Source organism: Chiloscyllium punctatum, chromosome 2 (genome assembly GCF_047496795.1).
Source record: "Chiloscyllium punctatum isolate Juve2018m chromosome 2, sChiPun1.3, whole genome shotgun sequence".
Taxonomy (NCBI): domain Eukaryota; kingdom Metazoa; phylum Chordata; class Chondrichthyes; order Orectolobiformes; family Hemiscylliidae; genus Chiloscyllium; species Chiloscyllium punctatum.
The window spans coordinates 46,209,739-46,331,634 of record NC_092740.1 but is presented as its reverse complement, the minus strand read 5'-3'; the positions used below and the strand labels follow the sequence as shown (position 1 = coordinate 46,331,634).

The 121,896-nt window shown below is 41.6% G+C and overlaps 1 protein-coding gene across 1 annotated transcript; it reads left to right on the top strand.

Annotated features, from left to right (window-relative positions):
* Window positions 1-1,270: 1,270 nt before the first annotated feature.
* On the top strand, window positions 1,271-90,655 carry LOC140483617 (isocitrate dehydrogenase [NADP], mitochondrial-like). Its single transcript, XM_072581897.1, has 11 exons — window positions 1,271-1,443; window positions 31,144-31,235; window positions 36,944-37,109; window positions 44,508-44,668; window positions 47,105-47,248; window positions 48,342-48,478; window positions 60,946-61,097; window positions 75,676-75,788; window positions 82,470-82,567; window positions 84,218-84,310; window positions 86,849-90,655. The coding sequence occupies exons 1-11, from the start codon at window positions 1,353-1,355 to the stop codon at window positions 86,931-86,933; spliced, it is 1,332 nt and encodes a 443-aa protein (XP_072437998.1). The 5' UTR covers window positions 1,271-1,352; the 3' UTR covers window positions 86,934-90,655.
* The last annotated feature ends 31,241 nt before the right edge of the window (window positions 90,656-121,896 follow it).

The following is a 121,896-nucleotide window of genomic DNA, read 5'->3' as shown; positions in this document are numbered from 1 at the left end:
CTATGGGCATTAAATGCTGGTCAGCTATTGATGCCCAAATTCCATGATTTAACCTTTAAAAAAGACTAAGATCAAATGGATAATATCTCCATTGTTCACAAGATAGTGTTTCTTTTTCTTAAAGCTGCTAATGCCATCTGTAAATAGTTGAAAGAATATTTTCAACAACTTTTCAACTTTGAATCTGCAGTGCCAACTGATAGTCTCTGGGCTATCCCTCAATACCCCACAGTTGAATCCATGATCATGGATCAGAGAGTTGCGACAAACAACTAAATGACAGAAAACAACAAATCCTGCAGCTGTGGTGGTGTTCCAGCTGAGATCAAACCGGGTTAGCTTATGCTCACATCAAAACTCCACAAACTGATCCTAAGGATTTGGGAGCCAAGTAACTCTACTCACTCCCTTGCTGTCAACTTCACGAATATGACAATTATAACCCTCTTCAAGAATAAACATCAATCATGTTATGGATTTTGATTTACATTCCCTCAGGTCCATAGCACGGATTATTGTCGACAGGCATTCTCCTCAACCGACTACTTCCTGTGTCTGTCTGAGGACATCTCCTGGAGACATGGTGTGGCATTCAGCCTCCCTTAAACGTGGAGCTGAGCATTGCCAGCAGAAATGTTTGTAAGTTTTCCTGGGAAGCGTCTTCCCTTTGCTTGAAACATTCGAATACAAGCAAAATTTTGCAGATACTGGAAATCTGAAATTAAAAGAATAACAAAACGCCAGAGAAACTCAGTAGCATCTAAGGAGATAAAAGACGTAGTTAAATATTTTGAGTCCAATGTGACTTTTGAAAGAGTCCCAAAGAGTCAGACCAGACTTGCAACATTAACTTGCAAGTCTTGCAATTTGCAACTTGTTCATTCTTTCCACAGATGCTGCCAGACCCGCTGGGTTTCCCCTCCATCACATTTTGTTTGTATTGTTTGAAATACTGTCTCCGTTTATACAAAATATCTTTCAATAAAAGCAATTCGGGAAAAAAAATGCAACCGAATGAGGCAGTCATTGTGAAAAGTCGTTTCCCTGCCTCGTCACGCAGTTGGGAGCACGTCATCATTCATTTCAAATTGTAGATTTCAAACCTTCCCTCATTTCATGATTCTGGTAATAATCGACTGGGCAATGCCCCCAGGTCCTGCTTCTGAATTTTGGAACATGCTGATGTTTGGGTAAATGGGAATTACTGTGACTTTGTGGCTGTCACTCACAAAGCCTGTTTCAGCTGCACCCAGAGCACGTTATGGGCCGCCTTCACGCAGCTTACGTATTGGATTCTTCCAGCTCCCACATTACAGCCTCTGTTCACACACACAGACAGATAAGACACAGAGATGGCGAGTTTCCTCAAGGTTCTGCCTCCCTCGGTTCGGATCTGCTCCTGGTGGAGAAAGCCCACCGTCCGTACTCTCCAGCGAAGAGCCTGTGAGTCAGCCTTAATCGTAATCTTCTCCCTTGAACACAGACTCGAGTGAAACTCAGAAAAGTTTCGTCCTGCATATGTGAACAGCTTGCGACGTGACGCCTTGCACATACGGGCTGCCCCGGGGTGCCGGCGTTTTCGCTGGCACAGCTCATTCATTTTGCGGCCAGGTTGATAGCTGTGAGGCGCCACAAGCTTTGCACAGGTCTGGGTCCCCTACAACACCCACCTTCCCTAGTGCGGAAGGTCACTGAGGACTGACTGGATCACTGAATTCAAAAAGGTGTTTTTCAGGAACCATGTAACTATGTTAGCAGTAGACAAAGGGATTCGTGGATGAACGAATCCAGCGTGACCAACTTGTAGTAATAGTTAAACCTGAGTTAAACCTATTTTGTTTTAAGATGTCCAGAATCTCTATTATTTAAACCATAGCTCATCCACACTTTACGTATTGTTTTGTCATCACTGTTGAGCGCCAGTTTTATTTGCCATTTCAAAATTCCAATGTCCGTATTTCTAACATCATTCTGTGATGTAGGCTTGTGCTGTGAAATACACGGTTTGGCCACTCGGCGTTTTGTGCGCAGTGAATGAGGTTGTTAGATTTCGAGTGAAATGTATTCCTGTAGCTTTCACATTCTTCAGAAACCAAATTTTATCTTTCTGATGCTCCGAAAGTCCAGCCTTGCACTCCATCTTTAACTTGGGGACAAAATCATTGACCGGTTAGGTGATTCTTGACTGTCAAACAGCTGTATGTCCCAAAAGTCCTTAAAATGTAGAAACAGCATAGGCCATCCGGTCTACTAAGATTGCCAAGCCATTCAATGAGATCATGGCTGATCTGATAATCCTCAACTCCACTCTCCTGCTCTGTCCCCATAACCCTTGATTTACTTGCTGATTAAAATCTGTCTATCTCAGCCTTGAACATACTTAATAACTCAGCCTGACAGTCCTCTGTGGTAAAAAATTCCACTGATTTGCTATTCTCTGAGGGAAGACATTCCTCCTCATCTCCATCTTAAATGGACAATCCCTTACTCTGAGATTGTGCCCTCTTTTCATCGACTGTCCCACAGTTCTGCCCACCTACTATGTCAAGTCCCATAAGCAAATAGTATGTTTCAATCAGGTTGCCTTTCATTCTTCCAAACTCTATTGAGTACAGATTCTGGATTAGTGGTGCTGGAAGAGCACAGCAGTTCAGGCAGCATCCGAGGAGCAGTAAAATCGACGTTTTGGGCAAAAGCCCTTCACCAGGAATAAAGGCAGTGAGCCTGAAGAGTGGAGAGATAAACTAGAGGAGGGTGGAGGTGGGGAGAAAGTAGCATAGAGTACAATAGGTGAGTGGGGAGGGGATGAAGGTGATAGGTCAGGGAGGAGGGTGGAGTGGATAGGTGGAAAAGAAGATAGGCAGGTAGGACAAGTCATGGGGACAGTGCTGAACTGGAAGTTTGGAACTAGGGTGAGGTGGGGGAAGGGGAAATGAGGAAACTGTTGAAGTCCACATTGATGCCCTGGGGTTGAAGTGTTCCGAGGCAGAAGATGAGGTGTTCTTCCTCCAGGCGTCTGGTGGTGAGGGAGCGGCGGTGAAGGAGGCCCAGGACCTCCATGTCCTCGGCAGAGTGGGAGGGGGAGTTGAAATGTTGGGCCACGGGGCGGTGTGGTTGATTGGTGCGGGGGTCCCGGAGATGTTCCCTAAAGCGCTCTGCCAGTCTCCCCAATGTAGAGGAGACTGCATCAGGAGCAACGGATACAATAAATGATACTGGTGGATATGCAGGTAAAACTTTGATGGATGTGGAAGGCTCCTTTAGGGCCTTGGATGGAGGTGTGGGTGCAGGTTTTGCAATTCCTGCGGTGGCAGGGGAAGGTGCCAGGATGGGGTGGGAGGGTTGTAGGGGGGCGTGGACCTGACCAGATAGTCACGGAGGGAACTGTCTTTGCGGAGGGCAGAAAGGGATGGGGAGGGAAATATATCCCTGGTGGTGGGGTTTTATTGGAGGTGGCGGAAATCTGATGTGTTCTGTGATGGAACTGGTCCTCCGGGGAACAGATATGGCGGAGGCGGAGGAATTGGGAATACGGGATGGCATTTTTGCAAGAGGTAGGGTGGGAAGAGGTGTAATCCAGGTAGCTGTGGGAGTCGGTGGGTTTGTAAAAGATGTCAGTGTCAAGTCAGTCGTCATTAATGGAGATGGAGAGGTCCAGAAAGGGGAGGGAGGTGTCAGAGATGGTCCAGGTAAATTTAAGGTCAGGGTGGAATGTGTTGGTGAAGTTGATAAATTGCTCAACCTCCTTGCGGGAGCACGAGCTGGCGCCAATGCAGTCATCAATGTAGCGGAGGAAGAGGTGGGGAGTGGTGCCGGTGTAATTACGGAAGATCAACTGTTCTACGTAGCCAACAAAGAGACAGGCATAGCTGGGCCCATACGTGTACCCATGGCTACCTCTTTGGTCTGAAGGAAGTGGGAGGATTCGAAGGAGAAATTGTTAAGGGTGAGGACCAGTTCGGCCAAACGAATGAGAGTGTCGGTGGAAGGATATTGTTGGGGACGTCAGGAGGGAAAAAAAACGGAGGGCTTGGAGGCTCTGGTCATGGCGGATGGAGGTGTAGAGGGATTGGATATCCATGGTGAAGATGAGTCGATGCGGGCTGGGGAAACGGAAGTCTTGGATGAGGTGGAGTGCGTGGGTGGTGTCTCGAACATATGTGGGGAGTTCCTGGACTAGGGGGAATAGGACAGTGTCGAGGTAGGTAGAAATGAGTTCAGTGGGGCAGGAGCATGCTGAGACAATGGGTCGGCTAGGGTGGTCAGGCTTGTGGATCTTGGAAAGGAGGTAGTGCAGGGTTCCTGGACTATGAGGTTGGAAGCTGTGGGTGGGAGATTTCCTGAGGTGATGAGGTTCTGTATGGTCTGGGAGATGATTGGTTTGGTGATGGGGAGTGGGGTCATGGTCGAGGGGGCGGTAGGAAGAGGTGTCCTCGAGTTGACGTTTGGCTTCAGCGGTGTAGAGGTCAGTACGCCAGACTACCACTGCGCCCCCTTTATCTGCTGGCTTGATGATGAGGTCGAGATTGGATCAGAGGGATTGGAGGGCTGCGTGTTGTGAGGGTGAGAGGTTGGATTGGGGGAGGGGGGTTGACAGGTTGAGGCGGTTAATGTCCCGGCGGCAGTTGGAAATGAAGAGGTCGAGGGCAGGTAATAGGCCAGCACGGGTGTCCAGGTGGATGCAGTGTGTTGGAGGTGGGCGAAGGGGTCCTCGGAAGGTGGGCGGGAGTCCTGATTGTGAAAGTAAGCTCAGAGGCGGCGTAAGAAGTGTTCGACGTCACGGCATGTATTAAATTCATTGATGCGTGGACGGAGGGGGATGAAGGTGAGTCCTTTGCTGAGGACTGATCATTCGTCCTCAGTGAGGGGGAGATCTGGAGGGATGGTGAAAACTCGGCAGGGCTGGGAGCTGGCATCTGGTGTGGGTGTGGAGCTGGGAGTGGAGGTGGAGCCGGTAACTGGAGTGGATGTGATGGGGGGAATGGGGGTGGAGTCATGAACAGGGGTAGTGTTCCCTTCAGGGTTCTGGGGGTGGGGATCGTGACAGTGGGATATGTGGGAGGCGTATCAGCAGAATGCAGGTGAGTGGCGTTGGTGGCGGCAGAAGTGGTGGCAGACACGACAGTAGGGGTAGCGGAAGTCACTGAGCATGTGACATCAGCGATGATGTGAGGGGTGGAAGTGATGTCACGTGTGATGCATGAGGAATTGTGAGGGGCAGAAGTGGCTGTGGGAGTGGCCACGATGGGGGTGGAAGTGACATAATCAATCAGCGTGGGGGTAGCAGCTGCATCAGCCTCATGGTTAATGGTGTCCGAGCAGTTCCAGAGGCTGGGGGAATCTTCTGGAATGTTTGAGGAGTGCTGGCTATGGAGGTGGGTAAATAAAAGTTTGTTGTACTTACAGTTTTTGATGTTTGAGATGGAGTTGAAATACTGTTTGTTGAGACTATGAATTCTCCTGAGGATGTAGTACAGAGTGGGTCCTTTGCAATTCCGAGAGAGTGTGGCCCTCAGCTGAGGCAGGGCTGACTGTAGAGAAGTTAGGTGCCAGTGCATTGCTGCAAGCGTGGGGGAGAGGGTCTTCAAGGAGATCTGTTGCTGGTGTTTTTGAGTCCAACCTGGATTGATGACATGGTGGGCCAGTGGTGAGCACTGCTGCCTCACAGCACCAGGAAACTGGATTTGGTTCCAGCCCTGGGTGACTGTCTGTGTAGAGTTTGCACATTCTCCTTATGTCTGCACTTTTTTGCTTGCATGATAATTATTATATTTATTTCAATTCTTCCCCTTCAATATTTAGTAATCTTAGAATGCTATTAGTTTTTTTCTACTGTGAAGACTTATGCAAAGTATTCGTTCAACTGGCCTGGTTCCCCATTATTATTTCCACTGCCTTACTTTCTAAGGGACCAATCTCATTTTGTTCTTTCTCTCTTAATTTTTAAATATTTAGAGAAAGTCTTGCTGTCTGTTTTGATATTACTTTCAAATGTACTCTCAATGTATTTTTTCTGGTCATCTTTTGTTGGTTTTAGAATCTTTCCCAGTCCTATGGCTTACCACTAGTGTTCCCTACATCAGGTACTTTTCTTTCAATTTGATGCTGGTCTTAACATCGTTTAACCATGCTTGGCTCATCCCCTTCCTAAAACTCCTTTCTGTCCAGGATATATCTTTGATGTGAGCTATGAATTACTTTCTTCAATGTCTGTCATTGTTTTTTAACTAACTTTACTGCAAAACTACTTTCATAGTCCACTTCAGAACACTCCGTTATCATTCCTATAGAATTACCCTTATTTAAGTATGCACAGTTGTTTCTGACCCAAGTTCCTGCCTCACAAACTAAATGCTAAATTCTACCATGTTATCAAGACTGTTTTATAGAGGATCTTTACCCTGAGATCATTTAATACAACTGCCATATTTAAACATCACCGTGTCCAAAATAGCATGATCTCTGGTTACATCCACAACATATTTTTCGAGGAAACAGTCTCGAATACACTCTATGAATTCTTACTTGTGGCTCTGCTCGTCTGATTTTTTCACTAAACAAGTATTTTGCACCAGTGTTTACTGAGGAGAAGGAAATGCAAGATATACAATGTGAGGAAATGGATGGTGACATCTTGAAAAATATCCATATTACAGAAGAGGAGGTGCTGGATGTCTTAAAACACACAAAGGTGGATAAATCCCCAGGAACTGATCAAGGGTACCCTAGAACTGTGTGGGAAGTTAGGGAAGTGGTTGCTGGGCCCCTTGCTCAGATATTTGTGTCGTCAATAGTCACAGGTGAGGTGTTGGAAGACTGGAGGTTGGCTAATGTGCCACTGTTTAAGAAGGGTGGTAAGGACTAACCGGGGAACTATAGACTGGTGAGCCTGACATCAGTGGTGGGCAAGTTGTTGGAGGGAATCCTGCGGAACAGGAACATGTATTTGGAAAAGTAGCACTGATTTTTTTTTTGTACGTGGGAAATCATGTTTCCCAAACTTAATTGAGTTTTTTGAAAAAGTAACAAAGAGGATTAATGAGGGCAGTGCGGTCGATGTAATCTATGTGGACTTCAGTAAGGTGTCCAACAAGGTTCCTCATGATAGACTGGTTAGCAATGTTAGATCTCATGGAATACAGGGAGAACTAGCCATTTGGATACAGAACTGGCTTGAAGGTAAAAGAAGGGGGTAATAGAGGGTTGCCTTTAAGATTGGAGGCCTGTGACCAGTGGTGTGCCACATGGATTGGTGCTGCGTCCACTTCTTTTCATCATTTATATAAATGACTTGGAGTGAAAATAGGAGGTATAATTTGTAAGTTTGCAGATGACACCAAAATTGGAGGTGTAGTGGCAGTGAAGAGGGTTACCTCAGAGAGCAATGGGATCTTGATCAGATGGGCTGTGGAGTGGCAGATGATGTTTAATTTAGATAAATGCGAGGTGCTGCACTTTGGAAAGGCAGATCAGGGCAGGATTCACAGAACAACCTCAATTATCTGAACGAGACAGGTGGGGAGTATTTTGTTCGGATAACTGATCTGATTGCAAACAAAGGAACGTACAGTGTTATGGCTTAATGCTTTGAAGTGTTTGAGCAGGGAACATACTACCAGAGACAAATATCACCAGTCGTTATTCAAAGGGTCTCATTGGACTCAAAATGATAACTCTGTTTCTCTATCTCTAGACGTGAGTCAAAGTTTTTTTTAATTTCACATCTTCAGCAGCTGCGCTATTATATTTTTATTCTCAATACTGAAGCTGTTTTGTGGATCAGACCTTGCTGTTGAGGCTCTCCTGTTTTTTAATGCAACATGACCCTTCCCTTCGTACAGGATGTATTATTCTACCAATTGAGATTCAGAAGCAATTGGACTTGGCAATTTGCTAATTGGAGGAATTGAATTGAATTTATTGTCACATGTACTGAGGCACAGTAAAATGCTTTGTCTTGTAAACACTACAGGCAGATCTCATAGTTAAGTCGCATAAATAACTAAATAATAGGTAAACAGCGGCAAAAACAAAAACACAGGTACAGCCGAATACTAAGAGTTTGTGAGTCCATTCAGTATTCTAACAACAGTAAGGTAGAAACTGTTATGAAACCGGGTGGTGCGTGTGTTCAAGCTTCTGTACCTTCTCCCTGATGGTAGAGGTTGTAGAAACACATTGCCAGGGTGGGATGGATCTTTGAGAATGCTGGCGGCCTTTCCTTGACAATGGGCCTGGTAGATGGATCCTATGGATAGGAGGTTGGCCTTTGTGATTGGGCCGAGTTCACCACTCTCTGTAACTTTCTCCGATCTTGAATGTTACAGTTGCCATACCAGGTAGTAATACATCCAGACAGAATACTCTCAATGGCGCACCTATAAAAGTTGGCAAGGGTATTTGCCATCATGCCAAATTTCCTCATCTGACTGAGGAAGAAGAGACGTGTTGAGAGGATGGCTAAGAGCTGTACTCGGTCAAGTTAAAATCTGTGAATCAGTGTCATGCTTCCTGTAATATAAGCTGGTTAGTTTTCTTTCCTGAGGCATTATTTTAATGTCTGTCATTTCAATTCCCTGTCCATATCATCTCTCCAATAAACCACTGTGGTAGTTACAGCAGAATAAGTTATTTAAACAGTTCAAATGAACTTTATTAAAAAAAAGCAAGTATATAAAACATTCACAGAGGTCTTCCTTTCCCTCCACAACCAAAGCATTTTCAGAAGCATGAGATGCATAATCAATCCACTATTTCTTTATGGAATTCATTTTCTCAGTGATTCCTTCCACCTTTGTGCAGTTCAAACAAAAGATGCGATCGTCGCACCAGTGTCGGTAACACCTCTTTGATGTAACATTTTTACCGGACCTTGAGATCTTGTTTGGAAAATCCAAAATTTGGATAATTGATGTTCAGATAACCGAGGTCGTTCTGTGTACACTCAATGGTAAGGTCCTGGGGAGTGTTGCTGAACAAAGAGAGTGCAGGTTCACAATTCCTTGAAAATGGAGTCGTAGGTAGATAGGAGAGTGAAGGTGTTAGGTATGCTTTCCTTTATTGGTCAGTGCATTGAGTATAAGAGTTGGGAGGTCATGTTGTGGCTGTACAGGACTTTTCAGAGCATTGAGTATGGGAGTTGGGAAGTCATGTCGCAGCTGTATAGGACATTGGTTAGGCCACTTTCGGAATATTATGTGCAGTTCTGGCCTCCTTTCTATTGGAAGGATGTGGTGAAGCTTGAAAGGGTTCAGAAAAGATCGACAAGGCTGTTGCCAGGGTTGAAGGATTTGAGCTATAGGGAGAGGCTGAATAAGCTGGGGCTGTTTTGGAGGTGACCTTATAGAGGTTTATAAAATCATGAGAGGCATAGATAGGCGAAGTAGACAAAGTCTTTTCCCTGGGGTGAAGGAGTCCAGAACTAGAGGGCATAGATTTAGGGTGAAAAGGGAAACATTTAAAAGGGACCTAAGGGGCAACCTTTTCATGCAGAGTGTGGTGTATGTATGGAATGAACTGCCAGAGGAAGTGGTGGAGGCTGGTACAATTATAGCAGTTAAAAGACATCTGGATAGGTATATGAATAGGAAGGGTTTAAGAGGGATATGGGCCAAATGCTGGCAAGTGGGACTAGATTAGGTTGGGATATCTGGTCGGCATGGATGAGTTAGACCGAAGGGTCTGTTTCCATCCTGTACATCTTTATGACTCTATGAAGATTGAAATCACCCATGATTAATACACTACCTTTCTTGTATGCCTTTACTATCTCGATATATTTTGTCTTCTACGGAACAGCTACTGTTAGGGGGCCTATAGATCAATGTTCCCAATAAAGGTATACAGCTGCTCCAACCATCGCCATGTATTGCTTCCAGTTCTGGAAGTCACTGTTGCACATGGTCCTTGCAGGCCGCACAATTAGAAAGTTGGAGTGCTGTTTTAGGCTGCTCCTACCAGTGTCTTCATCCCTTTGCTATTTCTTAATAGGCAATAGAGAATAGTGGTATACAGTCTTTGGACTAGAGGAAGGTATATATTGAAGTTCTTTGTGGTCTGTGTTAGGACTCTTGCTTTTTTAAATATTTTATATATATATATATATATATATATATATGAGCCAGACTTTAGTGCACAGAGTACGATTTCAAACTTTAATAAACTGTGGGGAGAATAGTAACAAATCTTAAGAAGACTTATTCAGGCTGTTGGAATGGGGATTGACAAGTGGCAGGTGCAATTTAATGAGAAATATGCCAAGTGACTTAATTTGGTGTGAAGGACGTGATTGGCAATATAAAACAGAGTCTGTACAGTTCTGAAGGGGAATACGATACAGAGGAACAGTGGGGGGGTATATTCACCACAAATCATTGAAGGTGAAAGAGTATTTTGAGAAAGTGATTAATAAAGCACTTTAGACCCTAGCTCAGTCGGTGTGTTAGAGTACAAAACTGGGAAGATATGACAAAACATTGGTATGGCTTCAACATGACCTTTTAAAAAATCCTTTCATGAATTGTGGATCAGCAAAACCAGCATTTGTTGCCCATCTCTAATGATCTTGAGAGGGTAGCGGTGAGTTAACACAGTCCATGTAGTGCAGATATGGTCACAGTGCTGCCAGGAAGTGAGTTCTCGGATTTTAATCCTGTGACAATGAATGAATGAATGGCAATATAGTTTCAGGTAAGGATAGTGTGTGGTGTGGAAGAGGACTTGAAAGTTCTGGTACACCCATGCATTTGCATTCATATTCCAAAACTCATGAAGGGTCTGGACACAATAGGTGGGGAGAAACTGAAGAAAACAAGTAATGAAGCATTGAAGAAATCCTGTTTGATGTAGTCAGGATCTGGAATGCACTGCCTGATGATTTGTTCGAGGTGCACTCAACTATGACCTTTTTAGTGGAGAAATGAATAATTAATTGGTGGGACAAGCTAGAGGAGGCAAGGTAGGAGAATGGAAGTAGTTGAGTGCTTTTGTAGAGAGCTGCCATAGACATGATGAGTTAAATGGCCTCCTCCTGTGCTGTAATTGTATGGTGGGGGTGTTTCAGGAGCTTTGGGGACAAGTTGGGAGTTGGAGGTGGATTGCAAAAGCGTGAATGAGCTGCCATCGCTAGTATTTTACCAGGAGCAGGAAAAGTAGTGGAAGCCACTGGGGACTAAAATTGGGCCCTTGAAGACAGAAACAGGGGAATATATTACAGGGAACAAAAAAATGGCAGAAGAATTGAATTGGCACTTCAGATCTGTGTTCACTAGGGAAGGCACAAGCAATCTCCCAGAGGTAACAGTGGCTGAAGGACCTGAACTTAAGGGAATTTATATTTGCCAGGAATTGGTATTGGAGAGACGGTTAGGTCTGAAGGCCGATAAGTCCCTGGGGCCTGATGGTCTACATCCCAGGGTACTGAAGGAGGTGGCTCGAGAAATCATGGATGCGTTGGTGATTATTTTCCAGAGTTTGATAGATTTGGGATCAGTTCCTGTGGATTGGAGGGTGGCTAATGTTGTACCACTTTTTAAGAAAGGTGGGAGAGAGAAAGCAGGAAATTATAGACCAGTTAGTCTGACCTCAGTGGTGGGAAAGATGCTGGAGTCAATTACAAAGGATGAAATTATGACACATCTGGATAGTAGTAACAGGATAGGTCAGAGTCAGCATGGATTTATGAAGGGGAAATCATGCTTGCCTAATCTTCTGGAATTTTGAGGATGTAACTCTGAAGATGGACAAGAGAGATCCAGTAGATATAGTGTACCTGGACTTTCAGAAAGCTTTTGATAAAGTCCCACATAGGAAGTTAGTGAGCAAAATTAGGGCGCATGGTATTAGGGGCAAAGTACTAACTTGGATTGAAAGTTGGTTGGCTGACAGGAAACAAAGAGTAGTGATAAACAGCTCCATTTTGGAATGGCAGGCAGTGACCAGTGGGGTACCGCAGGGATCAGTGCTGGGACCACAGCTTTTTACAATATATATTAATGATATAGAAGATGGCATTAGTAATAACATTAGCAAATTTGCTGATGATACAAAGCTGGGTGGCAGGGTGAAATGTGAGGAGGATGTTAGGAGATTACAAGGTGACCTGGACAGGTTAGGTGAGTGGTCAGATGTATGGCAGATGCAGTTTAATGTGGATAAATGTATGGTTTAATGTATGGTTATCCACTTTGGTGGCAAGAACAGGAAGGCAGATTACTACCTCAATGGAATCAATTTAGGTAAAGGGGCAGTACAAAGAGATCTGGGTATTCTTGTACACCAGTCAACGAAGGTAAGCATGCAGGTACAGCAGGTAGTGGAGAAGGCTAATAGCATGCTGGCTTTCATAACAAGAGGGATTGAGTATAGAAGCAAAGAGGTTCTTCTGCAGCTGTACAGGGCCCTGGTGAGACCGCACCTGGAGTATTGTGTGCAGTTCTGGTCTCCAGATTTGAGGAAAGACGTTCTGGCTATTGAGGGAGTGCAGTGTAGGTTCACAAGGTCAATTCCTGGAATGGCGGGACTACCTTACGCTGAAAGACTGGAGCGACTGTATACCCTTGAGTTTAGAAGACTGAGAGGGAATCTGATTGAGACATATAAGATTATTAAAGGATTGGACACTGGAGGCAGGAAACATGTTTCCGCTGATGGGGGAGTGCCGAACCAGAGGACACAGCTTAAAGATACGGGGTAGACCGTTTGGGGCAGAGCATTCCACACAGCCACCACTCTCTGGGTGAAGAAGTTTGTCCTCATCACTGTCCTAGAGGGCAGTGGAGGCCCAGTCTCGGGATTCATTTAAGAAAGAGTTGGATAAAGCTCTGAAGGATAGTGGAATCAATGGTTATGGAGATAAGGCAGGAACAGGATACTGATTAAAGATGATCGGCCATGATCATAATGAATGGTGGTGCAGGCTTTGAAGGGCAGAATGGCCTACTCCTGCACCTGTTGTCTATTATCTAATCAATGTCCTTCATTGGCCAGTTAACAACTATTTAAGGGCTTCTTGGTAATTTATTCTTGGAGGATGGCTCCTCTGCTACATCTGAAGGCCACTTTATATTGCCCAACACTTTCTTGTGCCTTGTTGAGGGTGTGCCCTCCAGATTTAGCCACCCCCTTTACTGTGTTTACCTGACTGTCCTCAGTAAGCCCAATCTCATCTGGACATGGGGCCTTTTCCATCGCTATTACTTGTACTTGTTTACAGGCCCAGCAGTGGCTACCACTTTTGGGAATGAGGAGCTGACTGACCTGTCTTTTGATTGAACAGCAGCCCTTGCAGACCTCAACCCTCAAAGGGAAATGACATTTGCCGACAGGCAGATAATTGCCTGTTGCATGGAAAACGCTGTGAGGGCTCCTTAAGCAACCTGACAGGTGGTTAGGGCCACTGCCATTCTGTGATATCTTGGTTTGTTATTCATTGTGACATTTTGTGTAACTAAAAACCTGGGACAGCAACAGATAATACAGAAATTGTGCAGCACCTATCAAGAGAGAGAGGGGAGAACCTCCCTCTAACTGGCAGCTCCAAGTTCAGTTACCCTTTATGGGACTGACCTTACAAGGAGGGACACCTGTAAGTAAATGTTTTAATCATACTGACTCCTATGAAAGTGAGAAGTTAATAGGTTAAATGGCCAGTAACTAGACTTGTGAAATGTGCTGGATGATAGGAGAGATTAATTCAATGAGCTTTGAAAAGAAAACAAAGGTTGAAAAATTATGAATGATTCACAGAAAAGAATTCCTAACAGTGAAAGTAAATGCATGCAAAAAGTGAATAGTTGGGCACAAGTTGGCTAAAGATAATCACTACTACAAATGGAAAACAGGCACACATTCCTTCCTTCACTGGATTACCTTCAGGTAATTTAACAAAATGTTAACCAACCTCCATCATCCTTGATACCCATGAACACACCATAACACCTCATGCTTCCAAGAAAACAAGAGCTTATGAGAATGATGAAGTCAATTTTTTGATACCTAGACAAATGCAGAAGATCAAAAACAAGGGATGTGAATTGGATTGAGAGGGGAATTAGAGACATAAATAACAGTAGTGTGTACCATCTATAAGATGCAGAAATTCATTGAGGCACCTCAGACAGTACCTTCCAAACCTGTGACCTCTACCTTCTAGAAAGGCAAAAGCAGCTGATACAGGAGAACACCACCATCTGCAAGTTCCTCTCCAAGCCATTCACCATCCAGACTTGGAAATATATCACTGTTCCTTCAGTGCCACTGGCTCAAACTTACTGGAATTCCTTAATGGCGTTGTGGGTCTACTTCCATCAAATTACCATTTTAAGAAAACCATCATCATCTCAAGGGCAATTTTGAATTGGCAATAAATGCTTGTCTAATCAATGATGGCCACATCTGCTTATTAAATAAAATAAATGAGCAAGAATGACATTTCCAGAGAGAGAATTCAAATATTGAAAAAAACCTCTGCAAGTTTTAACACAGTTATTAAAGTATTTAGCAATGTGATTTGAAAAATGTGCATCAAGGCAAGAAACTGACATGGAAGCTATTAGTACATTATTTTCTTATGGATCCTCTTGCAAATTCTGTAGCAAATACGGTATAAGTATATAAAGTTATGCCAAATCTGATTTTCTGCCTCTGCTTTATTGTAGTAATCTATGACTGTGTATCAAATCTGATTCTGCAATGTGTCTAAGATTGCCAGTTCAATTCTGAATCTAAATGGTAATGTACATGTGACAGTCAGGCTAACTCTGGCTGTTTTACATTCTTCTGGTCTTATCTAACCTATTAACATTTTTCTTTTTAAAAAAAAATTGTATTCTTATTGGTTTATGGGATATGTGATTTACTGGCTGGGCAAGCATTTACTGCCCATCCTTATCTGTGTGGTATAGGAGCAGTAGTCAGCCACTTAATGAGATCATGGCTGGTCTAATAATCCTTAACTCCACTTCCCTGCCTTTTCCCTATAACTCTTGATTCCTTTAGGAAAAAATTTATTAAATAAACTTAATGCCTCTACAGCTCTCTGCAGTAATGAATTCCACCGATTCATTACCCTCTGAGAGACAAAATTCCTCCTCATCTCTGTCTTAAATGGGTGATCTGTCGTTCTGAGATTATGCCCTAGATTCTTCAAGAAGGGAAACCAGCCTCTCAGTGTCTCTTTCCTGTCAAGTCCAACCTCACCTCACTGTCAAGTCCCCTAAGAATCTTGTATGTTTCAATAAGGTTGCCTCTCATTCTTCTAACCTCCATTCACGACAGGCCCAACCTATTAAAAGTCTCCTTCATACCTGGGATCAACCAAGAGAACATTCTCTGGATTGCCTCCAGTGTCAGTATATCTTTCCATAGATAAATGGAGTAAAACTGTTCACCATTTTCCAGGTGTAGACTAATTAGTGTCTTGTATAGTTTTACCAATACTTCACTATTTTTGTATTCCATTCCCTTTGAAATAAAGGCCAATATTCCATTTGCCTTTCTGATTGCCCATTGAATGTGTTTGCTATTTTGTGTTTTACACAGAGGACTCTGAATCCCTCTGTGCTGTAGTTTTATGTTATCTTTCTCCATTCATCTCCTCTATTCTTCATATCAAAGTGCATAGCCTTACATTGTCTCACATTATATTCCATCTGCCAAGTTTTTGCCCACTCTCTTAACCTGTCCATATCCTTCTTCAAGCTCTTTGTGTCATTTTCACTACTTGTCTTCCAACCTATTTTTGTGTCATCTGCAAACATGATTATATTTACTTTCCTCATCCAAGTCAGTAACATATTGTAAATAAGTATGGCTACAGCACTGATCCCTGTTGAACTCCATTAAATACAGATTTCCATTCTGAAAATGTCCCCTCATCCCAACTTTTTGTCTTCTATTAGTTAGTTCTCTATCCATGCTAACACACTACCTCAAACACCATTATCTTATTTTGTATCTGCACATGTGGTAACTAATCAAACATCATCCAGTAATCTAAATATATGACCTCCACTGCTTCCTTTTTATCTATCTTATTTGTTATCTCCTCAATTGGCAGAATCCGAGTTGAGCATTAGTGTGCAGATTTTTGCTAAGCAAGTTTTGCTTGATAGTACTATTTGCGATATTGTTTTTTCATTCATTCGCAGGATGAGGGTATCCCTGGTTAAGCCAGTATTTCTTGCCCATCCCTGTTTCCCCAGAGGGCAGTTAAGAATCAATCACATTGCTGTGGGTCTGGAGTCAAATGTAGACCAGACCAGGTAAGGATGCCAGTTGATTCCTGATGAAGGGCTTATGCCTGAAACGTTGATTCTCCTGCTCCTCGGAAGCTGCCTGACCTGCTGTGCTTTTCCAGCACCATACTCTCGACTCTGATCTCCAGCAACTGCAGAGCTTACTTCTCCAAGGATACCAGTTGCCCTCCCTAAAGAACTTTAGTGAACTAAATGGGTTTTTCCAACAATCTGGAATTGGATTCATAGGCATCATTAGATTCTTAATTTCAGATTTTTTTATTGAATTCAAATGCTACCATCTGTCATAGCAGGATTCAAACCTAAGTCGCCAGAACATTACCTGGGTCTCTGGATTAACAGTCCAATGATAATACCATTAGGCCATCACCTCCCTTACCTTCCATCTTTATTGATAATCAAGCATAGACTGACGTGGTCATAATTTTTCAAGTTGGATTTGTCTGGCTTTTTGCATACAGGACATACCTAAACAATTTACCATATTGTCAGGTAGATGTCAGTATAGTGGCTGATTGGAACTGCCTTGGGTGCGGCAAGTTCTGGAACACTAGTCTTCAGTACAATTGTAGGAATGTTATCTGGACCAATAGCCTTTGCAGTAGCCAGTGCCTCCAACTCTTTCTTGATATTACTTGGAGTGAATTGAATTGGCTGAAGACTATGTGGGAGGTTGGGATTATGTGAGGTTATGCACTTTGACAGGAAGAATTGAGATGCTGAATAGTGTTTAAATGAGAAAAGACTGAAGAAAGCCACAGAATAGATAGGTTTGGGATTCATTGTCTATGTGGGAGTCCTAGCATCCAAATTCAGTGGGTAACAGGAAAGGCCAATGGAATATTTAGCATTTATTTCAAAGGGAATGAAATATAAAGGTAGGTAGGTTTTGATAAAAATATACAAGGTGATAGTCAGACCACAGCTGGAATTCTGGAATAGGTTTGGCCCTTATCTAAAGAAAGATATGTTGTCATTGGGGGCAGTCTAGAGAAGATTCACTAGGCTGATACTTGGTATGGAGGGACTGCCTTGTGAGAAATAGTTGAGTAGATGGGCCCATACTTTTGGGATATAGAAGAATGAAAGGTGATCTTATTGAAACATGTAAATTCTTAGGGTACTTGACAAGGTAGGTACAGAAATGGTGTTTCCCTGTGTGGGAGGGTCTAGAGCCAGAGGGTATAATCTCAGAAAAAGGAGTTGCACATTAAAACAGAAACCAGGAGGAATTTCTTTTCTCAGAGGATAATGAATCTGTGGATTTCTTTATCACAGAAGGTATTGAGGTTGGATCGTTATGAATATCCATCCAAGGCTGAGGTAGATTTTAATCAGCAAGCGGACAAAGGGGAATGGGGAAAAGGTAAGAAAGGTTGAGAGTTATCAGAGCAGCCATGATCTCATTTAATGGTAGAACTACTCGATGGGCTGAATGATCTGCTTCTGCTTCCATGTCTTATGGACTTGCAATTGTGATGCCAAGATGTCCAGAGAAGGCTGTGGTGAGGCTGAAATAAATCATCCACTTGACGCTGTTCACTAAAAATTATTCCAAATGTTTCAGCCTTATCTTTTGAGATATTTGTGGAGCCTCCTTATCAGTGAGTTGTTTAGAACTGGATGGAGCAGGACTGCAGAGCTTAGATCTGATCCGTCAGTTATGCAATCAACTGGCTCTGTCTATCACTTGCAGCTTATATTGCTTGGTATGCAAGTAGCTCTGTTTGGTAGCTTTGCCAGGTTGCCACCTCAGTTATAGGTATGCCTGGCATGCCCTCCTGCACTCTCCATTGAACCAAGGTTGATCTTCTGGCTTGATGGTAATGATAGAATGCTGAGTGTGCTGGGTCATGAGATTGAAGATTGTGTTTGAATACCATTCTACTGCTGTTGGTGATAGTCCACAGCACCTCGGGGATGCCTAGTCTTGAGTTATTTGATCTGTTCAAAATTTATCCTATTTGCCATGGTGATAGTTCACCACAAAACAATGGTTTCCTGAATATGCTGGTGGGAGTTTGCCTCCACAAGGACTGTGCGGTTATCATTCTTACTGATATTGTCATGGATATATGTATGGGTGGCAGGCAGATTGGTGAGGATGAAATCAACTATGTTTTTCCCTTTTGTTGGTTCCCTCACCACTTGCTACACACAATCCAGCAGTTATGCCCTTAAGGATTTGACCAGCTCGATCAGTATTGACATTGCTAAGCCACTCTTGGTGATGGACATTGAAGTCTTCCCAGAATACTTTCTGTGCCCTTTCCACCTTGAGTGCTTTCCTCAGTGATGTTCAAGATGGAGGAGTACTGATACACCACCTGAGGAGGTGCTGGTGTGTGGCAATCAGCACTAAGTTTTGTTGCCCACTTTTGACCTGATAACTTGAGATTTCTTGGGGTCTGGAGTCAATGTTGGACAACTTCAGGGGAACTTCTACATCGCCATTTACTGGTGCCATAATTTCTGCACATCTGTCCTGCTAATAGGTCAGATTTTCTTCCTTGAAGGGTGTTAGTGAACTTGATGGGCTTTTATGACAGTTAGCAATGGTCTCATGGTTAAATTAAACATTTAATTCCAGATTTTTTTAAAAATTCACATTCCACTACCTGCCATAGTGGGACTCTGGGTCTCTGAGCTATTAATCCAGAGACAATACCAGTATATCATTGCCTCCCATAAAATGAATCACTATGTAAATATTCAAGTGGATATAAATGGAAAATGCAGCAAACCTGTTATAGAGTCATAGAGAGGTACAGTACGGAAACAAACCCTTCATTCCAACTCACCCATGCTGACTGGATATCCTAAACTAATCTAGTCCCGTTTGCCAGCACTTGGCCCATATCCCTCTAAACCCTTCCTATTCATATATCCATCCAGATGCCTTTTAAATGTTGTAATTGTACCAGCCTCCACCACTTCCTCTGGCAGCTCATTCCATACACGCATCACCCTTTGCAGGAAAGTAGTTGCCCCTTATATCCCTTTTTTCCTATCTCACGCTAAACCTATGCCCTCTCGTTCTGGATTCTCCCACCCCAAGGAAAAGACTTTGTCTATCTACCCTATCCATGCCCCTCATGATTTTATAAATCTCTGTAAGGTCACCCCTCAGCCTCCAATGCTCCAGGAAAATCAGCCCCAGCCTGTTCAGCCTCTCCCGATAGCTCAAACCCTCCAACCCTGACCACATCCTTGTAAATCTTTTCTGAACCCTTTCACGTTTCACAACCTCTTTCCCATAGGCCATGATGTTCTTGAAAATGTTTGTACAAATCCCTGAATAGGAAGGAATTCAATATGATGTATAACATTCTCCACTACGCTGCCAATGTGAATGAAGAATGAGCCAAACTTCCAGCGGAATGTAAGTTCCTGAAAGTGACTGAAGCCAGTTTTCATAATTGTAGGCAATACTGATAAAGTGGTTTACCTAATTGAGAAGCACAAACAGCCCTCTCAGTGACCTGTTTGTTCAGGCAAAACATCAAGGTAATTTACTTAATGGGTTAGGTTTGTCACAGAAAACTTCAAAAGCAGCACACTGCACTAATAATTTGTAAGAAACCCTGTGATATATTTCAAGCAATTGCTGCATAAGCCAACCTGAACACTGCAGATATAAGATTGGTCCCCACTACATTGTCTGTATTAGCATGTGTTTACAAGACAGGGGATGCTGAACTTGACATGTTGCAAGATCTGTAATTAGTGAAAGCCTTGCTGTATGTCTAGCATCTGCTAAATAAGCTTGGTTATCATGATCTGTCCGAGCGATAAAACAGGCAGATCACATTGCACTATCCTTTCAGACAGTACAAACCAGACAGTAACAAAACTGTTTAAAATAAATTGTAATGTTGCCCCACCATACTTTTTCTAAGTATCTTAAATTGATGTGATTAGGTTACTGACCTTTAAAGATGCTCATTAGCACCCAGATCAGAGTATTTTAATTATTTGTACCTATACAACAATACCGTAGATGTTAGGGAAGATAAGTCACCAATACCTTCTCCAGGGTTAATAGGGATGGACGGGTAACTGCTGACTCAGCCAGTGAAGATTACATCCATGAATGAATTAAAAAAATCCAAGTTTGGGCACAATATCTTTGTATTAGTCACTGCAGAATGTATTTCCCTTCAACATTTACCGTGGTAACTTGCCAAACTCACTTCAACAGTCCCTTCCAGTGCAAACTTTATCACCAGGAAAGATGACAGCTACAATAGTGTACTGTCACCTCCATGGCACCCATCGTCCTGATTTAGACTCTTCCATTGCAATTGGATGAAAATCTACAATTAAAGTGCTAACAGCACAAGGACTGCAGTGCTTCAGAGACAAGATGACCTACCAGAGCACCAGACTGAGCAATAAATGTGGCCTTTTCACATTTCTGAAAAAAATGTTTATCGTGTATGCTACTATGATTTATGAAGCATTTCCTGTGAAGAAAATGAATGTTGATGGGAATATTACTTAAAATATGATATGCCCATTGAAAACAGACAATGGTAAATTCATCTGACCTGTTTAAAGTAGAAATTATATCTATTGTCTCTGCAGAGTCCGCATAATGATAACTGTTTCCATGGATACTGATGGTGTGGAGGTGCCAGTGTTGGACTGGGATGGATATTTGGAAATACAAGCTTTCAAAGTGCTGCTCCTTTGTCGGTAGCTAGTCCCCCACTAGCTACCTGATGAAGGAGCAATGCTCTGAAAACTTGTACTTCCAAATAAACCAGTTGGAATATAAGTACTGCATAAACCATTTAGATAAAATAATTGCTGTTCATTGTACAGTTCTGACTGTGACACTTTATCCAGTTTGTTTTGTTATTAAGGGTGGCGTTTTTTCACAGAATATAGTAACTAGTTTTTGGAACCATGAAAATATGCATGGGAAACGTAAGAATGTAATACATAGGAAGTTAGTCCACATAATTTAGGCACATGGAATCAGAGATAATGTGCTGGCATGGATTAGCGATTTGCTAATGAGCAGAAAACGGAGAGTGGGAATTCGAACTCATTCCAGGCTGTGACTGGTAGGGTATTGCAAGAATTAGTACTTGGGTCCCAACTCTCAATTTCTATCAATGATTTGGATGTGAGGACAAAATGGTATATTTCCAAACAGCAAAGCACATTCTGAGGAAAATGTAAAACAGCATCAGGGGATTTAGACAGGCTTAGTATATGGGAAACGATGTGGCAGATGGAATATAATGTGAAAATTATGAGATTATCCACTTTAGTAACGGGAACTGATATGTACAGTATTTCTGAAATGATCATTTTTCTGCTTTGGTTTCTTCTACCCTCTCTTCTTAGCTGGGGGTTATATAGATTCATGCAACATGGAAACATACCCTTCGGTCCAACCAGTCAATGCTGACCATAATCCCAATGAAACTAGTCCCACCTGCCTGCACTTGACCCATATCCCTCCAAACATTTTTATTCAAATACTTATCTAAGTGTATTGTAAATGTTAAATCCGTATCCACTACTTCCTCTGAAAGTTCAATCTACACACAACTATTCTCTGTGTAAAGATGTTGCCCCACATATTTGCTACGTTCCAATCTGGAAAGTGGAAATTTCAATGCTCATCTATTGAGAAATGTGGATGTACAAAGGAATTTGGTATCTTTGTACATCAGTCAATGGAAGTGGGCAGGTAAGTGTGACAAGCAATTAGCAAGGCAAGCAGTATGTTGGGAGCAATGGCTATGTCTGTAGCTCTGGATTGGGAGGGCTTGGGTTCAAGTTCCCTGTGAGATTGTGTATAGGTATAAGCAGGCAGGGAAAGAGTTAAGTTCTGAGTTTTGTGAAGGTTCAGCTGAGCATGAACTTACAGTTAACAATGGGGTGCTGGAGGCAAGAGTAATGGTTTAAAAGAGTGGAAAAGCATTTATTATGTAAAGCCATTTAACAAGATGAGGTAGCGTTCAGCATGTGAGGTCAGTTTAACAAGGTGAAAACTATTCATTATGTGAAGTCAGTTATTCAATGTGTAACAGCAGATGGCTTAATCTTTACTTGTGCTGATTACTTGCTGATTGTAATAGTCACCCAGTCAATATGTATGTTGCCTTATCTGGACGCTCCTCTCTGTAAAATGACTATATAGTTCATTGAGAAACTGCTGTTCCAGAGAAGACCGTGAACTCATGTCTCTGTGTGTACATGGGCAATCGTTCTCTCTCCCTCCAGGGCCAACAATAAAGATGAAGGAGGTAAAGCCACTCTGTGTCTCTGAGCATTTTGCTTCGATTGAAGGGGGAACAGAACAACACCTGCACATGTATATAATAACATCTATGAGTAGATTAATTAGATAATATGTATATTGGCTTTCAGTGGAAGAGATTTGGTTCAGAAGTAGGGATGTCTTACTGCAGTTATACAGGGTCTTGGTGAGAACATGTGGAGTATTGCATGTGGTTTAGGTCTCTCTATCTAAGAAGATCTATATTTGCAATAGAGGGAATGCAGTAGAGGTTCACTAGGTTGATACCAGGGATGGCAGGACAACCATGTGAAGAGAGATTGGTTTCACTGGCCTATGTTCACTAGAATTTAGAAAAATGAGAGAGGATCTGATTGAAAGTTGTAAAGTTCTAGCAGGGCTGGACAGACCAGTTACAGGGAGGATGTTTTCCTTAGCTGGGGAATGAAGAACCAGAGGAAACAGTCTCAAGAAATTGGGTAGACCATTTAGGGATGAGAGGAGGAATTGTTTATTCACACAGATGGTCACCGACCTGTGGAATTCTCCACCTCTGAAAGATGTGAAGACCAGGTCACTGAGTATATTCATGAAAGAGATAGATAACTTTTTAGATTTTATAATGTTAAAGGATGGAGAGAGAAAGCAGGATTATGGTCTTCAGATAGAGGATAGAGGATCAGCCAATCATCCTATTGGATGGCTGAGCAGGCTCAAAGGGCCAACTGATTGACACCTCCTCGTTTCTATGTTTCAATTAGAGGTTGGAGAGTGTAGAAGTACAAAGAGACCTAGGTGTCCTTGTCAGTAAGTCACTTGGTATACATGCAGATCCTGCAAGGAAGGTTGATGAAAAATTAGCCTTGATCTTGAGAGTGTTTGAGTACAGGAGCACTAAATACAATGCTTCAATGGTATAGAAGCTTGGTTAGACTCCGTCTGGAGTAATATGTCTAGCTTTGGTCTCCTAACCTCAAGGAGGATATTATTGCCATAGAAGGAGTTTAATGAACGCTCACCAAAGTTGGTCTTGGGAAGGCAGGATTGTCGTAGGAAGAGATATTAGGCAAACTGGGCCTATTTTCTCTTGTGTTTTGAAGAATGAGAGGTGATTTCAATGAAACTTACAAAATACTTAAATAGATAGTTAGAGTAAATGCAGATAAGATGTTTCCTTTGGTTGGGGAAACTAGAACAAGAGGAACAATTTAAAATAAAGGGGTATGCTGTTTAGGGTCAATATGTGGAGAAGTATTTTTCATTCAGAGTTGTGAATCTTTGGAATTCTCTACCTCAGAGAATATGGAAGCTCAGTCTTTGAGTATATTTAAAGTAGAAATTGATAAATGTTCTATTATTAATGGTGTAAAGGCTAATAGGGATAGTCTGGCTGAAAAGCACTCCAATGTTGAATCAGACATGATCATATCAAATAGTGGAGCAGGCTTGAGGGGCTAAATGGCCTACTTTTATTTGTATGTTCATAAGAAAGTGTCCCAGGTTGAAACATTCCAAGTTAAAGGTGTTTGAATTGTCATTGATTTAATGTAGAGATCCCATAGCTACTCACTTGCAACCAGTTTTTCTTGGTCTGGGAAGATGTCTCCTTTACCTATCATATGGGAGGAACGCCTCCCCACATTCAGTCACCGGTTGAAGGAGGGTATGCAGGGTGTCACAGCCAAAGTGTGGGACTGTTTATCCTGCCTCTGCCCTTGTTCAAGTTAGCTAATGGTATTGCCATTTCTCAATCAGTCCTGATTGGACGAGATCTGGATAAACGGTTAATATTGGTGTTGAATGTGTTGGAAAAATTGAGATTGGCAGAGATGAAGGCAGCCCCTCATTTTGCAGCAGATTTTTAATAACAGGTCTGGACTGCGTGCTAACCTCCTGATGTCGCCTCTCTGCTGAGGCACATTGTGGAAGGATCTTTAATCCACACAATGACAGCTACTCCCAGGTGAGTATCCACCCTGTCACAGCCCGAACTCCTGCCTTCCTGAATGTATCTGCTGGTAGTCCTGACAGTCAGTCGTTAATTGGTCCTTAATCATGGCGGGGCTGGTGGGACTGGCTGGGAGCAGGCACACCACACAGTACCACCACCATGACCCCTTCACCTGGCAGGAGAGCACTGACATGGTTTTGGCTGTGGTCCACTGACATGGTTTCTCATGCTTTATCCCCAACTATTTACATGAAATTGAAATTGTATTTCTTTCTTTATCTCACCCTCTCCATTTTCTTTTTTAGAATTAAGTTCCTTGAGCCGAGTCTGTACCCTTTCTTACCCCTCTTTTTTTTATATTTTTCTTGAATTCATTGTTCCTTTTGTCCCATTTTTCACTTTTCTTCCAAGCCTCTGTACAGTTCTGTTATTCTAATCTTTTCAATTTCTGTTTTCTCTGTCCTCTTTCATGTAATCTCTCCTTCCTGTGTCTGTTGTATTTCTGTCTCATTCCTTTCCTCCCACATATTGCAACGCAAGCTTTTTATCTGAAGATTTGATGTTGGCTATTCTCTGCAGGTATTGTCATCTGATTTATTTTCTGCTGCAAAGGTTGATTCTGTTGACAGTGTCGGCCTCTGGCAGCAGACACCGTATCCGTTGCAGTTTAATCATTTGACAGGCATCAGACTAGTCATTATCAAAGTCACCTCTACCCCTACCTCTATCTGATGAATATCTAATGAATGAAATTGAAAGGAGTTGTTTGGCTGCTAACAGCATGAAAACTAGATAACCAAAAAATAAATTCATTCTGAAAAGAACTTTTTCTTTAGAAGGCTGGCTGGAGTATAAACCTTGTGTCATGTTAATTTGCTGCGACTAATTCTGTAGGGCAGCCAGATTAAAATGGAAGGTTGCAGTGGCTCCCGTTGTTTGTTACATTGAGCGTTGCACATTGAGACTGACGGCTGAGGTAGGGAAGCTACCAAACAGCTGCAGTTCAGCCACTGAACAGCCACTTGTGATTTATTGCCCCATAATGGAAATGTTAAAATATGCGTGTTTCCTATGTATCTTGGCTCACTATGACAGAACATGAAATATTGTTGATGGTGAAATTTTGAGTTAAAATCAAAACATGCTGAAGTCACTCACTCGGTTAGGCAGTTGTGTGAACCAAAGACAATGATACTATCAGTTCAGATCACTCTTTTATTTTGAGCATAATGGTGTAGTTCTTTCACTTCATCATAGATTGAGAGTGACCATTCGTGTGGCCTTGAGAAGGTGGTTGTGAGCTGCCTCCTTGAACCACTGCAGTTTGTTTGGTGTAGGTACAGGACTGATTTCATTTGATTGAATTATTGTCATGTGTACCTAAGTAGAGTGAAAAGCTTTGTTTACGCGTATTACAGGCAGATCTACTAAGTAAGGATCATGAGTGAAACAAAAAGCTAAGTCAGAGGCACATAGGTTACATTGCATAGGGCACCTGCAAGGCAAGATTAACAATAGCAAGATTAGCGTGATTTGAAGTTAGAGAATCCATTCATCAATCTAATAACAGCAGGAACGAAGCTGTTCTTGGAACCTGCTAGTGCATGGGTTCAAGCTTCGCTGACAGAAGAGGTTGTCGGAGAGCATTGCGGTAACAAGCAGTGTATATAGAGTCCATGGATGGAAGATGGCTTCCATGATGGTCTGGTCTGTAGTCAGAAACTACCTTCTGTAGTTTATTACAGTCCTGGCCAGAGCAGTTGCCATACCAGGCTGTTATGCACCCAGACAGTTTGCTTTCAGTGGTGCATCTTTAAATGTTGGTGAGGGTCCTTGTGGACATGCCAAATTTCCTGAGCCACCTGAGGAAGAAGAGTTGTTGTACTTTCTTCACCCTCGCATCTACATGGATCTGGGGATTTATACTTGTGGCAAGTCCAGGACAGGGTGTTGGTTATCATCACTCCATGGTACTTTATGCCTTCCACCCTCTCAAGCTCAGACAGTTGATGTCGATGGGGGCATGTTCTCTTCCTTTCAGAAGTCAATGATCAGTTCTTTAGTTTTGCTGATGTTCTTGTTACACCACATCACCAAGCCCTCTATTTCCTTTCTGTATTTAGATTTGTTTTTGTTTGGTATCCATCCCACAACAGTGGTATTGTCAGCAGACTTGTAAATGGTGATTACCTTCCCTACAGTATGCAAACAGGCCCTTTGAGCCAACAAGTCCACACCGACCCTCTGAAGAGTAACCCATCCAGACCTATTGCCCTCTGACTAATGCACCGAACACGATGGGCAATTTAGCAAGGCCAATTCACCTGACCTGCACGTCTTTGGATTGTGGGAGGAAACTGGAGGAAACCCACGCAGACATGGGGAGAATGTGCAAACTCCACACAGACAGTCGCCCAAGGTGGGAATCGAACCCAGGTCTCTGATGCTATGAGGCAGCAGTGCTAACTGCCGAGTCACCATGCCAACTGGTGTTCGTTTGGAATTTGGCAACACAGTTGTGGGTGTACAGGGAGGACCTGAGGATGCATCCTTGGGCGGGCTCCAGTGTTAAGTGTTATTGTGGAGGAAGCACTGTTGTCTATCTTCACTGATTATGGTCTGTGGGTCAGGAAGCTGAGGATCCAGTTGTAGAGGGCGGAGCTGAGACCTAGGTCATGGAGTTTTGAGATCAGTCAGTAGGGGATAATGGTGTTGAAGGCAGAGCTATGGTCAATAACCAGGGGTCTGACATAGGTATCCTTGTTGTCCAGGGATGAGTGTAGGGCTAGAGAAATGTTAGGAATGGAGTCCCAAGACTTTGACCCAATTACAATGAATAAAAGCTTATATATTACCAGATCAAGGTGCAGTCTGTCATATTAGGTTCTGAGGGATCAACCACTTGTGACTTTTGGTTGGTGGTAAATTGCTGCAATCATCTCCTTTCTAAATTGGTCCTGCTTAATTATCACTGGCAGAGGAAAAACCACTTTTGGAGTGTTAACAAGGAAAGGCACTTGCCTTTCTTAACAAGGTTTAGTTATTGTATTTAGCAAAGGTACAATGAACATGAACTAGTTAGCCATAATTACAACTATTCAGGATGGGAAATGACACGCCTGTCTAAATCAGGAGCTTATACTAGACTCCCTGATTCTCCACATAGTGACCATGCTACACCATCAGCTTGAGTGGGGCTAATGCAACTTCAACACAAACTCTTTCGGATCCGTTACCTAACACAGCAGCGTGTGGATTTAACTGGCACTTGCTGGTGGTGGTGTTTTCATGCATATTTTGCCCTAGACCATCTAGGTTCTAGAGGTCATGGGTTTTGAAGATATTGTTGAATGGATTTATGACATTGGACAAGTGAGGTAAAGGTAATCTTTTTGAGCCTGACTTGTTTCTGGCTATGACAAAAGACTGTGAAACATTAATACAAGTGTAAATCCCCAGACCCATAAAATTAGCTTTTGTGGAATAGGGTGAAAGGACCATGGTGTTCTTTCCTATCACTGTCATTTGCTTACAATTCACAAAGCTATTGATGGTTTCTGGGCACCTTTGCAAACTACTTCTGCACTAGCTGCACCTTGATAAATTCTCAAGCTGTTTGCTTTGACTGCCCAAATATAGCTGTCAGCTCTTATCAACTATCCGGGGACGCAGTATATAATCAAGTGCTGTGCTTTAAAAGGCATCTTTTAATGAAGTTATTCAACAACAATCGGTGTAAATATCATTATCATTGTGAAAACTTTCTTTGTAAACCTGCTGGCAATCTTATTTTGGGCATTTGGAATTTCAATATTCAAGAGACAGTCATAAGTTTGATCACTGATTTTTTTTCAGTGATTTGAACTATTCAGTTTAATTCTTTCCTAAAGTATTATTTGGTTTGAATGGGTTCTTTGCAGTGCAGGATGAAGAGCTGGGAGATATAATTGTACTGTAAAGAGGTTTTATTGTAATGTGGTTAAAAATTTATATAGGCTTGCTTTTTGTAAATGTGGTCATAGCATCTTTTAAATTAAAATGTTGGCATCTGTTAAACTTTTAATATAATAGTTATATTAAAATACAACTGAAATAATGTTTCTTATGAAAAATATATAGTACAGCCTGGAACACTTTTAGATTAAAAAAAAGCTTTCTTCTGTTGTGACCGTATCATTGGATTTAGTTGGGAATCATGGAATCATACACTACAGAGAGGTCATTCAGCCCATCGACAAAGCTACAGATGAAGCTACTTTATATCTGCATTAGTCCACTTTTCTGCACATGGCTATGTTATGACATTTCAAGTGATCATCCAATTTTTTTTTAAAGGTAATGGTTTTCCTCAATTCCCCTCTATACCTCCTGCATTTCACCTTTAACGTTTGCCCATTGTTACTGACCCTTCAACTAAGGGGAATGACTATTTGTTTCCACGCTGACAGTCGCATTTGGCTCTGTTATGTGCTCTTTCAATCTTTCCTACTCTTTTTTTTTTCCCCCATTAAAAAAAACTGAGCTTATCCAGCTTTTCAAAACTAAAATACTCCCTTCCAGGTAGCATCCTGTTGAATCTCCTCCGAACCCCTCCAGTACAGTCACATCCTCCTACACTGTGGGGACCAAAACTGCACACAATACTCCAGCTGTGACCTAACCAAAGTACAGTTCCAACATAAACTACCTGCTCTTTTAATCTATAAAGGCAAGTGTCCTATTAACCTGTCCTGCCACCTTCGGAAGTCTATGGTGTCCCAAACTTCCTTTGTTGTTCTGAGCTTCTTAATGTCATGCCATTCATTGAGTACTCCCTTGACTTGTTACTTCTTCCAAAGTACAACCCCCCACCCCCCCACCCCCCCATCCTCCTGTAACGTGAGACTTCCTCCATCACTGTCAACCACCCAGCAAATCATTGTGTCATCCACAAACTTACTTACCCCTCCCACATTCTTATCTAATTATTTATATGTGTATGTCAAACAATAAAAAACTCAGCATTGATCCTTATAGTATGGTACTATCACTGGCTTCAAGCTACACAAAAAACCTTGTGTAGCCACGCTCTGTCTCCTACCACTAAACCAATTTTGGATCTAATTTGCCAAATGACCCTGGATCCCATGTGTTTTTATCTTCTCTATCAGTTTCCCACGTGGGACCTTGTCAAAGACTTTGCTAACATTCATACAAACCACATAAACTGCATTACCCTTATCTACACAGCTGGGTCATTTTCTGAAATAAATCAAATTTGTTAGGCATGTCTTCCCTCTGACTGAGCCATGATTATCATCCCTGATCAAACTCTGTTTACCAAGTGGGAATTCCCTCCTCACAATTTTCTCCAGTAGTTTCCTTCCCATGGATTGAAACTCATTGTCTATAATTTCCTGGTTTATCTCTAGCACCCTTCTTGAAACATGGAAACACATTAACTGTCCTCCAATCCACTGGCACCTCCCTGTTATCAAAGAGGAACTAGAAATTTGGGACAGAACACCTGGAATTTTCTGCCCCATCTCCCATAGCAGTCTGGGGTACAACTCATTCAGATCTTCAGCTCAACTTAACCTGCAATACTTCCTCACTCCCTATGTCAATGCCTTGCAACCTATTTGCAAGCATGTTTGTAAAGTAATGGAAGTAACTTTACTCAACTAACCTTGCAGGGCAGTTTCTTTTAGGATTTCAACATTGGATTGGAAATGGGGGAAAAAAAGACTGCAGAAAGCAGCAAAGCTTGGGGGGGGCACCTGTACATGAATAGCAGAAAGCTGACAAACAGGTGCAGCAGGTAATCATATAGGATAAATAAAATGTTGGCCCTTATTTCAAGGGGGTTGGAGTATAAAAGTAGGGAATTCTTACTGCATCTGTACAAGGTGCTGGTGAGACCACATCTGGAGTATCCTGAGCACTTTTCATACATTTACTTCAGGAAAGATTGTTTTCTTGGAGGTAGATCAGTGAATGTTCACGAGGATGTTTCCTGGTACGGAAGGATTGTCTTGTGAGCAAAGGCTAAGCAGATTGGGACTGTACTCACTGGAGCGTAAAAGAATGAGAGATTATCTCATTCAAACATAGAGGATTCTTATGGGGCTTGGCAGGGTAAATGCTGAAAGGATGCTTCCCATCATGGGAGAGTCAAGGATCAGGGGGCATTGGCACCCTTTATTCTGAGACTATGTAAGACTGAGGTGATGAGGAATTTCTCCTTGAGGTTTGAGAGTCTTAGGAACTCTTTGCCACAGAGTCCTTACTTACACTTAAGGGTGAGGTAGGTAGTTTCTCAATCAGTTGGGAAATCAAGGGTTATAAGGAAAACACAGGAAAATGGATATGAGGAATGTTGGATCAGGTGTGAATGGTAGAACAGGCTCGAGGAACTGAACAGTCAACTCCTGTTCCTATTTCTTACCATCTAATGAAAACCTGGCTCATGATCAAATTCATTTTAAAATTAGACCAAATCCAAACTAATCAGACTGCTGTGAAATAAGACAGTGAGCCATTTATTCACATGCTGTTCTGTTCCCCTTGCTTCACCAATATCTCTAAAAACATATCCATGCCCCTTCGGATAGCACGTGTATAATCGCGCACAGGTTTACCTTCCTTCGGTAGTGAAGGTTTCTGTAGGTGATAGGAATTTATCTTTTTTTTTGCAGATGCCATAAAACGAATCAAAGCAGATAATCCAGTGGTAGAAATGGATGGAGATGAAATGACCAGAGTGATATGGAGCTTCATTAAAGAAAAGGTAATCATTGTGATGGATTGAATTCAAATGAACAGAAATCTTGTATGTTCTGTTCCATGCTCATCTGAATAGATGATTTGTTTTGATCTCAGTAATAGCTTAATAAGACATCTGATTATTTCTGGAAGTTGTAGAATCACTAAGAGGTAGAGATTAATCAGCAGAAAAACCCTCCATTGGTTAGAGCCAGACCTGGTACAAAGGAAGATGGTTGTGATTGTTAGAGATCAGCTCTATGGCATCTTTGTAGGAGTTCCTCAGGATAAATATTTCCGAATCAACCTGTTCAGAGATGTTATCCTGCCTGCTCCAGAGGTGAGTCGTTTGAACCTGGGCCTCCTGGCTCAGAGATAAGGACACTGCCGCTCCACCAGAAGAAACCTGGACAGTCCCTCACTGTAGTGTCCAAGGTCTAACCATCTTTAGCAGCTTCATCTATTACCTTCCCTCCATCATAAAGTCAGAAATGGGGATGTTTGCAAAATGTACCTCACCATTTCACAACTTCTCAAATACTGAACACTCCAAATGCATCAAAATCTGACAGTATCCTGGCTTGGATTAATTATGGTAAGCAACACCAATAAGGGGATTATTTCTCCAGTCATGTAACTGACCACGTGGTGTTCTCTTGTGGTATCAGTTCTTCAACTGAATGGATCCATTAGAATTTAATTAGCACATATGATATAACATATGAATAAGGCATTACAATGGGAGGTCTACAAAATGACTTCTGTAGATAAGTGTCTATTTAAATTTGTGAACAGCACAATCTTCACAAAGCTGGACTCAAACAGCAGCGATCAGGAGTCCAACGTTTTTTGCACTTGCATAACCATCTTAACACATGTTTACTACATTTACATTTGGAATCACATTTGCTTTGGAAATTTTTCAAAAGACGATGTCAAATATATGTGAAGGTATGGAAGTCATCATATGCCACAGGGTTGACATCCTTGTATCAGCACAACAAAAATGTGCAGTTTTGCAAACAAGGTGATGAGTTCCTTCTTGAATTGCTGCTGTCTTTGGGGTGTAGGAAGATCCACAATGGGAATTCCAGGAGTTACAAAGGGAATGCCAGGAGTTTCACCCAGTGACAGTGAAGGACTGATTATATCATTCCAAGTCAGGATGGTGAGTGACTTGAACAGGAGCTTGCAAGTGCTAATGTTCTCTTGCCGTTGCTCTTGTAGATGATAGAGGTTACAGGTTTAGAAGGTATTGTTGAAGAAGCCTTGGTGAGTTTCTGCAGTGTATCTTGTAGCTGGTACACGCCACTGTGCATCAGTGGTGGAGGGAGTGGATTACAAGGTAATGGTTGGGGTACCAATCATGTGGGCTGCTGTATCCTGAATGGTACTGAGCTTCTTGTTTGAGCTGCATCCATTTAAGGAAGTATTCCTCTCTTCCTAACTCGTGCTTTGTAGATGGTGAGCAGGCATTGGGAAGACAGAAGATGAGCTACTTGATGTAGAATTCTGAGCCTCTGATCTGCTGTTTTGGCCACAGTATTTACGTAGGTAGTCCAGTTCAGTTTCTAGTCAGTTGTAATCTCCAGGATGTTGAGCAGTATCCAGCAACAGGGATCATTGGAGACTTGTAGAACACGAAAGTCATTAGGGAATTTCCAGCAACAGGAATATTATGGAACCCTAGTATTTCAAATTTGGCAAACCAGGTTAGAAAATTCCTTTGCCCTTAATCCAAGCAAACCAACCTCTAAGACAACTTTTTAAGCATGAGATGTAGTGCTGGACTAATGCAGTAAGGCAGTTGAATCAAACAAATGCTGAAAACTTTGGGGATCTGAGCACAATGATTCCAAAGTTCCAACTATTGTAACAGACTTCCATAGGTCTAAGAGTGGCCTTATTCCAAATACACATGATGAGAGCAGAAAACCTGTCAGTTGTCTTCAAGGCTTTTCACTCGAATGGAACTGTCAAATGTAGTGATGGAGAAAGAAACACTGTTGGCAACTTGGTTGTGTAAGAACTTTTCTGATTAGGTCTAATACTTACCATTTAAGACTGAAACTGACCACACACTGCTGGTAACATTACTGAATATGAAAGATGTTGCAAAAGTACCGTACTGATTCCAGAGATTTCAATTATAGCTGATACCATTTAAGGAAGTATTCCTCTCTTCCTAACTCGTGCTTTGTAGATGGTGAGCAGGCATTGGGAAGACAGAAGATGAGCTACTTGATGTAGAATTCTGAGCCTCTGATCTGCTGTTTTGGCCACAGTATTTACGTAGGTAGTCCAGTTCAGTTTCTAGTCAGTTGTAATCTCCAGGATGTTGAGCAGTATCCAGCAACAGGGATCATTGGAGACTTGTAGAACACGAAAGTCATTAGGGAATTTCCAGCAACAGGAATATTATGGAACCCTAGTATTTCAAATTTGGCAAACCAGGTTAGAAAATTCCTTTGCCCTTAATCCAAGCAAACCAACCTCTAAGACAACTTTTTAAGCATGAGATGTAGTGCTGGACTAATGCAGTAAGGCAGTTGAATCAAACAAATGCTGAAAACTTTGGGGATCTGAGCACAATGATTCCAAAGTTCCAACTATTGTAACAGACTTCCATAGGTCTAAGAGTGGCCTTATTCCAAATACACATGATGAGAGCAGAAAACCTGTCAGTTGTCTTCAAGGCTTTTCACTCGAATGGAACTGTCAAATGTAGTGATGGAGAAAGAAACACTGTTGGCAACTTGGTTGTGTAAGAACTTTTCTGATTAGGTCTAATACTTACCATTTAAGACTGAAACTGACCACACACTGCTGGTAACATTACTGAATATGAAAGATGTTGCAAAAGTACCGTACTGATTCCAGAGATTTCAATTATAGCTGATACCATAGAGTATATCCAACAAAAATACCAGACTACTGCTGACATTTTGTGAATGATATCCATCAATAGCCCAAAGCAAAAAGATGAAACATAGAACATAGAACAATACAGCACAGAACAGGCCATTCGGCCCACGATGTCCTTAAGCTAGGACATGTACCTATCCAATTGCTGCTTAAAGGTCACCAATGATTCTGCCTCTGCCACTCCCACAGGCAGCGCATTCCATGCCCCCACCACTCTCTGGGTAAAGAACCTACCCCTGACATCCCCCCTATACCTTCCACCCTTCACCTTCAATTTATGTCCCCTTGTAACACTCTGTTTTACCCAGGGAAAAAGTTTCTGACTGTCTACTCTATCTATTCCCCTGATCATCTTAAAAACCTCTATCAAGTCACCCCTCATCCTTCGCCATTCCAATGAGAAAAGGCCTAGCACTCTCAACCTATTTCCAGCGTTTACTGTCAGTACTTGCCAACATCAGAGAAGAAATTGCACAAATTTTGCGAGGGTCAAGAACGTGCGCAGATTTGCGTATGTTGCTTTGAAGGCTGGCCAGAGTTATTCCCCAGTAACCCTGTCCCACAATCATTCTTTGAATGATGTCACCACAACATTATCGATGACCTCTTGATCTCTGATCAGCAATTGGCTGGCTAGCTGGATATCCTTCGGAAGGTTAGTAAGGGACATCTTAGTATATCTGGGTTACAGGCCAGAGTACAGCAATCAGGACAATGGTCAGATATCTCTGGTTTCAAAAGGACATATCTTCAACTGCACCCCCAGCATCACTTACAGACAGGAGCAGAAAGAGCATCTTCTGCCGACTGCTTTGACAGCCAGTCCATGGAAACACTGTGGCATTGCCCTACTCAAATTCAAGGGGACAGACTTTCTCATCCTTCTGAATTATTAATTCTGATTGGATGAAGATGCAGAGCTACATTTGTTCACCTCTAAAGCCGCTTTAACCTTTCTGAAGAGAATATTTTTTCACACTCTCAATCCTGGACAATGACTCACAAATTTTATATTTCCAATCCTTTGCAGCCCCACATGGATTTGTCCACATCACAAGTTCACCCAGTTGCCTTAAAGCCAATGATGAAGCTGAGATACCATTTAACGGAAAAAGTCATGAGAAGAATGACCGCTCTCATTTGGCCCCGCTTAACTTAGGTCCTGCGCTATTGTAGAATAGTTTCACCCCATAACAGCTTTTGAAGAGCTGCAGGCTACAAACCCAACATACCTTCCTTTCACATTATTAGCAGGAGTGCCCTGATTTGAATTAAAAATAAACTGTTGGCTTGATAGGCTGCACACCCTGATCCTCAGGAAGAAGATATGACTCCACAATTAATAATGATAGACAAAAAATAGCAAGCCTTCGCAGAATGTGTTTGGAATAAACACGCCTTCAGTTTCTTCTGGAATAATTCAAGTGCGGTTCAGTGAGAACACTCCACTATGTATGTAAAAACACGAGCTTTGTTAAGAGTTGTAGGATGCATAATAGTTAGGAATCAAGACTTGAAGAGATCGGGGATAGTGAGGTAGAGGAAGGTGGATTTGGACGAGAGGGCTAACTGTTCTAATGATCTAACCAGAACCACTGAGGATGTAGTAAGAATTTATCTTAACGATGATGTCAGATTAAATGGATAGAGACCTGATGGAAGAAGACACTAGTGAAGCAATGCCATACTCTTGCTTTTACTTTAATAATTAATGAATGGTAATGGCTTGCACTTGCCTTAAGTTCAGTCCTTATCTCCACTGGCTTCTAAAAGCTGCTAATGTTATTCCAACAAATAGCCATAGGACTTGTGAAGTACTGGTAAGACAGAGCTCCTCTTGAGATACTGCCTGTCTGTGGGAGACGTTGATGCGATTTTGCCTAAGTGTTTCAGCTTGGGATCTGAGGAAAAAGTTGAATGGAAAATATTGATATAAACTTTTTTCCAATATTTTTGTCCCATGCACATGTCAACAAAAAATGTTTCCAAGTGGAGGCATTATTTTCTGATTGGCGATCTATCCTCATGTGTGGAGTTGCAAATTAGTAGTATACTGGAGATGTCATGGAATGCCCATCAAATTTGCCTTTTCTGCTAAGCCTGATGATTATTTACAGGTTGAATAATACATGGAAGCAGTAAATAAACATCAATAGGATAAGTCTAGAAAGGGTTTAAAATGTTCAGAACTCTTGCACAATTTAATAGCAGTGGGAGTTTCAGTGAAGAAGTCATCCGTGAGACTTTGATGTATGTTTTATGTTGATGGTACAACGTTAGGAAATCCAAACAGAAGTAGAGACATTAGAACATTCTTTCTTTTTTGCTTTTTTTAAGTACAAGTCCCTGAAGTCTTAACATTTGATCATCATTGATTAAAGGCACGGTGATACGGACTAATGCCTATGATGTGCAGCTGTTTCCATGTTATTTCATTCTATCGTGCTAATGCTTTGCCCATGTATAATCTAATTAATGTTCACAGCTCTGCTATCGTGACTAATCTCACAAGGTCAATTGATCTGTTCCTATAAGCAGCATGCTTAGATCTAACTGGTTATACATATCAAACTCCACTACCATGGAAATAATGCAATTCTGTCAGAGATTAAAGACTCCATTTTATGTGAATCCTATCAAGATCATCAAACATCAGATAAAGTATAAATTCTTTTCTGCCAGACTATCGACACCTTTACTTTCTTTGAAAATCTGTTCTATTCATGAGTTGTATGTCACAGACAGTGTGGGCTCTCAATATTCCTCTCGGCCGGGTGCACTGATGTTGGTCTGTTGTTTATTTTGCAGCTTATTCTAACTAATGTTAGTGTGGAATTGAAATATTTTGATCTTGGTCTGCCAAACCGCGATAAAACAGCTGACCGGGTGACCATTGAGTCTGCATTGGCAACACAAAAATATGGAGTCGCAGTGAAATGTGCCACCATTACACCAGATGAAGCTCGAGTGGAAGGTACATGAATGACATCAATTCATTTCAAAACTAATCTGTTGTGGTTACACAATCAGAATTAATAGGCCACTGAGGTTTTACTGTTGAAATTCAAACAAGAACATTTTAATGTCATTGCGTGTGTGTGTGTACGCGCGCACGTGCAGTGTGTGTGCATTTTTGGTATCTAATTTTAATTTATTTGACTGAAAGGTACTTTTTTTGAAAATGGATTGTTATTTAGTTTGTCATTTTATAGGAAGTAAAAACAAATGTTTGTTGATCCATGTTCACAGCAGAATTTAGAATTGGCAGCCGAGGGGTTTATCTGAAGGCTCCATGCTGAGTTGAAGCTGAACCATACAGTGTAGGAAGCTCTTGGTTTCCATTCTCAGTTTAAGCTGAGTTCACCCTTCTGGTTATGACACTGTAGGAGCCCTGTGATTGGCCACCTTATTCATGGGTCAGGGAGATCAAAGTTAATCAAGTGTGCCGAGTTGAGATCATGCTTCATGTCAGCATCCTTGATAATAAATATGAAGAACTTGGATGAGTTCCCAATGGGCAGCTAATGGTTTTGGAACAAAAATCTAGTAGAAATCAGGCCTTTATGGAAGGTGAGGAATGTACAAGCCCATACATTTCTTTTTGCAGAAATCAAGATTCATCTTTAATTAAGCAGTATTTGGGAGGAAAGTTATCATTTTGGCTATCATAGAATCTCTACAGTGGGGAAGCAGGCCAATCAACCCATTGAGTCCACACTGACCCTCTGAAAAGCACACCACCCAAACCCACTCCACCTACCCTATCCCTGTAACCTTGCATTTCCCATGGCTAACCCATTAACTTGCACATCAGTGGACACTATGAGCAATTTAACATGACCAATCCACCCTTTGGACTGAGAGAAAACTGGAGCACCCAGAGGAATCGCACACAGCCTGAAGGTGGAAGTGAACTTGGTTCCCTGGCACTGTGAGGCAGCAGTGCTAACCACTGAGCCACTGTATCACCTCAATAACTTAACTGGAATGAAGGCAAAAGTACATGTTTAAATTGCATTACTCCAAAGACATTGTGATTTATTTTGTATCAAAACTTTCTCTTCTTGAGAAATGTAAACAGATGGCAAGATGGAATCTGGTAAAAGGGTCTAGTCAGTGGGATAAAAGTAGGGAGAGACGAGCAATGAGGGGAAAAAGTCAAATGTTGAAAGAATGTAAAGAAAACAATTGTAGACAAAAGTAATTGGGAGCAGCTGATCTGTGTAGATAAGATGTTAAAATAATTTGGTTAAGCTGTCTGTAATGGGGCTCATCTGTGCAGATGGGGTATCATTTGGATTTGATATTCTGTCTGGTTGCACTGTTTAAACTGTTTAAAATAGAAGATACACCACACATTTCCCATAACACTTGATGCAATTAACGCTACTGCAAGTGAATTTTTAAAATATTAATCAGTTTGTAAGTGGTATTATGTGACCAGTTTTACTTCAGAAATGAAATTGCTTTAAACTAATGACTTAATGTTTAATGCAATGATGCTCTGAAGACTTTGAATAATGTGATCCAATTTAGTAATAGCTCTTGCTGTCACTGTTCAGTGTATAAAAGGATTAGTCTCCGTGTATACGAGGAGGACTAGGCAGTTGGTTTCAGGTTGGTAGAAACTGCAGGAAATTGATGACAATCATTGACAAAATAATGATAGCAAAGTTTCTGCTTGAAAACAGTTTAAAACATCTTCTTCCATTTTGTGCTGTAAAGCCAATATGTGCAACATTCTCTCAACAAGATTGTAACTTTACAGTTTTGGAAAACAGCCACCTGGTGGTGCTAGTGAACCCACCTGGTTGAAGCGTGAAGGTGAAGGACTCACTGATCTAAGAGCAGGAACCCTAATTTCTGTTGATGTTTCACTGTTTCCAGAACTGATAGTTCTCTTTATATAGTCTTAACATATAAACAAATGAATAAGGAGCAGAGGTCAGCCACTTAGCCCTTCAGTAAGATGGTGGCTGATCTGTTTGTGCTATGAATTCCGCATTCCCACCTGTCCCTGATAACCTTGTATTCCCTTGGCTAATAAGAATCTATCCATCCCTGCCTTTAAAAATATTCAGTGAGCCCATCCCATCACCTTCAGAGGTAGATAGTTCCTGAGTTGCACAATCCTCTCGCCGCAATCCCAAAAGGCAACATCAAATTTTAAAGTAGTGTCTTCTTTTTCTGCACACACCCACAAGAATAAACATCCTTTCCACATCCACGTTGTCAAGGCTATTCAGGATCTTATATACTTCACTTAAATCACCCCTCACTCTCTTCGAAACTCCAGTGAAAATAAGTCTATCTATCTTTTCGCATAAGACAACTCGATCATTCCAGATAAGTGCTCTCTCAATTGTCTCCAATTTGTGTTGCATCCTTCTGTAAATAAGAAGATGAAAACTGCACATTGAATTGTAGATGTGGCCTCACCAATATCCTGTATAACCAAAGCATGACATCTTTATTCTTATGTTCAATTTGTTGCTTAATAATGGATTGCATTCTATTAGCTTTTTTAATTCCTTGCTGTATCTGCATATTAAATTGTTGGGACTCATGCACTAGATCACATTGATCACTCTGCTCCTTGGAATTCTGAATTCATTCTCCAATTAAGTAATTCTTAGCTTTTTTTTCCCAAAGTGAGCAACCACACATATACTCTATTTGCCAGATTTTTGCCCATCTACTGAACCTATTCATATTGGTCTGAATCCTTGTTCTCTCATCTCCACTGCATACTTACCTATCTATCTTTGTGTCATCTGCAAGGTGAGTCACCATGCCTTTGATGCCCTTATCTAATTGACATAATTAGTCAATTGGTAATACAGAACTTGACTTCGGATGTAAATATGCTCGCTGAGCTGGAAGGTTCATTTTCAGATGTTTCATCACCATACAGATGTAACATCATCAGTGAGCCTCCGGTGAAGCACTGATGTTGGTGACCCACTTTCTATTTATGAGTTTAGGGTTCCTTGGTTGGTGATGTCATTTCCTGTGGTTATGCCATTTCCTGTTCCTTTTCTCAGTGTGTGGTAAGTGGGGTTCAAGTCGATGTATTTGTTATTAGAGTTCCAGTTGGAGTGCCATGCTTCTAGGAATTCTCGTGCATGTCTCTGTTTGTCATGTCCCAGTCAAAGTGGTATCATTCTTCATCTGTATGTAAGGATACTAGTGAGAATGGGTCATGTCTTTTTGTAGCTAGTTGATGTTCATATTTCCTGGTGGCTAGTTTTCTGTCTGTTTGTCCAATATAGTGTTTGTTAAAAATATTGCAAGGTATTTTGTAAATGACATTAGTTTTGCTTGTTGTCTGTATGGGGTCTTTAAAGTTCATTAGCTTCTGATTTAGTGTGTTGGTGAGTTTGTGGGCTACCAAGATGCCAAGAGGTCTGAGTAGTCTGGCAGTCATTTCAGAGACATCTTTGATGTAGTGGAGACAGTCATTTTAAACAAAGAGGTAAAAACAATGACTGCAGATGCTGAAAATCAAATACTGGATTAGTGGTGCTGGAAGAGCACAGCAGTTCAGGCAGCATCCAACGAGTAGCGAAATCAACGTTTCGGGCAAAAGCCCTTCATCAGGAATAAAGGCAGTGAGCCTGAAGCATGGAGAGATAAGCTAGAGGAGGGTGGGGGTGGGGAGAGAGTAGCATAGAGTACAATGGGTGAGTCCTCCCCCACTCACCCATTGTACTCTATGCTACTCTCTCCCCACCCCCACCCTCATCTAGCTTATCTCTCCATGCTTCAGGCTCACTGCCTTTATTCCTGATGAAGGGCTTTTGCCCGAAACGTTGATTTCGCTGCTTGTTGGATGCTGCCTGAACTGCTGTGCTCTTCCAGCACCACTAATCCAGTATTTTAAACAAAGAGACTACTTTGAGAAAGTGAACACACTGCTTGCAGATACTGATACTTACCAACAGGTGGCAATAGACCCGACCCCACAACTAGAGAACCGAATCAAAAAAACTTTAGAAATCTGGACAATTAAATAAGACAGACTTCCAAAGATGAAATGAGATGGATCCAACTCACCAACACTTCTTTGATTTCTTAAAATTCACAAACCAGGAGCCCCCCTCAGACCCACAGTCTCACTACCGAGAACACCAACATACAGATTAGCCAAAGAGGTCCACTAAAGACTGAAACACTTGGTAGAAGACTCACACCACTGTATCCACTCCACCCAAGAATTCCTGAACACCATCATAGATACCAGATGTAACAGCCCTGTTCACATCCATCAGCGTCAACCTGGCCAAGGAAACACTGACTACACTGTTAGAAGAACCAAAGACACGTACATCAAACACTACCAACTTCATCAGCAAGGACAATAACATCAAGCTAGTGGACCTGTGCCTTACCAGCCACTTCACTTTCAATAACAAAACCTACCGACAAGACAACGGAACACCCATGGATCTCTGATGTCAGGGTTCTTAGCAGAGGTAGCAATGCAGAGAGATTCCGAACAAACAGCTCTGCCAACCATCCAACTCAAACTTGGGTCCGCTACGTGGATGACACGTTTGTCATCACTAAATGGAACAAATTAGAGGAAACCTTCAAAACCATCAATAATATCCTATATTGGCATAAAATTCACGAACAAGGAGGACAACAACAGCAAACTGCCATTCCTAGATGTCATAGTTGTGCAAACAGCCAATGGAGAGCTTCAAACCAGCGTTTCCAGGAAAACAACACACATGGACCAAATACTGAACTACAGAAGTAATCATCCCAACACCCAGAAACGACGCTGCATTAGAACATTATTTTAACGAGCCACCACACATTGTAGCGCAGAGGAACATCACCTACACATTGTATTCAAAAAGAACGGGTACCCAATGAACACGGTCCGCAGACTTCTCAGCAACAAACCCAAACAAGCAGACAAAACACATCCAGAAACCCTAGCCACTCTCCCCTATATCAAAGACATTTGGAAATGACTGCCAGACAACCCAGACCTCTTGGCATCATGGTAGTCCACAAACCCACCAACACACTAAAACAGCAGCTAATGAACTTGAAAAACCCTATACAGACAACAGGCAAAACGAATATCATTTACAAATTACCTTACAAGAACTATAACAACACGACATTGGACAAACAGGCAGAAAACTAGCCGCCAGGATACATGAACATCAACAAAATGCCACTCTCACTAGTATCCTTGCATACAGATGAAGGAGGACACCACTTTGACTGCAACAAGGCAAGCATGGCATTCCAAACGGAACTCTATCAACTAACACATTGACTTGGACCCCATTTACCACATGTCGAGAAGAGGAACAGGAAATGACATCACCACAAAAATGACATCACCAACCCAAGGAAATCTAAATCCATAAATAGAAGCCAGGTCACTAACATCAGTGCTTCATCAGAGGCTCACTGATGAGGTTACCTAGTATGGTGACGAAACATCTGAAAGTGAACCTTCTAGCTCAACAAACAAATTTATACCCAGAACCTCAACCTGAGCTACAAACCTTCTCAAAACCCATTAATAGAACTTGACTGTTTACAGTCATAGAGTCACATAGCATTGCTCCATTCTGTAAAAAGAATGTTTTTTGAAGCTTTTCATTTTGCATCCAAGATAATTTACAAAAATACTAATTCAAGGGGAAAACATATTTATATTACATGAGAGGAGACTGCTGATTGGTTGGCAATTAAAAGTCTGATTGGCAGAGACTTTGTCTTGGTGAATGCAGCAATTAATGAAAAGTAATCAACTGTTCTTTCTGTCTGCAAAGAAAAGGGTCCTATGTATTAATATTTCCAGCTTTTGGTATATGCAGATGTATCACATTGTAAGCCCAACTGACAATCCTGAACAATATTCTGGATTATCCAAAAAATGTTATCCACATTAAAGTTGCCTGTTTTGTAAGCATGGGCCAGTTTAGTATGCTCTGTAACTTGGTTGTGGCGAACAGCTGAATCCCCTTGTCGCATGCTCAAATAGACCCATTTGTGCATACTCTCTGTTCTCTTCCAGCCATCCAATCTTCTATGCGTGCAAATACATTAGCCATTACACCATGTGCAACAACCTTTCCATGAAAGCTTGTCTTCTGGAAATCCAAATTCAGTGGGCACCTATTGTATGTTACTCTCAGGAAACATAGAAATAGCAAGTAGGTGCAGGCATGGACTATACAGCTGTTCGATCTGCTCCACTATTTAATCTGATCATGGCTGATCATCCAACTCAATACCTTGTTCCTGCTTTCTCCCCATGCTCTTGGATTTCTTTAACCCGAAGAACTATATCTAACTGTATGTTGAAAACATTCAATGTTTGACCTCAACTACTTTCTGTGGCAGAGAATTCCACAGGTTTACTGCCATCAGAGTGCAGACATTTCTCCTCACCTCAGTCTTAAATGGTCTATCCCAGATTCTTAGACTGTGATCCCCAAGTTCTGGTTCCCCAGTCATAGGGGACATCCTTTCTGTGTTTAGCCTGCCTGGTCTGGTTAGACCTTCATAGGTTTCTCTGAGATCTCTCCTTCATTCTTCTAAACTCAAGTAGATATGGCCCCAATTGATCCAATCTCTCTTCATATAACCAATCCTGGCAGATTGGAATCCGACTACTCCTTCAAAGAATTCCAATTAATTCCAACTCCGTTAAACACAATTCCCCTTTCACAGAACCATGCTAACTCTTCCCTTGAGTTACTTCAAGTTTTTTTTCCAAGTGTTGATTTATAACTTTCTTGACTATCAATTCCAACACCTTCCCTGTGACAGATGTCAAGCTAAGTGGCCTGTAGGTTCCTGTTTCCTGCTTCCTTCCTTTCTTTAGTACAGGGGTTATATTTGCTACTTTCCAGACCAATAGAACTTTTCCAAGGTCTAATGAATTTTGGAAATATAGCTCCCAATGTTTTGAACAATTTGTTAGCCACCTCTTTGAAAGCCCTAAGGTGAGGATCCCCGAAGACTTTTTGACCCGCAGCTCTATTAGTTTGCTCAGGAACACTTTCCGAGTGATTGTAATTACACCAAGTTCTTCTGATCCTTTACCCTTCAATATTATAGTTATTACTGGTATATGTTTGTTGTTTATAGTGAAGACCGAAGCAAAATGTTTATTCATCCCATCCACAATTTCTTTAATATCTACTACTAACACCCATTCTCACTCTCTCTCGAGGGCCAACACTTACTTACTCTTTTCCTTTTAAGATATCTCTAGTTACTCTTGCTTCTGTTTTTACATCTCTAGCTTCCTCTCTAGCAGATTTAAACAGAATATTCAGTCTAGCTTCTTGGGATGGAAATACTGACAAAAGCCCAATTGATACTTTTTCAGAATTTGGACTGAAAAAGATGTGGAAAAGCCCAAATGGAACTATCCGAAATATCTTAGGTGGCACAGTTTTTCGAGATCCAATTATTTGCAAAAACATCCCACGACTTGTCCCCGGTTGGGTGAAGCCAATCACAATAGGCCGGCATGCATATGGAGATCAGGTAAGGCTGTTGTTACACAAGATTTATAGCCCTATTACAAAGAACTTGCTTTATTGTTGAAGAAAACTTTCAATGTTCACTTTGTAAGAATAATTCAATGCATTCAGTTTATAAACAATGAACCATTGTAAGACCATTCGCACTCTGAGCTGTTCCACTATTGAATAAGATCATGGCTCTGATCTGATTTTAATCTCAACTCTATATTCCTGCATTATCCCAATCATCTTTCATTCCCCTGGTAGATCAAAATCTATCTACCTTTGCAGTAAACATATTAAAATTTTCTGCTTCACTGCCTTTTCAGGCAGGAAATTTCAATGACTCTCAACCCTCTGAGACGGTTTGCGTTTCCTTGGTTTACACTGCACAGCAGTTCCATAAGCAAGGGAGTAAAATTATATCAGTGCAGTACTGACACAGTGTTGTATTGTCGGCATTGTTTTCTTTTGGTTAAGATATTAGACAAAAGTCCTGCTGCCTTCTCGGGTAGTGCAGAGAAATCCTCCAGTGTCCTGGTCAATAAGGATCCCTCAACTTACTGTTAATTCATCCCATTTGTGGGACCTCACCGTTTACAATGCAAATCTGGAAATGGAAAGGTGTTGAAACTAAAAGAGAGCTTGAGGCTGTTGAATTGCCTAAAATCCGAACTGTTTCCCTCATGACCTTTAGGGAAAGAAAAATACCAAAATGAAACATTCAGCCACTAGAAATCTGAAATTAAAACAAAGTGCTGGAAATATCTATCAGGAACATCAGTGGAGAGACAAAGAATTCACATTTCTGGTCACTCATTTTTGTGATGAGGGCCTAACCATGATCCCAGCTGGACTGTGTCCCAGTAAACATTCCTTCTAGCTTGCTATCTGCCTGACTCCATTAGGCCTCTCTGATGCAATTTAGGCAACGAAGCCTCCTAACAGAGACAGGATGGCAGAGTTCAGAACTTTCTGAACTCCAGATACCTGTCTTCTTCAGGAACGTCTAATGCAGCTCAATGAAGGCAGTAATGGTGGATAGGGAGGTTTGGTGCACGATGAAACATAAGCAGCAAATGTTCAGTGATTTAGGATGGAAGGCTGCTTTTGGGGCATTGAAGGAATTGTGTGCGAAGGTAAAAAAGCTGTGAATGGTTTGAGGAGCAGGTGGTTTCAGCTCAGAGGTACAGGTGAGCAGATAAGACGCTGATATTAGGTATGGAGGGACTGTCTTTTGAAGCGAGGCTGAGTAGATTGGGCCTGTGCCCATGAAATTTAGAGCAGTTATTCTCAATGGGGGCATATGGCCCCCTTAGGGACTCTGGCACATTTGAAGGGGGCCACAGACTGAAAACTGTAAAATTATTTTCTGTCTATCTGTTTGTGTTGTATCCCTGTTTGAAAAGGGTCCCTAGTACCATTGAAGAGCACCTAAGGGGGCCGTGGCCACAAAATGGTTGAGAATCACTGACTTAGAGGAATGAGAAGTGACCTTATTGAAACATACAAGATTCTTAGAGGACTCGACAAAGTAGATGCGGAAAAGTTATTTCCCCATGTAGAGGGGTCTAGGACCACAGGCATTATTTCAGAGTAAGGGGTTGTTTAAGACAGAGATGAAGAGGAATTTCTTCTGTCAGAAGATATAGAACCTGTAGAGTTCTTTATCAAGGAGAACTGTTGAGGTTGGGTCATTAAGTATATTCAAGGGCGAGATGGACAGAGTTTTAATCAAGGAATCGGGGTTATGGGAAAAAGGCAGGAAAGTGGAGTTGAGTATTATCAGGTCATCCATGATCTCACTGAATAACACGGCAGACTGGACGGGCTGAATGGCCTACTTCTGCTCCTATGTATTAGGGTCTAAAGGTATGGCAATAGCAGCCTTTGTGATGAAAAGCATATGTAATTAGAAGTGTTTATCCAAAACTTTGGCTTCTGAAAAGAGGTGAGCAGAAGCTGAAAGCTGACTTCCACTTTTCACTATAAACAGAAAATAAAATGATGTTTGATGATGAGATAATATTGAAATTTCTATTATTGTTTAATTTAACACCTTGTGTGCTCCATGATTTTGATAAAGGGATCTTTTTGTCTATAAGCATTTTACAGCAAAAATGAATCTGCTTCCTCATTTTAAAGAAACATATTACATAAGATGGTATATTGCCTCTGTATTTCCAAATTACAATGGGATTTTCTCTTCAGTAACATAAGAAACTGCAGACAATTGTAGAGGACGTCACCACTGAGAGACAACAAATAAATAACTGATGAAATTAAGGATTTGTAAGTGCTATTATAGAGTAGAAAAACTAAACTTAATATGGTTTAGAGACAACAGGCAGAGCAGACCTGGCACTCAAATGTAGGACATGAAGTTGAAGTATCTTTTTATACTTTGTTTTTATTTAAAATGTGAATGTCTAAGTTTTACCAACTACTTGCATTCTAGTATCGAGCCATAGATTTTGTCATGGACCAGCCGGGTAACTTTAAACTTGTCTTCGTGCCCAGTGATGGGAGCAAATCCCTGGAATGGAATGTGTTTGATTTCCCTGGTGGAGGGGTAGGAATGGGAATGTTCAATACAGATGAGGTAAGTTGCTCATAGTTTTCTGAATTTAGCTCTGCTTCAGTTTATCTATCTTTCCTGGACACCGACAGTAACTTTTTTTTGGGTATTTATTAATGTTACTAAACATTTGAAACTTTACATTGTAGTTTATTTCCACACATTCAAAATATTTTCCGTTAACTTGTCTGGTCTAACATGTTTTTTCTTGTAATCCACAAAATGAGGATATTCTCTCATTCTTCACAATGTTACAAATAGGAATGGCATATTTTACACCTGTTTTCAATGTTAAACATTGAAGGAGCTGTTTTAAAATGTCGCCTTGCTTTCAGGTCTGTTGTTAACACAATAATCAACAATCGATGGATGAACAGCTGTTGAAATGTGTATAGTTTTAATATTACAGGCATGCAGTTTGCAGCTAATTGGATTAATGGGTTATCTTATATATGACACGGATTTGGGTTTGTTTCCAGGGCAGTCAGTGGAAATTGTTCTTTTTTCTCCCATAATGATCAAAACAGCTTCCATGTGGAATGGAATCTGGAGAGTCTTTTGACTCTGTAGTGTTTAAGTATTCTATTGTGGACAGGTGGGGGCTACACCATGTGGGAAACCCATCAATTAAAGCCTGGCAGGCTCACTTGTGCTTTGGTGAGGGATGGTCCCTCCTAATTTGGCTGACCAGCCCATTAGTGGGAATACTTCACAGACAAAAAGCTCTCCTTTAAATCAAACCCAACCCGATCCCCGCCAAAGCCTTCAAGATAGGAGGGGTTATCCACATCACCTGACATCACTCCAGCCCCAGTGTTGAACTTGCCAATACTGGAGAGCTTCTGGTCTCTGATTGACTGGAAGTCCCTGAACGCATTAAGGATCCAGATCGCCAGCAGCTAGGTGATCCATTGGCACTAATTCAGGTTGTGATGAGGATCCAGAATGATCACTGGTTCTCCAGCCCAGCACTGTGATCATTCAATTCAACCCCAAGTATCAGTTTGGAAACCATGGGAATTCATCATTGAGCCAGTAGCTTTTGAACCTTTTTCAGAAAAGTTTAGCAATCCAATCCTGTTGTTGGTCTTTGACTTGTTCTTTTTTTAATACATAGTCTATTACAGGATTTGCACACAGCTGCTTCCAGTATGCCCTAAGTAAGAAATGGCCCCTTTATATGAGCACCAAAAACACGATAATGAAGGCTTATGATGGACGGTTTAAGGACATATTCCAGGATATTTTTGAGCTGTAAGTTTGTTTCTTTTATTTAAAGTAATAAATCTTGAACTAAAGTCTAGCTAATTAAATGCAAGTTATCATATTCAGTTTAGATTAACTTTGAAAAAGGACAAGGAATTCAGGGTAAAAGTAATTAACTGAGGTAGGGCTAATTTCATTGGTGAGGGGAAAGGATCTGGGCCGGAAAAAGTAGAATCAAGATTAGCAAACGACACTGTTACTAGACAATGAACGGCTTCTAAAATGGAGGTAGTTCAGGTACAATTGAAGTTCCTTCCCATGAGGGGTAAAAGTGTGATGTGAGCTCCTCGGAGGATGAAGTAGAAAAAGGCTATTTATGACCAATGTGACTTTGATAATGCAAGTGATAACCTGGTTTCAGTACAAAATAAAAGGTGAAAAGAGAAGCAGAGGGAGAGTATGAGAAGAGACCGGCAGTTAGGATAAAAGGGAAGCTTAAGAGAATCCAAAAGTCTTCTGTCAACTTGTAAGAAGGCAGTATGAAAAGAGAGTGAAGCTTATTAGTTACCAAATAAGGGATTTGTGCATAGACAGAGGGTATGCCTGAGGCCCGAAATGACTACTTTGCACCTGCCATTTCAAAATAGATCTTACCAAAGAAAGAGGAGCTAGTTGAGACATTGAATGGACTAAAAATTGATCCAGAGGATGTTTTGAAAAGGCTGAACAGGATAAGATTAAATCATCAGGGCTAGATGAGATACTGAGGGAAGTAAGGATGAAAATTGTGGAAGCACTTTCAATAAATTCCCAGCCTTCCTCCAATAAAGGGTTGGTGTCAGAGAACTGAAGAATTGCAAAGGTTATACCCCCACTTTCAAGCAACAATAAGGATATGTTGATAAACTAATTGGTTTGACCTCAGTCATAGTAAAGGTTTTAGAAATATGGAGGAACCTCAATTATCCGGCATTCGATTATCTGAATTTAAGATTATCCAGACAAGATCGCAAGGTCTCGATGCTTGGCCAATTTGTGTTATCCGGCATTCAATTATGTGAACATTCGATTATCCGAACAAAATACTCCCTGCCTGTGTCGTTCTGATAATCAAAGTTCCTCTGTAATGATTTGGGACAAAACTAACAATCAATTGAACAAATATGAATCAATTAAGGAAATCCAGCATTGATTTGTTAAAAACAATGTTTAACCCAAACTCTGGGTCAGATACGTGGATGACACCTTTGTAATAATTAAAAACACAGAAATAGAGAACACACACCAGATCATCAACGCCACACTCACAGGAATCCGATTCACTAGAGGACATGCCGCAACCCAAAGGACTAGCCACACTACCATACATCAAGAGCATTTCTGAACTGACAGCCAGACTACTGCAACCACTAGGACTCATAACAGCACACAAACCAACAGCCACGCTCAGACAACAACGCACCAGAACAAAGGACCCGATACCCAACATGAGCAAAACTAATGTAGTGTACAAAATCCCATGCAAGGACTGCACAAAACACTACATAGGACAAACAGGAAGACAGTTAACGATCCGTATACATGAACACCAACTAGCCACGAAACGACACGACCAGCTATCCTTAGTAGCCACACACATAGACGACAAGCAACATGAATTCGACTGGGACAACACTACCATTATAGGGCAAGCCAAACAGAGAACAGCCAGGGAATTCCTAGAGGCATGGCACTCATCCACAGACTCTATCAACAAACACATCGACCTGGACCCAATATACCGGCCACTACAGTGGACAGCTCGAACTGACAACCGGAAGCGGCAGAGACAGGCCACTATAAATGCCGGAGGAAACAGCACAGAAGCGCTTCACAGGAGGCTCCCAAGCACTGAGGATGTCACCTAGACAGGGGATGAAACGTTTTCAAGACAAATTCCCAGCTCGGCGAACAGAACCACAACAACAAGTCGAATAAATGCAAATGCAGGATAATATTCTAAAAGAAAAGCAAGCTGGGTATATATCTACACAAATTGCTGAAGGTGGAACAGCAGAATGAGAAAGTGGTTCACAAGGCATGCAAGATAATGGGCTTTATAAATTGGTGCATAGTGCAGGGAGGCACGGCTGATACAGCAACTCTTTATAAAACTCTGGTTTGGCCTCATCTGGACGTCCTACTTTAGGAAGGATATGAAAACATTCGAGCAGGAGCGGAAAAGATGGATAAGAATGGTTCCAAGGAGGACGTCAGTGATATGAATAGATTGGAGAAGGTGGGGCCATCATCCTTAGTGGAGGAAGGTTGAAAGAAGATTTGAATTGGGCAATCAAAGTCACAAGGGATCTGGACAGAGGAGACAGATATAAATTACTCATTGGTGGAAAGGTTAAAAACTAGAGGTCTCAATATAAAGTGAATGATTAAAGAACCAAATCAAACATGATATTATATAGGAGTTTGGGATAGGAATGTACTTCCTGAGAGGCAGATTCAGTCATATCTTTCAAAAGGGAATTGGATAATTATCAGAAAAGAAAGGAGGAATTGGGACAAGGTGAATTGTCCTTACAAAGAACAAGCTGGAACGCAACAACTGAATGGCTGCCTTCTCTATTATAATCATTCTGTGTTTCTATGATAGAAGGCAGATTGAATCTGACTTCCCCAATGGACATTATTGAACCAGCAGAATTTTGAGGAAAATCTAGCAGCTGAATGGTGACTTTTATTGATTAACAGATTTTTATTTTGAGTTTTTGTTTTGTTTAAAACTGAAGCTGAATTTACAGAATATTCAGGGATTTTTAGTCATAATGGGATGTGAGCAGTGCTGCCAAAGCCAGAATTGTTAATTGTCCAGCAAAGGTTATGGTGTCTCACCTTTTCAAGTCTATCTGCAGTGACTGGTTGTGCTGTTACGAAGTAAGGTCCCCTAGGTTTTTAATCCATCATCAGTGAAGGAACAGCAATTGCATTTTCAAGTCAGGATGTTGAGCCCCAGTTAGAGGATGCTCTGAGGGTGGCAAGGGTACAGACTGTACTCAGATTCGGGAAGTTTAGTGTCCACCATCAAGAGTGGTTCGGCTGCAGTACTACTGATCGAGCTGGTCTAGTTCTAAAGGGCAGAACTGCTAGACTGGGTCTGTGGCAGGTGGTGAGTGAACCAACAAGAGATAAAAACATCCTCATTCTCAGCAATTTGCCTGCTGCAGATGCATCTATCCATGACACTACTGATAAGAGAGACCACTGCACAGTTAGAGTGAAGGATAAGGCTCGTAAGAGCACGGAACAATGGAAGAGTAAAGATATTGATGCTCTGGTCAACAATTAGAAGGAGTTATATATTTAGGTATAGACAATTGGGATGAAGGGTCATTCTTATGAGGGAAATCAGGGAAGCAAAAAGGAGATAGCGGTGGCAGAGAAAGTTAAGAAGAATCCAGATAGATTCTACAAGTGCATCAAGAGCAAAAAAGCAACTGTGGAGAGAATAGGGCCCCTTAAAGATCAACAAATTCTTCAAGTGTGGAACCACAGGAGACAGGAGTGATGCTAATCAAATATTTTGTGTCAGTTTTTACTGTGGAGAAAAAAATGGAGGCTGCAACTCCGGGAAATAAATATTAATGTCCACAATTCTGAAGAGGAAGTGTGAGAGGTCTTAAAAACATTAAAGGTGGATAAATCTTTAGGACCTGATCAAATGTATCCCAGGATTCTGGGAAGTTAGGGAAGAGATTGCAGGGGCCCCTAGCAGAGATGTTTGTATCATCCACAGCACGGGTGAGGTGCCAGAGGACCGGAGGTTGGCTAATACAGTGCCTTTTATTTTAAAAAGGCTGTAAGGAGAAGCCTGGGACCAACAGGCCCATGAGTTTGATATCAGTGGTAGGTAAGTTGTTGGAGGGGATGCGAAGGGATGGGGTTTACGTGTACTTGGAGAGGCAAGGACAGTTTGAGGATAGTCAGCATGACTTTATGCATGGGTAACCATGTCTCAGGAACTTCACATTTTGAGGATGTAACCAAAAAGATTGAGGGCAGAGGGGTTACATGGGCTTTAGTAAAGCCTTTGCCAAGGGTCTGCCTGCTGGACTGATTAGTGAGGTTAGATTACATGGGATTCAGGGAGAGCTTATCAATTGGATACAAGATATACTTCAGAGGGTGGTGGTAGAAGATTGTTTTTTGCATTGGAGTTCTGCGAACAGCAGTGTTCTGTGGGGATTAGTGCTGGGTCCACTTTTGTTGGTAATTTATGTAAATGATTTGGAAGAGCATTCAAGAGCCATGATTAGTAAGTTTGCGGATGACACTAAAGTTGGTGGTATAGTGGACAGTGAAGGTTATCTAAGATTACAAAGGGATCTTGATCAATTGGGACAGTGGGTTGAGGAGTGGCAAATAGAGTTTAATTTGGATAAGTGTGAGGTATTGCATTTTGGTAAAACAAATAAGGGCAGGACTTTTACAATTAATGATAGGGCTATGTGTCATGTTGTCAAACAGAGAGACCAAGGTGTTCAGGTACATAATTCTTTAAAAGTTGCATCACAGGTAGACCAGGTGGTTAAAAGGATATTTAGCTTCATTTCTTCAGACCATTGAGTATAGGAGTTGGGATGGTTGTACAAGAAGTTGGTGAGACCTCTTCTGGAGTACTGTGTACAGTTCTGGTCACCTTGCTATAGGAAGGATTTTATTAAATTGGAAAGGGTTCAGAAAAGATTTACCAGGATGTTGCTGAGAATGTAGGATTTGAGTTATAATGATAGGCTGGGACCTCTAGGAGGTGGAGGGGTGACCTTATAAAATCATGAGGAGCATTGATAAGATGAAAAGCAAAGATCTTTCCATAAAGTGGGGGAGTTCAAAACTAGGGGACATATTTTTAAGGTGAGAAGAGATAGATTTAAAAGGAGCAATATTTTTCATACATTAGCTTGTATGTGGAATGAACTGCCAGAGGGAGTGGTAGATGCTGGTACAGTTACAACATTTAAAAGACATGTAGATAGATGCATGAATAGGAAACATTTAGAGGGATGTGGGCCAAACGTCAGCAAGTGGGACTAGACTACTTTGGGAAACTTGGTGGGCATGGACAAGTTGGACCAAAGGTCTGTTTTCCTGCTATATGACCTTTTGAGTGTGCTGTTCAATTTGTTGTGTATGGTACATTATGCTGCCACTGTGCGCCAATGGTGGAGAGGGTTAACATTTACGGTGTGGTGTCAGTCAAGTGGGCTGATTTGTCCTAGTTGGAGCTGAACTCTCACATGCCATTATTCCATTATATTCCTGATGTATGCGTTGTAGATAGTGGATAGGCTTTGGGGAGCCAGGAGATGGGTTATTCACTGCACAGTTTGCAGACTCTGAAATGCGCTTGTTGCCATTGTATTTATATAGCTAGTCCAGTTAAGCCTCTGGCCAATTGTAACCTACAGATGGTGATGGTGGGTGACTGAGTGATGGTAATGTTGTTGAATGTAAAGGGAAGCATTTAGAGCCTCTTGTATTGGGATGGTCACTAGTTAGCACAAGCCTAATGTTGGCCAAGTTTCGCTGCATATGTGCTGCTTCAGTGTCTGAGGAGTGGTGAATGATGCTGAACATCATGTAATCATCAGTAAATATCCACATTTCTGATATTGTTAGAACTTAAGTACATATAATGGAGGGAAAGTTATTGGTGAAGCAGTGGAAGATGCTTTGGCCTAGGACACCATCCTGAGGAACTGCAGCTGTGTCTTGTAGATGATTGACCTCCACCTCCAACAATTGCAACCATCCTCTATTGAGCTCAATATGGCTTAGTCATGAAGTTTTCTTCCCAATTCACATTGCTTTCAATTTACTATGGATCCTTGAAGTTCAAATTCTGCCTTGATGTCAAAGCAGTTACTCACATCTTATTTCTTGAGTTCAGCTCTTTGTCCTTGTTTTGACCAAGTCTGTAATGAGCTCAGGAACCACGTGACCCTGGTGGTGTCAGTGAGCAGTTTATTGCTTGTGTCATTTGATGGCATTGTAAATCAACATCTTCCATCACTTAGCTGATGATGAGGAATAGACTGACAGTATTGGATTTGTCCTGCCTTTTGTTGACAATAAGGACATCAACCTGATTTGTATCAATCATTTGTACAATGGATGAATGTTCTTCCATGAATGGACACCAAACACAGGATTTTATGAGATCCAAGCGAGACAAAGTGTAATTCTGGGTAAGGAGCACACAAGTGCCTTGGCCAATTTTTCACATAGTTGGTTAGATGTCAGAGTTGTAGCTATATTGGAACGACTTGGTTAGGGGCAGAGCTAGTTCTTGAGCACAGATCTATCATACTGCCAGGAAACTGTCAGGCAAGTAGCCTTTACAGTACAGATTGTACCTATCTAATCTGGCATTTTCGATCTGGAAACCTCTCTGGTCTGACACTTGCAGTGGCTCTGTTTTTCTCTGTAGTGGTTCTACATTAATATTTATTCACTTTACTTTTTGTTACACTTTACCTCGCTTGGATCTCATAAAATCCTTAGTTTGGTTTCCAATCATAGAAGAACATTCATCCAATGGACAAATGAAGTCAGGTTGATGTCCTTATTGTCAAACGTTTGTGCATTGGATATACTTAATCTCCAGTGGTCTGGCAAATTCTCTGATCCGGCAAAGACCCGGTGCTGTGTCTGCCAGGTTAGGGAGGTACAGCCTGTATTTGCATCAATCGTCCAGTAATAAGAGCTCTAAGACTACCACAGGCTTGTCCTATCCCTTACCTTGGCAAAAGACGGCACCAAAGTCAAAGGCTGGAAGCCCATACAAGTTTTTTTTTATCTGCTTTTCAATTATGTTAATTTTCTTCCTCTTCTGGATATTTTACAGCTAGTATAGTAGCTGCATGAAATATTATTTTGCATTGTATGATTAGACTGTGGTCAAGTCTCCAATTAATTTAAGTAATCCCTGTTGTCTGTGCTTTCATAAGCCAACAGAAATTACTTTGAAATTCTTCCTTCAGTGCTGTTCCTTAACTTTATACAGTGTGCTGCTCCTCTGTGGGAGTACCTTCTAGATATATCTCAGGTGTTCAGACAGTGCTGAATTGCTCAAGGTTCATTAATTGCTATTTGGTAATCAACTTTGCACATCCTTTATTCTGTTTAATTTCTCTATGAATACTTTGGCACTCTTTTAGTTTTCACTCTCTTCTTCTTTCTTCTTTCTCTCTTTTTTCTTTCTTAGCGAATCTTGATCTCCTCTCACCACTTCTTCCTTTACCAGCGTCTGTCCAAGAGACCCAGTCACTACCAGGATTCATCATTGCCAAGGTTCTAGACTCCAGATTCCTAACTGATAGTTAACTCAGCTGACTGTGGGAAAACAGCACGCTCATAGAGAAAGGAAATAACTTGGAGGATTTGAGCATGATGATTCACAAATGAAATTTGATGGTGATGATCAGAAGGTATATACCTTATTTAAATTTATAAATATGTTTGCAGAATAAAGGAGGCACTAAACTAATTGCCACATTGACCAGGGTGAATATGGACATAAAAAGAGAACTTTCTGGAAATGTTTACCGGCCCTGCTGGGAGGGAAAGAGGCAGTAAGTTGGGTCTCAATCTGAGAGAGAGCCTTAATTCTGAGTAGGGAGCACACAAGTGCCTTGGCCATTCATGTTGTCGCTTCTCGGAGGTGTCTGTTAAGAAGCTGTCTCTGTGAGCCCTGCTCACTTTAATAACAAGAGATAGACAGAAGCAGAAGACTCAAATAAAGGGACTGGAGTGATGTGCAGCCAGCAATGCTATCAGGACACACAGTACTGCTACACAAGGACCACAAGGGTCCTCAACATGGCATTCCCTGACAATCTTCAATTTCAGGAAGAGGTCCAAGATCTCCAGGAAGATCCCACTGGCACCTCAAGGGGGTGGCATGGTGGTTTAGTGGTTAGCAGGGGACACATGGTGACTCAGTGGTTAGCACTGCTGCCTCACCACACCAGAGAAATGCGTTTAATTCCAGCTTTGGGTAACTGTCTGTGTGAAGTTTGTTAGTTCTCCCTGTGTCTGTGTGGGTTTCCTTCACGTGTTCCAGTTTCCTCCCACAGTCCAAAGACGTACAGCTTAGGTAGATTGGCCATGCTAAATGTATAGGCCAGGTGTGTTGGCCATAGGAAATGGGGTGAGGGGGCTGGGGCTGGGGCTGGGGCTGGGTGGGATGCTCAAGTCTACAGGATCGGTGTAGACTTGATAGACTGAATAGCCTGTTCACACTGTCATGATTCAATGAATACTTTCTCCTAGTTGGAACATTCCTGGGCCTAATTTTGGGCAAATAGACTCTGCTGCATTGACTCTAACACCCACAAGATCACTAGGACCTTGTATTCCCACTACATCAAAGTTCCCTAAAGGCTAAACAGGTTAGATGAGCAAGGTTTATTGTGCTAGTTGCCACTTATTTGCATAGTCTAAAATATATCTATATTCCTTTTTGAAACGTATTCCCATGCCCTTCCCACCCCCCACCCCCAATATTTGCGTCATTGGTGGGTTTAGCTACCATGCATTCCAAGGTGTGGAAATTCACCTGGGGCTTTTAGTGGGCAGGTGGACAGGCATCACTCCTTCAGAGGTACTCCTTCATAGGTACTCCTTCACTGCCTGATAGAGGGGCCCAGTATTGGGCAGAGGGATGCTGTTGAGAGCCACCTCATTTTCCTTGCTGCTGACCCTCCCCAATACTCCAATTGCAGCACAATCCCTAGCCTTTGAATACCCAGCTGCCATCAGGAATGTCCATCCCCAATCCTGTACCTCAGGTGAGTGGCAGGCTTGACTCTGGGACAGACCTGCCACTGGTCTATCGAGTGCATGAGTGGCACCTAATTCAGTGGGCATCGCCGAAAAGAAGCAAGACAGGCCTCTCTCTGGCTTAACCCCTGTCACATTCATTAAACATCTCCCAGTGTTTCTCATTGTTGGGAAAAGCAAAATTAGAAGCCATCAATATAAGATTGTCTTCAAGGTAACAAACATGCAATTCAAAACTGCTCTCAGTTCTGGTCACCCTGCCAAAACAAAGAGTGTTGTGAAACTTGAAAGGGTTCAGAAAAGATTTACAAGGACGTTGCCAGGTTTGGAGAGTTTGAGCTACAGGGAGAGGCTGAATATGTTGGGGCAGATTTCCCTGGAGCGTCAGAGGCTGAGGGGTGACCTTATAAAGGTTTACAAATCGTGAGGGGTATCGAGAGGGTGAGTACTCAAGGTCTTTTCCCCAGAGTGGGGAAACCAAAACTAGAGAACATAGATTTAAGCTGAGAGGGGAGAGATTTAAAAGGGGACTAAAGGATAGCTTTTTTATGGAATGAGCTGCCAGATGAAATGGTGGAGGCTAGTACAATTACAGCATTTAAAAAGCATCAAGAAGGGTATATGAATAGGAAGGGGTTAGAAGGATATGGTCCAAGTGCTGGCAAATGGGACAAGACTAATTTAGGATATCTAGTTGGCATTGACAAGTTGGACTGAAGGGTCTGTTTCTGTGCTCTACAACTCTATGACTCTATAATGCTTCCACAAAGAGTGGTTGAGTGTGTTGAGAATAATTAAAGTACCATTGCCTGAAAAACTTAAAACAGGCCCAGTCAGCCAGCAGAGATGGGCTAACTTTGAAAAGCTACACATCCCATCCAGAACTCATGATGTTTCTGTTTTGTGTACTGCCTACATTTTGTGCTTTTCTTTAATTTTATCCTGTCCAATTGCCCTACTCCCTCCTCCTTTGTTGTGACATTAGCTGCATTTTTGTGCAAACAGATAAAAAGTACTAATTTAGTACCTTAGCCAATGCAAGATTTCCTTTTCAGTCCCTAATCGACCTCACCCTTCCTTTGACTATTATTTTGACTTTTACTCTTTAGATGTTTAGAAAAGACTTCAGTGTTCTTTTTAAGTTACCTTCTATTTGCCCTTGTATTTCCTTTTTCCGCTCCCTACACTTTGTGTTTTGCTTCACTTAAACAAATTAACTTCTTTGTTCTGAATTTTTGATCTTTTATTTTACATCTTTTTGCCCTCTCGGCTATTCTGTTGAAAAAATTGTGCTGCTTTTTAGGTGTCTGTAACACTGCTTAATTCCTCACTGCTAAGTCAGAACAGAAGTTGTACAAAAAGTGTGTGTGAAATCTTTCCCCAGTACAGAAGTAAATTAGATTACTCTTTACTTGCCATCCAAAAAGAAGCAATATCATTACCAGATCATGAGCCAGATTATAAACATTCCAAGGTCCCTATCATCTCACGTAAGTCTCTGTTCCGCCCTTTGCAGTTGAATCCTTAACTTTCTGACACACAGACTGCAATCAGTGAGAACAGGCAACTACACCTTTTCACCTCAACACTGGCGCTCCACAAGGTTGCATACTCAGTCCGTTACTATACTCCCTGTACACTCGTGACTGTCTGGTCAAATTTTGTCCTAACTCCATCCACAGGTTAGCTGGCAACACCACTGTTGTAGTCCGATCTCAAACAGTGATGAGACAGAATACTTGGTGGCAAGATAACTATCTCTCCCTCGACATCAGCAAAACAAAAGAGCTGGTCATTGACTTCAGGAAGCGGAGTGGAGGGCATACCCTTATCTACATCAATGGGGCTGAGGTGGAGTATATTGTCAAGAGCACTAAGTTCCTAGGAGTGATGATCCCCAACAATCTGTCCTGCTCCACCCACATCAACACAACAATCAAGAAAGCACAACAGTGCCTCTGCTTCCTCAAGAGGCTAAGGAAATTTGCATGGCAGGAAGGGCTCTTACCAATGTTTATAGATGCACCATAGAAAGCATTCTATCTGGATCCATCATGGCTTGGTACAGCAACTGCTCTGCACAGGATCGTAAGAAACTACAGAGAGTTGTGATAACAGCCCAGTCCATTATGCAAAGAAACTTCCCATCCACTGAATCCATCTGCACTTTCTGCTGCCTCAGGCAGGCAGCCAACATTATCAAAAACTCCTCCCATCCCAGTTATAATCTCTTCCATCAAGGCAGCTTAAGCACATATATCACCAGATTCAAGAACCACTTTGTACTTGCTGAATGGACCCCTCAAATTTTAAATTTAATGTTGACCTCACTATTTGTGCACTTTCTCTGTAGCTGTAACATTTTACACCTTGCTCTGTTTTATTATCCTTATGCACTTTGTATGGTATGATGTGCCTGTACTGCACACCAAACAAAACATTTCACTGTACCTGTGGCAATAACAATCAAATCATAATTCAGGAAAGAAAGTGAACATAGAAGTCAGCCTAATATAATGCAAGTATAAAGCACAAGGTTATTCTTTTCACTGTTTTTTCTCCCTTGATAGCGTTGACTTCTTACTGGTGTGTGGTGTAACAGCTATTAGCACCTCAACCTAACTATATCTTTTATTCAGGTGAGCTTTGAGTGCAAATGTTGGCAGGTATTAGATCATGGAAAGGCAGATGACGTTTGAAACTCAGTTGATGCTGGGTCAATTACTAATTGAAAATTACTTTTTTTTTGTTAACGATGGTATGCAGTGATAGTAGATGGAGGTAAGTATATAGAATTAAATTGCAGATCAGGCATGATTCTATTGTCTACCAGGAAAGGCTTACGGCCTACTCTTGCTAGTGCATTTCAGTGGAAGTGTTGCAACTGAGACTAATCAAGGCTACAGTGGTAATTGAGGAATTGCATTACCATGAATCATTTTTTTTCCTTTGCTACCTAACACAATGATGCTGATGACTACACAAGGCTCTCATCACAAATATATACCTCAGATTCTATGTGACAGCCCATCAAAAATTGATGAAGGTTTATAAAGGAGGAAACCCAGGTACAAACAATCATGAAAGATCTGTTTTGTAATTCTATTCTTTTTCTCTTGCCTCCCAGCAAAGACTATTTTGTATTTGACAATGCATAAGTTAGTGCTTTTCCGGTGACAGTGTAACTGTGCAGGCACAAGGTCTCCAGCAGAGGTCGTTCTAGGAAACGGTGTGTGAAAATCTTCACCATTTAGTCCAGCAATTCAACACTGACCATCTGGAGCTTTTGCCGTTGAATATGCAAAGTCCATTTTGCTTTCAGCTGGATGTATGTTGTAATCAGATCCTGAGATTTAACTACAGAAGTCCCACTGTTAAAATACTTGGACAATGCACAATCTTGACTTCCCGTGGTGTAGAGAAACCATATCAAACAAATATACCAGAACAATCTTCAATATGGGTCCCATATTTTCACAAGGTCACTTCTGCACAAATTCTGTTCCTTTGTCTGCATAGACTAATATAATAGCATTTTACTGAACTGTGAACAGTTTAGGCTTTTACTGCAAAGAAGCAGGATCTTACTAGAATATGTGACAGTATGAAGAGTCTGTGGTTAATAATGATTGATATTTATCACATTGTTTGATTTTTGTCTGGTCGTCTTTGTTCCACAGACATTACAAAGCAGCTTTTGATAAGCTAGGCATCTGGTATGAGCATCGGTTAATTGATGATATGGTGGCTCAGATGCTGAAGTCCTCCGGAGGATTTGTCTGGGCTTGTAAGAACTATGACGGAGATGTTCAATCTGACATTCTGGCACAAGGTAATTCTCATTAAAGAGAAACAACTGTGTTTTTGGCTTAGCTACTTAAGCTGAAACATAGCAAGCACTTTATCAGCATACTCCTTATTCATAGAACTATTGCCAAAATACATTCATTTTAACTGGCTATTAAATACACAAAAACATCTGCAGATATGTGCAATGATTTCTTTTTAAAAAAATGAAATGAATTACAAAGAATGTGAATAAAGAGATGTCACCTATTAATTGAAGACACCGATAGGTTTTTAGTTCTGGTGACATCAGTTGCTGTAAATAGTCTAAGTACCATATTACTGCTGTGAGAGATTTTATTCCCTGCATCTTTTACCTTTCTACCCCTTTAAGAGGCTCCTTGGCAGCTCCTTACAAGACCAAACTGTCCTAAAATTTCCTGATGTTACTGTGTGTGAGATTTTATTTAATGATGGCATCTGTCCATCAGATGATGTGATGAACTGTACCCAGTGGGAGTGCAGGTCATTCCTGGATTTCAGAGTCTGGGAGATAGTCGAGGCTCATTCATTATTGGGTAATCTCTTCTGCAGCTGGCACAGATGATTTGTGTTGGGCCAAGGTCAGCCTAAGGGCTTTCCTTCTAGCAGGTCCTCTTTCTCATCCTTTGGTCATTTCTTTAGGTCTGTAAGTTTTCCCTTGCTCCCCATGACTGTTTGTCTCCAGCCACTCTGGTCAGCACTGAGGACTTCTCATGCATCATTTCTGATCCCTGAGAGAACATAGAACATAGAACATAGAACATAGAACAATACAGCACAGAACAGGCCCTTCGGCCCACGATGTTGTGCCAAACTTCTATCCTAGATTAAGCACCCATCCATGTACCTATCCAAATGCCGCTTAAAGGTCGCCAATGAATCTGACTCTACCACTCCCACGGGCAGCGCATTCCATGCCCCCACCACTCTCTGGGTAAAGAACCCACCCCTGACATCTCCCCTATACCTTCCACCCTTCACCTTAAATTTATGTCCCCTTGTAACACTCTGTTGTACCCGGGGAAAAAGTTTCTGACTGTCTACTCTATCTATTCCTCTGATCATCTTATAAACCTCTATCAAGTCACCCCTCATCCTTCGCCGTTCCAACGAGAAAAGGCCGAGAACTCTCAACCTATCCTCGTACGACCTACTCTCCATTCCAGGCAACATCCTGGTAAATCTTCTCTGCACCCTCTCCAAAGCTTCCACATCTTTCCTAAAGTGAGGCGACCAGAACTGCACACAGTACTCCAAATGTGGCCTAACCAAAGTCCTGTACAGCTGCAACATCACTTCACGACTCTTGAATTCAATCCCTCTGCTAATGAACGATAATACTCCATAGGCCTTCTTACAAACTCTATCCACCTGAGTGGCAACCTTCAAAGATCTATGTACATAGACCCCAAGATCCCTCTGTTCCTCCACCTGACCAAGAACCCTACCATTAACCCTGTATTCCGCATTCTTATTTGTTCTTCCAAAATGGACAACCTCACACTTGGCAGGGTTGAACTCCATCTGCCACTCCTCAGCCCAGCTCTGCATCATATCTAAGTCCCTCTGCAGCCGACAACAGCCCTCCTCACTGTCCACAACTCCACCTATCTTTGTATCATCTGCAAATTTACTGACCCACCCTTCGACTCCCTCATCTAAGTCATTAATAAAAATTACAAACAGCAGAGGACCCAGAACTGATCCCTGCGGAACTCCACTTGTAACTGGACTCCATGCTGAATATTTACCATCTACCACCACTCTCTGACTTCGACCGGTTAGCCAGTTTTCTATCCAATTGGTCAAATTTCCCTCCATCCCATGCCTCCTGACTTTCCGCATAAGCCTACCATGGGGAACCTTATCAAATGCCTTACTAAAATCCATGTACACTACATCAATAAGACTTGTAAGGCAAGACCTACCCTTCACAAATCCGTGCTGGCTGTCCCTAATCAAGCAGTGTCTTTCCAGATACTCGTAAATCCTATCCCTCAGTACCCTTTCCATTACTTTGCCTACCACAGAAGTAAGACTAACTGGCCTGTAATTCCCGGGGTTATCCCTATTCCCTTTTTTGAACAGGGGCACAACATTCGCTACTCTCCAGTCCCCTGGTACCACCCCCGTTGCCAGTGAAGACGAGAAGATCATTGCCAACGGTACTGCAATTTCCTCTCTTGCTTCCCACATAATCCTAGGATATATCCCGTCAGGCCCGGGGGACTTGTCTATCCTCAAGTTGTTCAAAATGTCCAACACATCTTCCTTCCTAACAGGTATCACTTCTTGCTTATCAGTCCGTTTCACACTCTCCTCTTCAACAATACGGTCCCACTCTATAAGTCTCACTTATAGAGGCATTTGTTTTGCAGATATTGGTGACCTGTTGGTTTTATGCGAATAGCTAGCTTGCTATAGAGCATGTCTTTAGGGATGTGATCATCATCCATTCAGTTCTCGAGATCCAGCTGATAGAGTCACCATTGACTCAAAAGAGTCAATGTGCTGGGAATGCCTGCATGCTAGTGTACTTCTACCTTTGGCACTCTGTCCTGCCAGGAGGTGCCCAGTGATGACGGAGATGGCAGCACAGTGACTCAGTGGTTAGCACTGCTGCCTCACCATACCAGGGTCCCGGGTTTGATTCCAGCCTCGGGTGACTGTCTGTATGGTGTTTGCACATTCTCCCCGTGTCTCTGTGAGTTTCTGCCAGGTGCTTTGGTTTCCTCCCATAGTCCAAAGATGTGCGGGTCAGGTGAATTGGCCATGCTAAATTGCCCATATTGTTGAGGCATTAGGTGCCTTAGACAGGGTAACTGTAGAGTAATAGGGTAGTGAAATGGGTTTGAGTGGGATACTCTTCGGAGGGTCAGTGTGGACTTGTTGAGCTGAAGGGCCTGTTTCCACACTGGATATTCTAAAACTTCTAAAGGTCAGCAATTCTGTCATTTTGCTTGGCTTGCGTTAGTTGTCAATGGCTTACTACTGTAAAGTAGGGCAGCTAAGTCACAAACGTGTTAGACACAGGGCTTTATATTTTGGTTAGTTTGCTGTTAGTCCACTCAACCTCTCATCTTTAACATGACAACTGTAGCCCAGGTAGCCTTGGTACTGGTTTTGGCATCAAGATATAGCCTGTGGTAAATGTCGATTGAAGTTACATGAAGCTGTTGATGAGCTGCAGTGTGAGGTTGTCAATGATGATTGAGTTGATGCCCTAACCAACAACTGTGGTATGCCTGACGCTGATTTTCAGTTCAAACTCCTTGCAGGCATAGAACACTGGTCTACAAATTGCTGCAAGTGAGTTTCAATATGGGTTCATCAGCAACCATGACTATGAGCTTACACACCTTGGTCTTGTTCTGACCAAAATGAACAGCTTGCTGTCAGCTCTGTCATGCAGGTAGACACATTCATTTGAGTTACCAAAAGTGTACAACAGCAGCATAGAGAAAAATATGTGCTTTGATATGCTCCTGTGATATGGCTTGGGATACCTTGCTGCATAAAAGATGTTACATGAATGAAAGTTGTTATTGTAAAGAGGTTTTCTTTTTAATTCATTCATGGGATGTGGGCATCAATGACATTATTGCCCAGAGGGCAGTTAAGAGTCAACCACCTTGCTGTGTATCTGGAGTCTCATGTAGGCCAGACCAGGTAAGGATGGCATTGTAGCGATAAAGAATTGGTAAAGACTCCATGACGGATTTCCATCAAATTGACTTCCTTCCCTTCTATTGCCAAGACCGAAAGTCGGTAATGTAACTTGGCAGTGGCCTCTTCTGAGTTAAATTATAAATAGAGTAACAGTTGTTACACCAGCAGTAGTTATCAATGAGCTGCCAAATTTTCAACTATATTTTGTTCTCTGCATTGGATTGATTCAGATAAGCTCCCACCTCAATGTACCTGTTTGTCTCCCCCTGTGGTGGGAGGCCATCCTGACTCCAGTAAAATGCTGGCGAGGTTGTAAATTTAGTTTACTGGTTAGGTCATTGTCTAATCGCCTGCATTTGGCTGAGCTGCTGGTATTCCTGTTTTTGGAAATATCTTATGTTGGTGAGAAGACATCAGACTTCCATCATATTGAGTTGTACAAGATATTGCTATCCCATTTTTATCAAGACTGCTCTCCAAAATCACCCATGACCCTGTCTTGTTAGTTTATCCTTTTCCATTTCTTTCTTCCCAAAGCATTTGATATGGCGACCAATGCCATTGACCTCTTGTTATTTTAGTCATAGAATTTTACAGTACCAAAGGAGGCCATTCGACCCATCTGGTCTGTACTGGTTCCCAAAAGAGCTACCCAGCTGGTCCCATTCTCCAGCCCTATCTCTGTCGCCCTCTAAATCTTGAATTTCAAATATATTTCCAGCTCTCTTTTGAAACCTCTGATCAAATCCACATCCACCACTCTCCCAGGCAGCACATTGCAAATTTTAACAACTCTCTGAATAAAGAAGTTTCTCCTCATCTCACTCCTAGCTCTCTTGCTGATAATCTTGAAATTGTGACGTCTATTTACTAACATATCAAGTAGTGGAATCAGAATATTCTTCTTCACCCTGTCAAAATTTTGAACACCTCAATAAGTTCACTTCTTAATCTTCTCTACACCAAGAGGAATAAGCTCAATCTCTCTGATCTTTCCTGGTATCTAAGATCCCTCAATCCTACCATCATTCCAGTAAATCTCCTTTGCACACTCTCCAGGGCTTTAGTATCCTTCCTTAAATCAGGCACCCAGATCTAAATGCAATATTACAAATGTGGTGACCAGTGATTTGTATAGGTGTAGCATCACTTCCTTGCTTTTATACACTATGCTTCTGTTTATAAAGCCAAGGAATCTATAAGTCGCCTTAACAACTGATTCAATTTGCTTGGCCACCTTTAGAAAATCATGCATAGAAACTTGAGGTCCCTCTACACATGTACAACTTTCAAAGTTTGTTCAACTTTATGTCTCTGCCCTGTCAGAATTATATTCCTATGTTTCTGTGTAACTTGTGTAATGTAGCAATTGCCTTTTATCCCTTCTCCACACATTATCTTAGCCTCCAATTCCTCCTTCATGCCTTGCACTTGTTTATCAGTAGGCTGTTCCATAAGTGACAACATCCATTGGGACAAAGGGCAAATGATACTTAACTCCATCTCTCCTTTACTTCTCTCAAACACTCATCTGCCTCCTTGTGGTCCAACTGCTTATTTAAATCAAATCTGAGCTTCCTCCAACTCATCATCGGGAAGCTCAAATTCATCATTTGCTGCAAACTCCAGTCCAGGACAGCATGGTGGCTCAGTGGTTAGCACTGCTGCCTCATAGCACTAGAGTCCCAGGTTCGATTCCAGCCTCGGGCTACTGTCTGTGTGGAATTTGTACATTCTCCCCGTGTCTGTGTGGGTTTCCTCTGGGTGCTCCGGTTTCCTCCCACTGTCCAAAAATGTGCAGGTTAGGTGAATTGGCCATGCTAAATTGTCCATAGTGTTAGGTGCATTAGTCAGAGGGAAATGTGACTAGGTGGGGTTATTCTTCGGAGGGTCGGTGTGGACTTGTTGGGCTGAAGGGCCTGTTTCCACACTAGGGAATCTAATTTAAATAATCATTACCACTGATTCCATCTCTTTGTCTACCCACACTCTTGCAATGAACAAGATCATTCAAGGTCATGGTATCCTGTTTGACCTTAAGGTGAGTTTTAAACTCGACACCTTAGAAACATAGGAACAGGGTGTTGCCATTCAGGCCATTGAGCTTGCTTCATGATTAATATTATCATGGCTGATCATGGATTTCAATACCTTTTATCCACACTAGCCCCAGAGCTCAGTGCACCGTTCGTAATCCGAAATCTATCAATCCATACTTTTAAATATTTTTAAAGATTCAACATCCATAGCCTTGAGGGTAGAGAATTCCAAAGATTCACAAATTTCTGAGTTTAAAAAAAGAATTCTCTTGATCCTAAGTACTATCCCCATTATTTTTAATTTGTGCTTTCTTGTTCTGGATTCTCAATTCCCAATTAGGGGAAATATCTGACCTACATCTACCTGTCTATCCTCTTTACCATTGAAAGGAATAAGTTTCAATGAGATTACCTCTCATTTTTTAAAACAGGCCCACTTTGTCAAATCTCTCTTCATACTACAGTTCATCAAACATGCTCATTTCATCATCTACTAAATGCCCCTACCCTTTTAGAGAAGGAAATCTTTCATCGTTACCTGGTTTGGCCCATATGACTTTAGATTCACAGCAATGTGATTGATTCTTAACCCACCCTCTGGGCAATTAGGGATGCGTAGTATGAGACAACCCCATCCCATGAGCAAAGCATAAAATATAAATCCCCTCCCTTTGTTAGCTAAGTCTTCAGCTACCTCAAAGCTGAGCTTTTAATGTTGAGGTCTAAACCTGTTCAGTTCTGCACATCACATTGTATTTTTCAAAATCCATTACCTTGATTTATCTTCTCTTTCTAATTGCTTATGACTTAACATCTGCTTTCATGCATGTTGAGAATTTTGCTTCTGTTACAGGCCCTTACAATACATGCAAATTGTTCTAACTAAAATGGTATTCATCTTACAATGAACTTCAAAACCTCATTGATGTTCTCAGTTAATCTATTTGCTATCATCAAGAGGGACGAGGAATGTGACTTTCATTCCCTCATGTGAAAGGAAGTCACTTTAATGAAGAAGAAGTGAAAATATTATAAAGATCCCTTAACCTGAAATAATGTTATTTCAGTATATGTGGATGTCAACCGGAACTCTAGTTTTGAGAAGCTGTTGACACTAAATACAGTTGCTTATGAAAAGGAATTCAACCAAATTGACGTTCATCCCCCCACCACTCACAAGAGATGGTTATGGAGCAACATGTTTGTTATTTTCCAACTTTATTATGAACTTACTTCTTTATGGTCTTCGTTACAATTCTCAGCAAATGCCATAATTATCTGCCTTACAAAGTGTTCCAGTCAGCCAGGCCTGAGTTCTTGCTACCGTGTTGACTTTGAGAAGAATGTGAATGAATCTGGCAGCAAGTTGCAGTTCCCTCCCTTTTGCTGAGTGTGCTTTGGTGAGTTATATTTTGTCATAGGTCTTGCAAGGGAACAAGGTAGAAGGAGAAACAGAGAGAAGGATGGTAACTTGCAGGGATTTTAATTTTGGCAGTAACAGCAGTCAAAAGTCCAGAACTATTAGAAATTTGTTCTTATGGAAAGAATTTGGGAAATTTCTTTCATTCAATAAGATTAATAAATCAGGGAAGTCTTTGACAACTGATACAGATAAGGCATTCAGTGGCTTTGGATTCAATTTAGCTCAAGTTGGTTTGGGAAGAAGAATTCTGTGAATGCTCAATTGTAAGTGGTCACTGAATTAGAAGTGGAAAATGTCACATGATTCTATTTAATTGAGTAGCTCCCAAAAGCCACAGGATGATTTGCAGAGAAAGTGAAAAAATATGTCATGGATGCTCTTTTTGAGCCAGAGTGGTTGATGAAACAGAGAGTGTATTGCATTGTATTCAAAGAGTCAGTAAAGCATGTGGCCATGCACCCTATCAGGCTTGTACAATATTAGACCTGGAAGTGGTGAGGGTAAAGACAGTGCAGCTTTGCTGATTATGTGGGGTGATGTTGCTGTTATGGGATATGGGCATAACATTGGGCTTGTGGCTATTTCACTGCATTACATACAGCTTTGGAGGTGCATGAGTCAGCCCTGCAAGTTGCACAATTGAATTTCTTTCAAACAAAATTCCAAGCTATGCAAGATAATTAATAGGCAAGTGGTTGTGGGCACAGGTTTGGGTGAAATGCCTAAACAGTGGTATAGGTTGGAAACCTGACATCCCCTACCCGCTTTCAGGTTTCCCATTCCCGTGTTCCAAAACGAATTAAAAGTATTCATGGACCCAATTAACTTCAGCCTTTCATTCTGACTTCAGCAACTGCTTACTGGTTCCATGATCTCTCTACAGCTTGCCATGCTTGCAAGAGGAGAAATGATCTCTTACAGAAACTGACCAGTTGGGGGTGCTGCAAGCACTGAAATCCTTCTGATCAAACTTGGTGTGCAACACTTTTGGAATTGCTTTCAAGTGGCTTGGAGTTAACACACGTGTATCTTGACCTCTTCACTGTCAAACATCACTGGATAATTACTTAGGCCTCTGAGGACAGGGAGGAATCAGACATACCCACAACTTCTACTGCTGCACTCAGGGCTGCCAAAGAAATCTCTGCTAGATGTGTCCACACACATTTCACTATGCAAGTGTGCGTACCAACAGCAGAGAGGTCTGTCCAAAGCCCTGTGCCCTATTCCTATCTCTAAATAACCCTCAGCACCTCTCATTCCAGCAGCCAATCAGCTATCATTACACTCATACCCTTGCCTTCTCATAGTTGTCATGGTTACCCTTACAACTTCAAAACTAGTTTCAGTAAGTTGAATTTAAATTCCACCAGTCGATATGGAGAGATTTGACCCCATGTTCCCAGAGCATTAGCCTGAATTACTAGATCAGGAACTTAGCATATGCCACCATCTCCCCATTGTTGAGGCTAATCTTATCCACAAGGGTAAGAGTTTTTCAGGCTAGGCCTAACATTTTGAGGAGCTGTTGACACTAAATACAGTTGCTTATGAAAAGGAATTCAACCAAATTGACGTTCATCCCCCCACCACTCACAAGAGATGGTTATGGAGCAACATGTTTGTTATTTTCCAACTTTATTATGAACTTACTTCTTTATGGTCTTCGTTACAATTCTCAGCAAATGCCATAATTATCTGCCTTACAAAGTGTTCCAGTCAGCTCTCATTGTCAGCTGTATCATCAATGTTTTGTCATCTTTCATAAGGTCAGAAGTTGGGATGTTGAGGGCTCTTGTGGTGCTGTGGTAGTACCCCTAGCTTTGAGCCAGGAGGCTTGGGTTCAGGTCCAGAAGTGTATCATTACCCATCTGAACAAGTTGACTAAAAATATCCAGAAGTGGGGATGTTTGCTGATGATGATATGGTGTTCAGCACCATTCTCATCTTCTCAGGTACTGAAACTGACCATGTGCACATGCATCAAGGCCTAGACTACATTCAGACCTGTCGTGATAAGTGGCAAGTCACATTCAGGCCACAAAAGTACCAGACAATGTGCATATCCAACAAAAGGGAATCGAACCATCTGTTGATCTTAAATGGCATTACCATCACTGAATCCCCTATTCTGAGGGCACCATTGACCAGAAGCTGAACTGGACCAGTCATACAAACAAGAGCAGGTCAGGGCTGGAAGGCATCTGATTAACTAAGTAACTCACTTCCTAACTCCCTGTCAACTTTTGAATGGAAGGCACACATAAGGCGTGCTGTTTGCTCCTATTTGATGTGTGTAGTTGCAAAAACACTCAAGAAACCATACATAATCCAAGACAAAACAGCCCATTTATGAACAGTTCATTCGCCATTTTTAACCCACACTCCCTCTGTCTATTGGTGAACAATGGCCGTAAAGTGTACCTTCTACAAGATGCAGTGCAACAACTTGCCATGGCTTCTTCAGCATCACCTATCAAACCTATGACCGCTACAGTCCAGAAAAATATAAGCAGTAGTGTAATGAGAGAAACATTATCAGTAAGCATCCTTCCAAGCCAAACACCATCTGGAATTGGAACTTTGCCACCGTTCCTTCACTGTCACTGGGTCAGTGACCTGGAACTCTCACCCTAACAGCACCTTGGGTGTTGTTACTGTCAGATTAGGAGGTATGTATTGGCCCTCCTGTCTTCACTCCTGGATTGGCAGCAACAGTGTTTACTGTTCTTTTCATCATGAGGCTATACCTGTCTTTAATAAGAATGTGATTAGTTAATGTCTATTGTATCATTAAAGCGTGAATTACAAGGTTTTCATGAGTGAAACAAATAGCAATTTTATTATCTACTAACCCTGAAAACAAAATAAAAATGTTACATCAGGCATATATGCATAGGAACAACATTTTCAAAGAAGGTAGTGTGCACTGTAAAAGGAAATTAAAATAAAGTACATTTTAAAGTCCTTAAAGTAACATTGAGGCATAAAGGGTTTAACCTGAGATCATGGTTCTTTAGTTATAGTCATATATTGGACCAACTCATCCATACTGACCAGGTTTCCCAAACTAAACCACTCCCATTTGCCGGCACTTGGCCCATATCCCTCTAAATCTTTCCTATTTGTGTACCTATCCAAATGTATTTTAAATGTTGTATCTGTACCTGCATCTAGCATTTCCTCTGACAGTTCATTCCATAAAGGGACCACTCTCTGTATGAAAAGTTATCCCTCAGATCCCTTTTAAATTTTTCCCCTCTCACCTTAAAAATACACACTCTGGTTTTGAACTCCCCTACCCTGGGGAAAAGACCTTTGCTGTTCATTCATCTATGCCCCTCAAGATTTTATAAACCTCTATAAGGTCGTCCCTCAACCCTTAACACTCCAGGGAAGAATGTCCCAGCCTTCCCAGCCTCTCCTAATAATTGAAATTCTCCAGTCTCCGTAACATCCTTGTTAATCTTTTTAGTACCCTTTCCAGTTTAATCACATCAAATAGGGCAACCAGAGCTATACACAGTACTCCAAAAGTGGCCTCACTAATGTCCTGTACAGCTGCAACATGACATCTCAACTCAATGGTCTGAGCAGTGAGGTTGGAAACCAGAGAGCCACCAGAAGACATTAGCAAGTGTAAAAGAGCAGTTCAACATTTCCTGACAAACAGAAACAGCGCTAGAAGGCATGGGGCAGATGTGTCTCAGTAAAACAAAAGATCAGAGGTATTTTTGGGAGCAAAAAAATACAGACATCCAGGTCCCAAAGCAGACAGATTGAAAGGGCTCACTGTTCGCAAGCCATCGAGAGCCATGAAAAACATTCCAAGGTAGTAAAACCAATGGACTTGATGTCCCCGATTGGTCAAGCCCTTGGAAAATTCACAAAAGTCATCTGCAGAAATAGCAAATATTTCAGACCTGCTTGCATTCTTGATGCCTGAGTGTTTCTCACCAGTATGTGTTGTCATCAGATGCTTTGACCTTTGAGCGGGGCTGAGAGAGCTTTCTCCAGTTCTGAGGTCATGCATTAATCTCCCAGGCTATGCCAAAAACAACTTGCTGAAATTCAACTGGTGTGTCTATTACGGTGTTTCAGTTCATTGTTCCTAAGCTTGATAATTACAGGTGACATCTTGCATCTTGAGTCAGTGAAACTTATCATGCACATGTACACACGATTAGAAAGTAAGGGTTTCTTTACACCTGACTGGGAGCACTAGTTTTGGTGTCTTTTGATAAAGATGTCAATTTCAGTTTAGATGATTTTGTTTATTCCACTTTGGTTTCATAAGCTTGGCTGACCCAACTGGTGAGCTGATTGCTTCATCATTTTAAGTCCGTGTTTTCTAAGTAGTTATTTGGCAGTACAGAACTTCAGTATTGTTGAAAAAAAGACACATTTTAAAACTTGTTGATGGCACTCATTGGGACAAATCATAAGAAATTTTAAAGTAGAGGGAAACCAACATTTGTACTGCATGAAGGGACACTGCTTTTTTATTAACAAGTACACTCTCTTATTCATAGAGACATTGCCATTGGAAATGTACCAGTTAATGATGAATGGCAGTTACCTGCCAAGCTTTGTTTACATTTTAAACAAGGCAGATTGACTTTGATTTGCTTGAGAAATAAATCAGCTATCACTTATTAATTGTGTTGAAACAGGCACCCATATGTATACACATTCTTTTGTGTTTTTCTTTCACTTTAGTATATCACACAAACAGTGCTGATGAGCACAAGATGAAAAACTTCAACAAAATGTCTTTTTTCAACCACACCCAATATTTTCCTTTTAAAACCATCTCAGTCCATGGAGCTTGAGGGTGTGAAAATCAGATTGTGAAGTTTGAAAATCAAGGTCCTTTTAGATCACTATTCTGACAGTGTACTACAGTTGTAGGACTGCAGCAATTCAAGAATGTCCCTCATCAACACTGTCTTGAGCACTATTAGGGATGAGTAATATATATACAGGCCTTGCTGCTAGTGTGCATATCCTGTGCCCAAATGTGTGTTTTTTGAAAAAAAGGGAGAATTCAATCAGTTGTGTGTTAGTGGGCCACCAAGGTGAGGTTATGCTGTATCTCCTTCAGAATTGCAGCAGAGCATAGGGGAACGCTCAGGGCAAGCATTGCACTTAGCTCTATATGCCATGCCCGATTCTCCATGCAGGTGACTACTCTTTACATTGGTGCAAAAATTAGTGTAAATGCCTGAGACAACATAGCATGCTCAAGATGGACTCCTCCAATCTCTCTTAAAGCATATGCACTGTCTCTGGAAATGCTGACAGCAGCAAACACATTCCTTATTACTGAGCTACAAGTTTATTTTCATTATGACCCGTGAGGACCCTTGGGGTGGCACAATGGCTCAGTTAGCACTGCTGCCTCACAGCACCAGAGACCCGGGTTCGATCCCAGCCTTGGGTGGCTGTCTGTGTGGAGTTTGGACATTCTCACCATGTCTGCGTGGGTTTCCTCCTGGTGCTCCAGTTTCTTCCTATGATCCACAGATGTGCAGGTTAGGTAAATTGACCATGCTAAATTGCCCATAGTTTTCAGGGATGTGTAAGTTAGGTGCATTAGTCAAGGGAAATGTAGAGTAATAGAATAGGGGAATGGGTTTGGGTGAGATACTCTTCCAACGGTTGGTGTGGACTTGTTGGGCCAAAGGGCCTGTTTCCACACTGTAGGGATTCTATGATTCCATGAGGATCCGTGCCGGTATCCAAAAGACCAACGCTCAAGAGTGTCTTGTGACATCTGACAGAAACTCACCACTGCTCTCCTGATTCCCCAGTGCCTGTTCCTTCCCACATTTGATATGCTCCTTTGGGTGAAGCACTGGTAGTATGGCCCGTTTTTTATTTATGTGTTTAGGTTTCCTCTGCTTAGTGACATCATTTCCTGTGGTGATGTCACTTCCTGTTCCCTTTCTCAGGGGATGGTAGATGGATCTAATTCGATGTGTTTGTTGATAGAGTTCCGGCTAGAATGCTGTGCTTAGAGGAATTCTTGCGCGTGTCTGTTTGGCTTGTCCTAGGATGGATGTGTTGTCCCTGTCGAAGTGGTGCCCTTCCTTATCTGTATGTGAGGATACTAGTGAGAGTGGGTCATGTCTTTTTGTGGCTAGTTGATGTTTATGTATCCTGGTGGCTAGTTGGCTAATCTTTTTGCTAATCACCTGAGTGATATTTTGGTAATCTCGGGTGTCCTCTTCCATTTCTGGAAAGCAGATTCATCTGTGGTTCTCTACCTTTCTTTGTAGCCCTGGGTTTTCATCTGTAATGTGAAAAGCCAGAGGGTTATGGATGTGAAGAAATAGGATACAATATTTGAAGAATATTACCTGTGAGGATTGGGGGTGAGAGAGCATTAGGATGTGGCTGAGGATATTTGTTGAGATGCAGATTTGAAGTGAATACAGGAGAGAAAGGGTTGTGTTTGACAGCAAGCTGTGTCAGTCAAAGTGGTGACCTGTCAGGGAAGGCTAGGAATGTGAAACATTGATGGCTAGGAGTGATACAGTGATGCTTTTCTTGTGCTGGTGAGGTTTTTAAGTGCGTTAAAGCACTGGATCTTGCAGGTGAGAATCACCCTTCATTCTGTTGCTCACTGCCTCAGCTATCTCCAGTCACAGCCTTGCTTCATTTGGCAGACTGGCTTACCTCATTGTTTCTCAGGGAAGGGACTGTCTATCCTGACTCTGACAACATTGTGGTCACCAGGGAGGGGCCTGAGAATTGGAGGGATGGGTACCTTCCCGCATCTCCCATGAAGCATTTAGGTTCAAACAGCCACAGTAAAGCGTAACCTGCAGCCTCGAACCTGATACGTAGGTCCCACTCTTTGGTCAGGAACTAAATAATTTAACATTCTGCCCATGGAATCTAGGGAGTTTAAACAGAAGACTACAGCTGAGTTGCTGATGAAAGCTGTGCGTCGTTTTGAATTCTGACTTTTAAGTCAGTTTTGTTCTTTGCAGTTTTTACTGGTTAACCTACTTTAGCCACTGTTACCTTTTATATTTGATTGTTGTTGCCACTCAAATAAAATTGTCAAAAATGGCAAAGGTTTGAATTACTTGGAAGTGCAGAGAACATTTCATAGTTTAAAAAAGGATGCCAAGATTATAAGGGACCAACTAAAGGCAGGTGCAATAAACACTATCTCCAATGATTGAAAGACTATGTCTCCATTCTCCAACAATAACATACACTGTTAATATGAAACTGTGCAAAAAGCAAGTGTACATAATTAATACCAATTACAGAATGGTAGGATGTTTTAGAAAGCAGGAGTTTAGACGAGTGCATGAAGATATTTTCAATTCTATTTTATGTTGGCAGGAATAAATTTTATGGCTGTTTGGGTAAGACCCACTAATTCTTGGCTGTAGAGTGTGTAGCTTTGTCACCTTAACATTATTTCTCTGCAGGTTTTGGTTCTCTTGGCCTGATGACATCAGTGTTGATTTGTCCAGATGGGAAAACAATCGAAGCTGAGGCAGCTCATGGAACAGTCACTCGCCATTTCAGAGAGCACCAGAAGGTCAGTGCCCCCTGCATATGGGAACTAAAAGATAATGCAGCACAGGATGTCTTATCCATTAGTCTTCCCTGACAACTGAAACTAGGTATCAGCATATACTGTATATACAGTAGATATAGTCTGCCAGCACCGCATGATACTTATGTTTTTGTTTCAACTTATAAATGTTATTATTTTCAAAGTACTCATGCCTGGAATAAACTCAGATTTATGCTAGTTGATTCTTTTAACTGGGACCAACTTTAATGACAATGAGTGTCACTTGTTCCTTCCCATTTCTGTTTTCCGTGAGCTGTTAACTTGTTGCCCTTTGCAGTGCTTTAAGCTTGATGTTTGCCAGTCTGTTTCCTCTTTGTGTTCCCAGTTGCTGTGAATTCACACATCCTGCAGCTTATAGGGAACACTGGTTTGCACTGTCATAAGTCACCCTATTATTATAACAAAGCTGTGATATATGAAGCCATGCAAGCCACTTTTGTTTGATTTCTTTTCACTCAAAGAATGTTGTAAGTTCTTCCATCTGTAAATTTGCCACCTGATGTGGCGCAATTTTTGTTTTTGAGAAAGCAGGCATTTGTCCACCCTTGACTGCTGGTACCCCCATAGATGACCAAATGTGGAGGAGGATCTGTTCAGTGTTGTCAGGGTAGGGGACTTCCTTCAAAATTAGATCTGACAAATTGTCATCTTCAGCTTGAGTTAATTGATGAGTCTAAGTCACATTTAACTATTAATGCATACGCACGAGTCTGTTTCAGTTTCAGAGGCTGCTATTTGATGTTTCTTCAGGCCTCATAATTTTCCAATGATGAATAAACCAAATTTTAAGAACAATTCAGGGAGTAGCGCATTATTTGGAAGACACTTATTTCAGCTTCAAATATGCACACAGGTGATGACAGACTGAAGAAGGTGCTCCAATGTTTAGAAGGACTGGAGTTTGGGTGAAAGCATACAAATGTGAAATGTTTCAAAATTCTCTAGGGTATTTCAGTAACCAGATTGATAAACATGGGTTACATCTCACCCCAAGTATGGTACAAGGAATCTGTTGGTCCGTCTATTTAAGGTTTTGTATCTTCTGCCTGATGAAGATTAGATTAGATTACTTACAGTGTGGAAACAGGCCCTTTGGCCCAACCAATCCACACCGACCCTCCGAAGAGTAACCCACCCAGACCCATTTCCCTCTGACTAATACACCTAACATTATGGGCAATTTAGCATGGTCAATTCACCTGGCCTGCGCGTCTTTGGACTGTGGGTGGAAAGCGGAGCACCCGGAGGAAACCCACGCAGACACAGGGAGAATGTGCAAACTTCACACAGACAGTCGCCTAAGGCTGGAAAGAGGTTTGAAGAGATCATAACTGGGGTGGAAGGGACCTTTGAGGCAGATGGAGTCAACAGATGGAAGGTTGGCTTGCGTGACGGATTGAGCTGTGTTCACAACTTTCTGTTGGGATCCCTCATTGTTGATATGAAGATCTATTTGCTACTACAGTCTGAACCTTTCAGGCATTCCTACTCTGGTCCTCCACATAAAACAGAGGAAAATACAATAAAGCTCCCTGTATCATCTTGTTTCAAATGAAGCAATAAGGATACAGGCCACATTGTTAAGTGTGCTCCTGTTAGACAAATGTTCAATACAAATTGAAGTTAAGGTCAGATTGGTTTCCAGATTTGGAACAACTGTCAAGGGAGAGGCAATGATGTAATGATTTTGTCACTGGACAAAGAATCCAGAGACCTGGATAATGCGCTGGGAGTCTGGCTTTGAATCCCACCATAATAGATGGTGAATTTTAAATTTGAATGAAAGAAAATCTAGAATTCAAAGTCTAAAGCTGGCCATTTAGCTGTTGTTGTGAAAACCCAGCTTGCTGAAGTCCTTTTGAGGGAGAGACACATACCCTTAGTTAATCCATTTTATGTGTAATTCCTGACCTACAGCGGTGTGGCCGATTCTTTCCTGCCCTCTGAAATGGCCGAGCAAATCACTCCGTTTTTAAAACAGCGAAAAAGCCTCAATAAAGGAAGAGAAAAGAATGGACCATCTAGCATTGGAAATGACAGTGGCAGAACAGCCTTGTGGACTCTGCAAAGTCCTCTTCGCTACATCTGGAGGCTAGTCCCAAAGCTGGGAGAGTGGTCTCAGACTACACAAGTAATAGCCTGAGATTGTCTTGCTTAAGGAGTCGTACCATGCCATTTCCCAGACCACACCATCACAATCTCTGGGTATGTCACATCCTGTTGGCAGGTTGAACAGCGTTTCATGGTGATGCTGAGAGTGACAAGGGCTCATGAAAACTCTTGGTTGTGGACTTCATGTCCAATCACTAAGGGTGGTTCAGCAGCACCACAACTGACCGAACTGGTCAAGTCCCAAAAGGCATTGCTGCGAGACTGGATCTGTGGCTTGTGGTTAAAAAACCAACAAGAGGGAAAAGCAAACATAAAGCAAAGAACCATGGATGCTGGAGATTTGAAACAAAAATAGAAAATCCTGGCACAATCCAGCAGCATCTATGGGGACAAAGCAGAGTTAACGTTTCGAGTCTGGGGACGGGATAAAGGAGAGTATCCTTGATCCCATCCTCGCCAAGCTGCCTGCTGCAGATGTATCTATCTATGCACAATTACTTCACAGTCTTGGTGGTGACAAATTCCAGCCTTTATATTGACAATATCTTTTACAGTGCTGTATGGCACTATCACCATACTGTATGGGATAGATTTCAAACAGATCAAGCAACTCGAGACTGGGCTTCCATGAGGGGACGTGGACCACCACCAGCAGCAGAACTGTACTCCGACACAATCTGCAACCTCATGGCCTGGGATATCCCCGACTCAACCATTACCTTCAACCCAGGGTGTTAACCCTGGTTCATTGAGTGCAGGTGGGCATCCCAGGAGCAGCACCAGGCAAACCTAAAAATGAGCTCTCAGCTTGGTGAGTCTACAACACGCTTGCATGCCAACCCACATTAACAGCAAGTGATAGATAGAGATAAGCAATTCTACAACCAATCCATTAGATTTAAGCTCACAGTCCTGCCTGATCCGGTTCAGTTGAATGTCCAGTTGTGTACAACAGAACAACTCAGTGAAGGAGGAGGCTCCACAAATATCCCACCCTCAAAGATTGGAGAGTGCAGCAAATCAATGGGAAAAGTAAGGCTGAATCATTCACAGCAATCTTCAGCCAGAAGTGCAAAGTGGATGATGCATCTCAGCCTTCTTCAAAAGTCCTCAGCTGCACAAATGCTAGGTTTCAGCCAATTTGATTCACTCCTCGTGATATCAAGAAACAATTCAAGGCATTGTTTACTGCAAAGCCTATGGGCCCTGACAACATTCTGCAATAGTACTGAAGACTTGTGCTCCAGAATTTGCCACTCCCCAGGCTAAGCTGTTCCAGTACAGTTACAACACTGGCATCTATTCAACAATGTTGAAAATTGCACGGGCACGTCCTGTACACAAAAAGCAGGACAACTCCAACACGGCCAGATAGTACCCCATCAGTCTACTGTTGATCATCAATAAAGTGATGGAAGGGGTCATCAACAGTACTATCAAACAGCATCTGCTCAGCAGCAACCTGCTCAGTGTTGCCCAGTTTGGGTTCTGCCAGGATCACTCAGCTCCTGATAGAACATAGAACATGACAGCGCAGTACAGGCCCTTCGGCCCTCGATGTTGCGCCGCCCTGTCATACTAATCTGAAGCCCATCCCACCTACACTATTGTCCATTTGCCTGTCCAATGACGACTTAAATGCACTTAAACTTGGCGAATCTACTACCGATGCAGGCAAAGCATTCCATACCCTTGCTACTCTCTGAGTAAAGAAACTACCTCTGACATCTGTCTTATACCTTTCTCCCCTCACTTTAAAGTTGTGTCCCCTCGTGTTTGCCGTCCCCATATTTGGAAAAAGGCTCTCCCTGTCCACCCTATCTAACCCTCTGATTATCTTGTATGTCTCTATTAAGTCACCTCTCAACCTTCTCTGTGACGAGAACAGCCTCAAGGCCCTCAGCCTTTCCTCGTAAGACATTCCTTCCATACCAGGCAACATCCTAGTAAATCTCCTCTGCACTCTTTACAAAACTTCCACATCCTTCTTATAATGCGGTGACCAGAATTGTACACAATGATCTCATTATAGACTTGGTTCAAACATGGGCAAAAGAGCTAAATTCCTGAGGTGAGACGAGAGTGACAGCCCTTGACATCAAGGTTGCATTTGCATAAATGTGACATCAAGGAGCCCTGGCAAAACTAGAGTCACTGGTAATCTGGGGAAAATTCTTTACTGGTTGGTGTCATAACTGTTTATGGGCAGCACAGTAGCTCAGTGGTCAGCACTGCTGCTCCAGGGACCCAGGTTTGATTCCAGTCTTGGGCTACTGTCTGTGTGGAGTTTGCACATTCTGTCCGTGTCTACGTGAGTTTCCTCTGTGTGTTCCAGTTTCTTCCCGCAGTCCAAAGATGTGCAGGTTAGGTGAATTGGTCATGCTAAATTGCCCACAGCATTCAGGGTGTATAGGTTAGGTACCTTAGTCATGGGTAAATGTAGAGTAATATAGTAGGGAAATGGGTTTGGATAGGTTACTCTTCAGAGGGTCGGTATGGACTTGTTAGGCCAAATGGCCTGTTTCCACACTGTGTGGTTTCTATGATTCTGTGATCTGGCACATAGGAAGATTATTGTGATTGTTGGAGGTCAATCATCTCAGCTGCAGGACATCTCTGCAGGAGTTCCTCAGAGTAGTGTGCTAAGCCTAATCATCTTCAGCTACTACATCAAACCCCCTTCAGAAGTAGAGATGTTCACTGATGATTGCACAATGTTCAGCACCATTCACGACTCCTCAGACCTGAAGCAGTCCATGTTTAAATTCAGCAAGACTTGGACGATGTTTAGATTTGGTCTGACAAGTGGAATGTAATATCCAGGCAATGGCCACCTGCAACAAGTAAAACCTAACCGTCTCCTTTTGACATTTAATAGCATTACTAAACCCTCACCCCACTATCAACATTCTCAAGGTTACCATTAGAGTGGTGCTGGAAAAGCACAGCAATTCAGGCAGCATCCGAGGAGCGGCAAAATCAACATTTTGGGCAAAAGCCCTTCATCAGGAATACCTGATGAAGAGCTTTAGCCCGAAACGTCGATTTTGTTGCTCCTTGGATGCTGCCTGAACTGCTGCGCTTTTCCAGCACCACTCTAATCTAGAATCTGGTTTCCAGCATCTGCAGTCATTGTTTTTTTACGTATCAAGGTTACATTGATGAGAAACTGAACTGGACCCGTTATGTAAATACTGTAGCTATATTGCCTCTACTGTTGTTGTGTCAAAATCCTGGAACCCATTCCCTTACAGAATTGTGAAGGTGCTATAGCAATGATGTGGAGCTGGTTGGACAATAAATACTGGCCCAGAAAGCAACGCCTTTCAGTGTACTCTCGGTCATCAGTAAAGTGATGGAAAGTCTCATTAACTTGAGTGAATGAAGGAAACGATGTAACAATCACAAATTGGCAAATTTATTTCTTTGTGATACACCTTGCATTATGAGTAACAGAATACACAGATGAATTGTTTATTAAAAGACACTGTGGAATGGGATTTTCATTGCTGAAGCCATATGTCGCAGTCAGTAGGGAAAAAAAATCAAGACAGCGTGATAGGGTAGTCAGAGAAAGAAGATGAACTTTCATGTGACAGAACATTGTCATTACTGGTGACATGTCTGCTCAGGAGAGTATGTGGCCTCGCACTTTAGTCAGAATGTTTGGCAGTGGTAAGGTTGGGTGTGCACATGTGAATCATGTTTACTTTTAGAAGTTCATGAAGTAGAAGGGAGTAGGGGAGAATCAAATCACTGATTAATTTGAAAGCTGGGATATAAGTAGAGTACCTGGAGTTGTAAGTTGTGCCTGAAACTGGTTCAGATCTGAATTGGAATCAGACGGAAAGTCTGATTACATGGAAAATTCAATTGAAGAGCAAGGGAAAATACAGTCCTGATGGGAAAACCTCTTCTCAGATTCATGCCAAGAGAGATTTTGGGCCTTTTACAAGTTCTGAAAATTCAGGTCAAGAAAGACATACTCTTAAGAATAGGGAAAAAATTATTAATTAGATTTGTAACTAAATGAAATGGGAAATGTATTTAAGTTGTATAAAGTTTTGAACATTGTGTGAGAGATTCCTTAAGGAGAGAGAAGTGGAATAGCTCCCTTGATTCTGGAATATCCACTCCACCCTCCCCCTGCCCCCTGACCTATCACCTTCATCCCCTCCCACCCCACCCCATTGTACTCTATGCTACTTTCTCCCCACCCCCACCCTCCTCTAGTTTATCTCTCCACGCTTCAGGCTCTCTGCCTTTATTCCTGATGAAGTGCTTTTGCCCGAAACGTCGATTTCGCTGCTCGTTGGATGCTGCCTGAACTGCTGTGCTCTTCCAGCACCACTAATCCAGAATCTGGAATGAACCACTTGAGTTTGATTTTCCATGTGCTTTATTGTCTCTTGTGTTTGTTCTACAAGGTTACCACAAATTACACGTTAGTGTTGAATTATCAATCCCAACAATGCTGAGAACTGCATTCTGTGACTGTACAATGCTGTTTCTGTTTTGTTTTAACACCAGGGCAAAGCAACTAGCACAAATCCAATTGCCAGTATCTTTGCCTGGACGCGAGGGCTGGAGCACAGAGCGAAACTCGATGGCAATCAGCAACTTAAACAGTGAGTCTTTTCTGCTTCTCAAAGGATTCAATGTATTGAGAATGCTCTGAATTTTATAGGGAGACAATAACTGCATTTATTACTCTAACTATTACTCTGACTAGTCGTGTATGCTTCGCCTAGTGAATATAATGGGGAAGTATTCGAGATCTGAGGAGCCTTTTGTACGTATTGTAGTGCAAGTGCTGATTCTATTTGTTTTAGATGAATGAAAATAGATGGATGGCACCCTGTCACTTCAGGCTACAAATCTGCTTTCTGATCACTCCAGTGAACCATTCTGAAAAAGTTCACAGTCGTACAAGATACTCTGTTCAGATTGAACTGGCTTTCCCATCAGATGAGATGAGAAAAGGCAGTCCCCGGTTTGTGAATGGGTTCCTGAGGCTGTTTGTAAGTCGATTCATACACAGGCTAGAAAACAATGCAGAACAGTATAAAATAACCATTTGTAAGTACAGGAACTGTTCGTATGTCAGATATTTAAAATTATACCCTTGTTTAAGGTCGCATTCATAAGTACAAGCATTTGAAAGTCAAACATTCGTAATCCAGGGATCCCCTGTATCATCATCTTTAAAAATCCTGGCTCTGCTATGATATAACCTTTCTTTGTCCAAACTCAATCCTTATTACTTATAACATCAGTTATCTCCTTCCATTATGTATGAAAATCTCACATTTCACAAAACTTGTGGAAGTGCTGTATTGGCTCCATGACTGAAATATAAATATTGACAAAGTGAATTTCATTCTCATCGTGCATTAGCTCACTTCGGACCCAGTGACAAACTCTGTCCAAAGAACAAGGCATTTGCCAAAGCAGCAGCTGAGGAGGACTGTCCAGTGTGATTGCCCACTGCGAAACTGGGTCCTCAATCTAAGGGAGCTGCAGCCATAAACTCTTTTGAATTGAATTGAATTCACTTTATTGTCACATATGCTTAAATGAGTACAATGAAAAATGTATAAGTCACCATTTACAGCATCTTAGTACAGAGTGTCTAGGTGCAATCCTTACTTACAGAGTAGAGAAATGAAGAATAAAATGTTACATTACAGCCATACAGGGTATGACCATGTCATGAAAAACAAGAAGCATCACAGGCCTTCTCCAAGGGCTGTCTGCAGCAGACCAACGCCGGGAACCTCCACGTGGTATGACCACTGGCTGTCACCATGCTCCGCACTGGGCCACTGGTCGCTGGTATCCCCACTTTCTGCGATTCTGTGACTTGGTGCATGAAGGATTCTGTTATCATTGCAGTCATTCATATTTTGTCATTTATTCTATATATCATAGAGTCCTACAGCACGGAGACAGGCCCTTTGACCAAGATGTCCATCCACACTAATCCCATTTCCCTGCACTTGGCCCATATCCTCCTAAACCTTTCCTATCCATGTATTTATCCAAATGCTGTTTAAATGTTGTTAATGCACCCACCTCAATCATTTTTGCTGGCACCTCATTCCATATGTGTACCACCCTCTGTGTAAAAACATTTGTCCCTCAGGTTCCCTTTTATTCTTTCCCTTCTAACTTTAAACTGATGCCCTCTAGTCCTTGATTCCCTAACCTGGGGAAAAAGACTGAATGCATTCACCCTATGCATGTCTGACATGATCATATACACTTCTGTCTTAAAGGTTTACTGATATCCTGGAGCAGGTGTGTGTAGAAACTGTGGAAAGTGGTGTCATGACAAAGGACTTGGCAGCTTGTATTCATGGGCTGCAGAAGTAAGTCATTGTTTTTTTTCCCTAATGTAGTCAATCCTAAATCTAAAATCAGTTCAAAAAGCTTCTAACCAAACCAATCGTAAAGGAATCCAAAGTGAGGTGTGATCTTGGATAAGAAATTGGTTTAGAACAGGAACATGAGGAAACCCATGAGAAGTTTCACAAGATAAATATTGCACTCATATTATTCGAATGAATGAATGGCATGAATGATTTCATTGTCATGTATATTTTGCAGTGAGAAAACGGTAAAATACAGTGAAAGGCTTTTCCACTGTTGCCACGATCGAGTGCCATTTTGAATAGTATTACAACTAAGAAAAAAGTAGAAGGATGTAGCTTAGAGTCTATCAGCTCTGAACCAGCTGATCATCGACAACACCCATGCTGCCATCCTTCCTCCTCCACCTCGCCACTGTTGACACCGCACCAACCAACGCTGAAGTCCCTATTCTTCAGGCGTCATCTTGTGCTGCTGGGCTGATTCTCCTCTGTCATCGCCTCATCTGCTTCTGCACCAGACCCACCAACGTGAGAGTTACATCTCTCATCGCTTTGCTGACCTTGATGGTTGCTGTGATGATGCCCTTCTGCCACTGATTCGCCGCTGCCAGTGCCAGGCCCAACCAATGATAAAGTTGCCAATCATCATGTACCATCTTTCACTGCTGGGCCTAAGTCACCAATGCCGCCACCACCAATGTAGCAGCCACTGCCAAAATCAGAAAATGACGAAGGATGACATTATCTTATTATATTACCTTATATAGATTCCATTAGGGCTCTCTTCCTCTATAAGTATTGTCTAAGTGACAGGTGCTGGAGTTGGAACTCAGCGAATTGAAGGCCACTTATGATCTGGTTCGGAAATTGACTGAGCAGATGGGAGACCACAGTAAAGAGGATGGGAAGGATCTCCAGTTAGCAGGATGTGACTTGTAGAGTATAACAAAGATCTGTGTTGGGACCTCAACAATGCATTTACCCTGTAAAAACCCACACAATGCCATAGTTCTAAATTTGTTGCTGGCACAAAGATTTGGCAGGTTCAGCAATGCAGGTTTTCCACAATTTCATGATAATGGCGTGCACCAAATCTTGATGTTGGGAATTGATGACAAAAGCACGCCAATAAAGACAGTGTAGTAACATCAGAAGAATGAAGTGAGTGAGGTTTGAGGGTAATGGCAGCTATATCACTTCCAATGTGGGACCATGTAACAAAAGAATTATACAAAGAATTATGGATTGTAGGCAGTTTAGCCTAGAGTTTAAGACAAAAGGTATTGATGTTTTGTAATGTATTAGTCAGATCACACTTAGAATAATGTCATTTTGAGAACTGCAGTAAAAGGAAAGATCGGTGAGAAAAGGCAAGATATTGAACCTCACAGATGAGACAAAAGGCAACTAGTGGGGGGAATAGTAAAAATGTACTTGAACTATTAGATGGCATATAGAAATGGAAAACACATTATTAATTCAAAGTACACCAAACTTCAGGACTGGAGCACACAAATGGAGATTCTAAAATTAGAAATTTAAATTATCTATTTAGGAAATCTCCTTTTGATGTTTGGTGTGATCTGCTAATGCACAACACATTGGAATAGTTTAATATATAATTTCAAGTCATACTAGGCAAATAAATATACCAAATATTTATTGATTTGAATGAACTTTTTCCCAACTTCAATGCTATTCTGTGCTGTAGCTATTCTGTGCTGTAATAAAGAGCTTCTTGAGAATTATGGTTGTTACATTTGTCTCTGTAGGTTCCTACTTTCTGTCTCCTTTATGAAAAGGGGATTTACATTTGCTCTGTTCTAATCTAATGGAACCTTCCTGAATCGAAGGAAGTTTGGATAATTAAACCAATGCAACATCTACCTTAGTAGCCACTTCTTTTAAAACTCAGAATGAAGTTCATCAGGATCCAGCCCACAGTTCCAACAACTCACTCAGGATCATTGGAACTTTGAGTCATTCCTTGCTACCATTTCTTGGACTTGGAAGCTGTCCGCCTCTGATTGGTCAGCTCACGCTGATGACCCAGGTCACAAATATCGAGGCCTGTGAGAAGTTGGGAAACATGCTCTTGCTTGCTTTTCTGCTCTCAGTGTGATCTACCATGTTCAACCTCACACTTTTCTTTTGAAGAAACAGAAAATCACACCATTACTGTGGTAAAAAGCTTGATGAGCACTCAAAAGTAATGTAACACATGTAAGCTAGTGGCAATCCAAAATTGTGAGCGCATTTTCCTTTTTTAAGGAAGAATTTAAATGCAGCCCATATACAATTTGCTCCATTATTTCATGTTGATTTCTTACTTTCAAATTGTTAGTGCATTCATGCCTCCTGCTGGCTTTGTTAATTGGAATGATTATGGGACAGAACAATGGGCCATAGTTGAAGCTGGGTATAGTTGTAAATTCTTAAATTCTGTTGTTTGTGTTTGAGTTGGAAATGAACTGAGTGTTCAAAACATGTTACTGCAATTTTCCACTAATGTTCTGTCATTTCCTCCATTGCTAGTATAAAACCAGGGCAGCATTATGTGTACACTGAAGAATTTCTTGATGTCATCAAGGAAAACTTGGACAAGAAACTTGGACATTGAAAATGAACAAGCACATTGAAGAGCCTTCAGGATTCATTCCAAGATGAATGTTACCCAATATTGTTCTGTGATGCAGATTTAAGCTACTGAGACACTGGATTATTCTGCAATAGGATTATTTCTGTTACATGTTTATTTAAACATGGGTCTTACTTCAAATGAAAAAAAAATCATTTTCAGTTGCTCATAATTCCTTCCTTTGTGGCAACAATTTTCACTGCAGAATAACCAATGGTTTCATACAGTGTCAGTGTTTGTTATCTGTAACACAGAAGTGAGCCCTATTGCAACTTCTCTTTATATCAATAGAAACTTTTCAGTACCCATTGAAACTTTGTACTTTGGTTCATTTTAAATTTTAAAAAATCTGTGTTTTTGAAATGAAAGTACTTAAACTGTAGCACAGTTCAGATCAGCTGGAACTACAGACTACAGCAACTATGTAAATGAGTGAGAAGCTGGTGGTACATAGCCCACCTATACTTAAAATGGCAGCCTCAACAATGAGAATTGTAAAATACTGACAATTAATTTTAAATGTCATTGACTCTGTGTGTGTGTGTGTGTGTGTGTGTGTGTGTGTGTGTGTGTGTGTGTGTGTGTGTCTGAGGACATTAAAATAAAATGTTTTTATGGCTATTATGCTCTAATCTGTAACTCCTTATCATCATTCATCACCTACACAAAGCATCCGAGAGAAAAAAAAACTAGGAGCAGTTGTAGGCCATTCAGCCCTTCGAACCTGCTCCAGTGTTCAAGATCATCATGGCTGATCATACAGCTCCACACCCTGTTCCTGCTTTCCCCATACCCCTGTAATTTCTTTAGCCTTTATTTTTAACTCTTGAAAAACATTCAATGATTTGGCCTCAGCTGCTTTCTGTGGTTTCTCTAGTTGAACTGAACTAGAGTAATAGTTAATATTAAACTACACCTAAAACATTATGATCGATTATAGAAAATTAATGGTTGCAGGGCAGTGATATTGAGTGAAACTGATCGTCACTGCTGAAGTGGAAGGATGATAATTAGATATGGAATTTTCTGCAATCTGTAGCAGGTTTTGCTGAAGTCCTTTCTCCAAAACATTGCCACAGCATCTTGTCTCTGGATATGGCAGGCAGTTGGTGGAGTCAAAGGAAGAGTTTCCAATTAAAAGGATCATGAAATGTTTAAAGGCTTAACGGGTGATAGATGTTTGAGGTTGTAGCAAACAAGAGGGTGGAAAGGGTGAAATAACTCTACAGAGGCTGGTATCCCGTCACCAAGTCACCCTTTATTTACACATGCATAGTATGTGACACTGCTCTGGCTTCCTCAGAGTCAAAAAGTGTGGTGCTGGAAATGCACAGCAGGTCAGGTGGTATCTGAGGAGCAGGAGAGTCTGCCTGACCTGCTGCCCTTTTCCAGTGCCACACTTTTCGACTCTGACTCTCCAGCATCTGCAGTCCTCACTTTCTCCTGGCTTCCTCAGAGCCAGTTCTCAGTGTGAACAGAATCTCTGACTCTCCTGTTTGTATCTGTCAGCCATGGCTCCCTGAGCAGAACAGATTAACAGCCCCAGTCAGGGAACTCATATTCTGAGATGTCCACCTGGCTGACCTTGTTACAATCACTACACAGTGAACACAGAAGGGCTGCTTGCTGGGTCTCCTACGCTTGTGTGGAGTGTCTGTTGCAGGATCTATGAAATTTTCCCTCAGCACAGGAAGAGGAGGACAACCTCTACAGGTATGGATGGAAGTTGCCAAGAAAGCCAAAAGTAAAAGTGTGGAATTTCCAATCTGGAGATGGAGCACCAAGAGGATCCAGGGCCTCAGGAGCGCAGACAAGCTGAGAGAAGAGGTAATTCCAGAGCAAGCCTTTGACTTTTCCAGCATTCTCCTGTGAAGATCTCCTTAGAACAACATGACTTGAACCCTCTGTCACGTGTCTCGCAGAGAGTATTTGATGGTTATTTGGATAGAACTAGCACGCAAGAGAATGGGGGAGTAAAGCAGAAGGATGGCATGAAGTAACGATGCTCGTTTGAAGAACTGGTGCAGGCACAGTGGGCTGAATGGTCTCCTTGTGCATTGTAGCAATTCAGTGATTCCATCTGAGCAGCCAGCATTTTCACTCAGCCTCAGCCTATTGCCTTCTCATATCAATGTCTTGCGGTCACCCTCCAGCAATGTTGTTCTCAGCTATCCATGCAAGCCATTAACAACATTGAGCAATTCTGCTTTCTCTCCTTATGGGAGGAGAGAAAATCCAGTCGGGAAAAACAGAGAGCCACCATTAACAGCATATCGGCACGAGTGATTCAGAGTCACCTGGCTGCCTGGGAAAAAGGCTTTATTGCGGAAGGCTACAGATGGCAGTAGTGGCCTGCTATGAAAACCAAAGCCTCCTGAGGCATTGGAGCTCCGACATAGTGAGAGAACTGATCTTTTACAGATTGAGGATCTTGTCTCCTTTGGCTGAAGAAAGTACAATTAAATCTGTTGTGGCACCTCAGGCTGCTGGTATTGTTAGAGTCAGTGTTGCAGCCCTTTTTCACTCCTCATCAAAAATGAATTTCTTCCTTTCGAGAGTCATGAATCTGTCAAATTGTTGATGGCAGAGTGCTGTCGAGACAGAGTTGTTAAGTGTGTTGACAGTTCAGATAGATTTTTCATCAGTAAAAGAATCGAGGGTTACAGAGGAAAAGGCAAGAATGTGGAGTTGAGGATAATCAGATCAGCCATGATCTCATTGCATGAAGGAACAGATTCAATGGGCTGAATAGCCTGCTTCTCCTCTTTGGTCTTATGATGTGCCAATTGCTTCCATGCCGTCACAACAGAGTGATGCAGCAGGAAGTGAGTGAAATTCAAGACCAGTGGAGAGCCTGGCAAGCACTGAAAATACTGTATGAAAAGGAGTGTGAAAGCAGTCATCTCTCACCCAGCCATATTCAGGGCTCCGCTGTTTCACTGATCAAAGACCTTCCAGCCTGTCACTTTCATTGAAGAAATATTGCTCACTATGTACTTATCTGGCCGATCTGGTGAATTGTTGACAGTTTGGGCAATAGATCTGCAGCCTGTTGAAGGCAGGAACCTCAGTTAATAAAGTACTTAATGATATATTGGAATATTCAAGTAACTTACCCAATAACTCCGTGGGTGTTCTTCACTTGCCTTCTAAGCAACTGGGGTGAAACCGAGAAATAGTGGCATGATGATGACATATTCTGACTCGATCTGGATTTGACTCTACTCGTACTCAAACTGCCTCCCCTTGCCTCCGAAAAGACCTCCATCAAAGCTGCATCAACGTGTGAATGCTGTGGAAATCTTTTTTTCTCTAATTATTGATGTGATGACAGTTCAATAAATAGCAAAAGCAAAAGACTAAAAAGTGTGTTCTACACTCAAGTGACTGATCATGATTTGGAAGGACTAGCGGAACATTTTGATTAGATTCTGACCTGTCCATTATCTATCTGGTATTTATTGTTTCCTCTTCCATTCATGTTTGAAGGTCAACTATGGGAGAACCACAACTTCTAATTTTCTCAGAAATACTAATTAATAATTCTAGAATAAATATGATCTAGTTCTTTTTATTGTTTTGAGATGGAAAAGAAAATCAGATTGGATGGAAAGCGAGTGATCTGGTGGAATTTAGCTGTTTCCTGCTGGACAGATTCAGTTAAAATGATCCCAAGGTTCTTTTAATAAATAACTTTATATGAGGCTTCTTCATTTGTCCTAAATATCCTTCATTAAACCAAAGCTCAATACAGCAATATGTAGATTGGTAAATGAAGAAAAGCCTTCTACATCTGTACCAATTTTAAAGCAGCTTCTGGCAGCAAAATTATCAAAGCAGACCTTAAAGTACATCTAAAATAAAAGCAAAGTGCTGGAAATACTGGAGATTCAAAAGTTAGAAGTGGAAAGTGCTGGAAAAACACAGCAGGTCTGGCAGCAGCTGTGGAGAGAGAAAAACAGTAAACATGTTCTAAAGAAGAGTCGGATCTGACTTGAAACATTAACTTTCTCTCCACAGATGTTGCCAGACCTGCTGCCTTTTTCCAGCACTTTAATTCTGTGTGGAAAATGTACCCTCTCTCCAAAACATCCATTCTGAAGCATGTTAACATCCATTTATTTGCTTTCCAGCTTACTGAAAGATAGGATAGAACAAAACTTCCATTTTACATAACGGACCTGCAATGTTGCATAGTTCCTCAAATCTAATTAAAGATACCAGAGAAGAAATGGAACTCCCGTTACCTACATGGTGATGACTCATGGTTGCCTCGGAGCCTCATGGTGCACGTGCTCCATCTAGATCAGCTGCTTCTAACCAGTGGTAGCTGTAGTGGCATCACTACAATCCTGCAAAACCCCCAGCCCTGAAGTGATGCAGACAATCATATTAACTTTCTCATCTGAGATACCTGACTGAACTTCCTACAATTTTGAGACTTCTAAATCTAAAGCCTCAAGTTTTATCATTGTTTGATCTCCAACTTCTAAAAGTGATTTTCTTGAAGGCTCTTAACTTTGTTTTCCCAACAATAAAAGAAGTCCTGCCAAGCCTGCTAATCTAGCCAAATGAATGTTATATGGGTAGGTCACACAAAAGGTTTACCTGGGATTTCTTTTTTGAAAGTTTCTCTCCTTGTTGGGGACAGGAGACTGAATCTTCTGGAAAGCACCAAAAGGGTGATTGGTCCAGATGCCAGAGAACAGGTAAATCAGCCAATAGGAACAGAAGTCTCTTAACTAGATTAGAGTGGCCCTTTTGCCCAAAACGTTGATTTTCCTGCTCCTTGGATACTGCCTGACCTGCTGTGCTTTTCTAGCACCACTCTAATCTAGACTCTGATCTTCGGCATCTGCAGTACCCACTTTCGCCTAGAAGTCTCTTAGGCAATCCAACCAGCTCTGCCATTTAATAATACCTGTAGCTCAATCCTATTTACCTACCATTGATCTATACCCATTCACACCATTAGCAAAACTCGAGTATTCTGAGTGTTGAAAGGCTCAGTTTAGCCTTTGTGGAAAAAGTTCAAAATTTCTATTACTTTTTGTGTGAAAAAGTGTTTCTGATTGTATTTGTAATTAACCTAGCTCGAATTTTAAGATGTGGTACTGTGCTACTACATTGTGACTTACAGGTTGATGCAACTTGTCCTCAATCTTTCTTTTTAAACATTGGTATCATTCTGTCAAAGCTGCGTTCCTTGCCCTTCCAGGTTAAATGTATTCTTCCTGAAGTACACTGCCAATACAGAACAGAATTCTCCAGATGGGGTCTGATCGAGGTTCTGTACCATTGAGGCATAACGTTTTTTTCACTTTGTATTGCTAAGGCTAACATTTCATCAAGGTTTATGAGGTTTTTCTGTGCCAGTCTGCTGTTTTCTGTACATGGACATGCCAACCCTTTTTGTGGCTCCTTTGTTCTTAATGTCTTGACATTTAAGAAAATGTTTTGATTTGTCAGTCTTTGATTCAAAGTGGATGACCCCACATTTTCCTTCTGTGATGTGAGTTTGCAGTAAATTGTTTTGTGGGGGTGAGGGGAATTTGGATTGATGTGGAGGAAAAGTGCACTTTAGCTTTCGGTTCTGTGGAGCTGACTTACAAAGGACAGAAAATTATTTTCAGTCGTGAACTAAAGGCAGCTTTTCCAAGAAAGCATGTGGCTTAAGTTAAAGTACTTAATCAGTTTCTTAGGTTAATTGCTGAATGTTCACAATATTAATGATACAGGGCCACTGATCGGTTGAGTTCAGAAAGAGAAAGTGGTCATTCTCACAGAAGGGCAGTTCCTTAGTGTATAGATGTTTCCAGAGACTGTGAGAGTTGTTAAAATCTGCAAGCTGTCAGTATTGTAAGGAAGTATCCAGGCCATCATAGCTGGAAAAACATATTTAGCCTGTAAGAACTTAAAAGTCATTGGACTAGATTGGGTTGGGATATCTGGTCAGCATGGACGGGTTGGACCGCAGGGTCTGTTTCCATGCTGTACATCTCTATGACCAGAAAGAGTCAACTGAGTAAGAAATAAAAGAGCAAAAATAGAAATGTTACTTCATAGAATCCCGCCCAGACCCACCCTTATCCCTGTTACCCCACAATTTCCATGGCTAATCCACTTAGCCAGCACATCTCAGGACACTAAGGGCAATTTAGCATGGCCAGTCCACTTAACCTGCCCATTTTTGGACTGTGGGAGGAAACCCCGCGCAGTCACCGAGGATGGAATTGAACCCAGGTCCCTGGCACTCTGAGGCAGCAATACTAATCACTGTGTCACTCTTCACTGATGTTGAGTGACTATAAAGGATATTGCAGAGAAAAGTTTGAATCTTTTTACTGTTGATGTTAGGATAGTTCTAAAATATTTTATGTATGCATAGCTTTGTTGTTTCTCCTTTTTGTAATAGACTTATGCTCTTCTGTTAAAAACACACTGATATCCTTATATGACTATTTTCAATGGCTGTGGTGCTGGAAGAGCACAGCAGGTCAGGCAGCATCCGAGGAGCAGGAGAATCGATGTTTCGGGCATAAGCCCTTCTTCAGGAATGAGGCTTTTGGGCCAAGGGGCCAAGAGATAAATGGGAGGGGGGTGGGGCTGGGGGGAAGGTAGCTGAGAATGCAATAGGTAGATGAAGGTGAGGTAGATGGTCATAGGTTGGAGAGGAGGGTGGAGCGGATAGATGGGAAAGGTGATCGACAGGTCAAGAGGACGGTGCCAAGTTGGAGGCTGGGGACTGGGATAATGTGTGGGGAGGGGAAATGAGGAAACTGTTGAAATCCACATTGATCCCATGTGTTTGCAGGGTCTGCCTTGGGATCAATGTGGATTTCAACAGTTTCTTCATTTCCCCTCCCCCCACATTATCCCATTCCCCAGCCTCCAACTCGGCACCGCCCTCTTGACCTGTCCATCACCGTTCCCATCTATCCACTCCAACCTATCACCTTCTCCCTTCATCTACCTATTGCATTCTCAGCTGCCTTCCCTCTAGCCCCACCCCCTCCTATTTATGTCTCAGCCCCCCAGCCCACAAGCTTCATTCCTGATTAAGTGTTTATGCCTGAAACGTTGATTCTCCTGCTCCTCAGATGCTTCCCTGACCTGCTGTGCTTTTCCAGTGCCACATTCTCAATTCTGATCTCCAGCATCTGCAGTCCTCACTTTCTACTATTTTCAGTGACTGACCACCACAATAACCAAATTTTTAAAAAACCTTGTGCACTATCAAGCAAGGTTTCACTCTGGGATTGGACTTGTCCAATATTTACCATCTGTTAGGATCATCAGACTACATTAAATTCCATCTGCCGTTGTTTACACCCAGACCACGGCCCTCACTTTTTTAATACACTGAATAGACAAAAAGGGCAGAAGTGGTCCAAAATTACAAGTTCTGCCCCTGAACTGCTCCCCCCCCCCCCCCCCCGCCCCCCATTTCCTTTGGTGTGGGAATGGAGTCAGGTCAGGCTTTACACATGCAAATTTAACAGAGGAAACTGGCCATTTCAATCACCGGCTTCCCCCACTGAAGTAGGAATTTGGCATTCCTGCAGCATAGCATAGAACCTGAATGTGCTAATACGGCAAGCCTGAACTTTGTAGCTTTCTTTTAAAAGTCAGAATACTCCAGATGAGGTAAGGTACCCTGAGTCATATGGTGTTAGAATATATGGGAGGGGAGTGGGAGGGTCAGAAACAGTTGGATGACAGTGTCAGGTACTGTGGGGAGGGCATGTTACCTTTGGAGGGTCTCATATATCCTTCTGGAGGGTACACTTGTAAGTTAGGATTGGTAACAGTTGAGAAGTTGGTGCCTACGAGGTTCATAAGCTCTCGGAACTGTAAAACTGTCAAGAAAGTGAGGAAGTGTCAAACCTATCAAGAGCTGTCAAAATATGCTTTTATAAATTGGAATGCTTTTCTCAATAGAGTGTAATAATGTAGAACTTCTAAGTGGCAGGAACAGTGTTCACGGATACTCACAGCAATTAGCTAATTTGGCCTGGTTTGTGGAGGTGAATGTGTGGAAATATGTTTTGAGTTGGCACCCAGTTGGCATAGACAGTATGAGGGACCATGAACGATGGGTGGTGGGTCATAGGGTCACAAAGAGCTTATGAGGGACCGTGCTGGGTGGGTAGGAAAGTGTTAGGTGTCATAAGTTGAGATGTCTGTGACGTAAGGAGTCTAAGAGTCATGTTCTGGAAGAATGTTTTTTTTAAAATCTTGGGCTCAGTGTTGGAGCCTCAAGGCAGACTTTCTGCCCCAGTCGCCTCAGCAACAGGCAACCTGCTCAGCTCTTTGCAGGAGCCCAGACCTGGTTTCCCTGAGTGCTCCCTCACCTTACTGTGTCTGACCAGGAGTGACAATCAGGGCCTGTGGGCCTTTGTAACTCTCCTTCTCCATCTACACGATTGTATTTTTCCCTTCACAGCAAGAGGATTCAAGTACAGGAGCTCACCACCATCTTTTTGAGGGCACCCAGGGATGGCATCCAGCAATGCCCATGTCCCATGAGAAAACAACATAAAGGTGTGGTCTCACCGGTGTCCTGTTCAGTCGACATGAGACATTCTTGCTGAAGTGGGGCAGGAATGTCTTGTGTCGACTGAACAGGATTCTGGTGAGACTACAGCTTTTGTTTAAAATTTCCTTGTAAGATGTGGGGGTTGATGGCTGAGCCAGCATTTATTGCCTATCCCTAGTTGCCTTTTAAAAAGTGGTGATGAACTGCCTTCTTGAAGCGCTGCAGTTCATGGAATCTAGGTTGACCCACAATGCCCCGAGGAATTCCAGGATTTTGAACCAGCATCAGTGAAGAAAAGGCAATATATTTCAGGATAATGAGTTGCTTGGAGGAGAACTTGTAGATGTTGGTGTTCACATGTATCTACTGCCGTTGTCCTTCTAGAGGATCTTTGTTCAATTCTGCAGTGCATCTTGTGGATAGTTTGCATTGTTGCTACTGAGCATTGGTGGTGGAGGGAATGGATGCTTGTAGATGTGGTGCTGGTCAAGCAGGCTGCTTTATCTTGGATGATGTCATGCTTCTTGAGTGTTCTTGGAGTTGCACCCATCCAGGCAACTGGGGAGTATTCTTGACTCTTGACTTGTGCCTTCTAGATGGTGGACAGGCTTTGGGGAGTCAGGAGGTGAGTTACTTACCACAGTATTCCTACCATCTGACCTGCGGTTGAGCCATTATGTTGATGTGGCAAGTCCAGTTGAGTTTCAAATCAATGGTAACCTCAAGGCCGTTGATAGTGGGGGATTCAGTGACGATAACACAGTTGAATGTCAAGGAGCAGTAACTGGATTGTCTCTTATTGGAGATGGTCATTGCCTGGCATTTGTGTGGCATGATTGTTACTTACCACTTGTTGGCCCAAACTTGGTTATTGCCCAGATCTTGTTGGATTTGAATATGGACTACTTCTGTAGATGAAGAGGCATGAATGGTGCTGAATATTGTGTCAATATTGGCGAACATCCCATCACCACTTCAGATCTTATGATGGAGGAAAGGTCATTGCTGAAGCAGCTGAAGATGGCTGGCCATAGGGGACTACCCTGAGGAACTCCTGCAAAGATGTCTTGGAGCTGCGACGACTGACCTCCAACAACAACAATAATCTTCCTATTTGTTAAATACGACTCCAACCAGCGGAGAGCTTGCCACCTGCTACCCATTGATTCCAGTTTTGCTTGGGCTGAATCAAATGCATCTTTGATGTCAAGAGCTGTCACTCTTACTTCACCCCTAGAATTCAGCTCTTTTATCCATGTTTGAAACATGGCTGTATATAGTGGAATACATGTTTCCAATTTTTGTTTTAAGGAATACAAAAGAACTCATAAAAGAATGTTTTATTTCGAGGAAAGAATGGATAGGCAAATAAAAATGTAGGAAATTAAATCATATTTTTTTTTAAATGAGGTAACACGCCATCCTATTAAAAACTTTGCAACCAGAGAAAATCGGCTAGGATTCAGATTCTTGATTACAATCCAATGTGCTGTGCTGGAAGTGAGTGTGGAAAAGATAGGCGGGTAAGCATAAGACCATCTTCAGCTTCACCATAAATTGCTAGCACTTGCTGTCTAAACTCGACACTGAAAAATATCATTCAAGCAAGGTACCCGCCATAAACTGGAGTTGTTAAAACAGAATCTTGTGAAGGCAACAGGCGAGAAAATGGAAAAGAAAAATAAGTTATTGTAATAAAATGCTTGGTAAATGTTTTGTCTTAATCCTTATTGTTCCTTTACCAACCATCAAGAAGTGCGGTTGGAATGGCTATAACATCCTACTTAGTTTTTGAAGTGCTTGCTATATAAAAATAGATTGAAAAGAACTAAAGTGAAATTAATCCATTTATTGTTTGGACCACATAGGAGCAAGTGCTATAACTGAATGTGAAAGGGGATGTGTTCCCTGAAACAACTGAGTAAGAACGAATGCCCTTAAAACGGAACTGTTCACAGCCGATAAGAGTTGAGGTGAAACTTTCTATTTGATTAAAAGAGCACCTCATACTATGTTAACTGGAAACTGCTAATTTACAACAACTTTGTTGTTCTGTGGTGTGTGTTTAACTTATTAGCAATGTTAGTTCTGTATCCTTCTGGGTTATAGAGAAACAATAATTCATACTTCCTTTAATTTATAATACATAACTTATACCGACTGCACACCCTGAGGGTTATCATCCTCCTCTGGACTACCACAAAGCAGGAAGATAGCTATTTGTTACTGTCAGTAGTCTATTCTGTTTGAAAGCTTTACTGCAACCTAATTGTAGCACCTAATACGATTTAAGGCCCTATCTTCCTGTTCAGGTGGATATAAAAGATATTAATGTACAATTCAAAGCTGAATGGGAATTTCACCGGTCCTAGTCAACATTCATCCCATTATCAATGCCATTGAAACAGATCAATAGGATATGCATGAATTTGTTGTTTGTTAGATCTTGCTTTCTTCATATCTAACAACAATGAATGTACTTTTAAGGTATGCTACTGATGGTTGTAATGTATTCACTCACTGACAACAGAGGATATGGCACTGTGTCATGTAAGTATTTCCATTTTCTATGAATACTGATTTGCCTCTATGTGCAGAGATCAGCAGACATAAGGACCTCTGGGAAACATGAACACACTTCAAGGGCTCTCCGCAAGATAGCGTCATAGAGATGTAGAGCATGGAAGCAGACCGTTTGGTCCAACTAGTCCATACCGACCAGATATCCCAACCCAATCTAGTCCCACCTGCAAGCACCTGGCCCATATCCCTCCAAACCCTTCCTATTCATATACCCATCCAGATGCCTTTTAAAGCTGCTAACATGTTTCCAGAAACAAACAAGAACAGAAATTGCTGGAGAATCCCAGTCCATCTGGCAGAGCAAACAGTGTTAACATTTTGCATCCAGTCACCCTTCTTAGATGCTGTCGGACCTGTTGTGTTTCTCCAGCAATTTCTGTTTTTATTTGTTTCAGATTTCCAGCATCCATGGTTCTTTGTTTTCTTAAAAAGATACTTATCTAAAGTTTCTACAGGGGCTCTCATGACCTCCTGCCACAGTTTCAGCACCAGACAGGCAAATCCCATACAGCCTCTACAACATGTCTAAATTACTACAGAAACATTTCTGATTAATATATAGAATCAGGACATAACAGTCAGCAAAAGAAAATATATGCAGCATGACAATCGCATCAACCGGTTAAGTTTAAAAAAGATATAGAAGGAAAGAACTAAAGCAAGTAAATAAGTTCAAGGTATAGTTCAGGAAAAAAGTGAGGATTGCAGATGCTGAAGATCAGAGTCGAGAATGCAATGCTGGAAAAGCACAGCAGATCAGACAGCATCTAAGGAACAAGAGAAATGACATTTCGGGCATAAGCCATTGATCAGGATTCCTGATGAAGGACTTATTTCCGAAACAACGATTCTTGTGCTCCTCTGTGCTTTTCTAGTACCACACTCTTGACTCAAAGTATAGTTCAGCCATGATAATAACTGAATGATAGAACAGGCTTGAGGGGATGAATGACTCATTTCTAGCCAAATGTACTTATCTCATCACAGGCTGGCTGAGCTCCAAGGATTCCAGTTTGATAATGAACGTGATGGACTGGAAAGTAATCTATGTAGTTCAGAAAGCAACCATCTAGCCTATGCACACTATTCTGTAAAGGACTCACCCACAGATCTCACTCTTCCTTTACTTTCACAACATTTCCCACGAGAGACGCATAATGCAAAGACTTACAGCCAGTTCCCAATTTAGTAAACCTACAATTTTGATGATCCTAATAAACAGGAGGTGATAAATCACAAACACCAGGTGCACTCAACTAATGCCTGAATCCAAGTGAGCATTCACCCCACTTAAAGCAAAATACTGCAGATGCTGGAAATCTGAAATAAAAACAGAATATGTTGAAGAAACTTGGCAGGTCAGACATTGTCTTTGAAGAGAGAAACAGAGTTAACATTTCAAGTCTAGTCTGGCTTTATTTATGGTTGAGGGCCCTATCAACTGCGTGAGAAGACTTTATCCTTCGGAATAATTTACAAGGTTACAGACTGAAAATTGGAAAGTGGCATTTACGTTGAATGGCCGTTTGTCAGCTCATAGGGATCCAAAAGATCGATTGTCCTTCTCCAATGCTGTAAACTTCTATGACAACCAAATCCAGTCCTATCCCCACCATATATCCGTTGGAAAATTATTTAGAGCAGAAATCAGTGCAGACTTGTTTTTTTCTTCATTAGTTCAAGTGTGCTAATCTTCCCTTGTCAGTTTGGTTCAGATCAGCTAATTCAGAATAGGAACTAGACATAGTAACTTTCTGCTCTATGTGGTTCATTAAGTCTCCCTGACTAAACACACTGCGTGATCAAAAGAGTTATAATATTTTGTATGTTTTACAAAATCCACATCGTACTGAATTCTAATGAACACTCTTTGCTAATAAGGTAGTGTTAATAAATTGTGATTTGTTTGTGAACCTTATAAGGATAGAGAACATTTGTTTAAAAGGCATAATTTTTCTTTGGTGGAGAATAATGCTGCTTACTTATTGTTTGGATGAATGAGAATATGATTTAACAGAATGAAGAACTGTCAATTTTCACTCAGGGGAGAGACCATGAGGAGGATGTGAGAATTTTCTGGTTTCAGTCTCATGTTTCTGTCCACACAAGGTGGAGAAACAGAAAGACGTTGTGGGAATTCAGACAAAAATATTGACTTATTTTACAGTAACATTATACACAATCTGAGAGCAGCTAACCACTTACTTAAGGAATAGAAAGTAATCGGTTGAAGATCCTTTTGAAGTGATTTGTAGTTTGATGCTTCCAAACTGTGCACTAAATACTCTCTTTTAGACACCAATAATTTTGCTAAAATAAAACTACCAGTTTTATTTATTGAAATCATTATTTACTGAATTACATTATGGTCTAGACTTTAAAAACACCATTGCAATGATCAAACATCATTTGACAAACATTTCTGTACTTGCACAGGAAGGATATATTGAAGCACTGTACAACTATGATTCAATGATTTAATTGTATATTTTGATGAGGCTTTACTTTATGCCATGTAGTTACAATGACATAAAAAGTGTTTATAATTGGGAAGACAGTGTCCTGGATCAATAATCAGGAGCATGGATTTAAGGTAAGGGGGAGAAGGCTAAAAGGAGAGTTGAGAAGAAATGGTTTCAGCCAGAAGGTAGTGGAAATCTGGAACTCACAGCTTGAAAGCATGGTTCAGTCAGAAAACTTTGCAAAATTTAAGCAGTATTTTGCATTGCCTTAGCCTCCAGGCTGTAGGCCAAGAGCTAAAAATGGGATTACTGAGGTCAGATCTTTATGACTAATGAAGACTCAATGGGCTGATTGGCCTTATTCTGTACCCTAAACATCAATGCGCCACTTATGGAAATCATGTTAGGGTCCTGATTTTAACTTCTTGTATTTTCAGGGAACGCAGACGGTTATATTTCTCAAAGCAATCCAACCCCATCCTGATTTCCACAACTCAGAGGCCATTTTGGAAGGGGGTTCTGGCTAGCCAACAACTGTCTGATTGTACTTTAAGAATTAGAACCTAATGATGCCATTTTACCCTGGACGACCAAATGCATTACTAAGTCCCAACTTGAGCAGAAATAATGGGTGCAAAGGAACAGCAGGCTCTGGGAAACATTGAAAAGAAAACGGGATAAGTGAAATGGCAAGGCGGGTGATGCATGGTGATGGTAAATAAGACTATAAGACATAGGAGCAGAAATCAGGCCATTCAGCCCATAAAGTTTGCTTCACCATTCAATTGTGGCTGATATGTTTCTCAACTCTATTCTCCTGGTTTCTATCTATAACTATTGATCCCCTTGATACTCAAGAACCTATCCATCTATCTCAGTCTTAAATATACTCAATGACCTGGCCTTCACAGCCTTCTGTGGCAATGAATTCCATAGATTCATCACTCTCTGGCTGAAGAAGTTTTTCTGAGGAAATTTTGGGTGCCAGTATGATCCAGCGCTATTAGATCTACAGTCCATACTGCAGCTGCAGAAATGTTGGCTCAGAGTTATTGAACTGGAGGCTGGGCTGTAGGCACTTTGGCACATCAAACAGAGGGAAAGCTACCTGGATACTTTATTCCAGGATGCCTTTAGGACAAAATTCCACTCAAAGAGAAGAAGGTGTGACTTTAAATGAGGCAAATAAGGGGACCGAAAGGGCAAGAGTGCAGGGCCTTCAGCCTTTGCAATTATCCAACGGCCTATCTTATCAATCATCCGCTGTTGCCCTGTTGCTGTTGGTCCTTTGAACCCAGTGTTTTGAGATTTGTTTCAGCTTGTTTGGGTGTGAGTGATGGCTGTTGAGTGGATGAGCTAACTGATCATGGCAGCATGGTACAGGAAGCTATTCAAAAGGAGGAGGTAAGCAGGGATGTAGTGGTATTAGGGATAGCAGAGTGAGATACTTGACCTCATTCTCCTCAGCAAAGTGTGTGAGATCCAGGTGGCTATGTTGTCTGTCCTGTGCCAAGGTTTGGGGATCTGCTCTGAGCTGAAGAAGATCCCACAGTGGGAGGGAAAGGATCCAATTATCATGGACAATTAATATTCATTGTCACAAGTATCTTGTTACAAAATAAAGTGTTGTATGGTGCCACCACTCTCTGGCACCTTGTTAAAACCCAGATAAATAAGCCAAAACATGGAATATAAAGGCAGAAAAATGAAGAAATGAAGCAAGTGTCCAACTTTATAGTCCTTCTTGTGAAGTGCTCTGTCTGGGCCATGGGCATAGTGCCCAGGTATGAGTCCCCTTCATCGCCACTGCCACTATAAAGAAAGTTGCCACTCTTCAGTGCCATCTCGCCTCCACTGACGCCCTCGCCACAATGAGTCCCTGATAGATCTCGCCAATGCAGACACCACCAGGTACCGAATTGGCCCAACTGGACTCCTCTGCTGCCATGAGTCTGTTTTGGGTCCACTTTGCCAATGCAGACATCACCAATGCCGTTGGGCACTGTAAACTCAACTCCGCCACCAATGACAGAGGTAGAACTGGGGAAGAGGTTCTGCTGAGGTAGTATGAGAAGTTAGATACAAAATTAAGAAAACAGAACCACAAAGGTATTAATCTGTGATTTACTGCCTGAGCTGCATCCTGAGCCTGGGATGAATAAAATTGCTGAAATGAATGCATTGCTTGAAAGACTGATATGGGAGAGATGGTTTCTTCTTAATGGGACACTGGCATCAATCTGGGGAAACTGGTGACTATTCCATTGGCACATTCCACAACTGAGCAAGCTGGGCTGGTGTATGAGCGAGCTGCATAATTAGGGAAGTTGATAAAATGATGAATGGGAATGAAGTATGTTGTGAAGATGACATAAGACGTCTGTAGACTGATATGAATAAGTCAAGAGTGTGGACAAAAACCTTGCAGATGGAGTATAATCTAAGAAAATGTGAAGTTGTTCACTTTAGTAGGAAGAATAAAAAAATGTACTATTATAAAATAATGACTCCAGAATATGGTGCATGGGTCACAAAAGGTTAGTGTGCAGGTACAGCATGTGATTAAAAAGATAATGAAATACTATCCTTTATTACAAGAGGAATTGGGCATAAAAGTAAGAATGTTATGCTTCTGTTATCCAAGATGTTGGTGAAACCACACCTTTTATGTTGTGTGCAGTTTTGAGCTCCTTGTTTAAATAAGGATGTGAATATATTGAAGGTGATCCAGAGGAGGTTTGCTATATTGATGCCTGGAATAAGCAGGTTGTCTTACAAGGAAAGACTGGGCTTGTTTTGACTGGAGTTTAGAAGAGTGAACTGATTAATCCTGAAAGATCTTGACAAAGTGAAGATAGAGAGGATGGTTTCTCTTGTGATTAACTCCAGAACTAGGGGACATTGTTCTAAAATTGGATTCCATGTTTTTAGGACAGAGTTGAAGGAAGCTATTTTCTCTCAGAAGGTGTGTGACTTTGGAATTGTGCTGCAGAAGTAGTGGACACAGGGTTATTGAATGTTTTAAATCAGAAATAGATCCTAACTGGGCAAGAGAATCACAATTATGAAGTGTAGATGAGATGTAGAATTTGGGACACAAACAGATCAGCCACAATCTTATTGAATGATAGAGTAGTGCTGAAGGGTTAAATAGCCCTTTCTACTTGTACCCTGTATAATCAGATGTTAGATAACTGAACTTATTTTTAAATGTTTCTTTCTGCACCAAGAGCAGCAAAATTAAGGCTTCCCTTCTCATCGTCACTACTCCCCAATGCTGGTGATCATTTTGCTGTTTCCTTCCACCTGCTCACATTTACAGATTGCAATAGCATTGGGTTCAAATGAACATTGGGAATAGCACTTTTCAAGGAAACCTGAATCCCAGGCTAACAGTTACCCTTTCCTCTCCGTGAAATTCACAAATTAGAACACCGTAAAAACATATTTACAAATATGACTTCATCAAAAATTTGCAACTGTTGAACTTTGCAAATGCATCCACACATGATTGTTATAATTTTCTTTATTTATAATAGCTGGAAATACACACTTTAATGTTGCAGTTTCCCTTTTCCTTTGCCTTTTGTAGCTTTGGATTGAAATCTGTAATAAAAACAGAATGTTACCCTTGTTTGAATTTCTGCAATTATTTCATTTCCTTTCAATCATTTTAAACTTGAGGACCTATTTTGATTTGGGTCACTCAGTGTTTATGTTAGACTGCTATCGAGTCTTCAAGGAGGACATGAGTTAGACATCATGGAGTTATGGAGGAACATACAGGTTTAAATCAATCTATTCTGGCCTTGAAATGTCCTTGAAATGAATCCACTATGTTAACCTTATTAACATTGTCTGGATATTTAATGTAATGATTAATTTCAAGAGTTGAATCCCTTCCAATATTCACTTTCTAAAATTGAAATAAATTTATCATTCCATCATTTATCATTTATTAAGAACGAACATTCATTGATGTAATGCATACAAAACAACAGAAGGGTTCTCGCTCACTCCAGACTCCAGATTGATTTATTCTTGTGCCATATTAATATCTGAAATGAAACATTACGAGCCATTAATCATGGTTCATTGTAACCAGAAACTCTCATACTTATCAATTAATCTCCTTTCTTCTTCACTCCAAATGCATGTGAGAGCTCCTCCCTGCTTTTGTATCTTGTCCTTTCCTCTTCCCGGACTAGTTACTGAGGACACTGAAATAACAATAATTGAGTTTCTCTCATCATCTTGATGTTACATCACATCTATTTATTTAATACTCAGACCTGTTTGTTGAGTTTTTTTTAATGAATACAGCACATTATTCTGTCAATAAAATTATTGCATCTCTTGGCAGAATTCCACATTCCACCAACCAAATTCCTCTCGATGGGCCAATAAGTAACAAGCAGCATTCACTCCATACAGATGTCATTCCTTTTCCAACAAGACAGGATCTATAAATGACCCTTTAAATTTCAGTGTTTTTTCACTTTTCAAAAATTTTTCTTTACTCATTGGATGTGTGCGTCACTGACTGGGCCCCAGCATTTATTGCCTGTCCCTAGTTGTCCTTAAGAAATTGGTGGTGAGTAGCCTCCTTGAACTGTATGTGCTGTGAGTAGCCCAGGGTGCTATCAGAAGGAGATTTCCATGATTTTGTCCCAACAACACTGAAGGAATGATGATATATTTCTTGATGCTTTCTTTCTGACATGGAAATATATCACTGTTCATTCATTGGGTCAAAATTCTGAAATTTTCCTAACTCAGGGTTGGTGAGTGCCTTTTGGAGGGGAACTCTCAGGATGTTGGCTGCTGATTACACAATGTTCAGCACCATTTGCAACTCCTCAGATATTGAAGCAGTTCACGTCCCATTGCAGCAAGAATTAGAAATATCCAGGTTTGGGCTGAAAAGAAGCAATTAAGATTTACACCACATAATTTCCAGGCAATGACAATCTCCAACAAGACAGAATCTAAGCATTTCCCAGAGCCTTCCTATAAAGCACAAGCCAGAAGTGTGATGGTGTACTCTCCACTTTCCTGGTTCAATGCAACCTAACCTCACTTGAGGAGATTGACACCATCCAGGATAAAGCAGTCCTCTTAATTGGAACCCCAAAATCAGTCCCTCCACCAATAATACCCAGTAGCAACAGTGTGTTCCATACACAAGATGCACAGCAACAACACAACAAGCCTTCTTTGACAGCTACTTCCAAACTTTTGATGTCGACCACTTGGAAGAACAATGGCAGTAATTGCATGGGAGCACCACCACCTGCAAGTTTCCCTGCAAGCAACATACTATTCTGAGTTGGAACTATATCAATGTTCCTTTAATGTTGCTCGGTCAAAACCCTAGAACTTCCTTCTCTTCCTTCCTTCCCTTGGCAATGGATGAACTGTAGAGGATCAAGATGCGTGATCGAATTCCTCCCTCAAGGACAATAAAGGATTGACAACAAACTCTGGGTCTTGCCAACAGCTTCCATATCCCATACATGATTTAAAAAATACTTGAAGAAATCTACATACAGCCAGAACTGCACAGAGATTAGCCTAATTATAGGAAACCCCAGGAAGATCAGTTGCAAGTTCAAAAATTCTTCCTATAAATTTTGATTTAATTAATTAGTGTTTGGTAAGAGAATCAAGGGTTATCAGGGTGAGGTAAAAACGTGGATATTGGAACACAAACAGATCAGCCATGCTCTTTTTGAATGGTGGAACAGGTTTGAAGAGCCAAATGGCCCACTCTTGCTCTTCATATGTATTGAGGTCTGGATTGGAACATCACTTACATTTTTCACATGATTTCTCAAATGAATATACAGATACTTGCCTGTAACCAGTGATACAGAACTTGACAATCATACTCGTTAGACAGTGATGGCCGACAATGGCTTGCCCTTGAATTTCCTAACTCTGCTATCTCCTTGTGAAGAGTTCCAAACACCACACACATATGCCTCATGGAAGCCATCTATATCTAATTACCTGTTAGCATTTACTAACCTTCAGTTGTGGAATATGTACTTGTATGAAAGACATCATTAAGGTACAGGCAAAAGTGAGGACTACAAATGCTGGGAACCAGAGTCTAAATTAGCGTGGTGCTGAAAAAGCACTGCAGGTCAGGCAGCATCCGAGGAGTAGGAAAATCAACGTTTCGGGCAAAAGCCTTTCATCAGGCAACCACTCTAATCTAGACCGTCATTAAGGTACTTGACTCTTGTTCTCTCTGCAATTTGTATCATTGGGGTTTGCATCTTAATGTTGTATGGTTGACACAAAATAAGATAGTTCCACAAGAAAACATTTCATCTGTCTACTCAATCTGATCTTAGTAGAGCTGCTTCGAAGACCAATGAAAAACGTTGTAGCCATATACTGGCTTGGGCTGGGGCTGTCGGAGTGGGTTGTCCCTATTGGCTGCCACTCGCTAGGTGATATACGTGTGGATGAATAGAGAGTGGCTGATTACAGCATGTGAGGCTGGATGTGATGAAGAGGGACTGAAACCTTCACATGAAACAGTGGCTGTTTGGCTCATCATGCATTAAAACCAAGGATGTGAAGATGGTTATTAAGGAATCTTGGTGTGAATCTTGTGCACATCAAGAGTATCCACTGCTTTCTGATCAAAGCCCTGAGCTGGTGTTGCTCAGGTGAAACAAGGGGCAGGTGAACATGGAAAGTAACAACACTTTTACAAAGTATTTTAAAAGCACAGATTTTCATATTTGTCTAAGGTATTGCATGTTAATTTATAAACTTTCATAATTATAAACTGAATGTTAATGTGTCATTTATTGCTGTTTTGCTGTTGATGGAATATGGAGAGGGTGTTTATGGGGAGTTTGAAAAAAACATTAAGACAAGCGATTAGAGTATGAAAAAAAAACTCCTAACTTAAAAGGGAATTCATAAGTCTTGTATAGATATTCAAATAATAAAAAGGTTGTAAAATGAGAAACAGAACCAAAAAGGGACCATAAAGGGGACTTACAAATGAAGACAGAGAGCATGGTTGAGGTGTCAAATTAAAACTTTGCATCTATTTTTACTAAAGAATAATATGCTGCACTGGTCATGATGAGGGAATTCAGACAGTAAAATTGACAGGGGAGGTATTGAATGACTGTCTGTACTTAAACTTGATAAGGGATTAGCACTGGATGACTTGTATCCAAAAGGTGAGATTGGAAGTTGCAAAGGCACTGGCCATAAATTTCAAATCTTTGTTTGATTCAATGATGGTGTCAGAAAATTGGAGAATTGAAAATGCTAAACCCTTGTTCAAAAACAGGTCTAAAGGTAAGAAAACCAGCTACTTGATATGGTAACAGAGATTGTTGATGAGGATAATGTTACTGATGTGGTGTACATGGATTTCCGAAAGGCATTTGATAAACTACCACAAAACAGACTTGTGAGCAAAGTTAGCGCTCATTGAATATAAAGACAAGGAGCATGTTGAATACATTTGGCTGAGGGACAGGAAACAAAGAGTAATAGTTGTTATTTTGGACTTTAGGAAGATTTACAGTGGAATTCCACAATGACTGATTAGGATCCCTGCTCTTCCTGACATAAATTAGATCTAGACCTTGGTGTACAGGGCACAATTTCAAAACTTGCACGTGACACAAAGCTTGGAAGTATTATGAATAGTGTGGAAGAAAGTGATGACTTCCAAAAGGACATGCATAGACTGGTGGAATGGGTGGACAAATGGCAGATCAAATTTAGTGCAGAGATGTACAAAGTAAATTTTTATCACCTTGCCATTGTGATTTTGTGCACTCTGTTATCAAAATGGTATCAATATCCTGTACAAAATCAAATCTGTAGAAAGTCCAACAAGGATAAAGGACCATTCATGTAACAAAACTGAGATAAGACATGCTGACAAAAATGCTCTACTTAACGTTCATGTGCCATTTCTGGCTCTCAATATGAAGTCTATATGAAGTGAATGAAGTCTTTATCACTAATGTTCTATTGCACTATATCTCTTGTTTTGCTTGTTGAATTTGAAAGTTTGCAAAGCACTTGTCTTAGTGCTTTTGCTTGATCCGTGACTAAATTGTAAGTTATTACTGTACAACCAGTCTCTATCACACGTTGAGATATATGTAAATTAAAAGAAACATCTCCAAGTCTATACAGTGCCCATGCAGTTGCCCTTTAGTGATCCCCAAAGAGTAAGTATAAGCTTTGAATCTCAAGGTATAGATGTTGTCATGCTATTTAAATTAGATTCATGGTCCAAATATAAAATGAATAAGGTTGCAATGACACAAGAGATTGGAAGATTTTTTGCTGGATTAATGGATATATGTAAAAGACTGCCAATTAACAGAATGTTGGTTAATTTGTTTTAAAAAGAAAAGATTGGGCAAATATCTGGTTAGAACAGGATTAAATGTTTTACAAATAAATCAGATCTAATCAAACTCTTCGTAAAAGGTGTTTCAACCAAAGAAATTGTAGCAGTGGCAAACAGCTGGACTGGGTTGAATAATGGAAATTGTAATGTTCATTAAATATTCCAGAGCTTCATTTGATTATCTTTGCAATTAAGGGCAAACTTATCTCAGAAAATGTCTTTCCTTAGGTTAATTAAGCTTAGTCGGGTTCATCATTAGGTCAGTTATAGATAGCAAACAGAAGGAATGAATTTAATAGGCTAACTAATCACTCCTTAATGCATATTTCTATTTTCCTGTCTTTCAAGAATCTAGGTTTTGGTACTTAGCTTATTGATTTACAGCAAGTGTTCTCATAAACTAGCTTTGTTTAACTGCCACTTCTGGCTATCGCTCAGATTAGTTTCTGAATTAATCTCAAGTCCTTCGTTCTATGAACTGATCATTTGCTTCCCTAGTTGTGTTTCCCAGGGGAAATAATAAAAGTGGCTAAGGTTAGACTACCAACATGAGAAATTCTCATTTTTCACAATGTCTTTTCTTTAAAAAAAGGAGAACTGACCCATTAAACCACTTCAGTTAGACAGCCTCCGGCATTGAACCACTTCTGTGTCCATTTTAAACGCTGACAATGAAAATAAAATCAGTGGGACAGCATCTTCTGTGCATTGTTTCATTTCAATTCACCATACTTTCAAAAGCAGTCTTAGCAATATATACCTTTAAATGTTCTCCTCTCGAACACCTCATTTCCTAACTGAGAAGTCCAAGGGATAACATTCATAGTGATGTAAAGATGGTGGTATTGAACCTATTTTACAGTCTCTGATATTAATTTCTCTTGAATTCGATGAGATAAATGGAGTTTGGGCAAATGGAAGCCACTGTGAGGGTGTAAGTCCTAAGTTTCAGGTCCACTGTATATTGACTGCTGGCATCATGCCATTTCTCCCACTTCATAACAATAAAAAGAACAGGCAGAACTTTCTGGATGACAGGGTAGGTCCTGAGAATATTCCATCACACTCCTGACCTATGCCTTGTGCATGACATCCTCTGTTACTGGAAGAAAGATAAATTGTCCTTCCACAAAGGCAAAATACTGTAGATACTGATTTTCATTTCCTGAACTTGCCTCCAGTGGGAAATTGATGAAAGTCAAAATTTTTACAGGGGTGAACCATTTAATTAAGAGCAGCTATCAAGCTCTCGAACCCAGAGACTAATCCTGGCCTTCTAGATTTGGGAAAGGCTTACTTTTTGAAGGGACAGAAACTCATTTTATTTGGTAGTGGATCAAAACAGCATTTCTAACAAATCATGTAACTTAAACTAAAGGACAAGACAAGCAACCCGGTGAGTTAATTGTGACCTACAGAAGGAAAGGCCAGAGACCAGATGCAAATTCAGTTTAGAAGTATAAACTGGAGAGGTGATGGCCTAGTGGTGTTATTGAGAGACCCAGGTACCATTCTGGGGATCCAGGTTCAAATCATGCCATTGCGGATGGTAGAATTTGATTCAATAGGGAAAAAAAGATTGGATTAAGAGACTAATGATGACAATCAAACTGCTACTGATTATTGGAAAAACTTATCTGGTTCACTAGTCCTGTTTAAGGAAGGAAATCTACATGGTCTGACCTACATGTGACTCCAGATCCACAGCAATGTGGTTGACGGTCAACTACTCTGTGAGTGATGGACAATAAATATTGCCCTGGCCAGTGGTGTCCATGTCTCATGATGTTTTTTTAAAATCCTAATTAGTAGAAGGATGACTTAATTTTGTCAGTACCTACACTGGAAAAAATTCTTAAGCTGTTTTAATAGCCCAAGTAGACAGGGCTGGGAAAAAACCCTGAGGTTTTCTTAGATTTCAGTGAGAAATACCAGTGAGCCTGCCCATGTCTGTCTCTCTCTGGAAGAGGAGGGGAGAATCACTCTGGTGAATGTGTAGAAAGTCACCAGAAGGAAATTCTTGAGGCCATGTCATTTGAATTACAAATTTAAGAAGAAAGACAGGAGTGATACTTAATGTAAAGAATTTTTTTTAAGGCTTGTTCATGGGATGTGGGTGTCACACATCAGGCCAGCATTTATTGTCCATCCCTTAACAGTCAACCACATTACTATGATCCTGGAATTACATGTCAGCCAGACCAGAAAGAACAAAGTGCATTTTGAAGCAGATGAGATTTAATGGCAAATAACATTTGTCACCATTTTAAGTCATAAGCCCTTCTTCAGGGCTTTCCTGATGCTGCCTGGATGCTGCCTGAACTGCTGCGCTTTTTCAGCAACACATTTTTCAGCTCTGATCTCCAGCATCTGCCGTCCTCACTTTCTCCACACCATTTTAAGTCCAAACTTTTATCGAATTTAAATTCCACTGTCAGCATGGGATTCAAACCCATATCACCAGAACATCAGCCTGAACGTCTAGATTACTAGCCCAGTGACAATACAACTAGGCCACTTCCTTTTTGTGGGGGAGAAAGTGTTGATTCTTTTTCTTTTAGCTTTCAGGATAAGGTTTTTACACATTGTCATAGATACACAGCTTTGCTTTTGTGTAATAAACTTGAGTTTTCATCACCAACCTTGTGTGCATATGTCTAATGAATGACTACTCTGGTAACCAAATTACAAAAATAAATATTGTGATCAATCAAGATTGCACTCTGGGATCTGACTTGTCCAGTGCAATCATCAGCTGGGATTATACCACCTTTGCCCAGAAGCTGAACTGGTCTAGCAAATTAAATACTGTGGCTGTGAGAGGAGATCAGGGACCGGGAATTCTACAGTGGAGCCTGCCCACCATCTATCTCTGATGGGATGTTCTCCTTTTCTCTAGTTGGGTGCAGCTCCAACGACACTCTGTAATCGTGACACCTTCTATGCTAAAACATCCCATTTCATTGGCAATGCGACCATCAAATGCAATGTACTTCCTCCACCCTCAATGCACAGTGACAGCAGTGTGTACTATCTATAAAATGCACTGCAGCAATTCACCAAGGGTCCTCTGTGGCCTATACCATCTAGAAGGACATGGGCAGCAAATGTATGGGGTCATCTTCATATGCAAGTTCCCAATAAGCTCCACACCTTCTGACTAGTGGCTATATCAATATCCCTTCACTAGTGCTGGGTCAAGATACTGGAACTGAATTCCTACAAAGCATTGTGGGTGTACATACCCCAAGGACTGTCGCAGTTCAAGAATGTGGCTCACCACCACCTTTTCCCTGAGCAACAAGGGATGGACAATAACTATTGTCCTAGTCAGAAATACCCACTTCCCTTGAAATAGACTATTTTTAAAAATTTGCTTGTTCCAATTCAGTGTCTGTTAGTGGTATGCCTCAGGATGTTGACGGTGGGCAAACAATGATGGTAATGGTATTGAATGATGAAATGATTAGACTCTACCTTGTTGGGGACAGTCTTTCACTCTCACTTACATAGCATTAATTTGGACAAACCTGAATGCTGTCCACTCAGTTACTGTCGCCTTGACTTGTCCGACCTGCCTATCTTCTTTTCCACCTATCCACTCCACCCTCTCCTCCTTGACCTATCACCTTCATCTCCTCCCCGACTCACCCATTGTACTCTATGCTACTCTCTCCCCACCCCCACCCTCCTCTAGCTTATCTCTCCATGCTTCAGGCTCACTGCCTTTATTCCTGATGAAGGGCTTTTGCCTGAAACGTTGATTTCGCTGCTCGTTGGATGCTGCCTGAACTGCTGTGCTCTTCCAGCACCACTAATCCAGTATTTGGTTTTCAGCATCTGCAGTCATTGTTTTTACCCTGAATGCTGTCCCTGTCTAGCTTCATTTGGCATCAACTTCTGAGGAATTATAATTGGGACTGAAAAAGGTGGAATAATCAGTGCATATTCCCACACTGAATTCTGGTGGAGAGAAGGTGAAGATGGTTGAGTCCAGGACACTATGCTGAGGAGCTCCTACAAAAATATCCTAAGGTTAGAGTGATTGGTATCCAACAAGCACAACAATCAGTTGTGCTAGGTATATCTCCAATCAGCGAAGAGTTTCCATTGACTTCAGTTTTGTTTGCCCTCAATTAAATGATGCCTTGTCACTATGCCAACAGCTCTGGAATTCAGTTTTTCTATCCATTAAACTGGCTTGGCCGAACCTCAACTGGGAATTGGAAAAGTATTGCATCATATTGCTGACTTGTGTGTTGTTGATGATTGCCAGAGATTGAGGAGTCAGGAGTAGAGTTATTCACCACAGAATTCCCAGCCTATGACTTGCTCTTATAACCACAGTATTTATTTGGCGAGTGCAGTTAGGTCTCTGGTCAATGTTTAACCCAGGATGTTAATAGTTGGAGATTCACCATGGTGATGCCATTGGTAGTCAAATGGAGAGGTGTGTATTTGCTCTTGTTGGAGATGGTCATTGCCTGTCAAATGTGTGGTGTGAATATTGCTTGCCACTTATCTATATATATAAATGTCAAAATATCAGGAGCAGGTGTCAGAAACAATCCACAATACAATGGCAAATCTTGAGAATTAGAATATAAGAAGGTATATAAGAAGCACAGGAGGCTCCCAAGCACTGAGGATGTCACCTAGACAGGGGACGAAACATTTGCAACACAAATTCCCAGCTCGGCGAACAGAACCACAACAACGAGCACCCGAGCTACAAATCTTCTCCCAAACTTTGAATATAAGAAGGTAGAGGTCATGTTACAGCTATATAAATCCCCTAGTCAAACAACATTATCAATACTCTTGCAAGTTCTGGATCCCAAAGCTGAGGAAAATACATTGATTTAGGAAGGCATGTCATTTAGATACCTACAGGGCTAGTTACCTGGAGAGACTACAGAAACTAGGTTTGTGTGCCTGAAATTTAGACGGTTATGGGGTGATTTGATTAAAAATTTCACAATATTCTAACTGAAAGCCTGGGCTTAAAGGCTACAGGGGTAAATTAGAAACAAATCTTTAAGGAATGAAATTAGAAAACTTCTTCATGTAAGCATCAGTAGAGATTTGGAATTATCTTCTACAAAAGGCAATTAATACTGTGTTAAACGTAAATTCTAAATTTGAGATGAAGTCTTTATCTACAGGCTGTAAAGAGTATGGAATAAAAGTTGAGTTTAGAACTCGAGCACTGATCAGCCAAGGCCCCAGTAAAATCTAGTAACAAGCTTGATAGGTTAAATGGCCTCCGTGTGCATCTTGATATAGATTAATCATTGCTCATTCAACAACTGTCGAAAATCAGTGGGCTACTTTGGATCTTCTTTGGATATCCAACGTTCTTTTCTTTTTTATTTGTTCGTTGAACATGGACATTACTAACTAGCCCAGCATTTATTACCTGTCCCTAGCTGCCGTTGAGAAGGTGGTGGTGAGCTGTCTTATGAACTGTTGCAATTCATTTGGTGTAGGTAGATGCACAATATCATCAGGGAAGGAGTTCCAGGATTTTCGCCTGGTAACAGGAAGGAACGGTGACATATTTCCAAGCCAAGATGGGGTGTGGTATTCTCATGTATCTACAGTCCTTGTCCTTCTAGGTGGTAGTGACTGTGAATTTGGTGAATTTCAGCCATGCACCTTGTAGATAGTACACACTGCTGCTGCTGAACACTGATCATGGACAGAGTGGATGCTGTGGATGTAAAGTCAATTGACTGGCTGCTTTGTCCTTGATTGTGCCAAGCTTCTTGAGTATATACATGTATATATGTGTGTAGATATGTGCATTTGGGAGAATGTGTGAAGGTGTAAGTGGGTATGTGTGGGTGTGTATATACATACGTGTGTAGGTGTGTATGTGTGGGAGTATGTGTGAAGGTGTAAGTGGGTGTGTGTTGGAAATGTGGAGTTGAATCTCTATGTGAATGTGTGAGTGAGAGTATGTAAGGGTTTTGGTGATGTATCTGTGTGGGTATTTGTCGGTGAGTGATTGTGTCTGATGTGTGTGTATATGAAATGGAGTGTCTCTTTGTGTGCGAGTGTGGGGTTATATTTATGTGGCTATGTGTGGGTGGGTATGTTAGCGGTGAGGTATGTATCTAGGTGTATATGAATGATATAGTATATGATTCTGTGTGTGTATGGGTGTATGTGTGTGGTTGTAGAGGTATATATTAGTGTGCATATGTATACAGGGTATGTGTGCTTGTGGAGGTGTATCTATGGATATATGTGTGGAGGCCTGTAGTTGTAGCAATATATCTGTCTGTGTATATGTATGTGTATACATGTGGTGTCTGTGTATATTGAGGCTCATCTGTGTGTATAAATATGTGTGTGCATGCAGGGTTGTGTTTGTATAAATGGGTGTGTGTTTATGTGTGAATATTGATTCTAGGAATAGTAATTAAAGTTTTTGTGTGTATACACATTGTGAATGAATTAACGTACTGAAAAATCTGAACTTTGTACCTGTGATTTGAGCAGTTGCTCAATCACATTCTATTGTATTCTTATAATCCCTCTTTTCCATATCAGTCATTCTTGTGTGAACTCCTTGGGGAAATGAGGGTAGAGTTTTCAATTCCACTTCCTTTCCTTTGTTCAAAGAAATAAGGGAACTCAGCTGCAAGTTGTAGAGAAAAAAAAGAATTTAAAAAGTCCAGAAAATGGTCAATCTCCTTGCTTCACATTGTGCATGAAGCAAAAAGGAAATAGTGAGGAGCGCTGATACAGAATCTCATGGGATTGAATCCGGTCACTCCTAGTTAACAAAGAGGCGTATCTTCCTCCTCTCATGCCCCAATCTCCTCCTTGCCTGATTACAAACACTGCTTTGTCCATTATTTGTTATGAATTTGGTTCTGTTATTTTTTCTCTCTACCACTGTGATTATTTAATGTTCTTATCAGTTTTGCAATGCCACAATAGAAATAGTTTCACAGCCTTGAGTATGATTAAAAGTGTATAAAATTCAAGAATGATCATTAAAAGGTTTGAAACAGAATTATTTTGAGTCTGACTCTTCATTTATCCAGTTGACATGCAGAGAGCATTAACCTATCTTCCTTGCAGATGCTTATCGGCCAGCTGTTTGTTTTTAATCCACATTTTCATGTTTCCCTTTGTATCTGTATATAGAGGAGATTTGTCCTCAGATAACTTGCTGAGTACAGTTGGCCTTTCTTACAATGATGAACAATTGCATTTAACAATCTAAATATAGAAAACAAAAATTCTGCATATCGTTTTAGACTCAAATGCATTTGCAGCATTAAAAAAAGGCCCTTCGGTCTATTGTGTCCATGTCAGCCATAAGAACTAAACAAATAGGAACAGAAGTAGGCCATTCAGTCCATCCAGCCTGCTCTGTAATTCTATATGATCCTGGCTAGTCTGCCCCAATTAACTCTTCTCTTGTGCTCCTCATAGCCCTCAAGTCCTTGCAAATGTTATTCATCTTTTTAAATTCTTTCTGTAACTTAGCCTCCACAGCTCTGGGTAGAATTCCAGACATTCATTAATCTCTGAGAGAAGAACTTCCTTTGCATCTCAGTTTTAAATGGTTCTCATTATTCTTTAACTATGTCCCCTAGTTTGAGATTCCCCCACTAATAGAAACATATTGTCAATACTTACTCTGATAAGGCCCTTCAGAACTTTGCAAGTTTCAATATGATCACCTGTTATTCTCCTAAACATTAGTGAATGAAGACCTAACCTATTCATCTGTTGTTGAGAGGCTAGCACCTTTTTCAAGGAATTAGCCTTGTAAATCTCTTTTGAACTGCCTTCAATGTCAGTATATCCTTTTAGAAATATAAGAGACCAGCCTGTACCACATTTCAGGTGTGAACTCACCAACACTGTATCGGTTGTAACAAGAGCTCTCTATTTTTAAACTCCAACTCATAAGCAATAAAGGTTGAAATCACATTTGTATTCTTAATTACTTGCTGTACCTGCATGGTCACACTTTCTATTTCACACACAAAAACAGCCTCTATTGTTTACTTTTTTTGGTGTGCATCTTTCCATTTAAATCACAATATGTCTTTTAATTCTTCCTAACAAAGTGCATGACTTCCAACTTCCCTATATAAAACTCTGTCTGCCAAGTTTTTGCTCACTCACTCAATCTACTTACAACATAGAACATAGAACAATACAGTGCAGAACAGGCCCTTCGGCCCTCAATGTTGTGCCGATGTGTGAACTATTCTCAGTTCGTCCCCCTACAGTATCCCATCATCATTCCTGTGCTTATCCAAGGATTATTTAGATCTAATGTGACTGAATTAACTACATTGGCAGGTAGGGCATTCCACGCCATTACCACTCTCTGAGTAAAGAACCTGCCTCTGACATCTGTCTTAGACCTATCTCCCTTCAATTTGTAGTTATGCCCCCTCATACAACTTGACATCATCATCCTAGGAAAAAGACTATCTAATCCTCTGCTCATCTTGTATATCTCTACCAAATCCCCTCTTAGCCTTCTTCTTTCCAATGAGAACAGACCCAAGTCTCTCAGCCTTTCCTCATAAGACCTGCCCTCCAGACCAGGCAACATCCTGGTAAATCTCCTCTGCACCTTTTCCAATGCTTCCACATTCTTCTCGAAATACGGCGACCAGAACTGTACACAACATTCCAAGTGCGGCCGCACCAGCATTTTGTATAGTTGTAGCATGATATTGCGGCTCTGGAACTCAATCCCTCTACAAGTGAAACCTAATGCACCGTATGCCTTCTTAATAGCACTACCCACCTGGGTGGCAACTTTCAGGGATCTATGTACATGAACTCCAAGATCCCTCGCACATCCAGACTACCAAGAATCTTTCCATTGACCTCTGCCTTCCTGTTATCCTTCCTAAAGAACATCACTTCATATTTAGCTCCATTGAACTCCATTTGCCACCTTTCAGCCCAATTCTGCAGTTTATCCAAGTCCCCCTGCAACCTGTAACATTCTTCCAAACTGTCCACTACTCCACTGACTTTAGTGTCACCTACAAATTTACTAATCCATCCACCTATGCCTACGTCTAGGTCATTTATAAAAAGTACAAACAGCAGTGGTCCCAAAACAGATCTTTGTGGCACACCACTAGTAACTGGACTCCAGGTTGATCATTTTCCATTTGTTGCCTTGTTTCAGAAAGCCAGTTTCTAATCCAAACTGCTAAATCACCCTCAATTCCATGCCTCTGCATTTTTCTCCAACAGCCTACCATGTGGAACCTTATCAAAGGCTATACTGAAGTCCACATCAACTGCCCTACCCTCATCTACATTCTTGGTCACCTTCTCAAAAAACTCAGTGAGGTTTGTGAGACATGACTTGCCCTTGACAAAACCATGTTGACTATCTGAAATCAAATTGTTGCTTGCTAGATGATTATAAATCTTATCTCTTATAACCCTTTCCAAAACCTTTCCTACAACAGAAGTAAGGCTCACTGGTCTATAATTACCTGGGTCATCTCTGCTGCCCTTCTTGAACAATGGTACGACATTTGCAATCCTCCAGTCCTCAGGTACTAAACCTGTAGACAATGGCAACTCAAATATCAATGCCAAAGGCTCTGCTATCTCCTCCCTCGCTTCCCAGAGAATCCTCGAATAAATACCATCCAGCCCAGGGGACTTGTCTACTTTCACTCCTTCTAGAATTGATAACACCTGTGCGTACCTAACCTCAATCCTTTCTAGTCTAATATCTCGTATCTCATTCTTCCCCTCTACAATATTCTCCTTTTCCTGAGTGAAAACCATTGAGAACTGTTTGCTTAGCACCTCTCCAATCTCCACAGAGTCCACATTCAACTTCCCACTTCTGTCTTTGACTGGCCCTATTCCTAACCTAGTCATCCTTTTATTCCTCACATACCTATAGAAAGCTTTAGGGTTCTCCTTTATTCTATTTGCTAAGGACTGCTCGTGTCTTCTCTTTGCTCTTCTTAACTCTCTCTTTAAATCCTTCCTAGCTGATCTGTAACTCTCCATCGCCTCATCTGTACCATCTTGTCTCATCAATACATAAGCCTCCTTCTTCTTCTTAACAAGAGATGCAATTTCTGTAGTAAACCACGGTTCCCTTACCTTATCACCTCCTCCCTGCCTGACAGGGACATACTTTTCAAGGACACACAATATCTGTTCCTTAAACCAGCTCCACATTTCGATTGTCTGCATCCCCTGCATTTTGCTACCCCATTCTATGCATCCTAATTCTTGCCAAATTGCATTATAATTGCCCTTGACGCATCGCTAACTCTTGACCGGTGGCTTGTACCTATCCCTTTCCATTGCTGAACTAAACGTAACTGAATTATAATCACTCTTTCCAAAGTGCTCACCTACAACTTGTCGGCCCTTCGACATACTGTGTCAGGAAACCCTCCTGTACACAATGGACAAAAACGGATCCATCTGACATATTAAACTTAGAGCATTTTCAGTCAATGTTGGGGAAGTTAAAGTCCCTCATAATGATAACCCTGTTCCTTTCATGCCTACCCAGAACAATTTTGTCGATCCTCTCTTCCACCTCCCTGGAACTCTGCGGAGGCCTATAAAAAACTTCAAGCAATGTGACATCTCCTTTCCTGTTTCTAACCTCAGCCCAGGAGAAAGTGAGGACTGCAGATGCTGGAGATCAGAGCTGAAAATGTGTTGCTGGAAAAGCGCAGCAGGTCAGGCAGCATCCAAGGAGCAGGAGAATCGACGTTTCAGGCATGAGCCCTTCTTCAGGAATGAGGAAAGTGTGCCAAGCAGGCTAAGATAAAAGGTAGGGAGGAGGGACTTGGGGAAGGGGCGTTGGAAATGCGATAGGTGGAAGGAGGTTAAGTTGAGGGTGATAGGCCGGAGTGGGAGTGGGGGCGGAGAGGTCAGGAAGAAGATTGCAGGTTAGGAAGGTGTTGCTGAGTATACTATAAACCAACTATAAACCGACCGACTCCCACAGCTACCTAGACTACACCTTCTCCCACCCTGCCCTCTTTAAAAACGCCATCTCATATTCCCAATTCCTTCATCTCCGCCGCATCTGCTCCCAGGAGGACCAGTTCCCATACCGAACAACCCAGATGGTCTCCTTCTTCAAAGACCGCAATTTTCCCCCCAGAGGTGGTCGACGATGCCCTCCACCGCATCTACTCCACTTCCCGCTCCTCTGCCCTAGAGCCCCGCCCCTCCAATCGCCACCAGGACAGAACCCCACTGGCCCTCTCCTACCACCTCCTTATACATCGTATCATCCATCGTTATTTCCGCCACCTCCAAACGGACCCCACCACCAGGGATATATTTCCCTCCCCTCCCCTATCAGCGTTCCGAAAAGACCACTCCCTCCGTGACTCCCGCGTCAGGTCCACACCCCGCACCAACCCAACCACCACTCCCGGCACCTTCCCCTGCAACTGCAAGAAATGCAAAACTTGTGCCCACACCTCCCCCCTTACTTCCCTCCAAGGCCCCAAGGAATCCTTCCATATCCGCCACAAATTCACCTGCACCTCCACACACATCATTTACTGCATCTGCTGCACCCGATGTGGCCTCCTCTATATTGGGGAGACAGGCCGCCTACTTGTGGAACTTTTCAGAGGACACCTCTGGGACACCCGGACCAACCAACCCAACTACCCCCTGGCTCAACACTTCAACTCTCCCTCCCACTCCATCAAGGAATGCAGGTCCTTGAACTCCTCCATCGCCAGACCATAGCAACACGATGGCTGGAGGAAGAGCGCCTCATCTTCCGCCTAGGAACCCTCCAACCGCAAGGGATGAACTCAGATTTCTCCAGTTTCCTCATTTCCCGTCCCCCCATCTTGTCTCAGTCCCAACCCTCGAACTCAGCACCACCTTCCTAACCTGCAATCTTCTTCCTGACCTCTCCGCCCCCACCCCCACTCCAGCCTATCTCCCTCACCTTATCACCCTCACCTTAACCTCCTTCCACCTATCGCATTTCCAATGCCCCTCCCCCAAGTCCCTCCTCCTTACCATTTATCTTAGCTTGCTTGGCACACTTTCCTCATTCCTGAAGAAGGGCTCATGCCCAAAACGTCGATTCTCCTGCTCCTTGGATGCTGCCTGACCTGCTGCGCTTTTCCAGCAACACATTTTCAGCTCTAACCTCAGCCCACACTACCTCAATAGACAAGTCCATGTCAGAAGTTCTTTCATCCACCGTTATACTATCCTTGACTAACAAGGCCACACCTCCCCCTCTTTTACTGCCTTGCCTGTTCTTAATGAACGATCTAAACCCTGAAACCTGCAACATCCATTCCTCACCCTGCTCTATCCATGTCTCTGAAATGGCCACAACATCGAAGTCCCAGGTACCTCTCCATGCTGCAAGCTCATGTATCTTATTTTGGATACTTCTGGTGTTGAAGTAGACACACTTCAAACCAGCTTGCTGACTGCCAGCACATTCCCATAGTCCAAAAATGTGCAGTTTAGGTGGATTGGCCATTGTAAATTGTAGTGTCTAGAGATATAGAAACTAAGTGGAGTAGCCATGGTAAATGAGAGGTTATGGGGATGGGGGGCATAGTCTGGGTAGGATGCCCTTCAAAGGGTGTCTTCTGCACTGTAGGGATTTTATTTAAGTAGCATGCTTTAACTTGGACAAGTATTCCCACTAACAGGTGCCGGAAAGGTTTATCAGGATGTTACCTGGAGGGCATTAGCTATTAGGAGTGTGTGGAGAAAATTGGTTTGTTTTTACTTGAACATCAGAGGCCGAGCGGCAACCTGATAGAAATTCCCAAAAATATGAGAGACGTGAATAGAATGAATAGAAATATCAATTACTAGGGAACATAAGTTTAAAGTAAAAGGGAGAAAGTTTAAAGTAGTTATGAAAAGTGAAGTGATGTAATGAGGTCAGCCAGGTGGACTTCATAAAAAAGG

What these genes read in the sequence shown, in the direction of transcription:
- LOC140483617 (XM_072581897.1), top strand. Translation starts at nt 1,353, where the DNA reads ATGGCGAGTTTCCTCAAGGTTCTGCCTCCCTCGGTTCGGATCTGCTCC. An exon ending in GAATGTTCAATACAGATGAG is followed by an intron (nt 47,249 to 48,341) that starts GTAAGTTGCTCA and finishes TTTAATACATAG; the next exon opens with TCTATTACAGGATTTGCACA. An exon ending in ATCTGACATTCTGGCACAAG is followed by an intron (nt 61,098 to 75,675) that starts GTAATTCTCATT and finishes ATTTCTCTGCAG; the next exon opens with GTTTTGGTTCTCTTGGCCTG.